Below are 143,031 nucleotides of genomic sequence, written 5' to 3'. Positions count from 1 at the left end.
TCACTACAGTCTTCCTTCTTTAGTTTTCCCCATATAATTATTTTTTTCAGTCCTCACACTTCTCCTCCTTTTTCACCTCCAAAACCATCCTACGGACCACCATCTGATGCTGTCTAGCTACACTGTTCCCTGCCAACACCTTACAGTCTCCAATCTCCTTCAGGTTGCATCTCCTACAAAGAACATAGTCCACCTGTGTGCACCTTCCTCCACTCTTATAGGTTACCCTATGATCCTCCTTCTTTTTAAAATAAGTATGTATTGATAGTCAATTGGGTAATTTTGATAAATTAGGCATAGATTAATTATAACACTTAGTCATATTTAGAGGTTTTATTACATAAATATATTATTTTATTCACTAATTGTTTACCACACCTATGTGCTATGAACATCATTTTTCTATTCTCTAACTACCTGAATATCCTCCTGGGCTTCTTTAGGTCTCAAAAAATTAATTGTTGCAATACATAGAGCTATAGAAAATGTATTTATCAGGGCCGTAATAACAACTGTGTGGTCCTCAGTTAATTCTATAAAACAAAACCTCAGGTGACAACAAAACAACAACAAACACTACATATTTTAGAATGTAGTCATTTATTTCACCCCAAAGTAAACCAACTTTAAGTTTCCAGCTGGGAATAAATAAGTACACAGTTTCTACATAACAATCATGATGAGAGCAGCCTGGTGTAAATGATGAAATGCACAAATTCGTTAATCATCAAGTGTGAAAGTCACCATTCTACAATGAGCAGAATTGTTTACAGATGGACACCCTTTAAGACAGTTATGAATCTTCCCAGAACTGGGTGTCCTAGTACATTTAGTCCAAGGTCAGACCAGTTAGGAGGCATGTGTGTGAAGACAGAAATTCTGTGATGGGGAACTGGGTTAATACATGAGAAGAAATACCACTTCTTGTACATTTTTGTCCTTCAGTTTTCATCAGCAACTGAAACTGAAGACAAAACAATGTAATACGTGTTTAGGCATCCTCATATGATATTATAGTCCACCCTGCTAAGTGAGAACATGTTTAAACATCTATTAAACTTTATTTACATTTGAAACACTTTTTTGTAAATGAGGTAAAACCACAAGGAATATTTTAATATTTTTGCCCATGTGTACCAGTTTATATTTGTTAAACAAATCCATATCTATAATCATCAGAAAAAATTACAGTTTTACTGAAAATATTTATAAAAAAAAAAAGTCAGCATCATGATAGTAGTTTCCCTTGAAAATACTTAGTCATCTCCAAAGTTTGAGAAAAAATTTTCTCTGAAGGGAGCCACCAACTTTTAACTACATTAACATGTTTATATTATAGTTCCTGAATACAATGCAGCTATTAAGTGCAGTTAAACTGAACTGGGCTAGCTGGAAATCTGCAAGATGTTAACCATGACAGACATGAGAGCAATGTTCCAAAGTTAAAATTTTGGAGCCTTATCTGTTTGAGCTAAGAGTACAAATGAGCAGGTCAGATCGGTCAAATACGAACAGGCCAAAACAGTACATCATGGCTGCATCAGTTGTTTCAATTAAAGAGGAATTGAGAATTAAATCTCACTGGCACTGCAATCAGCAGTCAGTAAAACAGCAGTCAGTCAAACACCTTTGTTGAAAAGGCAGTAAACAGTTAACCAACAGTTAACTTATAAATAAAATGTTGTTATGCTAGCCTTTTAGTTTGGATTTTTCTGCTAAGATCTGTTCAGTTAGTATGAATAAACGCTGTCATATGAATAACATAAATTATTTATGAATCAGTCTGTTTGTATTCCAGTCAGATCTGATTTTAGAGAGTGCTTTAAGAGTCATTTTAGTGTACCATCTTAAAACGAACTATGTCATTATAAGGTAAGGTACAAGGACACAAATGACAGAATGACTGGTGAAAAAGCAGTCCTCTATAGCTCTAATTGGGGTTTTTTCATTGCATTTATAGAATGTGCATTTGTCAGTGCTGAAACGTTTTTGTTTTTTTTTTTTTACTTGAAGAAACAAAAGCAATCAGCGGGTAACAAACTGCCGTATTTGCTAATACTCAGACCATCATATTTTCCCTTATGTACTTATAAAGACTTATGAAGATTTGCAATTATAGACAGTCGAACATAAAACATCACTTTATAGACTTTATAGTTTTTCAGAGTGTTTTTTTTTTTATGTCTTTCTATCTCCAGTTCCTTTGGCCACTCCTCGTTGCACTTTCAGTAGCTGTTTTCATGACCAGTTAAAATATACAAATTGCTGGACGATGAAGGGTTGTCAGTTGGGGTACTTTGTAAAACAATGTCTCTGCAAAAAAATTTTTTTTGTTAAATGAAGTTAAATGAAGTTATATCAAAATCAACCGGGACACATAAGTTCAATTACCTGTTTGTGCCTAAAACCCGAAAAACCCGTGTTTCATCTGTGATTTCTTGTGTTATCTGTAAAACAGAAATATGACTTCAAGTTTAGAACATATAATATATATAAAATCTTGAAATGTATAAATAATCAAACATAAACATTTATACATAAAGATTAAGAGTAATTGAGAGCAAATTAGGAACTAACCCCTTCTTAACACATGGTGTAGTTCTGAGTGCAAAAAGCCTCACATTTATGTTCTGTTTTTTGGTTTACATCAAGTGTGATAGCTTGAGCCATTTATTTGTTTTGATTCTAGTCCTGTGTCCACTTTTCTTTGGTTACTGGCACATTTCCTGATTTACCTATCTGTTTCTTTCTAGCTGTTTTTGCCTTACTACTTAGACTAAAATGCATTTATATCATTAAATCCAATCCTTGTGGGTTTTATTTACCTTCTCTAAGGACAGAGACTATATTATTTGGATTAGCTCTAATAAACAATTTGCAGAGTTTGCACACTAACTCATATATGTTATTTAAAAAAAAATGGTGCAGAAAAGCAGATACTTCAATGATATTTGACATTTAATACATTTCTAGGAGTTAGCCATAATGCTTGCCTATAAAAACACATACTGATTGCTAAATTGAAATACCTCACAGTTGTGCAGACTGCGTCCTTTAAGTCCATGTTTCCAGAAAGCTAAAACACTATCTTGAAGACAAACTGCAAAGAAAGAAAAAAAACTTTTATTTACTTTTCATTTTGACGATATATCACATTTTAAAACAAAAGAACAGAATAATAGGTCAAAAATCCATTCATAATCTTAATCTGGAAGGAAATGGCTAAAAATAAGTATATTTTCTTACCTAAAGTCTCGATAGGGAAATCAAACTCCATTTCTGAGGCTAAATCCATACTTGGAACACCCTGCAGATTGACAATCTTAACTGTTTCTATAGGAGACAAAACACTGATGGTAATATATAATATACAAGGTGAGCACTTGACGTATTTGATTCGCAGATAGAATCTAGTGTACTTACTTTCTAGGGCAATCAGGACTGTATCTCTGTCCAGCTGTGTTACCTGCCCTGCTCTTACAAGTTCAATATCTGAAAACAAAAAGAGACAACATGATATAAAGATAGCATGGTAGGTCTATTTCAAGTGTTGTTTGCAAACTATTTCATCAAGCACCTGAACTGGATTTTGGTGTGCCATTCAGCTCAATTATGTCAAACTTTAGTTGTTGTTTTGTCTGAGGGTCATCACTTCTTGCTTGGCATTCCCTCACACCTACACAGAGCTGAGGAAGTTCATCCGTGACCAAAACCAGCAGCTCAAAAATAACCAGAGGATCAGGCAGACTTACAGCTATGTGCTAAGAGAGATTGGAGAGAATAAAAGTAAAGTTTATGTTTAGTGATGTTTTGTCTAACTAAATACAAGATTAGCAATGGAGTGCAATGCAAAGAATCAATGGACTCACCTTTAGATGCATGAACTTTTGTAGGGGCTCATACCATAGGAGCAGAACAAGCCCAGAGGGAACAGCCGCACAAAGAAATGTGCTGTCAGTATATGGGTTACGAGCTGTAAAGAATAAAAAAATTGACAATAAAAAAAATCCCCTTAATTATTGCCAAAATATTTTCTTACGCCCCAAATCCAGTGGATGTTTCTTTAAATTGTTGCAATCAATTAGAAAAGTCAAAAAGCATCAAAGAACAAACCAATTCTAAGATTGAACATAATAAAATGCCCTTAATTATGGGCAAAATGCTAGCATATATAAAAAATCCAAATAATAGAATCACAATTGCCACGTACTAAATATTGAGCTGCCTTACCAACACTGCACTTTCGACAGCCTTTAGTGTCTGGGATTTTTAGTGACACTGCAAACTTCCTGTGAAAAAATAATTTGCAGGTGTTAATGTAAAAACCTGAACCCAGTTTAACATTTTAAGGCCTGGTAAAGCATCACAAGATGAGAAACCTAGCACCTAGTGATGTTTTTTTAGGCTCCATATAGCAGTTATTAATGCTACAGCATACAAATCGTAATCAAATAGTTTTCATTTTACATCACACAAATGAAATACAGTAATCCCCCGCTTTACCGCGGTTTGAATCTTATGCCCTCGGTTTACCGCAGAATTGCATTTGCCACATAACTAATTTGTCTCAGCCTCTTTTTTGACGTCATAGGACACTTCAACCAATAAACAAGCAGAGAACGTCTCTAGGTTATGTATGTAACCCTAGTTCCCTGAGGGAACGAGACGCAATGAGCCATCCTCTGGGGCTGGAGGAGTAAGGGAGAACCAGAGGGGACAGTGTGACGTCTCTCGAGAAGACAGGGCGGAAGAGACCCAAAATCGAGTAGCCTCGCTCTACAGTGTGCAGGGCCCACTGAGACACATCTGGAAGAGCTTTCCAAGCTGCCAGAAAGTGACTTAGGGGTATAAGTCTCTCCTTCAATGTGCTTAGAGCCAAGGCAATGCCCTAAGATGGCTCTAGGGGTGGCGAGATCTCCTAGACCACAACGATGCTGGGTGGAGACCAAGGAGACAGCTCGCTGGAGCTGGCCATGCCCTGAAGCACCGAGGGTGGCAGGGTTAACAGACCAGGTCCCTGAGGGGGCCAGGGTAGGGTGGGCACCGGATACTGCGGTGCAACGCGCCCCTTCATGGCCGAATCCCCAGAATGTCCTATGTCAGGATCTTTTTCACCGCAGCCCTCTTATTGAAGATGACAGTCCTCAGATCTATAACTTTATGGGGCTTCAGCGCAGAGTGCCGGGCAGGATCCTTGACAGGGGGAGTGCAAGACACAACGCTCCATTTATGTACCTCCCAATAGGAGATGGTTGGTGGGGTTGGGGCTGCGCCTGCTAAGCAGCACCATGCGAGAAGCATGGGAGGTCCACCGTCTGGCAAAGCTAGGTAACTGGCTGCCCGGGGCACCTCCCACATCCAGTAATGGAGCAGTTCAGCCAGAAATGCCTTATAGGACTGCCATGGTGTGCAGGGACGCAGCGGCTTGACCTGCCGAGGCGTAAACCTTACCCACGAGCGCCGACGTATTACGCAGGGTTTTCGTGGGTAATGTCGGTGGGTAATGTCTTGAGGGAAGAGGATTTTTGACGGATTACACATTATTTCAGAGCGTGAACACTTGGGCGCGTTTCCAAAGCGTTTTGACGCAGCTCGAGTTCCTGAAAGGAAACTATGCATAGGTTACACTACTACATAGTGTACTGTATTACGATGGATTTACACAAAATTCATCCCGCTATATTCTTGCAAATATTTTCTGTGGGTGTTTAAAGTGTGTGGGAGGATGAATTACGGTTTAAACAATAATAAAAAGCATTTTTAGGGTGGCGCCAGTTTATCGCGGTTTTTCGTTTATTGCAGGTGGTTTTGGAACGTAACCAATGCAATAAACGGGGGATTACTGTGCTATACAACTCATTGCTTTCAAATTTGTGTCAATATAAAGTTGTAATAAAAGCCATGTATGTATGTATGTATACTATATAAATCCCATCCAACAGCAAGGCCAATTCCTTTATTTTTCCTATACACTGATGATATTTGGGTTAAAAAATCTAAAAAGCTAAAAAATAAAACGATTATTGTATATGATATGCATGCGTAGTGTTTTTCCATTGATATATGACCTAATTGCAGAAAATTGTCCATATATTATAAGTAAAATATGATTTTTTTTAACACTTCTTGAAATATTTTCTACTTTATTTAAATAACTATTGTGGCTAAGAGATGCTGTGTTTACCTGTGAATGATTCTGTCAGCAAAGCGGTTGGTGCTAAGGGATAAGTGAATAGTTTTCCTCTGGACATGTCCTCGTTGCTCAAACAGTGCAGTTAGACTATGGGAGTAAAGCTGACATGACTTTCCTAGGAAAAAGGTTTCATACAAAGAAATATATGTTAAACTGTGCAGAGGACAGCTGTATTACTATGTTGTTAATAACTGCAAAAAAAAATAAAAAATCTGATAAAGGCTTTAACTCACCACAGACAGACATTAGGACATTGTTCATTACATATAGCCAGGTACATCTCTGTGGAAGTAACTGTAAAAGAAAAATCGCATTCATCATTATTACCACAAGGTAAGAGTCAATGTTTCTGAAATATATTTAATACAATTTCCACTATATACTTTATAAAAAGTTAAATAGTAGGACATAAATTTATATATATATATATATATATATATATATATATATATATATATATATATATATATATATATATATATATATACACACACAACAACTAATTGTAATGTAGTGAGATATTAAACAATAAATATCCTAGTAAAATGTAAACAAACCTTTTCCAAAGTGTCTTCATGAAGCTCATTTAAGTTGAGCGTGTAGACCCCCTCCTCTGCACCCAGTATCAGGTACTGATCTAAAATAAGTTATTAAAGGATGGTCAGTATAAAAATCTACATCTCAAGACTCATGCACATTATCAATATAGACTTAATATCACTCATAAGTAAGCAATACAAATATCATTATATAGTCATTAACCTATCAACAATTACAAATGTTTTTAATCTGCTTATGTTGAATATACATCATGTGCAACTCATCAGCCACTTTAATAGGAACACCTGTACATCTGAATTTAAGTGCTCAACAACACTGACATATAAATAATGAACATTAGTTAGCGAATTCCTACCTCTAGTTTTAGGGAAAACCCATGTCACAGCACAGTGGATTCTTAATGGGCAGCCATTGAAGACTTTAGAGAAACAGGCCCCCATCTGTGAAAGAGAAAATAGACACTAGATTATTTCTGTGAATATTATGTGAAAAAACTGCAGTCTTTTTTTTTTTTTTTTTTTTAGCTATATTTATACACAAATGTTTTTTAAGTTTGTTCTTAAAAAGCTAGATGCAAGCTAGATGTAGTTGGTCCAGCCAATTGTGACATGGTGAAGAACTGAAATACAACATAATGTGTCATTGCCATGTGAATTCCTGTTTAAAACCCAGTGCCACACTGTATTATAGTCATACATGTTTATTGTATTATTATACATTGTATTATTATACATGTTTATTGTATATATGTTTATTGTAATATACTGATTATTTGAAATAAAAATTTAAAAAGATAGGGAAATCTTTTAGTAACCTTAATTACTACATGTGAAGTAAAACAGAAAGTGTAAGAGTTCACCAGAGCACATGTGAGTAAATGGGGAAACACTTACATGGACTTGGGGGGTAGGAGGGAGTCCGTGAGAATCAGCTCTCTACAGGTTAGATGTTACAACACAACAGAAAAAAAGAAAAGAAAATGCATGTGGTTTGTGTTAGTGGCACTAATCAGTTAAAATTGAATTAATTGAAAACTTTACCCACATTATAAAGACTAAAGATTCTTTTAGAGGTTTGATATCATGATTTTAGTGTCAGTGTTTTCAAAACAAATAGGAACTACAGTGCAAAAGTAAAGAATGTGAAATAGTTTTCCAAAATAACGAAACGTGACATAACACCCATTTACAGACAAATTAGAAGCTCAGGCTTAGGCAAAAACTTGTGTCTGACCGAATCTTCTGCTTTTTTCCTCATTGTACTCCACTCAGGAGAGAGAGCTGTGTCTTTGCTGGTATGAAGGCTTTGCTGTTCGCCCTGAGCATCATCCTTCTCAGGAGCACAAGGGTCACTGTCCCACTGCCGTACATCATGACTGCCTGAGCACCTTATCAGAGCTGTGGAGTGTTTAGAAGGATCAGTAGTCAGACTCACATTATTGAGTTTTTTTGTTGTTGCTTAACAGGACTAGACCTGAATAGTGAATATTGATATTCTGCATTTGGCTATAAAATCGTAGAACTCAAGCAGCAACAAAAAAAAACAGGAATACATGAAAGAAAATACTTCCTCTGACCACATACATTCAGCCATCTGCCTATTTTCTGGTATATAAGTTACATACACTTTAAAGAGTGAATATGTGTGGTTGGGGGTGGTGTTTGAGCATCTCTTCAATACCTGATTTGGGCCGAAGTGTTGTATCAGATTTTAGGGTGGCACTGGGCCTCAGAGTTGGATCTGTGCCCTGCTGATGGCTCATGGGAGGAAGTGATGCAGTGGCTAATACTGGTGGAGGACTGTATAATCCACTTTTCCTCTTCCCCCACTATGAAATATCAAAAAACACTCATATTAGTACAGATTTTTGCAAAGGTTAGTCTTTTTTTTTATTTTACTTATGTGTTACAAAGGTGGTTAAGGTTTAAAAGAACAATGGTCTTAATGTAATGCACTTAAAACCTCCTGCACATTTAATGTTCTTATTTGACTCACATTTGACTCTAATTGTTTTTTTACAATTCATACCTCACAGGACGGCTGTGTTTTTATTGTGAGGCTTCTGAAAGGGTAAAAGAAATCAACATAATAATGATAAATACAGTGTAACATATTTAAACATGCAAATTATTATTATAAATGCTAAGAGTGATAGGTTTGTTTTAAAGCATAACATTTAAGAAACTCTGAGACTTAATATGAATAATACTATACTATATTATACTATACTGTTTTTACAGTACTGCAATAATGTAATAATTAATATGCATAAAATTGTGACTTTAGGCTACTTCCTACCTCTGCTGCAGTTCCTCTTCCACACATTCCAGGAGACTCCTGCAAATCCACCATTATAAATTATATTTATATTTATTTGGAAATTAAATTTCTAATGTTTAGTGCTCTACTTAGCCCTCTTCTTTACATTGCCCCAACATCAGATCAAAGAATTGGTATCACTGCCTGGTCTTTCTTTGGAATGATATGGCAGTGGTGACATAGGCAGAGCAGGCAATTGCCTAGGGCCCCAGGCTTGGAGGGGGGCTTCTATAACCATAGCAAACCTATAAACTACTTCACTAATCAAGACTGGCAGCATACCCTCAGCATACCCTAAACAGGCATGCAAAGAACGTGCACCTCATGATGCAGCTTTTTGAGCTGTCATCATATTTTTTTATATTAATGTATAATGGATCCGTATTCGGCCAATTCACGTCAGAGTCATTTGAAAATGGATCATTATTTGCAGCTAGTTTACAGTTGAAGACTTTGAATTTGTGTATATATTACGCTTTGAATCCAAGCTATTTATATTGTGACATTTTAAAAATAAAAAAAAAAAGGTAAAAGTTTGTAAATAAAAACAACAATTGCAGCTAAGTGACCTTGGCCAAGAAATAATGATAATATTAATAGTAATTATAACAATAATAATAGAAATAATAATAACAATAATATTTTTTTTGTGTGTGTGCTGACCTTAGTTAAAGTTTAATTATTATGCACATTTAAGCACATATATAAAAATACTAACAACAGTATTGAATACTTTTTATTTATTTAGTATATTGGAGGGAATGTTGGAGGGGTCTCTAATATAAATATTGCCTAGCCTTCAAATGTCTAGAACGGGTCCTGTGTATCTGTATGCATTCAATTCCCAAAGAGCACACCAATATGTGTGCAGTCCAGTAGTGGGATTTGCCAACAGTTTGAGGAGAAGAGAAAGTGAAGAAAGTGGAATATACACCTGTGTTTCACACCGAGAATAACTGCTTTTTTAAATTCCAGTGAAGCGTGAAGAACATGCAGTGCATGACATGACATGACCAGACAACACACAACATGATACAAATGCTATACCTATGATAATTATTTTATTTGTGTATTACTTTAGAGTTTTGTGTTATGGTCTGTGATTTCATCATTTCCTCAGTGATTCTATACAAATGGGGGGTGGGGAGTCCAAAAACTTTTATAATATTTTTATACATAAAATATCCTAAAATGATTCAAGAACTGATGTGGAATTAGTTTTATAATAACTAATCAGATATATGCAGAAGAGGGTTAAAGTGTAGCTAACAATCAGAATATTTGTTTATTTAAGGTTCATATGTAATAAAAAGTGTCCATCTGTCAGTTTACATATATTTCTTAAACATTATTTAAATAAGAAAGACAAAATATTTTATATAGTATAACATTCACACATGCATAACAATGCACTTAATTCTCTAGATGTGCAAATGTTACTGTACTAAAAGGTAAAATGTGTTCATGTGTTACAGTATATAAGTTTTAATTCATGTGTCAAAGTCACCTTTGCTTTTGTACGTTCACATTTACATCTGAAAAATTGTTTAGATCTGGACATTTGTTATATCACGTGAATTATGACATTAGTTGTGCTATTAAATATTAAAAGTTCTTACGGTGACTCGGTTTCATCGCCTGAAATGCTCCAGTCATCACATGAATCCTAATAAGAATATACTCCAGTTATTTTGAATTAAATCCTAGATCTTCTTCAGATGAATAATATATAAATAACCCATTATCACCACCAGCCAACATATAACCACACACATACATTGTCTTAGAGGAATCTTAAAACAGTAAGAATATTCCCAGGAATCCAGATACTCTTATATGTGTAAGGTTTAATATACTATAAAGTTTAAACTCACCAGATCGGGATATGGATCTGTCTCTTTCCTCCTCAGAGGTGCAAATTTGACCTGATCAACTAGGATAAAAGGAATATCAGACAGTTGTATGTATTTGTATTTGCAGGTTGTCTATGTATGTACATTATATAAGTATTCACCTTCTTGAACCTTTTTGTTTTGTATTACAAGCTGTAACTGAATCCCATAATAAAGTAAGACCAAAGTTTAACTTTTTGAAATTAGTACAAAGTGCTGCATTTGATGGAAATTAAATATGCTCGTTACCCTGAGCAAATTCTCCTGGCAGTGAAGCATGATGGTGCTAGACTTTGGTGCTTTGGTGCTAGACTTTGACTTTGGTGCTAGACAAGAATAATTATATAAGCAAGGCCTTAGTTTTGCCTTATTCTTATTATTTGAATGCTAATTTTCATGCAATTTTATTTTGTAATAATGGATTTAATAGTGCTCTGGCGCATATGTAGAGTTGGCAATCTTCTTTATTAAACTGATTTAAAATGTTTTCAAGAACTTATCCTGAGCTGGTTTCAAAAAGCTCGTTTGTCTCCACTATTATATGTATGTTCTCATTGGGATCTTCCAGGAACCAGTAAGTCATGTGACATTAACTGCATACTGATGAACTCCATGCAACAAATGTTTTTTATAGCTTTGTAAACTATATTAACTTATATATCTTGTTTTGTGTAAATAACTCAAATTAAGTCCAATTTATATCCTGTTTGTAATTATCAAGTGGGTGGATAATTTCATGCTGATAATATGAAATTTAGAGCATCTCTCTGTTTGTGATTCCAACCAGTTTTTCTGCACTGTTATTGTGAACGCTTGTATAATTTCCATCTATACTACAGAACAGTTTCATTGTGTGTTTAGTTAGCCTGCAACAGAATTTAAATGCAGTAATCTTACTATTAGCACATGTGACAATAGTGCCTATGTAATCGAAAAGACACCCCCACGTGCACACACACAAGTACACACAGATCATTTCACATGGCTCTACTCAAATGGAGTTGTGTGTATGTGTTTGAATGTGAATACGTCACCAGCAGAACACACGCCATTGGCGTGTGTAAAACAGGGCCAGCTCTATGGGTTTCTGTGCCCACTGACATCACCAATGCTTACTTGAATGAATCCCTTCTTTGTTTCAAAACCATACATTAAACTATGTCTGTATCCTTGAGTATGTGTCTCTGTGAGTGTATGTGTGTACATATACGGTGCTCACAAACTGTGTATTGAGTGAAGCAAGTCATAATAATATACTGTAAAGTATATAAGTGACTAATCCAAGAAGTGGGTCTGGACTTTATTTTTCTCCAATCTAATCTCTAACATCAGTAACATATGTTTGATTACCACAAACAATTCTAAAACAATTCTCTGTCCTGAGAAAAGCAGTGAAAACACATTCACACATTGATGATGGAAGTCTATAACTAGAGCCATCAAATAATCAATGGTAAAAAGCTATTATCATCATTTAAAAATTGATAAAGGCAAATATGTTCTGATTTATATACAGATTTACAGAAATATACAAGAATGTATATATAAGATTTCTGAAAAATTAATTTTACCAAAAAAATTCATGGTTCTGGAAAAAAAATATCCTGCACAGGAACATGGATATTTGGATATGGATTGCTCCAGAGGAGGAAAAGGTGTACAATGCAATTAGCACTCTCATACTCACACTGTTCCTCAGATAGACTTCTCTCTACCGGTAGACACTTTCCCTTTGACTGGATCTTATCCGGGGTAGCATCATTAGCCTGACCATCACATACACCCACATGCAATAAACAGTATTATTAATTATATCTTTGCAAATCAGATCTTAAATCTGATGTTTCAAAAAATTATAATAAACAGCCAAACTTACTTCATGATCGTTGTCATCAATGCTGGGTGCCTGGTGGAGATCTGGGTTGTTGGCCATGTCCAGAAGCTCAATTACAAGGTTTCTGGTCAGTAGCTGTGTAACAAAGGAATGCTAGCAGAAAAGACAACGTAATTATGAAAACATTATTAATTATTGTTATTATTATTGTTATTATTATTATTATTATTATTATTATTATTGTTGTTATTATAACTATGTTATAGTATTCATAAAAATAAAAAAAAACATATATTTAAACAGTCAAGTTCACACATACAATATAACAGTACATAAATAAAACAAAGCTAGTTTTTTTTTAACCTGTAACAAAGTTTCCGCTGTGGGTCTCTTACGAGGATTCTTAGTCAAACACATCTTTACAAAGCTATGAAACCCTGCAGACCTGCAAAGAAAGAGGAATAACAAAAAGCTCAAATCAGAAATTATATTGTAACTATATTGTATAAAACTATATTGTATATTAAACTGCTTAATACTACATTATTACAATAGGTACATTTATATGTAACTATATAATCCACTTGCAATCAAATCGATAGCTCAATTGGATTAAAAAACCCTTATGTAATCCCCAAGCAATCTGAAACATTTAGCTTGATCAGATTGAATTCATTTCGACTGACAAAAATTTACACATGTAAACGTACCTACTGAAGAGCCATACAACAATCTCTCAAAGTATTGCATTATAAAACATGCTGTTACCATTGTGCCTTGTCTTTCAGTTTAGGAGGTTGAAAACTGCTCTTAGACATCAACATCAGAGCTCTGGGACAAACCATTGTTTCGGTTATTAATAATTGCTCGTATTAAACACATACTGGACTTTACGTAAGTGCATATGAATATGCTGCACAAGTGCTGTATGTACCTAAAACATTCTTACTTCATGGGATGAAGATCAAACATGGGTGGTTGCAGCTCTGCCAGCTCAATGGCAGTGATGCCTACCGCCCAAATGTCACACAAGTGGTTATAGCCACCTTTCTTCTCCACAGCTGCAACCTCAGGGGCCATCCTTGTATATGCAGAAACATATTATATTTACCAGAATTGTTAAGCTACTCAGTGAAGCGGCATTAATTAATTCATTAATTACTGCCGGTCCTGCGGTCCTGCCTTAAAACAGAAGCATTAGTCACCACTGGTGCTGCACAGGACCTACTGCAGTGAGATAAATTAGGAATGGGATGAAGGGGACTGATGATTCTACTCAATGTGCAGATGGCTCACCAGTAGGGCGTTCCAATAAAAGATTTCCTCTTGGCAGCTGTGGCACTGATCTCTGCAGCAACTCCAAAATCAGCTGCAAGGACAAAGATAGAGGGCAGAGCACAGAAAGTCTGATGTAATCAGAAAGATCATTCGAATTGGAAAGCTAGCGTAATGTCTAATCAAAAGTGTGGCTGTGGTTCTTAGACACAACAAATTCCTACTGACCCAGTTTGACATCTCCTCGCTCAGTAAGAAGTATATTGGCACCCTGCATAAAAAAGAGTTACCTGATTCAAATTCAATTCGGAGCTTATAATTTAAAGTTTATTTAAAAAAAAAAAGGATATGATAATGATAATGTATGTCAATGCAATAATGTAGTAATGATAACGTATATTAATGTATGATAATGTGATATGTATGATTATATGATAATTGTTAAGCCCATATTATTTTTAAAAAAGTGTCATAATAGAGATTTAGTGTACTGAACTGGGACTTGAAATGGCAATCATTTAATAAAAGTCTGACTGCATATATGACAACATTTGGTGACTGTGTACCTACAATACCATACACAGCTGGAGCTGTGTCTTTATAGCACTTTCAGTATGATTTATCCAAATAAGTTTACTGAAATGCAAATAAGCTGCTTGTCATTCTGAATTTATTCTTCCTCTGTCTATATTTCTGGAATGTTATGCTCATCTTATATCTATAGTAAGTATAGTAATAGTCTAAAAGGCCCCATAAAGCACTCATACACATTATAAAAAAAAAAAAAAATGTATACCTTAATATCACGATGAATTTTGCCAGTTTCGTGGAGATGATTTAAACCCTGCAGGTGAAAAAAAAAAAAATTTGTGCTTAGTTATTGCACTGAAAAAATACTAGTAACTACAGGCACGGGCACAAACCTTTATTGGACAATCACTAAATGTACAAATAGTCATCTTAAAACAATACCAAAGAACTAAACTCATGTGCAGTGTAGAGCACCATTGTGATTTGTTAACAGGGGGAAAAGGCAGGATGATTTTCATATAACCCCAGGCAAATTTTTTCCATAATTACATGTACAATGTGCAGAAAAAATTATAATGCCTTACCTGCAAAGTTTCTCTACATATATATGCAATCTGTTTCTCCTTTAGAGGCCCAGTCACTGTCGCAAAGGAATAAAACTAACTCTTAATAAAATTGTAATGTATAATAAAATAAAATAAGAATGAGAGTTTTAAGGTTTTATAAACAATCAGAGCTTACCATGGTAGATATCTTGCAATGATCCACCTCCACAGTACTCCATGCATATCCACAGCTTTGTGTTTCTAAGGAACAAACAGAAGTATGACAATTATATTAGGAAAAAAAAAATGTAATAAATAATTATTATTATTATGATTTTGCTTTGGATGGCTTCTTAATAAGTTTACTGATACATAAAATCAACACAGAAAATGTATGATGTAGTATTTGTGTGTAACGGTATATTTTGTTAAGATCGCCATGTCACAATTATTCAACCCCTATATAATATTGTTGTTTTTAAAGCTTTCTGACAGTTTTTATGGCCTGAAGTGGAGCTAAAACATCATTAAGCCTTTGGGAACTCTATAACGATCCTTGATTTGCTTCAGCTGTGATGCATATATAAACCCTGACCATGAAGGTGTTCAAGGTGAGTTGCAATCATGGGAAAGACAAAGGAGCTTCCACAAAAGCTGAGAGAGATTTTTTCATCACATCTGAAGGGCTTTGGGTATAAGAAGATTTCCAAAAGATTTAACATTCCAAGAGACACCATTGGGAGCATTATGAGGAATTTTAAAACTTATGGAACGGCTGCAAACCTGCCTGGCCAAGGAAGAAAGCTTACAATTTCATCAAGGGCCCATAGCAACTTAGTCAGGACAGCTAAGAAAAACCCCCGTGTGACTGCAAGACAGCTACAGGATGACATGATGAAGGCTGGTACAAGTGCTTTAGTGGCAACTACAAGACGTGCACTGAATAATCAAGGACTTAATGGCCGGTCCCCAAGACGCACTCCACTCTTGACCTTAAGGAACATCAGGAGTCGACTAGAATATGCCAGGAGGAATAAAACTACAGAGTTCTGGGAGACAGTTCTATGGACTGATGAAACCAAACTGGAACTTTTTGGACATTTGTACCAGCGGAATGTCTGGCGTACAAAAGGTCAGGCTTATGACCAGAAGAATACCATCCCCACGGTCAAGCATGGAGGTGGGTCAATAATGATGTGCGGCTGTTTTTCTGCGGCAGGAACTGGCAATATTGATTGTGTACATGGCATCATGGATTCACAGAAATACCAGGTCATTTTGAAGAAGAACATGATGCCTTCTGTTGACAAATTAAACCTTGGTGATCATTGGATCTTCCAGCAAAACAATGATCCCAAGCACATCTTCAAATCAACCAAAGCTTGGTTGGGGAAAAGATGCTGGAGTGTCCTGGAGTGGCCTTCTCAGTCACCAAATTTAAATCCAATTAAAAATCTTTAGTGGGATTTAAAGAAGGCAGTTGCAGCACGGAAGCCGTCAAACATCACTGAGTTTTGCACGTGAAGAATGGGCAAAGATTCCAATCGAAAGGTGTAAGAAGCTTGTCAGCACTTATCGAAAACGCTTGTTAGAAGTTATAAAAACTTAAGGGCGCTCCACAAGGTACTGAAGCTGCACATGCTCATGTGTTACAAGACTTAAAATTTTTCATTTGAACTTCAAAGTTAAGTCAACTTCTGGTGTCAAAATAACTCTAATATGTATCAATAAATATGTTTTTATTTCACTTGGGGTTTTTTTTTTCATTTATTTTCATTATATTTCATCAACATCACTGTATTGTCTATTGAGGTGAGGGGGTTGAATATTTCTAATTGCGAGTGTATATACTGTATATATATTTAATACTGGGTTGTTCTCCCTAGGTTTTTATAAAACTTCCACTCATGAGAGAGTTGTTTCAACTAAATTGTAGACCATTTGTTATGGATTTCAGCTACAAGGGTATGGATGATGAATGAGGAGGCATTTTGTTGTTTCAGTTCATCTTTAAGATGTTCAGTAGTGTCTTACACAGTCCTTACAACCCAACCTTGAAAACCCATATTTACTCCACTTAGTTTTAATAAAGAGAAATCTAAATTCTACAGCATTGGCTCCCTACTTTGTAGCAACAGTATTGGAGGAGAACCACATAAAAAAAACTTTTAGCTTTATAATGTGTGGGTTTTTACATATACAGTTATGTACAGCTGCATGTCTTTACATGCATGTTGCAGTAACAAACTTGTGCTGGCCAAATATTTGTTACTGTCTGAGCAACTGTTTTAAGTGTGTGGCTGTGAGCAGAGAATACAATACTGTCTGAGAAATGTGTTTATTGTCAGAGTCCAAACATCTGCTGGAAAAAAACAGAAGTGTCAGGCAAGCATAATTCTACCTGTGGTAGCTGCCATAATAGGCCACAATATTCTTATGCTTGCACTCCTTCATTGTGGTTATCTCCTGCTGAATAGATGTGATGTCATCTCCTGGAAGATAAACAGCGTGTTAGATTACAGTTCTGTAATGTTATTCCATCACTAATAAAACTTGTTATGAAAGGAAGCATTGAGAGCTTGAAAAAATATATTCCACAATACTTTTGGAACCACTGATTTGCTAGCTTATGTAGGTCAAAAGAAAACTAAACAAAGTAACAGCATGGCCATCAATAACACAGCAGAAATAGCTGCATAGCTGATGTTATGAGGTTGGAAAAAGTGCATATATCTGCAATAAGACAAAGAGTAGATTGTTATAGTAACATTATTTACCTACCTGGATCTAGCTTAACAATTTTAATAGCAGCCATTTTCGAGTTCTTGATGTTCCTTGCCTAGAAAAGAAAACTCAAAATCGATATGCACTTTGTGTTTATCATTACTACAGTAAATTGTGCTCACTGAAATACTGTATTGTAAGTGTTTACTTTTGTGTTAGGAATAGAACAGGCACAGAGCCACCATTCCCAGCAACAATCAGATGAATAATCTCCAAAAGTCACTGCATGGTTTATTTTATAAACAATATAGACACGGTGACATTTATAAGGTTAACAAACACAATTGTGGCACAGTAGCCTGTAGAACAAAAGGTCTTGAATTGTACACATCCTGCTCCTGATGACAAATGCAGGTGAAAACTATTTTTGAGGGTTTTTTAGGCAGAAATCTGTAGGGTGTATAATCAATTCATTACTCTTATTAAACTAGGAAAACATGTTGCAATTTATGTGTGATTAACATTTCAAAGAATTTAGGAATTTAAATGTTCAAATCTTTACATTAACTTTTTTTTCTGACACTGAGAGCAGGACATTTTAAGGGATTTAAACATTTGTGAGAATCTGTTTTTTTTCTTTTGTTTTGCCAGGAGTTTCCTTTGAGAATGAAAAGCCCTGGCGTAATATGTCAAACATTTTGCTAACTTTAGAGTTCATATTCACATACAATAGTGGTTCACTTCCTGTTGAATATTCACTTGCATTCACATGACATATTAATACCCTCATGAAGAAGTGATCTAAAATAGAGAAATTATTTTTAACTTAAAACCCATTTAGATTTGATACATCATTGAGTGTAGCAAAAAGAAGAACTAAGTACATGAATGAATTTCCATTGTGCTCTTGTTTCTGATATTTAGTGCACTATAAACAGACGCGTACATGTCCGTTATCAAAAATGGCCACCCTGTTTTCTTTCTGTCAATGGGGAACACAGCAAACAAGCATCCCTGGACAAAACCTGGAACTTAGCTGAGCTGTCTTCCTGTTGTTTTTCCTGCCATGGCAGTGGACTTCCTGTTCTGAAGTAAGTGACAGTGAAGTGGCCCTTAATGGTCTTACAGCAAAACCTGAAATAGTGTAGCTTAGGACAATGGCTTGGCCAAGAAGCACTGTATATCTCACTTTGATCAGTGATCTAAAAATGCTCTTTACTTTCTGTCCTATGTGCAAACTACACCTATGAATTCTCTGACTTTACCAAACTACTGCTTTAAAAGGATGTTGAGTAAAGATACTCTTAAGGATTTTCTTTGTTCACCTAATCTATTATAGAAGAGATTGTGTATAACAATGAGAGTTTGGGAACCTTCAATCAATACGTCATTTCTCTCTCTCTCTCTCTCTCTCTCTCTCTCTCTCTTTGTGCATTTCTGTCTCATTTTTCACTCCAAAACAGTAAGACAGGACATGAAACCACTCATGGAATGTCGAGGCCACACCTGCCTTATATTATGACTAACATCTACCCAAAACTGTTTGTTAGTGTCTGAATGCTTGTGTGTTTATCAGTTAGTAGATACCTGTAATGTAAAAAATGCAGTTTATCCAGATAACAGAAAGATATATTTATCTTTCAGTTCTTATAGTTATGTGGTTATGTGGTTATGGTTAAGTTTTTATTATATAAGTATAGTAAAATAGTATAAAACTTGTACCTAACATACAGTTTCAGTAGTAGATGGGAAATTGGTAAATACACAGCCTGAAATGAGAAAAGTTTAGATCTTCTAGATGAGTCAGAACATATTTATAAGCATCTCTGAAACTGTGTTTCATTCCATGTCGTTTCCATTTCCATGTTTGGGCAGGTTAAACTTCTCCAGGCTGGTGGTCTCTCACCTTAAACACATCACCGTATGTGCCACTTCCGATCCTCTGTATGACCTCATAGTCCTTCAGGGGGTCTAGAAATGAAACTCCGATAGTATCCATCATAACACGGTGAGGGTCCTCAGTAAAAAGACATGACAGCGACTGAATCCCTCAACTGCCTACGAGAAGCGCTATGACCAAATCGATAGCCAAAAAAAGAAGTGTGAAGCGGAAAGAATGATACAAAAAACGTGCGCGTCTTAATTCAGATGAAGCTGCGCGCGCGCGTGTGTGTGTGTGTGTGTAGACGCTCCGTGTGTCTATGAGAGTGAAGAGGCGTCAGTGCAATGTGGCGCGCGCGAGAGAGAGAAAGAGAGAGAGCGCGAGAGAGAGAGGAAAAAGTTAGCATCCCCATGGTTCCTGAAAGGAAACCAAAGAATATGCACATCCATGCACATACTTTTTGCGCATGTACACTTTTTGGCCATTTTAATATTTATGTTTTTTATGGTCTTAACAACAAATTATTGCTAGAAGGAAAAATCACTCAAACAGCTAAAATTTTGTAAAAGGTTGTAAAGATACAGACCGCTTTTTACTGAAAGAAGAGCCCATTTTGTTCCATTCAAGCTGGTTGTTGCTTTAGTTGATGAGGAATTGACAAATAAAATTGTGATCCCAGTCATGTGTTGAATTTCACATCAAACATTTGAATCAACATTATATATATATATATATATATATATATATATATATATATATATATATATATATATATATATATATATATTGTACAAGAAGACTATATAAGTAAGATCCCTGTTGCTTGCTTTCCCCCATACAGTTCAGTGCAGCTAAAGTGAACAATGCAAATGATGGCACAGGAGCTCTCAGGAGTCCATTTCTTTTATTCTTGTACATTTGCATTTTTGCTCAGGAGTGAATGTTTAGAGACTTTTTGTTGGACACAAAAGAGAATGGTATATTAGAGTAGGTGTGAGTGGGGTCCCTATCCGGGACCTAGCTTTTTTATTACAAAATCAACGAACAAATGAACAATCGATCAGTGTTATTCTACTGTATTTATCTTTTAGTTCTTATAGTTTAAATAAAAGGGTTTAATCATGGATTAACAAGATCAACTATAACCGATTAACTATAACGTGTTCGTCTAAAATAAACAGCTCAATTGCTCTAGTAAACGGCCAGAATACTGCACTAAAATGTTTATATATATATATACAGTGAGGAAAATAAGTATTTGAACACCCTGCTATTTTGCAAGTTCTTCCACTTAGAAATCATGGAGGGGTCTGAAATTGTCATCGTAGGTGCATGTCCACTGTGAGAGACATAATCTAAAAAAAAAAATCCAGAAATCACAATATATGATTTTTAAACTATTTATTTGTATGATACAGCTGCAAATAAGTATTTGAACACCTGTCTATTAGCTAGAATTCTGACCTTCAAAGACCTGTTAGTCTGCCTTTAAAATGTCCACCTCCACTACATTTATTATCCTAAATTAGATGCACCTGTTTGAGGTCGTTAGCTGCATAAAGACACCTGTCCACCCCATACAATCAGTAAGACTCCAACTACTAACATGGCCAAGACCAAAGAGCTGTCCAAAGACACTAGAGACAAAATTGTACACCTCCACAAGGCTGGAAAGGGCTACGGGGAAATTGCCCCGTAGCCCTTTTTTTCTGCACATGGGACAGGGCAACTGCACTGTATTAAGGAGAGGATGACCGAGGCCATGTATTGCGAGATTTTGGGGAACAACCTCCTTCCCTCAGTTAGAGCATTGAAGATGGGTCGAGGCTGGGTCTTCCAACATGACAATGACCCGAAGCACACAGCCAGGACAACCAAGGAGTGGCTCTGTAAGAAGCATATCAAGGTTCTGGCGTGGCCTAGCCAGTCTCCAGACCTAAACCAATAGAGAATCTTTGGAGGGAGCTCAAACTCCGTGTTTCTCAGCGACAGGCCAGAAACCTGACTGATCTAGAGAAGATCTAGAGTGGGCCAAAATCCCTCCTGCAGTGTGTGCAAACCTGGTGAAAAACTACAGGAAACGTTTGACCTTTTTAATTGCAAACAAAGGCTACTGTACCAAATATTAACATTGACTTTCTCAGGTGTTCAAATACTTATTTGCAGCTGTATCATACAAATAAATAGTTTAAAAATCATATATTATGATTTCTGGATTTTTTTTTTTTTAGATTATGTCTCTCACAGTGGACATGCACCTACGATGACAATTTCAGACCCCTCCATGATTTCTAAGTGGGAGAACTTGCAAAATAGCAGAGTGTTCAAATACTTATTTTCCTCACTGTATATATATATATATATATATATATATATATATATATATATATATATATATATATATATATATATATATATATATATATATATATATATAGAGTAGTCAGAGTAGACATTCAGAGTCAGACTGGTTTCTTGAACATGACAATGAGTTCACTGTACTCAAATGGCCTTCACAGTCACCAGATCTCAATCTAATAGAGCACCTTTGGGATGTGGTGGAATGGGAGATTCGCATCATGGATGTGCAGCCGACAAATCTGCAGCAACTGCATGATGCTGTCATGTCAATATGGACCAAAATCTCTGAGGAATGTTTCCAGTACCTTGTTGAATCTATGCCACGAAGGATTAAGGCAGTTCTGAAGGCAAAAGGGGGTCCAACCTGGTATTAGTAAGGTGTACCTAATAAAGTGGCCGGCAAGTGTGTGTGTGTGTGTGTGTGTGTGTGTGTGTGTGTGTGTGTGTGTGTGTGTGTGTATATATATATACACACACAGGTGTTCAGTATTTGAACACCTGTCTATCAGCTAGAATTCTGACCCTCAAAGACCTGTTAGTCTGCCTTTAAAATGTCCACCTCCACTACATTTATTATCCTAAATTAGTTGCACCTTTTTGAGGTCGTTAGCTGCATAAAGACACCTGTCCACCCCATACAATCAGTAAGAATCCAACTACTAACATGGCCAGGACCAAAGAGCGGTCCAAAGACACTAGAGACAAAATTGTACACCTCCACAAGGCTGGAAAGGGCTACGGGGAAATTGCCAAGCAGCTTGGTGAAAAAAGGTCCACTGTTGGAGCAATCATTAGAAAATGGAAGAAGCTAAACATGACTGTCAATCTCCCTCGGACTGGGGCTCCATGCAAGATCTCACCTCGTGGGGTCTCAACGATCCTTAGGAAGGTGAGAAATCAGCCCAGAACTACACAGGAGGAGCTGGTCAATGATCTGAAAAGAGCTGGGCCCACCGTTTCCAAGGTTACTGTTGGAAATACACTAAGACGTCATGGTTTGAAATCATGCATGGCACGGAAGGTTCCCCTGCTTAAACCAGCACATGTCCAGGCACGTCTTAAGTTTGCCAATGACCATTTGGATGATCCAGAGGAGTCATGGGAGAAAGTCATGTGGTCAGATGAGACCAAAATAGAACTTTTGGGTCATAATTCCACTAAACGTGTTTGGAGGAGGAAGAATGATGAGTACCATTCCAAGAACACCATCCCTACTGTGAAGCATGGGGGTGGTAGCATCATGCTTTGGGGGTGTTTTTCTGCACATGGGACAGGGCGACTGCACTGTATTAAGGAGAGGATGACCGGGGTCATGATTTTGGGGGAAAACCTCCTTCCCTCAGTTTGAGCATTGAAGATGGGTCGAGGCTGGGTATTCCAACATGACAATGACCCGAAGCACACAGCCAGGATAACCAAGGAGTGGCTCTGTAAGAAGCATATCAAGGTTCTGGCGTGGCCTAGCCAGTCTCCAGACCTAAACCCAATAGAGAATCTTTGGAAGGATCATAAACTCCGTGTTTCTCAGCGACAGGCCAGAAACCTGACTGATCTAGAGAAGATCTGTGTGGAGGAGTGGGCCAAAATCCCTCCTGCAGTGTGTGCAAACCTGGTGAAAAACTACAGGAAACGTTTGACCTCTGTAATTGCAAACAAAGGCTACTGTACCAAATATTAACATTGATTTTCTCAGGTGTTCAAATACTTATTTGCAGCTGTATCATACAAATAAATAGTTTAAAAAAATCATACATTGTGATTTCTGGGGGGGGGGGGGGGGTATTTTGTCTCTCACAGTGGACATGCACCTACGATGACAATTTCAGACCTCTCCATGATTGCTAAGTGGGAGAACTTGCAAAAAAGCAGGGTGTTCAAATACTTATTTTCCTCACTGTACATATACATACATAATTCTGCCAGTTCTGAAGGTTCCCTGGTGGTCTAGTGGTTAAGATGCAGCGCTCTCACCGCTACGGCCCAGGTTCAATCCCCGGTCAGGGAACCATCCCCAGCCAATTTCAGTGCCGCTCCCAAGCCCGGATAAATTGGGGAGGGTTGCGTTAGGAAGGGCATCCAGCATAAAAACATGTGCCAAATCAAACATGTGGAGGATCCGCTGTGGCGACCCCTAACGGGAAAAGCCGAAAGAAAGTTTATTCTTCCAGTTCTGAAGTCAGTATATAAGTATATTAGCAAATAGCTATGGATCACTCTTTTCCATGTTTTTTAAAGATGTTGGTGGGCTGAAGTTTTCTTCTAGAATGCATAATCAACTGTATTTGGGTGGCCAACACATACTTATAATATGTTGTGTGTGCAAAAATAAAACATTTAATACTTTCACAAAATAATAATTTTCTTGAAACTTCTTTATTAGAAAAATAGTTTCATACAGAGCAGCAATTAAAAAAAAAGGAAAAAAAAGAAAAGCATTTACCTTGATATTATATATGAAAAAGCACACGCAAACCTGAACATTTTACGTAGCTCTAATATGACAAGGTAAAATAAAGAAAAATGTAGGCAATGCTAAACAGTTTAGCTTGTAACTCAAACGTGACTACCAGGGACCTTTAAGAAACCTTAAAGAGTAAAATATTTATAAAAGGAATTTTTGCAACTGAAACACTACATACTTTGGCACAATGTGATTTGAAATTTGTATTAAGCCATTATTAAGAAAGTAAATATAAAAATACAGCAAGATAAAAATTTTCTTTGTATGTTGCCAAATGATCTAATTCCAGTTTTAAACAATTGTTGGACAGTTGAAGTTTTTGCTTTTCGAACACATAATTTTACATGTATTTTGTAGATCTTGACTTGAACTACAGATGTGTAGGATATGTGTAGTGGCCTTGTGAAATCTCTTTACATTGTGAAAATGAATTTTCTACTATATATATATATATATAAAGCTCTGAAAAAGAAATAACTATAAGCACTTTTTATGCATTCAATTAATATGCATATTATGCATTAAATTAATTAGAACTGTTCTAATGATGTTGTGGATGATTTGAACAGTTATGTGTGTGTGTGGGGGGGTGGGGGGTGGGGGGTGTACTGTTTTGGGTGAATAAATGCAGACCGTGACATCACGGGTTCACCTGCTTATTTTAATATTTTGCGAGGAATCAAACAATATAGCAATAGTCTGTTCATAATGTGCTGTTCTAGCTAGTGTGTGGGAAAAAATTATAATAATTATACAGTGCTGTGGCTTATGAGGGCTGGAAGTGAGGTATCCTGCTATTCAGCAATGGATCGTATTAACAGTCAGTGCTTGTACATGTCAAGCCATTCCGTGAGCTGACACTTTTCACCATCAACTTTCAAAATACTGCATACTGCAGGCAAAGTGATGCTTAGTAGAGGTAAGAGTAAGCCAGAAAGAAAACAATCAAGGAGCTTTCTAGAGAGTCTTACGAGGGCGTTTCATGAAGGACAGGCTATAGTCGCCAGAGGGTGTGGGTTTTTGCCTCTTCATCTGAACTTGTGACTGGGCAGTGAGTTGCAGCTTAATGGCACTGGAGTTGATCTTGGCTGCAGAGAGCAGCTCCTTCATGCCCTTCATCTTCTCACTGTGGAACGTCACCACGGGGCCACTTGATGGGACCATTGCCTGGGAAGGTGAAGGAACAGGACTGTTTGGGAGAGACGCTTCGTTCTTCCCGTCTGTCTCTTTCCCTCTTGCACCAGCTGAAGAACGGCGTCGACCTCCTTCTCCGCCAACTTTTTTGGGTTGGCCAGGCTGGGATGCCGGAGCTGCAGCGGAAGCTGGTGGAGAGGGCCCTGCAGATTCTTCTACTCTGGACTCGCGTCGTGGACCTCTCCGTCGGCCTTCACGGGGGTCGTCACTCGCTTGGTCGTCGTCGTCTTGTGGCTCTGACTCCTTGGTGATGATTGTCACTTTCTGTCTTATCTGAGAGAAAATAGATCTAATTCAATACACATATACATACATACATATACATATATATATATACATATACACACACACACACACACACACACAGTATCTCACAAAGATGAGTACACCTATCACATTTCAGCAACCATTTTAGTAGAAGTTCTCAAGGGACAAAACTATAGAAATAAAACTTGTATATATTTTAGAGTAGCCAGTGTGCAGCTTGTACAGCAGTATACATTTACCATCCTCTGAAAATAATTCAGCACACAGACATTATTGTCAAAATAACCCAATAAAAATGAGTCCACGCTAAGTCATAACAGCTCTACATCATGTAGCCACGTTCTATTCATCATGTTCATGTTTGTCTGCTTGACAGGACCATACAAATTTGTGTATCTTGTATTGGAGCAGTTAAAATTTTAACTGAAATGTTCAACATCGCACCTCATGGCAAAAAAAAACACAGGGATTTGAGAATTAGAAGATTAGTAACACACTGGAACCGAGTTACAGTAAAGTGTCCAGGGTCATACAGAGGTTTTCGAAGACAGGTTCCATTTGAGACAGACCTCGCAAAGGTCCATCAAAGAAGTTAAGTCCTCGTGTTGTGCATCAAGTGCAGAATTTGATTTTAAAAAACAGATGCATGAGTGCTTCCAGCATTGCTTTAGAGGTTGCAGAAGTGGAAGGTCCACTTGTCAGTATACAGACCATACACCTCACACTGCAACAAGTCAGTCTGCATAGCCGTTGTCCCAGAAGGAATTCTCTTCTGAAGTTGGCTCACAAGAAAGCCTGCAAATGGTTTGCTAAAGACATCCAGTCTTTATGGTCTGATGAGACTAAGATAAACTTGTTTGGACGGATGATGTTCAGCACTGGTAGTGACACCCTGGTGAGCATTACCAAGAAAACTGTGTCTTGCCTACAGTCAAGCATAGTGGTGGTGCATCATAATAGTCCGAGTGGCTAAGTATGTCTCCAGACCTGAACCCTACTGAGCACCTGTGGAGCATCCTCAAGCAGAAGGTGGAGCAATGCCATGTGTCTAACATCCAGCAGCTCAGTGATGTCATTATGGAGGAGTGAAAGAGGATCCCAGCAATAACCTGTGCAGCTCTAGTGAATTCCATTCCCAAGAGGATTAAGGCAGTTCTAGATAATGTGCTCACACAAAATATTAACACTTTGGGCACAGTTTTGACATGTTCACTTAGTGTGTACTCACTTTTATTGCTAATTATTTTGACAGTAATGGCTGAATGGCTATACAAGCTGCACATTAACATCTCTAAAATATATCCAAGTTTCACTTCTATACTCTTGTCCCTTAAGAAGATATATATATATATAAATAAACAATCCATTTTATATATATGTATATATATATATATATATATATATATATATATATATATATATATATATATATATATATATATATATATATTAATAAATCACATGTGTGATTTTGCCATTTACCCATAACCCTATTCTTTTATTAGTAATTACAGTAGCAAATAGCTTGAACGAACACACTGAAAGTAGAACGCATCCAGCACTTAGTAGCTGAGGCGTAAAAAGAAATTGTAAACTAAAACGGACCGAGTGTGCCAATATTGAACATGAAAAAAAAACGTTATTCTAACCTAAAATACTAAGAGAACACTCTGTAGCTCTGAGCATTTTATACATGGTTAGGAAATAATGAATTGGGCAACACTACTTGTCAAAGTTTGGTACAACGTGTTTTTCTGTTGACTTTTGAAAATGGATTTGTGTTTTTGCCATATTTGCATGTACAAAGGGTACCACCTATAAACTAGTTTTTTTATTTTGTAAACTTTGGATTTTTTTTTTCTGCCCTAAACAGTGTGGCTCTTTAAGAATCCAATCAGGTCTAAGGTTAGGTTCTGTGCAATTTCCTCATATACTACACTTCTATAATACACTTATAGATTAGGTGTATAATAGATGAGGTGTAGATATAATCTTTATCGATACTTCACACACATTCATATAAAGCTTTATTCTGCAGAATCTGGGTTTACCTGAGCATCAAAACGGCTGAGAGACTGAACCAGGAAAGTGGCCCAGCCAACATGAAGCACAGGTGTTGGACTTCCCTCTTCCCATTTACAAATTCCATCGTAGAAACGCAACATGTGCGCAAAACATTCCGGGTCCTGTAAGGCCGAGAGAGCTGCAGCCTGTCTTGGTTGGTCCTGCAAAAACAAACCAAATGTGAACAAGAAAAGGGAAAAAAATATATACATATGAATCAGATTTTTGCATGTCCTTGTTTTTATTTGAGAAATGATGGTCATTTTTGGCTTGTTGATATTTAAGTTTCTACCTTTTCTGCTCCCTCAGAGCCCTCTCCTCCACTTTCAGCAGCAGTCTCTTTGAGAAGGGTGGGGATGACATCATTTGCTATATCGAAGAACTCCTTATAGATCTCCTCATCCTCGCGGCAGTAGTTGTAACTGCAAACAAACAAGATCAGAAAATGTTTACTCTTAAGTTCCTTTAAAGTCTTATATCATATGTTATGCATGTAACTTTAAAAATCATGTGACTAATAACAAAGACTTTGCTGCACATTTTTGATAAATAATTTATATTTAACAAGAAACCCCATGATAAAAGCCAAAAACCCTAATAATTAATTAGATATAAAATTCTGCAAAGATGGCGTGCTCCAAGGTGCGATGCTGGGAGATTTACAATCTAGTTTATTTGTTTTGCCTTTTTTTTTTTTTTTAATCCTTTGCAAATAAACATACAATTTAAAGGATTACAATGTTCAGCTTGTCCAGAAATATATATTAGAAAAGTAAGGGAGTGAGCTTTCTGTGTCCAGAAGGAACAGGAAACAGGAAGAGAGGGAAAGGGAAGAGGCTGGATTTTGGGCGTGTGCGGTGCAGACATCCTTCGGACGCAAAAGCATAGCAGATACAACTATTTTTAGTGCTTCGGTCTGCACAGCAGGTGTTTGCGGATAGAAAAATACAGATGCAGCTTCCCTCCCTATCTTTTCCTCATTCCTAACAGTATGAGACTGTAGCAAACTGACTCTCTATGGTCAGTGGAACAATATATATGGCTAAAGCCATTGTAACACTAACACGTGTGTGTTGTGAGAAAAACTACACAATCTTTTGCATTACATTGTTCCTGATGCTAAAACATCTCACAGAATAAGAGTTTACTAAAAGAGACATCATTGCTCTCCAAAACAAAAAAGCACAAATATGTCATCACTCAGCAACAGGCAAACACTGCCACCTGCTGCAAATTAATAATTATAACATACTTCAGAACTAACTAAACAAAAAAGTTAATATTTAGGTCACATATTTGGAATACGATCATTTATAAATTGTAATAAAAGGTTAAAAGATCAATACAACAAAAATGTGCTAGGTGTGAAACTTACTCCTGAATGACTGTAGCAGCCTCAGCCCAAGCCCCGAGAGCCTCCCGCACATTCCTGTGTCTGTAGTGGTATCCGGCCAAGTACATGAAAGGGTAGATATGCTCGTTGTTGTAGTACGTCTTGGCGGACTCCACAGCCTTGAAACACAGTGAAGTATGTGGTTGGCGATAAAAAATTCCTCGGTGGATGATATGAAAACTATATTCAGTGTTACCCTTTTTAACCACTAGGGGAAGATTTAAAAACACATGGTGCACACGTGTGCATGGAAACGTCTTTCAAGAAGGTTCTATGATGCTGTATTTGCAATAAATGCTGCTGTTATGCTCGTTTTAAACACGTCTTTGTTTACTTGTGATTACTGTCTAAGCTGCAGGTATAAGAGTGCAGTTTCCACTATTTAGCTCACCATAACATTTCTGCTTTCCAATGACCACAAAGCCCAGGCAGCTGCATGTAAGCGGTAAAGTCATGCACTAAGACTCCTAGAATATGGCTGATCACCTCACATTCTCCCCACAGGACACATTCTAAGCATTAGATGATCGAGAAGGGAAAACAATGGGATTAATTCCCACTGAAGACATTACATATTTGGCAGCAGCCATATCAGTTCAGGTTCAGGAAGCCAAGCATCCAGTTCTGCACATGTACTCGGGACATTTTACATCTCCAAATACAACAAGACTGTTGAAGTTTGTTCCTCCTTAAAAACACTGCATGATGAAATTTCAAACAGATCGAATGATTCTACACAAGGTACTGAATGCTCCCTTTTGACTGTTAGTTCTGCATGATGCAAATCATAGGAACCCAATTCAAAGGTTCAGGCCTTTTCCTATTGCCATACTTGCTGTATGCAGATGTGCAAAACGTAAACAATCAGCCATGTCTCCAAAACAACCCAAGACATCACCAAAACTGTGGTGTTTGGATGAGTGGAAGCTGCGCCCCAACACAAAGGAACATGCCCACTACTCAAATTACAAATTGTGACCTTGTTGTACATTACAACACTAAAACAGTCACTGACATCAGGCCAGTTTAATTGAGAACACTTTCAAAAGACATTTTTTGTCTCACAAGTCAAATTTTGCTGTACTGCCTAGAGTAATATTGCCTCGTTTTGAGGATGCTAGGATCAGTCATAACATCTTCAGTCCTCTTCACCTTGCTGGAATTACTGTGCTTTCATTTGCCATGTCCTTGTTTTAGTAAAAGGTACAACATAAGCATTCGAATGGTGCCCCATTGCTGATATTCACCTCATTGGCTCTATGTAGTGTGTGTAGAATTGAAAATGTGCCATTTGCATTATTATATAAAAAAATAAACAGTCTTCTTCTTCTTCTTCTTCTTCTTCTTTTAGCTTCTCCCATTAGGGGTCGCCACAGCGGATCATTCGTCTCCATACCCCTCTGTCCTCTACATCTGCCTCTTTCAAACTAACTACCTGCATGTCCTCCCTCACCACATCCATAAACCTCCTTCTTGGTCTTCCTCTTTTCCTCCTTCCTGACGGCTCCATCCTCAGCATTCTCCTACCAATATAACCCATGTCCCTCCTCTGCACATGTCCAAACCATCTCAATCTCGCCTCCCTTGCTTTGTCTCCAAAACGTCCTACATGGGCTGTCCCTCTTATAAACTCGTTTCTAATCCTGTCCATCCTCGTCACTCCCAAAGAAAACCTCAACATCTTCAGCTCTGCTACCTCCAGCTCCACCTCCTGTCTTTTACTCAATGCCACTGTCTCTAATCCATACAACATCACAGGTCTCACCACAGACCTATAAACTTTCCCTTTCACTCTTACAGATACTCTTCTATCACAAATCACTCCTGCTATCACTCTTCTACACCCACTCCACCCTGCCTGCACTAAACAGTGTATTAACCATATATCAATGTTATAAAAGTCCTGGTCATATTACTACAACATACTGCACACGCACACACACAGCAAAATGAAGCCAAAGACTCACAAGTAGCTGTGAGCATAAAACAAACTACAAGAGATTTCGTAACGGTAAAAGCTAAATGCCCCGGCACCTTTAAATGGATTGAGAGCGGGTCTCCTTTGCAGATAGGTTCTTGATCTTCAAGGTCAGCAAGAGTACCCATTGCCATTGGATACCTGCAAAAGAAACATGATTTCAGACCTCTAAACAGGGTTTAACTGTAGCTCCAATTTTTATAGCCATTGTAACGCACCTGTCCAAGTCTCCTCTCTCATACAGCAGCCAAAGCAGCCTCTGTAACAGAAGAAAAAAATCTAAAATCAAGACAAAACCTATTGCTTAGACTTTTTTCAGAAACAGCATGCACCATCTTCTAGCTCACCTGCTGAAGTTGTAGCAGCTCGGAGCTGTCTGTGTGCAGATCTAAAGACGGGTTGATGGCGCATACCATGAACGCTACCTCCATGTTGCGGTTGCACTTTAGGTAGGATCCTTTCAAATATAACCAGCTCTACGGTGATATATAACATAACGCAATGTAGTCGAATGAGCTTGTTTCCTCATTTAATCAGACAAATTCTGAAAATTCTTCTTTTCTACTAGTGCATCATATATTTTTTTTTCTTCATGAATGAGAAAAGTGTAATAAGGTAGAATAGTCTCACCCGCTCATTAACTCCAGCACTGACTGTCTGGCCTCTCCGGTCCTCGTTGCCCTTGCCGTGCCATGTGACCTCAGCCGTTTCCTCTCCCCCTTTGTCGAAGATCACCCAGGCGTGGTCCTCAGACAGGGCCAAGTGAACATCCTTCAGTCCAAGAACCTGACAGGCAGCCACCACTGCAAAGGCCACACCAGAGCTGTCCAACTTTGTGCCTGTTTAGAAACCAAAACAAATGACTTGGTTAGGCATCAGTCACCAGTGGTGAGGTCGCTGAACGAGGCAAAATATTAATAAACAAATATTTGCATAATATTATTTTATAAATATGGCTTTCATAAAAGCATGGGAAAAATCTGTAATCTGCACTGAATTCATTTTTCCTACCCGTTATGAGACTGAAGAGAGACTGAATGTGGGCTCGGTCCTTGAAGTACGATCGGCTCAGGCTGTTCCAGATCACATCGGAGACCTTCTTCACGAGCTCTCTGCTCGAACCTGCAGCCGGCCTGCGGTACAGCGACAGGTCCACTGCGCCACGGATCTGAGCCGTGAAGCGCTCGTGCAGCGCTGATATCAAGCCCAGGTCTACTGTTGGGAAGCAGGAGTTGAGGCAGTCGCCCTTGAGGGGTTCGAATCGCACTCCAGGGACGTTGACAGGCACCACGCGGTTGACTGCCAGGAAGTGCTCGATGAAGCCCAGCACCAAAGAAAGCAGGGCCAGATCTGGCTCGGGGTTTCCCAACTCGTACTCGAAAAGTTGCACCACGCCGTCGATGCCCCGCAAGGGGAAGTGCTTCTTCTGAGCTGACCTCAGGCCCATGTCTGGGAGGCTGAATTTCAGGAAGGGACCTGTTGCACTAGAACTACCTGATGGAGAAAATAAGAACATGTTACATGGTAAAAATGGAGCATACAAAAAGAGAAGCAGCAATGACATAAGATGGCAGTTGAAACCCATGTATGGGGAAGCTTTTGCTTGCATGTTCTGGCAAGATCACAAGACAACGCAACAGAAATGGTGGAGCTTCATCAGACTGATGATCGATCAGGTCAATAAGATTGTACACAAGTAGCCACGTGCTGATCACAGACGTGAAGAAGTGCGATGTCACATAAACTCTTATCAGATCAGCTTTTCTCACCAGACCACATGCCAGACACGCACCTAGAACGAGATCTTCGCCTCGATCGCCCTTTGGAGTCTTAGAAACACACCTACACACACACACACACACCATAATCCAAGTTCATGGCTAACCTGCTAGCGGTCACATGCTCACACACACGTTAGCAAATATTTACTATAAACCCCGATATTTATTATGCTCTATCAACAATTTATCAACCTTTATCTTGTCTGTCTTCCTGATCCATGCTATGTTTACCCATTTGGTGTTTCTAAACCGGCTCGATCATACACACCTGAGCTCCAAATGATGTTCACATGCTTTTGTTTTGTCCCTCGCTTTTTGCCGCGCAACACAGTGAATCCAACCTAGAAAAACATTCAAGCAACATACAATATCCCTCCAATCCCGCTACGTACGAAGGGTGTACACCGAGGCCCATCCGTATTACGACAGATCAGTTGCACCAAGATGGCGGCCGAACAGCAAGTACACTTCCGAGTCAAATGTCGCACACCGGGGGAAATTTGTTATTCTGGGTGTGGCTGTTTTCATTTATTTATTTATTTATTTATTTATTTATTTATTTATTTATTTAATTTAGTTACCTACCAGCGTTTGTAAACAGTATTTAAAAAGAAAGAGAGCGTTTTTTTGTTTTTTTTTTATTATATCGCCATTATTAGATTGTTGATGTTGTTACATTTTACAATATACTAATATAATTATAATTTGGTTTTCTTTATTATTATACAGTCACAAAAAAAGCATTCTACCCAAACTGAATATGTGCGGTCTTTATTGAAAAAAATGAATAATGTTCGATTTATTAAACGTGTTTGAAATATTAAATATGTAATTCGCCAGCAGAGGGTGCCAAAGCGCATACAATGTATATGACGTAATAAAAAAGCCTTTTGAAAAATGTTATGTATAGGTTTCTGTTCAGGTAAATTTATAGCATATCCCAGATTAGCATCTATATATCTGTATACCATTCCACACTTTTACTGTAATATATCCCATATTTCTATACATATATTGTGCCTTACACACATCTTGCACACATTCTTTTTTCACCTGTAGATGTGTGTAAATATATACATATATATTCTTACTTACTGTCACTGCCCATACCCTTTACATCTAGCAGCTAAAGGCTAGTTTATAAATAGAACATCCACTACAATATCTATCACAAATTTAAAAGTGTAATGTCTTACAGACATAAGCAAGTTTACACTCGCCAAACAAGTTTACACTCGCCTAATAGCTGCAAACTTAATCAGATGGCAGTACCTTAGTGTATAAAATCATTTTTTGGGGGGGTAATGTTCACACCAACTATGAGAATGGGGGAAATGTGACCAGTGTGCTTTTGGCATGATTGCTGGTGTTAAATAGGCTGGTTTGAATATTTTAAGAACTGCTGAATGCCTGGAACAACATTGAACAACACTAGAGTTTTCAAAAATGGTGCAATAATAGCAAAAAAAGTGGAAGCCATAGCAGTGGAAATCACTTTTTGATGAAAGAGTTCAGCCAGATTCACTCTGAACAATTGTGAAAAGCAGGAAAGATTCTTAAAATCCACAGAATATGTAACATATTAAACCTTGAGGTGGATTCCATGTCTGTCAGCCAAGAACAGAAAGCTGAGGCTGCTGTGAGCACAGGGTCAACAAAACTGGACAGCTGAAGGCTGGAAAAATGTCTTGTCTGATAAATCTTTATTTCTGCTGAGGCACACAGATGGTAGGGTCAGAACTTGGCACCAACAGCATCAATCCATAGACAAAACCTCCCTTTTGTCAACAGTCCAGACTTGTAGAGATTGTGTAATGCTGTGGGCAATGATTTCTTGACACTCTTTGGGCCTGTTAATACCAATTACTTTTTTTTTTTTTTTTGAAAGCTACAGCCTATTTGTATTCTTTTGTTGCTGACCTAGTGCATTCCTTCATGACCACAGTTTCTTATCTTCTAATTGCTTCCAGCATGATAATGATATGGTGGCGAAGCAAAAGTAGTCTTAAACTGGCTCCATAAGCACGACTTCAATATTCTTTAGTGGCCTTCCCATTAACCAGATCTGAATCCAATAGGATGTGGTAGAACAGGAGATTTGTAGCTTAAAAGTACACCTGAAAAAGCTGCAGTAATAGTTTTTTGCTAACAATATTCATTGTTTGGGGAATAAAAATATTTCATCACAAATACAAAAAGCCACATTGTACTATGCATCACGTCATATTTTATATTTATGTGTGGGGATCATAGTTTGCCTCAATCTTGCTCTAATAAAATCACTCTGCCACCCTGAATACCACATTATTAAAAAAATTTTTTTACACATTTCCAGCTAAAAGCTAAAGGTGCAAACACTGTATGGTTGCTTGTCAACAAAGAACATCATTTTTTATTTTTGGGACTGTGGGATTTAAATATTTGTATTTGAATGTGAGTTTTCCAACAGCTGCCACAGGCATTATTAGCCAACAGTTTAGCAAATAACATGAAAATGGCAGTGGTAAATACATATTTTAAGAAGAAGGAGGATCAAAGGGTGATGTATAAGAGTGGAGGAAGGTGCATACAGGTATGTTCTATGTAGGAGATGCAACCAGAAGGAGATTGGAGACTGTAAGGGGACAGTGTAGCTAGACAGCATCGGATGGTGGTCTGTAGGATGGTTTTGGAGGCGAAGAAGAAGAGGAGGAGAGTGAAGACGGAAAGTAGAATAAGATGGTGGAAACTGAAGGAGGAAGACTGTAGTGGGAGATTCAGGGAAGAGGTCAGACAGGGGCTCGGTGGTGGTGAAGAGGTGCTGGATGATTGGGAAATTACTGCAGAAGTGATAAGGTAAATAGCTAGAAAGATACGTACATTTACATTTACATTTGCGGCATTTATCAGACGCCCTTATCCAGAGCGACGTACAAAAGTGCTTTAAATCTCTAGTAATGAATAAATCTACACTGGTACACAAGATTACAAACTTAATATAAATATAACTCGAATTCTACAAACTTGGAAAGTGCTAATATAGATACTTGATGTGACATCTGGAAATAGAAAGCAAGACAAAGAGACGTGGCGGTGGAATGAGGAAGTCCAGGAGAGCATAAGGAGAAAGAGGCTGGCGAAATAGGATTGGGATCCATAGAGTGATGGGAAAAGTAGGCAGGAGCACAAGGAGATGCGGCAGCAGGTGAAAAGTGATGTGGCGAAAGTAAAGGAAAAGGCATATGAGGAGCTGTATGAGGACACTAAGGAAGGAGAAAAGGATTTGTACCGATTGGTCAGGCATAGAGATCGAGCTGGAAAGGATGTGCTGCAAGTTAGAGCAATAAAGAATGGAGATGGAAATGTGTTGACTAGTGAGGAGAGGGAGGAGTTAGGAGATTTTGAGCAGAAAAAAAAGGGAGAAGGGTAGATGATGTGGAGATTGTGAAGCAGGAAGTGGATAGGGTTAGTAAGGAGGAAGTGAGAGCAGCTATCAAGAAGATGAAGATTGGAATGTTGGTTGGCCAGATAACATACCAGTGGAAGCATGGAGATGTTTAGGAGAGATGGCAGTGGATTACTAAATTGTTCAACAAGATTTTGGAAGGTAAAAAGATGCCTGAGGAATGACAGTGTGACTATCTGTATGACTTCAGGAGAAAAGTAAATGAAGGTGGTGCAGGACATGTATGAGGACAGTGTGACAGCAGTAAGGTGTGAAGTACATCATACATAAGAATGCTGTTCATCGATTACAGCTCTGCCTTTAGCACATCATCCTATCCAAACTCATTTCTAAGCTGAAAGAGCTGGGACTAAACTTGTGTAACTGGATTTTGGACTTTCTGATGAACAGACCCCAAATGGTCAGATTTGGAAAGTACAACCCCACCACACTTACTCTAAGCACTGGCGCTCCACAAGGTTGTGTTCTAAGTCCCTTCCTGTACTCTCTGTTTACACACAACTGTGTTGCCCAACACAGTTCCAACATCTTCTTTAAGTTTGCGGATGACACGTCCGTCTTGGGCCTCATAACTGGTGGAGATGAGGCAGCAAACAGAGTTTAGGTGAGAGCTCTATCACAATGGTGCAGTGATAGCAGCCTCTGCCTCAACATCAACAAAACCAAAGAGATTATAGTAAGCTTCAGAAGGGTACAGAAGGTCAACTATACCCCCTTACATATCGACTGGACCATCGTAGAAATAGTCAAAAACTTCAAGTTTCTTGGTGTCCACCTTTCTGACAACTTGTCCTGGTCCCTGCACACCATGTCAGTTGCTAAATCAGCTTGCCAGTGACTCTACTTTCTAATCAGACTAAAGAAATTTGCCCCACCCCAAAATCTTTTCCAAATTCTACAGATGCACCCTGAAGAGAATCCTAACTGGATACCTGAAGTATCACAGTACTAGATCGCAAGGCCCTACAGAGGGTCGCAAGAGCAGAGGAACTCATTATTGGAAATAAACTCCCAGCCCACATGTCATCTATTACACATGACATATGTCTGCTGATCTGAATCTGATTCGTCACCCAGCACTCAGCCTGTTTAACAAATTTCCATCAGGACGTACTGGAGGGTTCATTCCAGGACCAATAAGCTGAAGAATATTTTTTTACCCTCAGGCTATCATAATCATCAACGAACTGTAATACAGTCTCACCACAGACCACAACTGCCAACTGACCCTGTTATACATTTCGTACATATTTGCACTATAATGTTTAACACATTGCACCTTAAATGCACAATACATATTTTTGTGTGTTTTTTCCTACCTACTTTAAGATATACATTCTGCTTGTTATCCTTCCTTTTCCATATTTTTCAAAAAAATACCTCATGCCAATATCATATGTCATATGTCATATTTATATAATTCATTTAATATATTTACGTACATTTCTGCACCCACTTGTAAATAATTATCTAACTTTCTTAAGCCTCATTATTACTTTTGGAGGTGAGATTGCATCAAAGGTCAGCTCTGAGCCCTTTACTGTTTATAGAGTGGTGATGGACAGATTGATGGACGATGAAGAGTGAAGGAAATTATAAGAGCAAATTGGGAATAAATTTGGAATGTGATGCTGAAAAAGTACAAACCGTACTTATGACCAGGTGTATGCAAACTTTTGGCAATTTTGTGTACACCAACCAGGCATAACATTATGACCACCTACCTAATATTGTGTTGATCCGACTTTTGCTGCCAAAACAGTCCTGCCCTTCAAGCATTAAAGCATAAAAGCATTACTTTTTTTTTTTAGCAATGTAAGCTACATTAGCATGGTTGTTGAATCAGAACACATGGGCCAGCCTTCGCTCCCCACGTGCATCAATGAGCCTAGACCGCCCATGACCCTGTCACCGGTTCACCACTGTTCCTTCCTTGGACCACTTTTGATAGATATTGACCAGTGCAGAACTGGGAACATCCCACACGAGCTGCAGGTTTAAAGATGCTCAGACCTTGACCTTGACCTTGTCAAGCTCGATCAAATTCTTACGCTTGGCCTGTATGTAGCGTTATTTTTAGAGGACAGTAAATCTGTACTGCTATACACGCTGCACGTTGACATATACTTTTAAGTATATCCAAGTTTTATTTCTATACTACTGTCCCTCAAGAAGATATAATAATATGGTTGCTTAAATGTGAGGGGTTTACATGGATATATTTACAGATGTTACTTTAGATGTTAATTCACTGTTCCTTTAAGCAAGTCAGCGACCTCTTACCCTAATAAACTAGTCTCTCTCCCCCCTCCCCCCCCCCTCCCTCTCTCCCCTCCCCCCCTCTCCCCCCCCCCTCCCTCTCTCCCCTCCCCCCCTCTCCCCCCCCCTCTCTCTCTCCCCCCCCCTCTCTCTCTCTCTCTCTCTCCCCCCCCCCTCTCTCTCTCCCTCCCCCCCCCCCCCTCTCTCCCCCCCCCCTCTCTCTCCCCCCCCCCCCTCTCTCTCTCTCTCCCCCCCCCCTCTCTCCCCCCCCCCCCCTCTCTCCCCCCCCCCCCCTCTCTCTCTCTCCCCCCCCCCCTCTCTCTCTCTCTCCCAACCAACCTCTCTCTCTCTCTCTCCCAACCAACCCCTCTCTCTCTCTCTCTCTCTCTCTCTCTCTCTCCAAACCAACCCCCCCCCCTCCTCTCTCTCTCTCTTTCCCAACCAACCCCCCTCCCCCCCTCTCTTTCTCTCTCTCTCTCTGTCTCTCTCTCTCTCTCTCCCCGCCCAGTCCTTCCGCCTCCCCATTATTTTTCCTCTCCTACTCTGAAGAAGCTTCACATGCGCGCTGTCTCAGTCGTCTCCTGGTCTTGGGCTCACTGAGGGTTTGTGTGTTTCCGCTCTCGGGGAAATACTGCGCTGTTTGTGTGTGTGTTTGCATTTTAAAACAACGCAGTACTGCGCAAAACAACATGGCAGATCCTATGACACAGTCCCATCAGATATCGTCGTCCCAGGGGCTGAACGATGGACACGCCAAAGACTCGAAGTTTTCCGGTAAGAGGACGAGGCTCGATCGGTGTTTAATCTCACACTTCCGTTATGGCAGGAAGGAGAATGAGAACGAGAACGAGGTGTTGAAACGTGGTTATTTCGTTTAAGACAATAGGACTCATTGTTATGATGATGATTCTTATTATAGGGTTCAATCGTCCATTTGCACATTTATGTCTGACATTTTAATGCTTTTCCAAATGTAAAGTAGCGGTGGATCGGGCAGTTTGGTGCGAAATAATATCCTGTATTTGTTATAGAAAAAGAAGTAAATGTGTATATTTGAAATCTAACTTAACTTCAGGCCCAGGATACAGAGCCGTCTGACACATATGTATGATCTCATAACCCTGTGCTGCACTGCAGCCCTGTTGTGTTTCTACTGAGCAAACAGGAACCACCTCTTCCTCCTCTCCCTCTTCCTCTCACTCTCTATAGGTAAACACAGTTCTAATTAACTAAAAACATGCTGTTGCACCTGCAACTGTCTGTATCTGCGACCCAGTTGTCTCATATATGCTTTTAAAAACCCTTCAATTTGGAAAGAAAAGTCTCAGTACACCACCCTTCATGTGCCATGACCAGCATTGCTTCAGGGAAGAAACCGGCGGCACCTAACATCGATCCTGTTGACATCTTGTGTCTTCTCTTGTGTAACATGGTGTAGGTGGTACTGAGTTGTTGCGTTGGTTCTCTGTTCAAAATGGCCACCAATTTTCCATGCCAGTCTTTTCTTTGTTGATAGTCATAACAGGTGTTGGGGTTTAGGACGTTTGGTGAAATGTGGCTGCAGTGGTTCCCTGCAATGTAATGCCCTAAACAAAGCACTATTGCCACTGAGGTGTGGTACCACCAACGACTTTCGGTTTGTTTATTTACCCAGGCATATGAATAATTGAACCATATATCATTTGTAAAAGGGAATCATCATTGGGCCTTGAAGGAAAAATCCATCCTGAAATATATTTGTCGATGTGTTTAGTGATTCGGGTCCTGATCTGTTCATGAATGCAGTATTTTCGCTATTCTTCAGGACTTCGCCAGGTTGTGAGCCGTGGCATTGCCAGCCGTTACAATTGTCATTTGTACTGGAATACATCATCAATCAGAAACATAAAAGAACTTGAGCTTTCATTGTTGGCTTCTAAAAAACGAACACACAAAAAACAAAGCAATGGACCCATTGACACCATCACTATTTTCCATCAGTGATTTACACATCGATATTAATAAGAAACACATTGCAATGAAATGCAGAAAGTGAAGATTAGTCACACTAACTAAGAAAAATCATTGAAATCATGGTGGCATTAACCCAAATTGTGAAAGTTCGAACCCTGCGTTTGAAAGGACTAGAAAAATGCTGCATCATTCTCTTTGGGTGGTAATAAAGCAAAGGTTGTATCCACAATTTTTATGATTCAAACAGCATTCTGTGTAATATGTTAATGATGAAAGTGTAAGTGATGTGTACATGAGAAGAAAATGAAAGGCATTTCATTGTAAAATAAGCTAATGTCATTAAAGGTCTTAGGGTAATTATAAGTAATCTAAATATCCATGGGATTCTGCTTATGTTATAATGAAAATTCTATATACATCACATAAAACCTTTTAAAGCTTTAGGATAAAAACGTAAAAAACTTAAGGTTAATTTCCAGTTAAGATAAACAGTGACTTTACAGAAAATGTGTCCTTTGTGGTACGTGATGTTATGAGCAGAATTACGGTTTAGTACCCTGGACCATGTTATCAAGTTAGCTGCAGGTTGCAGATACGTATTAAAAAAATTTTTTATTTATTTGGAACAAGCCCACAGACACTGGTGAAAATTGGCACTGGATTGCTCATTTAAATGCAAATGTACTCATTTCCAAATATTCGGATGTCTTAGTCTGAAATAAGTGATCAGTTTCTCACTGAGGCAGATCTATTTTCCTACTTATGGTTTTATAATTGAATACTCTGAGACAAAGCTGAAATTGTTAGCATGACAACTCGGACCAGGCTTTTTTTCAGGTCACTACCCTTTGGTGTTTGTAATATGATTCGCCTCGCCCTGTATGACATGTTGGACGTTCGTGCCATTGTAAGACTTGCTGAATACGTGCAACTGCTCCTAGTGCACTGGGTTTTATCAGGAAGTATCTGTCTCCTCTTACATGTTATTAGATAACCATGTAATCTGTAGAAGAAGCAGGAATTGATTTAAGCCTGAAGATAATGGTTATAGATTTTGTTTAAAAGGTGATCCGTTGAGTGGGTCTTGTTGCAGAATCATTGGACATTGTGATTAATATGTAAATGTTATACATGAAACTTTTAGGGATGATTTTGACTGTTGACTAAAATAATTTGTGAAACCAGATTTGTTTGGTGGTATTATCACAAGGCTTTACTATGACATAATTACATAACATACAGTCCAAAAAAAAAAGTCATAGTACATTCAAATCATATGACAAAAGAGTATGTGTTAATATATTAAATATAGCTTAAACTAACTGATGTAGAAGCGAAATCCAGTTTACGCATGAACATTTTTCTTGCATTGAGTAAAGACTCCAGTTAGACTGGTGGTGGTGAAATATTTTTTTTCTTCTCAAAATAACTAATGTCTCAGCTATGTACAAGTTGGGTCATGCTGAACTTTTCAACAATATAGCATTGATATTTCTTACATAATGCAAATGACTTTTCTTTCTGCATGATGCAGCTTCTGTCAGTGGTAGCTCGATTTAATGTATATGTGCACTGACACAAAAAAATATTGTGATACTAAAGCATATCAATGGGAGAAGTATTTTGTGGTTTTCATCATTTTTAATTGTCATCATGTTTAAATAACCTTCAAATAAAAACATATTTGTTTTCTTCAGTAGGTGATTTACTTAAGTAGATTAATATGTCAACTAGTCATGGGGTGGGTGGGGGTTCAAATATTTGATGTTGAATTCAGTTAGTAATTTAACTAAATGATCTGAATAGCTTTGGGTATTCCAGGTATGAACAGATCAGAAAACTATTTGGAAATTGTGTCTGTAGGACCTGAGTGTGGTAATCAACAGATATTTAAAAAAGTGGAGACATAGTTTGGGTCCGCTTGTCCCCTTAGATAGACACGTCACTCCAAGTCATTACAAAGTTACTTTCATTTCAAAGGTCCTGCATACTTTTTGTCCATGAAAGCATTTCATGAACAGGCATCAAAGGGAGTGTTTCCTTTTAAGGTCTGTTCAATGGTTCATGTGATAATGGTAAAATGCAAGGATTCATTGGACCTGAACTGGCAGCCTATGGAGGCCCAACACATCATTTTATTTTCTTTGTTACTTGTAGGTATTTGTGGTCATGGTGTGTCTTAATGTGTTTTGCCACTCTTATTTATAAAACAATGCAAAAAAAAAAAAGCTACATGTAACATATGTGAGCTAATTTACTAGCATAATCTGTCCAATGCTACTAATGAACAAAGGCATTTTCAGTATTTCCAAGCTGAGTATGATCATAAAGCACAAACAGATTCTGAAATCCCATCCAGTTCTACCACGGACTAATGCTTACTGTCAGTTAGCCTGTAAAAGTTCCTAACATGTTTAAAATTAATATTATTATTATTTTTTAACATAGCCAGTTTTCTGAATACTGAACAATTTCAATCTTAAAAGAGTTTGCTGATTTGAATCGGTTTTCTTGTACTTGAAATTTGCAATGCACATGTGTATTTGCAAAAATACAAAATGCTATCTCTAATCATGATAAAAACATGATCGACACGTCCATGATTGTCTCTGTTTATTTGCATTTGTCTTACATTTAGTTGCAGTTAGCCATGAAAATATATTTTTAATGACTGCCCTCCCAAAGTTTACTGGGTGTGCCTAAGTGAAACTGGATGATGCATGGGGTGGTCCAAGGTGTTTTCAGTAGTGAAAAGAGCTTAGAGTAGGGTGAGGTGAGAATGTTGTGTGGCAGGTCTGAACTTCTAAATTCCAGCCAGTTCCAATTGTTCAGGTTAGGGTGCGGGTAGTTCAGAATTGCTGTCTGGTAGCAATGCCAGTGCTCATCTGCTTTATTATTGCCGCATTACTGGATAAACCAGCTTTTGCTAGAGGATCACTGGATTCTGTCACACCTTGAGCTTTTTGGGGTTGTCGAGATGAAGGTCCCATAAAGAATAAAGGCTTGGTGCTTTTGCAAAAAAAAAAAATGTGAACACCAATCCTTCAAACTTGCGTGTTTTTTCAGTATCAGAGTTTCTGAAGTTTATTCAGACAATGGCTGCTCAACAAAGATTACATAACTCTTGCCAATGCAACATTAAGTGGGTGTGTGTTTGGGTCAAATGTTGGAAACTATGACAGGAATTTGAACAGTACATGGAGAACTTTTTTCAGCATTGGTTAATGATTTGTAGTGATAGCTGTCAGGATGTACTTTTGGAAAACTTTAGGAAGATTTACTTTGGTAATATGTGTATTTGTGCTCCCCTGTAGTAGCAAAAACCCAATTCAAGGTTTGGTCTCTGAACTTTGCCGTTACTTCTAAAGGAAGGTACATAGTAAGTTTTGATCGCTTTGCTTTGAATGTAATCATGAGACAGGTAAGGAGGTTTGTTAATAGGCACTGCATCGATACTATTAATTTTTTTATTTTGTGTAGTATAAGAAGAATTTTGATTCTATTTTCCTCTCATTCCTCTGTCCTCTTTATTTTTTCAGATTCCTTTTTTTCCTCTTCGCCTGTATCTCTCATTCAGTCTTCTCAAGGCAAGTGTATAGTTTTCTTCTGCTGCTGGCCTGCTTTTCTATCATTTTTATCTTCTCTCCCCTATATCTTCTTCTGTTCCATCTCTTCAAAGTATGTCATTACTTGCTCAGCTGCAGCTACGGTGCTTTCAATCCCTCTCTCTAGTGCCACCCTCCTAATTAGGTAGTAACACCAGAGCAGCTAGACAAAGTGAAACTGTTTTGGATACTCTGAATGCTCCACCTAACACCACAGTAAAACAAAGCAGTGTACAGGAATTTAACTGAAGGAGCCATTGTTTCATTCATGGGTATTTTTTTAGTACCAAAGCCATGTATTCTGTGCTTGTAGTTATCCATTTACCTGTGAGTGAATGTGAGCATTGTTTTTCACATTGCTGCACATGGATTGTGGACCAAATTATAAATTAAAATGGACGTTCACTTTCAAACTTGGATGCCGGCTTGGCAGAGTTCTCCTCTGTAGCAATCTCAGAGGTACTGTAATGTAAACCATCACTGGTCTTTCGATGCTTCAATAGCCCTGCTTGTTGGAATCCCAACAAACAGCCAGGTTTCACATGTTGACATTTTGAGTAATAAATCACTGGCCACAATCGTTCTTGAGGGCCACCAGAATTCAAGAACTTCGTAAAAATTCGTAAAGATTTCAAAACCAAAGCTCCCTGAATTTAACATTGGCTATGAACAGGAAAGCAATTCTCTCACATATGCTTGAAATGCACTTTTTCTTGGTTTCCCAAAAGCAGACACTGATTAGATCAACGTTGCTGTGGGTCTTGGATAATCCCAAGATTGCCATTTTTAACATGCCAGAGTTCAAGTTCACTTTGTATAAGTGAAGAATACTAAAAATGGATCAGGTTGGTATCCCGAAGGAGTCCTGTCCTTGATATTTCACCTCAGTCATTAACTGTGTATGGAGGCACCTCCTTCCCATCTTTACTGGTACTGCAGGTAGAGTGACACAGGGAAGGGATGGACCATGAAGCCTGCTCCAGGCTGTCCCCTCCATGGCTAAGGCTGCTAGCTAAACATTTCTGCTTAAGCATGCAATATCTTACCACAAACTTAGGCTATAAATTTAAAGTAGTTACCATTTTTAGTTATTTTATTATTACTTATTTTGTCTCATGTCTGCACTGCAATTTTAGATTAATAGCAAAATAATGATTTTTTTTATATTGAGGAAACAATTGCAACAATGGTGCGTCAAAGTATTGAGCATTATTTTCTACTTTGGATTTGACCAGCATGCACATCTGTTGGTTCTAATAGCATTCAAACATGTTTGTGTATATAGTCTCTCATTTAGCATATTTAAGGGCTTGACAGACGATTTGAATTATTCATAGTGTTTTGAGGAAATTCTGTGCTGTTAAAGGTAAAGCATTATGGGGAGATCTTTACATAATGTTGAAGGCAACATTTCATAATATTCATGAATCAGTATTCAGTAGTATTATTTTGTAAAGTGAGCATCTTCCATTATGTTATTTAGATTCTTAAGGCATATATTTGCTACTAGCATGCAAAGAATTCAAGCAGTTCATCAAACCTGCAATGCATGACTGCTTCAGCTGCACCAAAATGGATGCTAAACATCCCGGGAATGCTGTATTTAAAGTACTAGTCTATCTACTGATTGCTAAAGTTTTGGGGCCTGTCTTTGCCTCACAAAAATGTTTTAGGAACTATATATTTCAAAAGCACGTGAGTTGGTTAAATGCAAATAAAATGCATATCAAGGTGAACAGTTTGCATTCACCAGAGCTGCAAGTATGGCCCTCCACTTTAGCATATCTGTATGAAAATAGTGTGCCTTGATTTTTGTTTCCTCCCCACTTTCCCTTTCTTCCTCCCTAATTGCTTAATGGATGCAGACAAACGGGTGGCACTGGACTCTGAGAAGCCATCAGAAGGTGTGCCTACCTCACTTCGCTTTTCCTCTCAACCAAATTCATTTTCTCCTTCAAATTTTGGAAACGATAACGCCATTTCCTTGACGGGAATCAAGGATCGTAGTTTCCAAGAGAAAAGGGAGCTTTTTGAATCCTCACTCGGAACACAAAAACAGGACTCTTCTCCGATAAAAATATCTCCTGTTTCTGAGCGAATCAGAGCTTTGGAGGCTCTGGCTGCAAAGCAGAATGATTCTGACTGGAGTGATTCAGGCTTTCCTCATTTCAGAGAACGCCACTATGAAAAATCTCATTCTGAGGTACATGGCATCACTCTTCGTTCCTCTATTAAGAAAAAACCCACATCAAGTGATCAAGATTCTCCAGAATCTCCCTTTGAGATACTTGGTGATACCAGACGTGGAAGTGACTTTGAGGACACGGCTGACTGGATGAGAGCTCATTTGCCGCCAGCACCTAACTTCAACATTGGGGAATCTGACTTTGATGAAATTAAAGAATCTCCGGTAATGCCAGAATGTCCAGCTGATGAGACCAAGAGCAAAGATACACATGTACAAGAAATCCCTTCATCTTTTGTTCGTGTCCCTGATGAATTCATGGACACCCCTGTTGAAGAGTCCAAACAAGTAAATGAGTATTCGAATCAATCAAAGCAAGATACTATGGAGGATGAGTCTGAATTTGATCTCCGATTTTTGCCTACAGCCTACATGTGGGACAAACAAGAGAAACCTGACATAGACCCACAAGAACCACCATTCCTTTTTGAAAGTCAGGACTCTGAGATAACTACATCTGCTGCACCTCCTGATAGTTTTGATGCTCCATCCCTGGAGACTCCAGTTCCAGATCCCCATACCGATGCTAGTGCAAATCAACCGTCTGCCACTCGAGGGGCTGGCTCAGAAGGTGTAGAGATCCTTGAAGCTGATAGCTCTGGTGAATCTGATGATACAGTTATTGAAGATGCAAGTGGTGTCAATGATAATGATGGAGCTGAGTGTAGATTGCCTACAGCTCAGCAGACTCTTCCGAATGAACAAGAGAAACAGAGTATTCAGGTGCCCATTATTAATGTAATTGAAACTGAGGAACAGGTTCTCAGTGATTATGAAGTAGAGGAAGAAGAAGAGGAAGATGATGAGCAGAGATATAAGATTATAAAAGAACCTGCAACAGAGGCTCCACAACCGCCGGAAGAGCTTTCTGACGGTTCAAGAGACGAATTGGAAGAGGCTGCTCCAAAAATGGATGATATTTCCACAAAGGAATATATTGCAGATTCTGAAGGAGGATATTCTCCAAAGCACATGATGATCAAAGACGATCTTAGCAATGAAACGATTAACCAGACTTCTCTTCCTTCACAGAGTCAAAGCTCAGATGAGTCTCACGCACAATCCACTGTTCCACAGAATACAGAAGAAACGTCCAGAGAATCTTCCCTAAGCAATGTAATATCAGACAAGACCACAGAAATTGTACCAGACCTCTCACCTAATTATGAGGATCTTTCGAATGAGTTTGAGTCCAGTGACATTGATACATATTTGGATCATTACACTAGCGAGGAACTGGCTTTAAAAGACCAGTTAAATTCCGGTGTGTGTGCTGTAAATAATGTGGAAATGAATGAGACACTAAAATCTAACTCTCTTCAAAACAGTCAGAATAATACTATGCCTGCTCAGCAGTCATATAAAGAAACTGTGAATGAATTTGATGAGACTGTTGATAAAAGTCAGCAAAATGACCATACAGAACCAGAGCATTTTCCTGTTAACATTTCAGCCGATATCCCGGTGGAGCCTCTGCTTTCTCAAAATATCTTGCCAAATGTTGCATTAGATGACCAGAGTGTAGGTATCGAGGACAAGAAGACAATAATTGATTCAGGGAATTTTTCTTTGGCTGAGGAGGAGGATTACATGATTAGACATGAAGTAGAGTTGCCTTCTTACCAAGAGAGCACACCTGCCGAATATCCTTCTTTTCATGATGATCAGTCATGCAAAGTCATTGATGTGATCTCTGATTTTGCGAACAAAGATGTAACTGAGGGAGTTTTGACGACCGATACGGAACAAGATGAAATAATTCAGTATGAAGATCCACATACAGAGATATCACCAGAAACCACAAGCAAACCTGAGCCTACTGAAGTGGAATTCAAACTAATTGAAATATTCCAAATGAATACTCCTGAGATACAGATATCTGAAGCGCCCCCAAACATAATTGACTCAATTGATGAATATGATCAAGATGAAATAATCCAGTGCAATGCTCCAGATTCACAGGAACCCCCAGAGATTTCGAGCATCGTCAAGTCCACCGAGGCAGAATCTCCTCCTACAGCTGCAACGGATAGTTTTGTGGAGTTTATGAGAGAGTGTTTGAAATCGCAGCAGGATGAAGAGGTCCAGAGCCTTGGTCTTGTACAGAACACTGTGGAGCAGGTATCTGTTACTCCTTCTTCCCCTGCGATCTTCATGGACTTGGAGCAAGAGTGCCTTACTGTCTGTGCATTGAAAGAGCTTGAGAGTAGTCACCAGGATCAGGATGAAATCAATCTCCCGAAAGACATTACAATCTCTGCAAAAGATACAGTTTCACAACCTTTACTTCAATCCGAGTCTTTCATTTGCCCAAATCCCTCTCTACACTATCTTCCAAATGAGAAGCAGACAGATGCCTCGCTAACCAAAGAGATAGAGGCAATCGACATCTGGGTGGCAGAAGCCTACCACCTTGCAGAGCATGTCTTGGCACTAATACTAACCCACCTGACAGGTAACGTCCTCCATTTAGGCTGTCAGCCTGCTAACCCTGCACTCAAAGAACGCCCCAATGCTAAAAATAATATTCTTAACATAACTTAACAGTCTGGAACCCACAACTTGTTCATATTCAGTTGCATGCTTTTTAAAATGGTATTTAACTTATAAATATCTGAAGCATTGCCATTGGACCAATTTTTTTGTATGTATTTTTGAGAATTTCTATACAATTAGAAGAGAAAGTTACTATCCTGGTGCCTGGTACGTTGATAACATGGCTGTCCTGTTTAGATAATAAAATACAGTTGTGTTCTTGGCTGTGACTATGTTTTCCTAATTATGCTTTTAAAGCCATGTCTATCTGGCAACAGTTTGCACAATGTGCAAATAAGGCAGTATTAGTTCTGTGGTTCTGAATTTGTGCTGCATTATCTGGCAATATAGAGGGGGGGGAAAAGAACCTGAAAAGAGGTCTTGCTTTGGTTGTAGTGGTGACGTTTGTTTCAGGTGTGTTACGTTGGTGTTTCTGCAGCTTGCAATCATGTGTGTTTGCAGTTTGTTGTAAAAAACCATGAATAATCGTCAGTGCGCTGCATTCCACATGATATTTATAGGATGTCCAGAAATCCATAGGGACCTCAGTACAGTAGGAATGAGTACTAGAATGTTAAAAAGAAATGAAACTAGGTAAAGCTTATCAAGTTTTGCCAGAGGGTATGCTTGAACTAACTGTCATGAATAAATACTGCCATTTATTTTAGGTTGTTTTCTGGCCATGCCCCATTTGGGGGTTAACATTTTCTACCAATTACAAAGCCTTGTGTATCCTCAAACTGGAGCTATGTAGAGATTAGCACAGAAAAAAAACGCAGCAGGCGACAGTGCCCTTGTTTTACTTTTTCAAGGTTGTCTATAAAGCTGACTGAGGATGACGGTATTTACTGACTGAAGGATTTTTTATGGCTTTGCCAAATTTAGACTTGTGTGCCTTTCCCAGCAGAACAGAAACAACGGCTAATGTTTTTATGGATTTTGTTGCAGATCAGAAATAGAAGCATTTAGTACAACATTTCAGAAAAATATAATTGCAGCTTTGAGCTGTGGCATCCTGGTGGTGTTGCTGGTTCTAAATAGCAATTGTAGCTTCCACATGAGTCTGCTACGGCTGTTTTAAATGTCTAAACACACATGGCCACACGGCCGCATTTACATAAATGGCACCTGTGCCTTTAAGAGCTTAACAGTGCTGCTACTGAAAAGAGGCCACTGCAGTTTGGTTACCGCCGGGACGTGCTGGTGTATCTGGGGCCGCTTAGGAGAGCGGAGTAGAGAGAGGGAGGGATAATGAATGAGCACTCAGTCCAGGCTGGCTCCCTCTGGGCACTAGCAAAGCATGCTGGGAGAGACTCAGACCCCTGCAGTGAGCGGGAAGGAAACCCCATGCTGGTGCTCGTTGTTAGCCTCTGAGCATCTGAAATGGAGCAGCGAAAACAATGGTGTGCTTTTTGAGGCACCGAATAAAATCATCCTTGGTCGATTGTGTTGTGGTTATGTCACGATGACATTTTTGTAAACATTTTTTGCATGTGACTTGTTTATATATGATAATAGTAAAATGTAGTAGGAGCTAGATAAAAAAAATATTCTGAAAGATCCTTCAAAGTGGATATAAGCTTTAATCTTTAGTTAGATTTGGAATTATTCTGCAAAACCAGAAGAAGCAAATGATTGTTTCATTTAAATGAGAACAACAATAAATGCTCCAACATGGACGTATTTGCATGTGAAATATTTCTGCACTAGCAAACACTGAACATGTTTTTATTTATTTATTTATTTATTTACTTATTATTTTTCCAAAGTCTCAACACATTACAATCTGATCAATCAGATTTAGGGCTTTATTTCAAATTCTCATCTAAAATATATATTTATTAATGAACAAACAAATTCCATTGGCTGTGACATAAAATGCATGGGCTGCCCTGTATCTGTATGTGAAATGTATAGGGAAAGAGTTTAGAGGCTACACTTGATCCGCAATATGTTCTTGCTTGAGTCTTGTGCTGTAGTGTTTATGGATGTGTCCTAGAACAGAAAGCAGGACTTGTAACTGGAACCAGAGGTGAAGGTTGAGATAAAAGTCGGCAAATTTGAGCAGGCTTGATAGCTTAAGTGAGTTATGCAAAAACACGAGTGGAACACGAGCATGTAAGCTTCCCTGAGATGTTGAAGCATCTCTGCACATACAGACTGCCAGTTATTTAATTTCTTAAAGGATCTTATAATGCTTTAGTGGAGGCCATTTTGAGAACTCGGACTTAAATAATGGACCAAATGCAGAATCTGTTTTTCATGTCATTGTTCATTATTATTAAAAAATCACAAGTGTTTCTAGTACAGGTTTAGGCAAGTCTGTGCATGATTTGTATTAATGTTTTTCTTTTATTCTCACCACACACACACTCCAACATACCACACTACATACTCCTACGGACACGTCCATACACCCTCTCTCTCTCTCTCTCTCACACACACATACACACAAACACGCATTTTCTGTTTTGCAGTGTATGACTTGGTGTACTGGCGAGACCCGAAAAAGTCTGGCGTGGTGTTCGGCATCTCCCTGCTACTGCTGCTGTCTTTGGCAGCATTCAGCGTAATCAGCGTCATCTCCTACCTGCTCCTGGCACTGCTCTGCGTTACCATCTCCTTCCGCATCTACAAGTCTGTCATCCAGGCCGTGCATAAGTCTAATGAAGGACACCCCTTCAAGTAAGACAGATGATTTGAAACACTTTTTTTGTACAAATGCACAAAATGTGCACTGATCTCATTATCTCATGGCTTGTAATGGTGGAAACTAAATGGGGGAGGGGGGGGGGTTGTACAAAACAAGTCGTGCTAAAAAAATAAAAAAAATAAAAAAGCCTTGACTTTGATCAAAATGGTGTTATGTTGCACAATATTCAGATAGAGCTGAGGAGTCATCTGCAGTCAGTATCCTGCAGCTTTTTATTATTTAACAATGATTTTACTGTTTGCTCTAGACAAGCCTTTAAGTAAACACTTCTATGAGCAAATTATTCAGGGTGAACAGGGTTTGTTTGAATCAAAACCTGAAACTCCAACCAACAAATCGACAGATTCAATCGTATTGCTCGTTTCTTAGTTTGTTAGAAAACTGGGGTCACCAGCAGTGGGAATAATTTATAGTTCTGGTATTCTGATTGGGATGCTATTCTATAAAATTATGACAGGAGTGTTATAGATACATTTTTATTTGGGGGAGGGGGGGTGTTAAAGGGCATATGAAGTATTTAATTTCAAGAACTTAACGAATTTCATATTTCCAATGATGTGACACTTTTGCAAGGTATTTCGGCCATGTAATGGCCATTTGTAGGACCATTTGGGGAATTAGCAAATCAGGATTAAGCCATGTAGGAATTTGTGAGCTTATGACATTTCCACAAAGCTGCTATTATTAAGATTTTTAAGGTTGGTGTTAAATGTTAAATCTATGAGCTTTTGTTGTATCCCTGTTTATTTGGGCTTTATCCATTTTGGCACATTGGTCAGCAGGGAGTTTTCGATTTTCTGTTAAGATAATGTTGATTCTGGGTGAGGGTTGAGATAATGGAGTCTACTGAATGTACCGGGTTGGAGCAGGGCAGAACTTTTAATCTTGTACCAATGAGCAATAGTTAACAATACAAAAAATTATGGATCTATATTGTTGTATAATGATTTAATACAACTAAACGTTCATTTCTCCTGATTTATTCGCATCTCTTTTCGAAATGAATAAAAAAAAAGACATGGAGATAATTGAGGGTGTGTCTGCACTCAGTACAGTGTAGTAACGTAGCTGCTGAGATAATTAGGTTTACCCATATGCTTGTGGCAGGGAACTGATGGAGAAGGATGTCAGCTTGTCTCCTGAGACCTTCCGCAAGCACGTGGATGCGTGTCTGACCTACATCAACTGTGCACTCAAGCAGCTGAGCCGCCTCTTTCTGGTCGAAGATTTGATAGATTCCCTCAAGGTCAGTTCATCAGAGTTGAGCAGAAAACTATGCCGGTCTCTGCTACCCCATAGGTCTTGTTTTATTCAGCGAATGATGGCTTTTTGTTTGTACACCATGCCTCAGTTAGTTTCAAGTCTCTTCCTCTCTTCAAAACATCGCTAGACTTTGAGATTTAGCTCCCACACCCAGGCTATATGAGTTAGATGTGTTGATAAGCCTCTTTGATCATGGGATGATGGCAAATGGGAGCTGGTGGTATTCAGAGGAAATAGCACAGAGATTTGAAGAGCTGAAGGACTGACCTAGAACACTCTGCCCTCCAGAGAGAAAGGAACAGTTCACTGATTCTATAATTGGCTTCCTGTCATTATGTCATACTTTTGTGTATACAATAAACCTTTTCATAAGCAAATGATTGCTAACAATATTAGTTATGAGTTTAGCCAGGAATGAATGTTTTCTCTTTGGTTGACAGTTTGGTCTATTTTATTAGCACGTGTTCGACCTTGGGTATGTTTTGATGTTTCAGCTGGCTGTAGTCATGTGGTTGCTGACATACGTGGGTGCCGTCTTCAATGGCATTACCATCCTCATTCTTGGTAAGTTTTTAACATCCATGAGAAAGCATTAAGCTAGCTTTACTCTCAGAAATGAATTGTTGCTAATACTTCAGTTAAGCTTTCTTAAAGTATATATTTCTTTTTTTTTTCAGTCGACATCCTTGCTTTTACTGTACCGCCATTGTATGCGAAATACAAGGTAAACACACACACACGATTCCCTTTTTTCATTTTCCATTAAAAGCGTTGTTGACGTTTCTTCTTGGTGTAGATGGATGAAATGCCGGTCATCCCTGTGTTGGATGCATACAGAAAACACTGTATAATTAGAGCTTTTACTTCACCCTTTTTTTTTTTTTTTTAAAGTTATGCTGTGACCTCAAAAGCATGATGACCCACTTCAATGTCCCCATAGTGAACTGAAATAAAACACCTGTTTTTTTTTTTACACTTTAAATCTGACTTAAAATGTGTTGAAATGAGACATTTACTTATTAGCCATCTGTAATCTTTGGTCTTTGTTTTTCTGTCTATCTCTCTTTAGACCCAGATCGATCGCTACATTGAAATTGTACGCACTCATGTTAATACTGCAGTGGCCAAGTAAGTTTCTTTTAACGATCATAATATTTGGTGTCCAATAAGTGCGAATAATGTTTTATTGATAATGTCTCAAAGTTAAATACATATATTGTGTCTTATAAGCACACTCCAGGATGATTGTGTTTTTTTTTTTTTTAAACAATAGCCTACATAAAATATGTACACAATGACATACATAAAATCACAGCTACGGAACTAGAGGTTTTTTTTTATTTTATTTTATTATTAGATTTTTTTTTATAGATAATTCAGTGTGTCTAGATCACTGGATCATACACACTGCCAAGAATGACCAGCAGACATATGCTAAGAGATACTCACTTTAATAGGAACACCCACTCACACACTTGCTCATTTATGCAGTTCTCTCATCAGTCAGTCATGTGGCAGCAGCACAATGCATAAAAGTATGCAGGTTGAAAGCATCAGGTCATGTCCATCAGAATGGGGAAACCGAAATCATTGGAACAATTCTGGGGGATGCTGTGAACATCCTTCTGACATATAGCTACATGATTTATTTATTTGTGATTTATGTGATTAGATAAATAACTGTGAATTTAAAGGTGTTCCTAATAAAGTGGATTGTGAATGAATGTGGTAGAATTATGCAAATCTGTTTTATTTTTGACGTGTATGTTCACCACAAACCCATTTAAAAAACAACAACAAAAAAAATTTATTCATTTGGTAGACTTTATTTTTCTTTCTCACTTAATTAATTTTAGAGCTATATTTATTTTCCTATAATTGAGACAATCCAAGGAAGTCGTTTAGGGTGATATACAAAGACTGATTCAAATTGTTTTTAAAAGCTGGGATAATTATCCTGATTAAAATGCATCCCCAGTTTTAATGTAACTGTACATGTTCATATAAAAAACTACAAATCACCAAGTAACCAATCTTATATTTGTATGTATTTAAATGATGCGCTTCGAAAAATGTTGATTGATTACCCTGATTTGATTTGAGCCTCTAATTAGTAATTAAAACGTTTCTGAAAAATTTAAGTGCTAGATGGGTGAAACCAGCGTGTCACAAATATTAGCACCATATTTACTTTTTCATATTTTAGACTTATTGTACTTTTTCACCTGTAGTTTTAGGACTCAAGCATTTATGACATTTTGTTTCACCAGAGTTCCTGAACACTATTTTACTTCAAGTTCATATTTGTGGAATAAACGACATTTTCTCGCATTTAGTGTAAAATGTAACTAATTAATCAAATTTTTTTATATTTTAATGTGTATAGACATTTGTTGTGTCAAATTTATTTCAAGTGTTAAAATGATGTAAATAACATTTCAAATTTAAGCGTGCAATGTTTTTTTTTTTTTTTTATCCAATTTCTCTCTTTATTTCCCAACCAGGATTCAGGAAAAGCTCCCCAAGGCAGCAAAGCGCAGTAAAGCAGAATGATGCACCTCTCTCATCCCTTCCATGACCACCTCCAGAATCGCTGTACCTCTAGCTTCCAACCCTCCCCAGTTTAACCAGTCCTTATAAACCTCTTACCAGCCATGTGCACTGAACCAGCTAGTCTCTTTAAAATCTCTGAAGCTTTTCAATATTCTTCAACGTTAACTCTGAAGCTCAATTCTGAGCATTAGGGAGGATGCTTGGTGAAGACGCTTACTGGAGCTGGTGACTCAAATGCAGCAAATGATGTAATTCAACAACTGAATGTCCCTTTATGGCACCTGACTCTGGGCAGGGTGTGCGAACTAGATTGAATCTGTGACCTGGTTTTTGAGTGTTTTAAAATTTCGGTGAAATAAAGACTAGAGGATTTTGGACTCAGTTGTCAAATTAACACACGATTGAATAAAAAAAAAATGTTACTGGAAGAAAATGCAATGAAGCAACCAGGATTGGCTGCTAACCTGAATACACACCTACTGATTTTTAACTCTGACGCACTGTTACGATACACACACACACACACACACACACACACACAGATTGATTAGGGTTTTGGCTGGGATGATTCACTCTAGTTCGCTTTCCTGTACCGTGGGTTTTCTTTTTCTTTTTTTTGGGAGGGGGGGAGGGGTTAAATTTTCAACTGTGTATGTATATATAGTACAATTACAACAAGCTCTTTGCTGTGAAGTAGTTTGCATTGCTTTTTATATTTAATATCGAATATCCCCTGGTGTCTTTTTAGACTCTGGCACTTGTTCACATGTAAATGCGTTATGATTATGCCTATTAGGTTACAAGTAGGGTAGCTGCTGTTGACTCCCCAGGCTGGCATCTTAACAAGTAGTATTAATATTCTTATGCTTGAGTTATTTGTATAGAATCTTCAGAGCTTTGAAATCATGGAGACAACATTGCAGTCTGTTACTGCTCTGTATAGAAGAAGGTAGAAGTGTGATTAGTTTTGGCACCCTGTATAGAGATGGTCTTTGGACCAGCTTTATTGGCACACTATTGGTTGTTTTGAATCGGTCAGTTTAACACTTGTTAAAAGCTGGGAACACCTTTTTGTTAATTGCGTTCTTTAGCACAGTTGGATTTACAAGAAAGCGTGCTGTTACAATAAGCTATTATAAAAACTGATGTGGCTTCATACATTTACATCTATAAGGGACTTAAATATAAGAAGAGCAAATTCGATGCACTTTGCTTATTGCCTGCTCGATATTTGGCACTGAATATTCTATCTGAATCCTATCATATCAAGCTTCAGTGTCAAAAAGTGCACCTGTATTTATTAACGCACCAGTGTGTAAACCGAGCACCGGATTAATAGAGTAACTACTGCTACTACTACTACTACTACACACCTCTGCCAACTGCTGAATGTTTCATACCAATATTTAAACAGCGTTCTGACTGTTGCATGCAAACCTGAGTGTTCATGTTGGAAACTGTTACAACGGCGTGCAAATTCACTCTGTGTGGATGGTTTCATGAAGGTTCCATTTACCAAATCGATCTACAAAACACACTTTCACCCTTCAAGCCTGACTGTAGTCTCCAAGTCAGGATGCTGAATGTTTATTTAGGAAGTCCTCACCCCTTCTCTCACCCCCCCCCCCCCTCCTTTTTTAGGCATGCATGCACACAATACAATTGAACAGGTGAAAGTGTGTATTGTTGGTACCTGTGTCCTTGTGTTGCTCAACCAGCATTCGTTATGTAACTCATGGGTGTGGTGATGCTTGAAGAATAGGATTTTTTTTCTCAAGTTTCAAATTTGATTCCTCCTGTCTTTTCCAGCACCTTAATAAATTTTTTTTAATAGATGAAACCTCTCACACTCTCTCTTCTATGTAGACAGTGTGTCTTCTATTTCTCTGTAGTGTTTCAGTTACAGCCTGCATATTTTTAATATATCTGTCAGCATGTTTGCTGTCTTTTTTTTTCTTTTTCTTTGGAGTTTCTCTTTTGGGGAGGGAGTTGAAGTCTTTTTTTTTTTTTTTTCTTTTGCTTCTGAGTCTAGATGTGATAACTAATATCCATGTTCAGTTTGTTAGCGATGAATTAAGTTAATCCGGGAGCTTGGAGAAAATGGGGGGGGTTCATGTAATTGTCAACATGAAAATTAATAAAAATGTTAAATAAATGATGTGTCTTTCATTCCGTACATCTTTTTGTTGTTTTGCTTTTTTAGTACGCATCAGCACATCTTTTCAGTCTTGGACTTGATTCTGTGTGTGTTTCAGGTTACAGCAATATAGTTGTGTGTGTGATTTTATATATTTTAATAAAGCCATGGATGCGATATGAAAGTTTAGCGTTTGAACGTTGCCATCTGGACTCCAAGCAATTGTTCGATGACGCACCAAAACAAAAGGTAGGTTTTTAAATAAAGAAAAAGACAAGTTTTACCTTTTCACACTTCCACTTCACATAAAACAACAACAAAAAAAATGTACATGAATTTACTCCCACTTGAGTTACATAAGAACATGACTGAAAGTAGTTGCATCTTTTCACTCAGTTTGTTGAGAATTTAATTGCATCATTTAGAATGTTTTATATAGTCAGTGGGCAAGTCACAAAAAGAAATGCTGAATCTACAGGATAAATGGCAAGCCCTGATTGCACACATTCCCTGAGACATGGACTTGTGCCCCTCATTTTCCTTTATAATGCAGCAAAGGGCTTTAATATATATATATATATTTATATTTCAGTAAGTCTTTGAAATGGTAGTTGGGGGAGAAAGAAAAAAAAAAAAAAAAAAATCACATACCTAATTGATAGGTAGCACTTTGAAAGTAGGTATCAATTATTTTGCCATGTGTTCTATTCATTAATGATGAGTTACTTAATCAAAAAAAATCTTTGAAATGCATTGAACTGTCCACTCTACAAACAGTGTGTGCTTTACAAGGTGCTGTTTTAGAAGCCATGCTTCCTAACAGTTTTCTTGCTCATCAACCCTCCGGCCCCTCACACAAAGCGATTTGTTAAGTGCTGAATGTGCTGCCCACTGCATTGCTGAACACATGCAAAACGATCCCTCTGGTACTTTAAACCTTGCAATCTGCAGCAATCAATAGATCTCAGCAAAGACTGCACTGTACAAATACGAATGCATAAAAAAAAAGGTGCTTAGGGGGATAGAAAAGGTTCTTCATTTCTTTTTCAGGCCAGTGACATCATTCTTCTGAAGGAAACGACGTTACATTTTTCTCCACCTCCATGCAGATCGCTGGTTAGATCCACCACCATGGTGTGAAATCAAAAACAAAAAAATTGCAAAACAATTATTTGTATCAAGCTTATATTCCAAACTAAAAAGCTGTGGAGATCTTTTTCTTTTTTTTTTGGCTTGTTCCAGCAATCTACTTCCTGAGTGCAAGAAAGCATGCCACATCCACCCACTGTTCATTAGACCTGCTCCGTCTCGTCTATAGTGTTAGTCTGCGCTATTTGACTGTGATCTGAGCCTGCGCAGCAACTATCGGAGTGAACGAAGTGCTGCGTGGCTTGGCTGTAGCTCTCTGTTGCCTGCTGCTTCTCCTCGGGACTATAGTTCAGCGAGTGGGGGTGGACTTGCTGGATGTGCCTCTTGATCGTGCTCACCTTTAGGGTCGCCAGCGTGGCGCCGCACACCATGCAGATCAGCCCGTGCCTCCTGCAGTCGTAGTCCATCAGGTACTCCATGCGCCAGCGCACCTGGTAGTTCCGACGCTGGTCCTTGCCTGGGTAATGTGTGTGTCGCCCGATAATTGGCACTGACAGGACCTTCGACATCTCTCCGTTATCCTTCTGTCTGATGGACGGTTTTATGGACGCCGGCTTGTTTTCAAAAGGCGCATCACTGGGAGTGGCTTTTGCCGAAGAATGAGAGAAGTGGTCAAGCTCAAGTTCTAATATCCAAAAAAACAAATTTCATTGCAAGATTGTTCTACTGCACATGATTCATTCATATAAACTGAAGGGGAATAGTGTATTTTTTTTCAAGACAAATCCTTATTTACAAGATATAGATAGTGACAATGTGATCAGGAATGTAATTATTCGATCATTGAGATATTTCCTCGCACTATGGGAAGTGTAAGGACATAACAGGTTTTAATTAAATATGTATTTTCCAGAGAGCATTCGTGAATTCCCAAGCCAAATTTGACAAGTTTATAAAAAATAAGCTCTAACGTTGTCCTCGATGGAGATTGCTATGAATCATCAATGTAGATTACGCCAAAATTGTGTTTTACCCTATTGCTCCAGTGTTTACACGCTGGATATATGAACCTTTTAGGAAGCATTTCTATCATCTCCAGTATGTCTGAGATATTTATTGTTAGAATGGACACGTTTTAGTTTTAAACTGACCTTATATAGTTGTGCATTTTACATATTTACTGATGAAATTGAATGAATATCTGCCTTTTCCACTTACACTGAACAGCCGTCTTGCATTTTCAGTACAGAAAAATTAGATATTCTTGTCTGTGGAAATGTTCTACAAATGTGTTGTTTAGAAATTTGGGGAAAAAAAAAAATCTTGGGTTGACCCTTTTAGCTTTGCAGCTTTTAGACTTGGAATCTATTTTTATAATTCAGCTCAGTGTTTTGCTTTTGTATCTTTACCTTGGTCTAAATGTGCTTCTTGCTCCTCCATGGTGTCCTGCGTCCAGGCGCTGGCTATATCTTCTCTCTCTTTTGGGCTGAGATTGCTGGTCTCAGGGTGGCAGTCCAGTATGTGCCTGCGAAAGCTGCTGACTCTCACCACTGGCAACTCCTCAGAACACACCATGCAGTAGCAGCCCGGCCTGCTCGGAGGCCCAATAGCAACCAGATAATCCAGGCGTAGATGCCACGGGCAGCTGTTTTTTAGTGTGGCGTTAGGGGTGAGCTGAGAATGGGCATCCGATTCTCTCCCAGACCCTCTTGGCTCCGTGCTGTACTTGAGAGAGTCATGCTCTGAGGAAGAAGGCTGCCCTGGGCTGTTCACACTCAGATCTTTGGTGTCTGGCTCTGCCTTGATATAGTCTACTGCAGAGTCTGTGGAAGGATATATAAATACAAAGAGAAGACAAGCATATCTTAAGTCAGAAAAATACTATATAAAAATGACAGTGTCACTGTATCCTGTATACTGTGTGTTCTCAACTCCAGAGCTGAAAGTATAGAGATGCCACAATAAATAAAAGACAGAGCAGAAGGCTGGTTTTGAGAGAAAGAGGTTAGTTGCGGAACATGTGACCAAATTCAGAAAAAGAAAAAACAAACAAACAAAAAAAAACCTAGAAGGTGTGAAGCTGCAACAGAATACGTAAAACATGAACCATATGAAATTTCAAAATTAGAAGATAAGCAACTCCAATCACCTCCAGTCCTGGGGATCAGTTGTCCTGGATATTTCCAGTATCAAACACATGAATAGCTTAATGTTTAGATGAAGATTTGGTGTTTTGGTGTAGGGAAAAAAATAAAATAGTGCCATTTTCTGAAAATAGCCCTTTTTCCTCATACATCTATTCTTTCATGTTCCTGTTTTTTTCCCCCACTTCAAAGTGTCCTTCAATTCCAGGCTAAATCTTTCACTTCCTGTGGCTTCTCTACACTTTCCTGTCCAAATGTTCCAGGTGTTCACAGGTCTCTCACCCTGGCTTTGGGCCCAGCTCTTCAGGATGCGATGTTTCTCCTCTGCACTGTATACTAGGGAGTTGGGATGCTGCTCCAGTACATGCCTCTTGATGTGGTCAAGATGTAGCGAAGGCAAGGGATGGCTGCACACCATGCACACCAGCCTGCCTGCCTCTGCCTGGTACTCCATTAGGAACTCCTGACGGAACCAGGCGTGTAGCGAGTCATTCACGTAGCGCTCCAGAATCTCGGTTGACACAATCTGTGACTCCTGAGCCAAGGAGGAGTTCGCCATGCTAGGCTCAGACTGTGATTCAGTTTTATCTAACACAGGACTGCCAGGCTTGTCTGGGGGAAGTGGGGAGATTATGTCACATCTGTGGTGTACATCTTCAAAATATAGAATACCTCATCTTCAAAGTAATACATTTTACCTTCAAATTTAATCCTTTTAAACTATTTGTTGTACTGTATTTTAATCTTTTTTTTATCTCGTTACTTTGTTTTTTCCGTCTTTTATTTTTGCTCTATAAAAACACTTGCTAACCTAATTTCCTCTTCTTCTTATTACCTATGCACACCCACCTTGACAGATTTTACATGAAAGATTCTATAGGCTTCTTGGGCCCAATAAACATACTAATTTAAACTTAAAACACACACCTGTAGAAAGGCTTGAACATTCTAGGGTCTCCTCTGGGTCCGAAGCAATGGCTGAATCTGGACAGGATGTCTGACTAGTGTCTAGATTCAGATGGTTCTCCCAGCCCGATCGAATGACCTCCTTATCGGACGCGCTCCACAGCAAGGAATCGGGATGCTTCTGCTTGATATGTCTCTTAATGGTGCTCAGCTTTAGAGTGGCTAAGGAGCTACCACATACCATGCAGATCATCCCATTCCTCTTGGGGTCAAAGTCCATTAGGTACTCGGTTCTCCAGTGCTCGTGGTAGTAACGGCGGTGGTCTCGACCAGGGATGCGGCTATGGCCAGTTCGTGACGCCCGCCCTGATTTACCTGGAGATGGTTTGGGTCTAGATGGTCCTGGAACAGGGGATAGAAGGAAGGGAGATTCAGGGCTCTCCGAAACACTCCAGTAACTTGTTCCTTGTGAGTCCCCATGAGTGACCACATCTGCTCGACCATCATCTTTAATGTGACCATTGCTCATGTCATTGTCACCTGGAGCAAAACAAAAAGAAAATGTCAACTTTCAGCTCTATAATCATGTGGCATATGTATATCAAGTAAGCATCCGCTGCAGACAGCTTAAGTAAATGACATTCAACGATTGAACAATCAAAAAAAAAATTTTAATTTAGCTGCTTGCACAGATATCAGAGGAATAATATATGAACACAGTATTTCTACATATACAGTATTCCATATAATACATTGAGTGCACCAAACATTAAAGTACACGGTTACAACTGGGAACAATTTAGTGATTTTGCAGCCGAGGTAACAATCAGGTTTAGTGAAGGTATAACTAATCAAACATCTTAGTGATTAACTAAATTTATGTCCATGCATGGGCAGACTAAGCTCCTTATAGTTAGTCTGGTGCACAGTTGGATGACATATGTTATGGCACCCCTGTCCGAATATGCTGTACATGCCCTTAGGCCTACACAGCTTTCAGCTTGCCTATACTACTGTTTGATGTTGTTCCTGCTTCCATGTTAATAACCAGCTCTTTTTGAGATGAAGTGGGGATGATTAGTATGAAAAAAAAAAAGAGTCAAATTACTGCACACAGGTTTCTGTATGACCAGGATTGGGAACCTGTGGCCTGTCCAAACAGAGGCTGTACTTCCGCAAGGACAAACGGTAGATGCGCTGATGTCCACTAGGTGGCGACTGCACACCGCTGCACAGGCATGGCATGGCACTAGAATCCGCCTTTGTTTATAGTGGAGCCCATGAAGGCAAGGGGCCATGCTGCTGTGCGCTATTGTTCTGCAGCCAGATTAACGCGGCAATAACACACACTGCTCGCGTTTCAATGCGATTCAACACTCTGACGTTAAACAGGGAGGTGGTTTACCTGCTGTGAGCTGTGCTGAAGCGCTGTAAGGCGGAGTGGCCTCCTCTCCCTCATCGCTTATAATCAATGAGAGGCTTTCCGTCTGGACCCCGGGCTCCGACTCCCTCGGCTCGTTTTCCTCCATGCCTGTCTGGCCCGATCCAAGTCCACGCTCCTTGTACCAAACGCTGTTCGGAGCGCAGCACTTCGAGCAAGCATGCGCCGATCGTGCACTGAGATGGGCAGGAGCAGACGCGCTCGCCTCGCCGTGGAAGTGTGCGCCGTGGCGCTCCGTCTGCGCCGAGCGCGCCGCTCAACTTCGCTCAACTTTTACGACTTTCAAGTCGCACTTCACTCCCATCCGAGTGATTATTCAGTGCCTTATGTGTCCTTTCCCTTCCAAATGGCCTCCTGTGTGTGATTTTTTCAGAAGCTTCGCTTGTCTTCAGGGTGGGGAGCCGAGCTTTGGGGCCCCTGGGGCTCCTTAAGGGGCTCCTGGGTAAATTTAAAGAGACAGTACCAGGTCACGTGGTTTCCGTATGGGGCCCATTCGGTTACAGCTATACAACTGCAATTCAATTTCATCCTGCACCCTTCCACAATACACATTATATATAATTATATATAATTATATATAATTATATATATATATATATATATATATATATATATATATATATATATATATATATATATATATATATATATATATATGAAAGCAATTGATCTGTTATTCTATACAATTCAGGTTAACAATTCAACGTAACCTTTGGCCTCATATTTATTTATCTGTGATGAGATAATATGAATTAATATTTTACCATGGTTCTGTCAATGTCTAACGTTTAGTTTTAGTAGTATCTGCTATTAATTGGTATTCTTTAGTTCCAACAATAAAAAAGCATGCTTCTTTATGCTTCTTATTCAAAATCAAAACTGGTTGTATATCAGTGTTCCTACTAGTGTAGTTTTTTTTTTTTTTTTTTGTGGCAGGAAACCTGAAACCTATTTGCAGCAAGTTAGCTTACAATGTCAAATTTACGCATTCTGTATAATGACTATAATGCATATAATGCAGTAAAATCTAAGATGAGCTACATTACTAGTAGTGGTAGTAGCTTAACTATTTGTGTTCTGCCACTCTTATGTGATTTGATTTAATATCTTTTTAATAGTTATTTCAGAACCCAAGTTCTATTATGGGTTAATTTTAAATGTTTCAGATTTTTAGGTTATATTGTATTTTCTCTCACATTAACTCACCTATTATTTTGAAACTATATATATATATATATATATATATATATATATATATATATATATATATATATATATATATATATATATATATATATATAGTGAGGAAAATAAGTATTTGAACACCCTGCTATTTTGCAAGTTCTCCCACTTAGAAATCATGGAGGGGTCTGAAATTGTCATCGTAGGTGCATGTTCACTTTGAGAGACATAATCTAAAAAAAAAAATCCAGAAATCACAATATATGATTTTTAAACTATTTATTTGTATGATACAGCTGCAAATAAGTATTTGAACACCTGTCTATCAGCTAGAATTCTGCCCCTCAAAGACCTGTTAGTCTGCCTTTAAAATGTCCACCTCCACTACATTTATTATCCTAAATTAGATGCACCTGTTTGAGGTCGTTAGCTGCATAAAGACACCTGTCCACCCCATACAATCAGTAAGAATCCAACTACTAACATGGCCAAGACCAAAGAGCTGTCCAAAGAGACTAGAGACAAAATTGTACACCTCCACAAGGCTGGAAAGGGCTACGGGGAAATTGCCAAGTAGCTTGGTGAAAAAAGGTCCACTGTTGAAGCAATCATTAGAAAATGGAAGAAGCTAAACATGACTGTCGTTCTCCCTCGGACTGGGGCTCCATGCAAGATCTCACCTCGTGGGGTTTTAATGATCCTAAGGAAGGTGAGAAATCAGCCCACAACTACACGGGAGGAGCTGGTCTATGACCTGAAAAGAGCTGGGACCACCGTTTACAAGGTTACTGTTGGTAATACACTAAGACGTCATGGTTTGAAATCATGCATGGCACGGAAGGTTCCCGTGCTTAAACCAGCACATGTCCAGGCACGTCTTAAGTTTGCCAATGACCATTTGGGTGATCCAGAAGAGTCATGTGGTCAGATGAGACCAAAATAGAACTTTTGGGTCATAATTCCACTAAACGTGTTTGGAGGAAGAAGAATGATGAGTACCATCCCAAGAACACCATCCCTACTGTGAAGCATGGGGGTGGTAGCATCATGCTTTGGGGGTGTTTTTCTGCACATAGGACAGGGTGACTGCACTCTATTAAGGAGAGGATGACCGGGGCCATGTATTGCGAGATTTTGGGGAACAACCTCCTTCCCTCAGTTAGAGCATTGAAGATGGGTTGAGGCTGGGTCTTCCAACATGACAATGACCTGAAGCACACAGCCAGGATAACCAAGGAGTGGCTTTGTAAGAAGCATATCAAGGTTCTGGCGTGGCCTAGCCAGTCTCCAGACCTAAACCCAATAGAGAACATTTGGAGGGAGCTCAAACTCCGTGTTTCTCAGCGACAGGCCAGAAACCTGACTGATCTAGAGAAGATCTGTGTGGAGGAGTGGGCCAAAATCCCTCCTGCAGTGTGTGCAAACCTGGTGAAAAAATACAGGAAATGTTTGACCTCTGTAATTGCAAACAAAGGCTACTGTACCAAATATTAACATTGACTTTCTCAGGTGTTCAAATACTTATTTGCAGCTTATACTTATATGCACCTATGATGACAATTTCAGACCCCTCCATGATTTCTAAGTGGGAGAACTTGCAAAATAGCAGGGTGTTCAAATGCTTATTTTCCTCACTGTGTATATATATATATATATATATATATATATATATATATATATATATATATATATATATATATATATATATATATATATATGTGTGAGTGTGTGAGTGTGTGAGTGTGTGTGTGTGTGTGTGTAAAACCCAAAGGGGCTAAATCTGAATTTTCTCTGGGGGTAGGAATGTGAAAATACACCCTGGGTACTATATACACTATATTGCCAAATGTTTGCAGACACCTGTTCATCAGTATGGTATGTGCTTTTTGAGCATCACATTCAAAATTTAGTCCCAATTTGCTTTTATAATTCCTTCCAATTTTCTGGCAAGATGTTCCACTAGATTTTAGAGTGTGCCTGTGGAGATTTGTTCTGATTCAGAAACAAGGGTGTTAATAAAGTCTGGTACTGATTTAGGGGAACTGAGGAGACCTGGGGTGCAATCAGCATTCAAATTCATCCCACAGGTGGGTGTTCAGTAGGTTTGAGGCAGTTCTATAGCTGGATAGCTTTCACTCCAACCCATGCAAAACATATCTTCATGTAGTTTGCTTTGTGCACAGGGGCATTGTCATGCTGAAACTGGTTTGGGTAAAATTTCATTTCTTATACAATTGAGTGCCTTCAGTTTTACAATAACATGGGAATAACCACATATGGCTGGTAAAGCCAGGTCTCCCAATACTTTTGTATACTTATCTATCTATCTAATGTGTGACAGTATTGTTATTTAGAAATTATTTTTTAAATGTCAAATAAATGTTCAATTCGAATTTAAAAGTTAAATCATAATATAGAATATACATGTCCATATATATATATATATATATTGTAGTTTAATTCAACTAAACGTTTGTGTTACACATTTTACAAATGACACCCCGAAATGATTCAGGAATCGTGTTATGTTCGTAAAGAAGAGTTTTTTTTTGTTTTGTTTTTTTGGTTAGTTTCATGTTCATGGAGTTTTTTTCCGGCTTGTATTTCAGGACACTGTCCCTTTAAGAGCGCGCTGCGTTTCCGCGTCCACGCGCAGCAGCAGTAGGGGCTCGAGCGCTCACATCCTGGTACTTTGCGCTACATGGCAGCAGCGGGAGAGAAAGGCTGATCCGGGAAGTGAAGCCCAGCTGTCCTGACCAGAGTCCCGTCCAAGCGTCTGAAAACAGTCCGGGAAAGTTGGGTCCGATCGCCAGGTAATGCGGGTGCTTGTTCGTTCGTTAGTTTACACGCGTCGGGAATGATCCGCGAGATCTGCCTACAAAGGCGGTGGTGAGCGGGCGGAGAGAGAGACGGCAGACTGCGGGGACAAGAGGAGGAAGAACAACCGATAACATTGTAGCTGCTCGCTTCGAGACCACGGCCGCTTATTGTTACATTACGACGGCGTTTACATGTTCCTTCATCAAGCGGTCTGCACATTCGTGTAGACATAATAACAGTAATGCTAATAATCACGAGACAAACAAACAAACAAAGAATGAAAGAGACCCGACTCAAAACAAATGATTTAACCCCTGTAGGAGATGTGATTTAAAGTGACAGAGTCGTGTGTGCGTCCTGAACATCTCACATACACTTCACATATATATATATATATATACCTCTAATAAAACTACATTTCTTTTAGTTTTTCCACCCCTCATTTCCTTTCTTTCGTTTTCTGCTTCTTTTTTTTTTCTTTCTGTTTCTTTTACATTTCTATCATACACTCTTATCATAAGCAGGCAGCTGACTTATTACATATGACTGTTTGACATCAGTCTGTCAGAATGGCTCAAAATAATAAAAATAACCATCTAAAGAATGCAGATGCATTTTCCAAAGTAATCCAAGCCAATGTTATAGTCGATTAATAAATAAAAAAAAAAACAAGGCCACGCACCTCTGCATGTATTTGTTGAATAATCACAAATTCCAAATGAATTTATCCAAAAACAAAACAATCTATTTTGCCAATTGCAAATGCAGCTCATAAATGTCTGTCTGTTGGATTTTCAATGATTATTAAATGGTCACATACACATACATACAGAGTACGGCATGCAGTGAAATGCTTTTTACGATGGTCCGGCATGAGGGAATAGAATGGGGAGAAAAATAAAACAAAGAAAAAGAAGGCAGATAAAAAAAGTTTACTCGTCCCACAGTGGGGAAATTTCTTAATCACTTCGTTTCAGCTCCCGGCCAAATGTTTTGGTGTTGAACTGTGTTTTACAAATGTGCAGATGAATTCTAAGGTTTTCTGAATTCTGAGTTTCAGACTGGATTTCAGGGCAGAGATTAGAAATGCTACACTATACATACAGTACCAGTTAAAAGTTTGGACACACCTTCTTATTTAGTGTTTCTTTCTTTTTATTATTTTCAACATTGTATATGAATATTGAATACATTACAATTATGACAGAATGCATATATAATTATTTAGTTAACAAAAATGTGTTAATCCAGAATGTTTTATATGAATGATTCTTCAAAGTAGCCAATTTTAAATTTTTTATTTTTTTTGCTTCGATATCAGCTTTGCAAACTCTTGCCATTCTCTCAGTCCCCCTCATGAGATGGCTCAGTCACCTAGAATGGTTTTCTATCAGTTTTTAAAGGAGTTCCCAGAAGTGTTCAATGCTTGTTGGCTACTTTTCCTTCACTCTCCTGTCCAAATCATCCCCAACAATCTTAAAAAAATCGCTCATAGATAACCTAGAGGTGTGTTTGATCCCACTAACTAGACCGGATGGCATGTCACTGCAAAATGGTGTCGTAGGCATGCTGGTTAATTGTGCCCTCAATATCAATTAATTAGCGACAGCATCACCAGCAAAGCATGCCCACCATCACACTTCCTCCTCCATGCTTCACAGTGGGGACCAAACATTAAGGAACCATCCATTCACCATTTGTATATTTAACAAAGAGACTGTGGTTGGAGCCCAACATTTTAAATTTGGACTCATTAGATCAAAGGAAAGTTTTCCACTGATCTAATGTTTAAGAAAGTTTGTTCTGCATGTTGTTGTTCTTCTGAAGTAATGATTTCTTTGCTGCAAATCGACCATAAAAGCCTGACTCGCGCAGTCTTTTTATGCCTGCCACTTGAACTCTCAAAAGCATTTTTATAAATGTGTGGTTTCTGAGGCTGGTAATTCTAATAAACATATCCTCTGCAGCAGAGGTAGCTCTTGGTCTTCCTTTCCTGGGACAGACCTCATTATAGTCATTAGCGTGTTTGATGGTTTTGAGATTTTTTTAGATTGACTGACTTTCATTTCTTAAAGTAATAATGGACTGTCTTTTTTTCTTTACTCTTCTTTCTGCAAAAGACAACTGATGGTCTAAAGCACGTTAAGAGGGCAAGAAATGTGACAAATGAACAAGGCACACCTGTGAAGTACAAACCACTCCGTGTTAGAACCGCCTGAATCTGATGAAAGAATGCCATGTGTTTGCCAAAGTGGCATCAAAACTAAATGTATCTACTTTGGACAGTCTAAAATCTAAAACATATGCTGGGTTGTTAAAACTTTTTGTTTACTACATAATTCCACGTTTTTTTTTTTTAAATAGTTGTCTTTATGAATTAATGTACAAGGTTGAAAATTATTTTTTTTTTTTTTAAAATCACAAAGAGAAGGTGTGTTCAAACTTTTGACTGGTACTCAGTATGGTACTCAGTCTAATCTTAGTCTTGTCTTAAGGTGGATTTTTAAGTTCCTTATATTTTTACACTAATTGATTAAATAGTTCTATACCCTGTACAACAGAGCGAATGTAGTTAAGATCACTTTGTGACAACACAATAGTGAATTTGTTCATTGTTATTAATTTAATTGCAAACGGCTCATTTTTATTTGTTTTTACTTGCAGGTTTTGCTCTTGGATCTGATGCTGCAGTCATTTTTTGTAAGCTTCATTTGAAGAGAACACAGGGAAGTAGACAGCAACAAAATAGATATAATGTGACCTTGTTGCAGAAAAAGCACCTGTCTTAACAAATCTTTGGAAGATTTGATATGTTAATGATTAAATTGTGGTAAGAGAGGAGGAAACAAACAGTAGGTATGTCTAAGACCACGACGTTCATGAGGCACCGATACCGGCCTGTGTCGGAATTCGACGAGGTCACTTTGGCCTCTAAAAGGGAATACTGGAGGACTAAGAAAAGGGAACAGAGAGCAAGGCTGTCCAAGGCCAAAAAGAAGGTTAAACTTCCAAACACAGGAGTCTGTAAACCTGTGCGTACAGATAGAAATGTATCACGTCTGCCTCATTGTGAGTTTAGTCCTACCTTGCTTAATAATGATGGTTCATACCAAACAAGAACTCCAGAAAATCAGACCAAGGGTATGGTGATTTCTAAAAAGGAGACTGAAAGCCTGACCACTGAAGAATCAAACAGGGGTGCTCCCATGGTCAAACTTAATGGGGCACCACTCACCAAGGGCTTAGCAGTTCCTGCAGCATGCGCAAAAGTACAAACAAACAGCATAACACCTCGACAGACACTGAACAGATCATCAGGCTTTAATGGCAAAATCTCAAGCATTTCACAGACAAGTCCTGCATCCCAACTAGCACCAAAGTGCACTAAACAATCCCCTCGAGTTAAATGCTGTGTAACACCCAAGTCTTTGGCGTTTGTGGAATGTAAGTTTGATAAAGACCAGCGCAACCTAGCAAGAAGTGGTAGCAATACAAATAGAATTGCTGGTGCCAGTGTTCCGGTATGCAGCATGGTCGTGTGCAAAACCGCAGAAGTGGCCATGACTGAAGAGGAGAAAGCTGCAAAGCGTAGGGAGAACTGGCGCATCAAAAAACGAGAGCAAAGGGCAAAACGCGCTGAGAAGCTGAAGATGGACCGAGAGAAGCTGCAGGGTTTTGAAAAAGGACAACAGGAAATGGGGAAGTTTTCCTGTGCTGCCCCAGCACATCCATTATCCGCTATGAACACAATGACTTTAAGAGGAGCCAAGCAACGTAACCCTGCGATGTCTGTTGACTCAAGACAGAGTGCTGGAAAATCGTTACATTATGGAGTCAGAGTAGAAAGAGAGAAATTATCATCCCAGAGACCCTATAAATCACAACCAATGGTTGTAAAACTACCTGAAAGGCAAAGGTTACTTGCCAAAAACTTCTCCTCTGTTTCAGTTTTTAACACAAATCAGTTTCAGGATTCGAGACAAAATCATATGGCCATATCTTCAGGTGTTTCTTTGCAGCCTTTAAGATCTACCCAAGCAATTGGACAATTCAAAATGCCACAACAAAAGTATGTCCGGATTCAACGGCGGCGAGGTATACTACAAGGAAACGAGACGGCAGAGGAGCGACTTGCCAAGCAAAGGGAATATTGGCGGATCAAAAAGCGGGAGCAAAGAGCAAAACGTTCTTTGGTATTGAAAGGTCGTCTGAAGGACCGGGATGCATTTAACTGGCGTGCAAAGCGTTACCAGTTTATAATGGAGCAAATGCGAAAGACACCAACAGGTTTTCAGAAAGTGCCACAGCTAAACAAAAACACCATTCACAGCACCTCTAATCCTATTAGTAGCTTTATTAAAGAGGATGGCACCGTAACTGTCACCATCTCACAAACTACAGCTGAGAAAAGTCCACCTGCCCTAAACTGCAGTTTATCAGCAATGAAATCATCCATCTCATCTGGTTCTTCGATGTCACACAAGCTAATTAGGACCAGATCCAGACCTGTTCTACATAGCATTCCAAATAACACAAATTTATCAGCAAATGAGCAAAGAACTCAAATTCCAACTGGTCAGAATCTTACAGCGTTTGATCCTGTAGTTGTAGTTGGGTCAAAACTAGCCAGTGGTGTAGAAGATGCTACAATTCTTACAAACTCAACAACAGCCACCCAGACTGAAGAGCTAAGTACAGAGAATAGGACAACGTTTAAGACAGAGTTAAAGACCTTGGATTCTTGTTCAGCCGTGACCCCGGGTTCGAGCTCAACATCATTTGAGGCCCCAAAACAAGAACCTATTTATCCCTCAATAGCCATGATATGTTCCCTCACAGAACAAAGTCAGACTATGAATAAAGAGACTAATAATAGTAATCAAGAGACCAAGTCTGCATCTACTTGCCCTGAAAACAGTGCTGAGGCAGAGTCCTGTTCAAATAGTGACAGCCAGTCCACCACTCTCTTGGTGGTGGCGTCTATGAAAAAGCTCCTGGAGGAATCTCTTAGCTCGGTAGGTGACGGTAATAACGCTTCTATAAATAAAGGCGAGCCTTTGCCTTGTAAAACTGAAGATACACCCTTTCTTCAGGAGGAGAAAGAAATAATAGACACAAAGCCTGACCTTACAGCACCTCAGGAATTTTCGGCAGATACTTACTCTTCTGTAGTCGTCAAACTGAGTCCCTCTCCTTGTCGGTCTCCCCTGCGGACACATGACTTTTCTTCTGACAGTACTGGCCTTTGCCGAGACTCCTCACTTCAAATTCCTTGTGCTGCCACTTGCTTCAACAAAGGTCCAGCAGGTGAAAGGAGATGTGAACAGCCAGTGGCTGCATGTGTGACTCCTTTACACAGGAGCAACTTGGTACATAGTGGCAAAATTTCAGGACCCCAGCAGAATTTTCCTTCTCAGGCTCGTGGAGGTCATCAGCTTAATGAGAACAGTGAGCTCCAGAGAAAACGAGAATATTGGCGAGTAATGAAAAGGCAACAGAGAGCGAGGAAAGCCAAAGAGATGGAAAGAGGAAAAGAAGCTTGGCATTCACAGGTATTATATTTTTTCCTTCATTTATGTACACTGTGAAAAATGTATTTTAACTGTGAATGTAAATAAATCATATTTCTATGTTTTTTTCCCACAGAGGAAATGTAGCACTTCTCAAGTCATTCACCCACCTGTGGCTCAGAAGAGGATTCACACAGACTTCCACAATCCTGTTCATTTACCCTGCGTCACCTCTCGTCCCACACGGCCTGTGTTAAGTCCAACTGCATCATCGAACCAACAACCGTCAAACGAGGCTAAAGTTTCTGAGATGTCTCAGGCGAACAAATGGCAGCTACACATTCAGGGAAATGTTCCTACTTCAGCCACCAGACCAGGTACTGTGAACTCCATGCCGATAAATCACGTAAAGCTGTCAGATCCTCGAATGCAAACTAGAGGGTCCTCGATGACCAAATTAAAAAGTAATCAAAATCAGTCAAAGATGGCTGCAAATAAAGAACTGGATACTGATGACGTTATACAAAGGAAGAGGATGCTCTGGAGAATAAAGAAGCAGGAGCAGCGAGCTCGGAAGGCGGCACGGGAAAGAGAGCTCAACCAATCAAGACGCAACTGGTCAAACAATATCACACAGGAAATTCAATGGTACGTAAATATGTAGGTGTATAAAACGCTGTAGTATTAGCAACCATTCATCATTTACTTTTGATTCTGGTAAATTTAAGGAAACCTGTTTCCGATTTTTAACTGACTATTTCATAAAGTCAATGAAATTCCTTCGCACCACTAAGCTTTCACTTATCTTTATATCAGCATCTCAAAATATTTTGTTACCCAATATATACAGACTATACAATTGTTCGTTCATTAACCCTATTTGTTTTTGACATGAAGTCATTACGCATTTCATTTTATACTCGACACAGAAGTTTTAGTTAAAAAGAGCAACTTCTTATTGCAGTGAAACACAATATTACGATGGAGAAAAAAAAAATGGGAAAAATGTTAGAACCAGTATGAACTCACTGCATGTTGAGTCAGAAAATATTTTAAAACACTGCATCAAAATTTTGGTAGACGTTTGCAAAGAAACAAAGCATGTGTAAAGCATGTTCCAAAAACCCCCCCTGCTTTTTATTAAGCTGCCAATTCAAATGAAGATGTGCGACTCCTTGTTGATATCTGTTATGATTTTGGATGTGGGATAAAACAAGTTGGTGTTGAAAAATAAATGTTGAAAAGATGATGAGGGATGAGAAATAACCATGGTAAAAAAAAAAAATATATATATATTTTCACAAAACTCACTCAGTTGCCACAGCAGGGTTCACATAACTGTCCATGATAAGAGGAAGACAGTCAGACAAATCTAAAATGCACATCTACACATGCAGTACACTTGCAAAGAAAACAATAACTCGGGTACTCGGTACAATCAGATCTCACACCTAGGCTCTCAAATTTTTATTTCGAGTTGTCCATTGTATAGGCTGGTTTATTAAGCTGGTCATATAACAGTCACTAGAGTTTAATTTCCTCTTTTTGGTGAATAAGCACATTTATCCTGTGGTAAGTGTGACTATTTTTATCTTGCTGCAATATAAACATGCAAAAATTAAGGCAGTGTTGGTAACTGGCTGTTGGTAACTATTTCCTTATGCACGTTAATCAGCTTGAACGAAAGCTAGACAATCTTTTTCAGAATCAAGAATACTACATGTGGAAATACAATGTAAGTGTAAGAACCACAACTGTAACACTTGCTTCCACTGTCATGTTGCATTTAAACACTTGACTGATGGTAACTCAACTAATGAAGAATAGAGAATAGAACAGCATTTATTTGTCACATATACATTACATTACATATGCATTCTTTCTTTCGAGCAAGCTGGTGTCAGACATGATACTGTGCCCCTGCAGCACAGAAGGTTAAGGGCCTTGCTCAAGAGCCTAAGAGTGGCAGCCTTAACCACTGAGCTACCAATCGCCCCCAGTTCAGTCTCCCAGTAGTTCAATACGGTTTATTGGGTGGAAACATGATAGTTCAACATCAGAAACATTTACAATGCGAAAGCTAATGTGCATATGTCTATGTACAATCACCTGTTCAAAGAATTTAGTGTAGTCTGCATTAATGCACATAATAGACTCGAAATTTGACTTTTGCGTCAAACTGTTAGTTGCTGCCTTCTTAGTTGAGATAATTGGACAAGCATTTAAGCTTTGACTTAGTAATCAATTCAATATTTGTCCATATGGGAAACAAGTACAAGCAGGAAGTAACTTTATATGTATTGCAACAGCGAGACTGATATTTTTGTTTTTGCTGCACACTGAAGACATTTGGTTGAGATCAAAAGATAAGTATGAGGCAGTTGATCAGAACGGCAACTTTTATTTTCTGGATCTGCTGAACAACTTAGAAAATACATTTGATGGTGAACCACATGATATTCATAAATGGCCTTAATAGAAATAACCTTATTTGTTTGCATATCCCTTGCTTGCAATTACTGCGTTAAGCCGATGATCCACTGACCACCACCATAGCATCTTCATTTTGCTTTCCTAGGCTTGTTCCATAATTTCTGCTGTTATTTATTTTGTGTGGTTTCTCCATTTACTGTCTTCTTCAGGGGGTGAATTGCTGCTCAGCTTAATAACGGTCTGGTGATTCAATTGTTCTGTCTAAAACCTTCAGGTGTTTCTCCAAGCCCAAGTCATGGCACAACCTCCAGTGTCCTTGATCAATGAGCTTTTATGTTTTGGATTATAAGCAGAGCCTTTTATATCAATAGTAGGTCTTTCCATTGCTCCAGTAGATCTTTAGGTTAATTCTGGTTCCAGAACTTTGTATTTCTTGCATTTTAATTTGGCATTCGGATTTTTATTGCTAATTAGTTGTGTGTGTCTTATATAGTATGATCTATAGATTTTTATAGTCCTGCTGTTGAATGTTTCCCTTCACAGAACTTTCTATTTTAGGACATTTCAAATGATTTGATTGGTTATGTCCAGTGCTAGTGAAGAAGAATGTGGTGAAGAAGGTGATTTTTGCTTGTCACGTGTACAGCACACTGAATGTCTTTCTTTATGTATCCCAGTGATGTTAGGAAGCAAAGGTCAGAGATATATCATGGGTCATGGTAAATGTTGAGTATCTTGTTTAAGGGCCCCAAGAGTGGCAGTTTGGTGATACCAGGGCTTGAACCCCCGATCTTCTAAACAGTAAACCACTGAGCTGCCACCACACTTATGCAAATGTTTGATTGATCCTCTGCCTTTTCTGAGCTTTAAAATGGCTAGCTTTTTTCCCCATTGACTGGTCTTCGTGTTTGTTTATCTTTTTTAACCCAAATGCTGTATTCCTAGGCAAACCTCACATTCTTAACCAAGAGCTATCAGTTGTTTGTCAGTATTTAAAGAATTCAAACGTTCTAATTTGTCATCTAGATGTAAATATCAGGAAATGAATGCTGAAAATGTCTCCTATTAATCTTTGGTTCTCAAACCACTATATCTTCAGTGTATAGCAAAAAAAACCTAAACTTTAAAAAAAAAAATTTATTTGCAGTGTGCCACTTCAGAGATTGGACTACATACCTGAAGAGTGTCAGACAACAGCAGTTAAAGGTATAACATTCCTTAACCTTGTAAAGAAATGCATGTCATTTTGGTATTTTCTTACTGGTGAGAAATGTGTTAACCACATTTCTTACCGGTTTTCACTGGAAATTTCATCTTAAAATAAAGTATGCACAGTCTATTCCAATAACCTTGCACATAGTTTTTAATGAAGCCATTTTAATTACATTTGGACAATCTAAAGACAGTCTGTTGCCTTCAGTCATCCTTAGTAATCAAATCTCTTTCCAGATGAAGCAGAAGTATGTTATTTTCCTGATGATGATGATGATGATTGTTCAGATGAGCCCTTGTCAGAGAGCAAGTGGAGAAACATCTACCTCATGGATTTCGATCCTGTAAACCAGCTGCTGGTGTGCATGGTGTGTGGGGAGCAGCAATACACCTTTAGTGTAGAAGAAGTGAGAGCTCATATAGAGGAAACCCACCCAGGCACTCTGTCATTGGAAGAGGGCGAGCGTCAACGCATCTTAGTGGCCTGGGACGAACAAGTGGCAGTACGAGAACGCTTCTTCACCAACCAGCTGTGGCAGAACAGCAATGTCCTCAAAGGTAGTAGAATGTATTAATTGTACCCAATGTTTTTTGTTTTTGATGGTAATTGGAAATCATTTGTGCCAGTCTCATAAGTATGCTGGTTATCTTGTTTACAGAGGAGAGCACAAGGCACATGGCTGAGGTCGAAGTGATTCTGGGCCAAGATGACAAAGCAGATCGATATAAATAAGACTTGGGTTGCTGTCAAAAAAAAAAAACAAGGTGGCGTAAGAAATGACATTATCTACAAAAATGTCGAAATTGACAGCTTGCTAATCTGAAATGTATTTGCTAAGCGGAACTCGTAAGCACAGCGGGACGATTGAGGCGTATTTTGGCTGAGCATGCTCAAGCTCGTTTTATGGTAAAAACCCAACACATGGTGTTTCCATCTGGATTGTACTGCATTGCTGTATTTCAGATTTTTCATTTCTTCGAGAGGGAACAAAGCGGATACCTCCAGTATAAATGTGTGCAAAAGATTTTAATTTTATACAATTGTTTACATGCATTCTTTTACGTATCCGTCCGTGTTTAACATTCAGCGTTAACCTCCGTAGCTGATTGTGTTCTGGACCTTGCACAAATTGAGGAGTTGCATTCGGGATACTGTAGACCTCTTCATTGGCATGCTGTTTCATGAACTCTGGTGCTTATTTCCTCTACGCATTGCCTTTTCTTTTTAAGATGTTACTGTTTAATACTACATACGTATACACACACTCATCTGTTATGTTATATAGTGATCTCACTAAACCGTACATGGTAATAATTGTGTGCATTTGATATACATACAGAACATACAGCAATTATTTCTGTTTTAATAAAGGCTTTGTTCTGGGAAAAGAATAAAGAAATTGGTATTTGTTTTACTTTGACTTTTGTGTTTGTCAGTAACAAACTATCTTCGTTTGCTGTTAGTTTTGATTTCCTATTAACATACCGTATTTTTATGGACTATAAGCCGCTACTTTTTCCCCACGTTTTGAACCCCGCGGTTAAAACAACGAAGCGGCTAATTTAGGAATTTTTCCTGGGTTTTCCCCGGTTTCACAAACTTCAAGCCAAAAAACTGAGCAACATAACATTAGACTAATGAAATTTCCGAACGGAAACGAAAAAACGCACATCACCTGTGTTCTGAGCTGCACGGCATCGGGAGAAAAAACTTCCATCGGGTGATTTTTAAACGCACGACGATGCCAAATGATAAACTCCCGAGAGAAATAGTTGTGAAAGGAAGGAGGAAGACAGTGAACAATGACTTTCTTAGTCGGCTACTGTTTAGATACAAGCCGTTGTAGGTCTTTGACGCGTTGAGTCTGGGTGAAGGGAGAGCTCACTAACTCCAGTTGCAACACAAATCATATAAGCACAGACAGGTTTCCAAAACTCGTGCTTTTTTTTTTTTTTTTGGCAACCGCGTTAAGGTTTAGTCAAAGAAACTTAGAAATGAGCATCAGAAAATAAGGACATATTCCTTGGTCTTGCACACATGCAGTAATAGCGGAAAAATTCAGTGGCAGGCTATTCCCAAAATACCGCTATGCTCCTAAAGGAAGCGCAACATATTTCACCCGTTACACCGTGTGTAACGTGTCTTTCGTTAAAGCCTGTGTAAAGTTCATTAGTGTAGACGGCTAGTAGTGCGGCTTATGTTAAAAATAAAAATATTTGTAAAATTCAATGGGTGCGGCTTATAGTCCGGAAATTACGGTACTTTTTTTGTATAAATTCCTTTTGTTAACTGACTTTAATGTGACTTGATGGTTCAAGTAGAGGTTTGATACTGGAAGTTATCAATATTTTAAAGAATGTCAGATGATGAAGGCATGAAATAAAGATAAGGCATTTTCGATAAATACTGTTGATAGTCACATGTTTCCTTTGTATCCAGAACTGTATATATGCAAGTTCTGGGTCTTACGTATTCTTGGGTGCTTTTAATTTGAATGATCTAGGATAGAACCGGGCTGTGGACTGGTAACGGGCCGCATAAAAAGACTAAAGACATTCTTTTTTTATTGACTTTCGTAATCTGCAGGCTGTGTTTTTGAAAAACGAACACTTCCACCTAAGCCATTTGTTTCAGTCAGATAAATCGATAAATTATGCTCTTTATGGTAAGTTGAGTTACATTTTCATTATATACAGTATATGTAATAATTACATAAATAAATGTTTATTATAATCAATTAATATGCATTTTATTGTGTTTAGTTGGGGATTGTTTTAAGAGGTTGGAGACTGCTGATCTCTGACATTTTTTGGATGGGGGCAGAAATGAGCAGATTTTATGTATATTCCAAAAATACCTCTAAGTTTGGAGCGGGTTAATTAGAAGGGCGGTGGTAAATGATGTAACCGAGTAAAGAGAAATGGAAATGTGGTAGTCAAAATGAAAGACTTGAAGTTTTGCAGTTCTGTCAAACTACAGGAATAAGGAATTTTTAGTGTAGTGAAAAACAAACTAAAAATAACACAGACTTTCATTTCCTTTTGCATCAGATTTTAAAAGGTTTGCACACCATTCTTAGATTTACAGAACTCATGAAGACAAATTCTTCATGTCTTGTTCAGTGTCTGCACTGGTTCAACTTTCTGAATAGACTGTAAAAATAAGAATCGCTTGTTTACACACACAAGGAATTTGACTTGGTGACAGAAACGTCCAGTGCAGAAGGTACAGACATGATATAATATATAAGTAAACAGGAAATTTAATAATGCACTATATAAAGAAGTAGAAATATTGTTTAAATAAATGTACAGATGTTATTTACAAGTGTGCAGTTTACAATTGCAGTACCATTTGGATTCTGTGTATAAATTTGTCAGTTATGATGGACAATGTGTAGTTATGAATATTTTAATTGTTCAGGCTGAGTAAAGCCTGCAGGAAAAAACTGGTTTTCTGTGCTCTGTAGCACCAACCAGAAGGCAACAGTTCATGGGCTGGGAGTGTGGGGTCCAAAGTGATTTTCTTAGCCTTTTTCACCACTCTGGATGAGTAAAGATCTTGGAGATTGGGCAGTGGGGCACCAATAATCCCCTCAGCAGTCCTGATTGTCCGCTGTAGCCTCTTGATGTCTGATTTGGTAGCTGAACCAAACCATACAGTTAGAGATGTACACAGGACAGACTCAATAATGGCTGAGTTGAATTGTTTCAGCAGCTCCTGTGGCAGGTGGAATTTCCTCAGCTGGCAAAGGAAGTACAACCTCTGCTGGGCCTTTTTAGCAATGGAGTCAACATTATTGTCCTACTTGTCCTGAGTGATGGTGGTACCCAAAAACTTGAACGACTCCACTGTTGTTATAGTGCTGTTCATGATGGTGAGTGGGGGATTTCTCCTAAAGTCCACGATCATCTCCACTGAGCGTGTTGAGCTCCAGGTTGTTGTGATTGCACCAGACAGCCAGCTCTTCAACCTCTTGTCCTGTCTTATAAACACAACCCTGGGGAGCACCAGTGCTGATAGTGAGAGACCTGGATGTGAGTTTGCCCAGTCTCACTGTCTGCTGCCTGTCTGTCAGGAAGCTGGTGATCCACAAACAGAGTGGGGAGGGCATGGAGATCTGGGTCAGTTTGGCTGAGAGGAGGTCAGGAATGATTATATTTAAAGCCGAACTGAAGTCTACAAGCAAGATCCTTGTGTAGGTCCCAGGTCTATCAAGATGTTGCAGAATATAATGCAGTCCCATGTTGACTGCATCATCTGCAGACCAGTTTGCTATGTAGGAAAACTGAGGGGGATCCAGAAAAGGTCCAGTGATGTCCTTCAGGTAGGCCAGGACCAGTCTTTTAAATGAATAGATGATCACAGATGTGAGACCTTTGATTTTGGATTTTATCTGTTCCAGAGTTCAATGTGATGTTTATTCTACCATGTAACAGTATATTAATGGCTGCTTTTAAAAAACATGTCCCCAATGTTTTCACCAAAGACGATGCAGAATCAGCACAAGGATGTAAAGACCTTGTTTATTGCACTGATAACTCTCATCAACAGTTTGTAATTACAGTCAAAATGATGTGTCACATTTCAAAAATCTTTAGTAGACCATGTGATGATCTCAACACCAGCTTTAATGAAATATACTTTTACATTTTACAGTCCACCTCAGGTGAATCTGTTTAGTTCTATGTGAGAGCTAACATAAAGCATCTTCTTGTGATATTCTTCCAAAAAATCTTAGTTTATTTAATGAATAATGTTATCAGCATTTATTTACTGAAATGACAAACCCCAGCCCAAGGCCTTTGTCTAGCCCTGGACTAATTTCGAAGAACATACACTCCGCTGTTTGTTGCCCAGTCACCGTTTCATACCTTGCGAGTGCAACACTTTCTCCTCTATGATGTGCTCCTGTTCAGCTCCTGGGTGTTGGTCATGTCCAGGATCATGGTGAATATCTTCAACTTTCTGCAGTTCTCTGAATCCAGAATCAAGACGAAATACAGTGGGAACCTTCCCTAGGACTGGATTGTTCTCCTGCAGTCCACTGATCCACTGTGCAAGTGTAGCCTGATCGCTCTGCCCTGTCATGCACATGGCATAGACTGCGCCTTCTACCACTGAACAAAAGAAATCAGACATCACTTACACCAGTGTCTCTGCATCACACATTGGAGTTAAGAACCTACATGTTCGTGTAATTATCTAATCAGCCAACCATGTGGCAGCAGTGCAACGTCTAAAATCAGGGAGATACAGCCAGCAGCTTTGAGTGAATAAGGGAGGGAGGGAGGTAGCGCAGGGTTGAAGGTGGGGAAGAGGAAGGGAGGTAGATAACGAGTTAGGGCAGGGATAACAGTGGGGAAGGGAGGGAGGTAGAGCAAGGATAGAGGTAGGGCAGAGATAAAGGTGGGGAAGAGAGGGAGGTAGATCACACCAGAGGAAAAATTCACATCAACCATCAGAATATGGAAAAATATCCTCACAGTGATTTTGACCATGGTGTGTTTGTTAGAGCCAGGCAGGCTGGTTTCAATATTTCTGTCAATCTCTGGATTTTCACACAATGGTACAATAAAGAATATACTCTCAGGGAATAGCAGTTCTGCAGTCGAAAAGGTCGATTAAAAAAGGTTGGAGCTGACAAACAGGCTACAATAACTCAGATAACCAAGTCAGTCAAGATAATAAAGCTGAGTCTGCAATAGGCATCGGCTCACCAAAACTGGATAGTTAAAGACAAAAAAATGTAGCCTGGTCTGATGAGGGTTACAGATGGTAGAGTGAGTATTTGGCACCAACAGCATCAACCAAATGATCTAACTAGCCAGGGTGATGGATGCAGTATAATGCTGTGGGGAATGTTCTCTTAACACACTTTGGGCCCATTGATACTAATCACTGATACCATCACTTAAATGCCAGATCCTAGTTGAGTATTGTTGCTGGACATGTACATCATGACCACAATTTACTAATTGATCATCTTCTAATAGCTCAAACTGGTTTCATGAACATGACAATGAGTTCACTGTTATTCAGTGGCATTCCCAAACACCAGATCCACATAAAATATGGAACACCATTGAGATGTGGTAGAACCAGGAAATTCACAGCATGAAAGTGCACCTAAAATCTGCAGGAATTGCATGGTTCTATCATGTCAACATGGACCAGAATCTCAAAGCCATGTTTCCAACAGCATGTGGAATCAATGCTACGAAGAACTGAGGCTGTTCTAAAGGATAAGAAAAACTCTACCCTGTACTATAATAGCGTTCCTAATAAAGCACGCAATTTAATTATTTGTTATATTGAACTGACTACAAAACAGTTGAAGCCACATAGTCTATGGCAGATACAGTTGCATTTTATTATAACATTCTTATGCTTCATAATTACATTTGTGTCCTTTTTCCCTTGACTGTTTAATGTCTAATGTTTATTATTCAATATTTGCTGTAGTTTGCCTGTAGTCTTATGTCATTGTACAAACTGTCACTGTCATTAGTACATATGACAAATAAAACTTGACACTTATGCTCACCTTCATCCACATCAAAGCTGTCATCATCTCCCAAGTCTTTCTTAAGGTCAAGGTTAATATACTGGGGAAAGAAAAAGCTTTGCTCTGGACCAGTCAACTCAGGGTCGAGCTCCTCCTCTACCTAAACAGGAAAAATATATAATATTATTTAATTAATTAACAGCTCAAACAGTAGGTGTACTGTAAGTCGTGGGTTTATTTTTTATTAAGTCCCTGGTTCAAATGTGTTTCTATAGTAAACCTATAAGTTTATATAGTTTCATAGAACAGAGGCTTTTGCACTCACAGGCATTCCACAACACTGAACCATAGCTGAATTTCCTTAAACAGTATACCATGCTGTTTTATTCCTTTCTTTTCATTACACTATACAGCAATGTTGAACTCAAAATCACTATATTTTTCATTTGCAGGAGGTTAAATTAAATCTTTTTTTACACAAACCACTTTCTGGTAGATTTCTGTAACTATACTAAACTGCCTGACTGGGAATGAATGTTTGGGAAAGTTTGGGACAGGTCATTTAATATGATCATTTATATTATTTATCATTCTCTTACAACAATTCACTCAAATATTAGGTGTACATTACATATAATAATCAGTCAAAAAAGAGAGCTTGTTCATAACAATATGCACAATCCTTCAAGCCCCTATTGAGGCAGCAGGTGATTATCTGAGCTGGTGTAGGAAAACTCATGCAGATCAAAGGACAGAACATTATGTTTCTCCAAACAAGGACGAAAGGCCAGATAATAAGATAGAATACTTGATATCTTGTTTAAATGAAAAGTAAACCAGAAATGAACGAAAGGCTAAAATGTTTCATACGTTCTCACATTCATAATGCTCATTCGAACAGTACCTGCTCTTCGGGGGGAATAGGGTCGGCTCTGAGCAAATAATAATGCACACAGGTCTTCCTGAGCCACAGAGGAAAGGGACCTTCCACAAACACAGGTCTGTTTGGGTTGTGCTTAGCAAGCAGATTGCGCTGCTCTGGACTCTGGATGCCTGCGGGTAGAACAGAGTGTAAGAATATAGTTAAACTTCATATCAAATTAAACATCAAAATGACAGGTGCGGGGGGGCGGGGGGGCCTGGGCCTGCTGGCGTTGTGGGAAACCGCAGCATTTCCTGGATCAAGAAAAGCGGTAAGCATTACACACCTGTTTGGGGTTTGTCTAATCAGTGTTCTCTGTTGCAGTGGGCAGGAGTAAAGGACAAGGGGAGTGAGAGAAGGACGGTTCTAGAGTGAGACCCCCGAGAGATTCGGTCAAAATTGGTTGCCGCCCTACTGGTCTTCCTTCCCCTGAAACATTTGCTCTCCTACAATAACTAAATATATATTCTTGTGTGTGTGTGTGTGTGTGTGTGTGTGTGTGTGTGTGTGTGTGTGTGTGTGTGTATATTATTCTTAACTTTCTTAACTTATTCTTAACTTTGTGGAGAGTACGCACACAGTGGACAGAACACTTACTTTAAAGTTATACTATTTAGTTTATAGTTATATTAGTTATTTTGTTATATTTTTTATATTCTTCATGCTTTTATTTTATTTATTTAATTAAGTGATGGCACCAAACAAATGAATAGAAAATGCCTGATGCACGACTCAGTTTCATACCAACGACATATGGCTGTGTGATCTCTTCCCCTGCCTCTGTGATGTGTGTTGAGGGAAACTGTAAATGGACAGAAAAGATTATGGACATCTGAACAGTTACATATTTTAAACAATGCAAACAAAATATTTTACAATTAGGTCTGTAAATCTTAACACAAAATATTGTAGATAACGTATAACCAATGTTCTCAATTCCTTCAACTTTATTTCCTTTGAAGAGCCACACTACTGTAAAAGTAACTTTAATTACATTGAAGTAATTGAAAGTTTCAGCCTTGTAAATGACGTGTTAATCATACTACAAAGCATCAGGTCTTCAAATTTTTATTTAAGTTCAAAACAAACACTGGAAGCGTAACAGAATGGCTGCTTCTGGTGGTTACCTGATAAACGGTAATATTTGCATCCAGGTCATTAGCGATGCGAGTGAGGCTGAAGCGGGCAAGGTCCACTGGGTCTTGCAGGAGGTCGTGAGGTACTGGAAATGGATTCACATTCTTGAATTTGGGAAACCAGTACATGATACGCTGGTACTTCCTCATCGGGTGGCTCTTCTCACCAAAGATCTGAACCAGGAGGACTTTGGTTTCCATGTTAGGCATAATTCCTGCCGATATGTAATAAATATAAATATAACAAACAGTGTGCCAGTTTTTCTGGGCTGGACTTCATACAATTTAACCCAAATACCCATATACACACACATCATAATAATAAAAATAAATATGAATTGTATAATACAACACTGCTCTCGCTATGTTTCTTATATAAATAGAAGTGTGAATGCATGTGTGTGCATGATGCTGTACAGTGGACTGCTGTCCCATCCAGGATAAGTTTTCCACTGCACCCGTACCAGAATAAATCAGTTACTCAGTCATTAAGAACTATTTTCAGTGAAGAAAAGAACTAGGAGTCCTGGAAGTAATAGTTTTGGCCCCCACGTAAGTCATTAAGTCTGTCTGGAATTACATGCCTACAGCCACAGCCTACATCCACATAATAATAATAATAATAATAATAATAATAATAATCTTTATTTTTATAGCGCCTTAAAAAGTAGCATCTTAAAGCGCTTTCCATGCATAAGAGACATCAACAACTACAGACCGGTATCACTTCTCTCCTTTCTTTCTAAATCTCTGGAACGCACTGTTTTTAACCAACTGTCTGTCTATCTCTCACAGAACAACCTCCATCCGAACCAGTCTGGGTTTAAAGCGGCACATTCCACAGAGACGGCCCTTTTGGCTGTTTCTGAGAAACTACATGCTGCTCGGTCAGCCAAGCTGTCATCTGTACTTATCTTTCTGGACCTTTTGACACAGTCAACCACAAGACACTTTTGTCAACCCTTAAGAGCCTTGGTATCTGCGGAACAGCATGGGAATGGTTTGCTTCCTACCTGGAAAGTCGCTCATACCAGGTAACATGGAGGGGATCCACATCTGCCCCATGCAGACTCACCACTGGTGTCCCACAAGGCTCTGTACTTGGTCCCCTCCTTTTCTCCCTCTATACCCACTCCATTGGTGAAGTCATATCCTCACATGGGTTTTCTTATCACTGCTATGCAGATGACACTCAACTCATCTTTTCTTTCCCTCCATCAGATACCACAGCTTCCGCTCGGATCTTAGCATGCTTGTCAGACATATCTTTATGGATGAGTGCTCACCAACTTAAACTCAACCCCAGCAAAACAGAACTGCTGGTCATCCCAGGTGATTCATCCCCAGTTCAAGATCTCCAAATAACACTTCATGACTCTCTGCTCTCCCCTTCAGCCACTGCTCGTAACCTTGGGGTAACTATGGACAATGAACTGTCTTTTTTCCCACATGTCGCTAATGTTGCTCGTTCTTGTCGATTTCTTCTCTATAATATCGAAGGATTCGACCATTTCTGTCCATACAGGCTGCCCAGGTGCTTGTTCAGTCTCTTGTCATTTCAAGACTTGACAACTGCAACTCTCTGCTGGCAGGTCTCCCCTGAACGCTATTCGTCCACTGCAAATGATCCAAAACGCAACGGCACGACTTGTGTTCAATCAGCCCAAGTTTTCCCACACCACCCCACTGCTGCGCTCCCTTCACTGGCTTCCAGTAGCTGCACGTATCAGATTCAAAACACTGATGCTTGCCTACAAGCTCAAAAATGGACCAGCACCATCTTACCTCAGTGACCTCATCACATCTCGCACTGCACCACGCTGTCTGAGATCCTCCAGCACTGCTCGACTGGTACCACCTTCTCTCAGAATGAGAGGTAAGTACACTTCAAGGCTCTTCTCTGTTCTGGCACCGAGGTGGTGGAATGAACTTCCCCTAGATGTCTGTACAGCAGAGTCCCTGATTATCTTTAAGCGACGACTGAAGACCTACCTCTTCCTGAAATACCCAAATTAGCACTTTCCAAGTTTGTTGAATTCGAGTTATATTCATATTAAGTTTGTAATCTTGCGTACCAGTGTAGATTTATTCATTACTAGAGATTTAAAGCACTTTTGTACGTCGCTCTGAATAAGGGCGTCTGCTAAATGCCGCAAATGTAAATGTAAATAAGAGAAAAATAAAAATGAGGAAAAAAAAAAAAGAATCAATGCTGTTTTGCAGGCAAAAGAAAAGTCACACCAAATATTGATCTGATTTGGATTTCTCTTCTGTTCATTTACTTTCCATTATTTTCCATGTTAACTGATAAAAATAAACTGTGAATACTTTAATTCTTCAAACTATTTTTATACAGGACTGTATATAGATTTTTTTTATTTTATTAAACAGGTAAACACAACACGCACAAGCAAATATTTACCATAATTTTCCATTTGCTCCAGAACCTGCACGCCACACTCCTGTTGCCTGGGGTAGTGGTTAAACATCCTCTGAATAAAGTTCCGTGGCACAAATACTTCTTTGGGAAACACGTCCAAGAGTTTGTTATAGACTGTAATATCTCGCTCCACTCCGAATTCGGGCATTTTCTTCAGAGCGGCATAAATGAACTCCACATGCCCACGCCGGCGAATGTCCTTCTTGTTGAAGGTTTCCAGCACTCGGTTGAAACTGGCTTTGCACTTTGCATCTCTGGCTGCTCGCTCAAACAGCTCATCATGTGTCACCAAAGACTTGGGCTTTTTCTCACTCTCAAGCTCTATTATTTCCTGAAGATTTGTATTGTCCGATTTGCTCTTGCAAAACACAGAACTGCAGTGGATCCACCTTGGCACCTTTAACGGAAAAAACACAAGTTGAAATGGTCTATTTATGATGTAATAATATGATACATAGTTACTTAACTAAATAAATAAATAAATATTTAACTGATTGCTGTCACTGTGAACACTTACATGGCCATAGCTGAGCCGTGGGTCCAGTCGAGCAACTGCAGGAATAACTGTGGACGTGATGCATCCAGTATGATAGATTTGTAAGAGGAACCTGCGGGCCTTTATAATAAAATGACATTGTAAGCCTCTTTATTTGTTATGTATAGAAGTTTTTTATTAAGCCATACATAATACTATAAAGCATATTTTCAGGCGAGTTGAGGTATAACAATAGACTGATATTTAATGTCTTTTTAATATTTCTAATGTTTGCTTCAGGTTTATTGGGCAGAAACAGTTATCATATCATACCTTATTCTAATTGTATAGAAAATAGTGTGACATTTAAGGACCCAGCCTGAGAGCAGTCAATGCAGCATGGCGAAATCGTGCATTTAATACTCAATATCATGTTTTATTTATTTATTTGCTTACCATTGCTGTGTCACATTAAAACATTGTGCCTTGTGCTGTTTGGAGTAAATCTTCCTTTATTAATAAACTGACATTCAAAACAGAACTCATCATTAATGGAACACAACGTATCGGTCAAATCTCCTTCACTTTGAACGCACCGGCAGGGTGACTTCCGGGTGCATCAGCGATCACCATCCTCTTAAACAAGGAGGAATATTTGGTTCCGCTTTTGGTGTCGTTGGTTCGTCACGATAACATCACGCTATTGGCGGGAAGATCGGATCATTTTAGAGACTTTGTTCTTTGAATCAGATTCAATAAAAAGAACGAATCTTTTTCATTAAGTTCATTTGTTTCCTTTGATCAGAAATAATATAAAAGCTACATTTTCAACAAGCAGATGCCCTTAACACGTCTACACACACGTACTTTGACTATAGTTCCAAATATGGAAATAAAACAACGCAGCTAAGGACAAATTATGATAAATCAAATGAGTAGCTCTATTTTTGCCACGTGACTCCTATAATTATTGTAACAATAATTGTCAAGATACGGACCAACAATTATTTATTACATTGTGTAGCGTCTGTGGGAGTCACGTGAAAAAAGAACGAACGTCTCGGACTAGAAGAGATATTCTACTAATCTACTGATTCTACTGAATTGATCCAGTAGAAAATGAACGAATCGCTATTTGAGACGACTCGTTCTTCTGAGTCAAATTAAAGACTCGTTCAATATCAACGAATCGTTCATGAACGACACATCACCAGTGGCCGCTAGGTGGCGGATGAGAACAGAAACTTGTTCTGCAAGTTGTCATGAGAAATGAACCGCACTGTGCTTTGCAGCCTATTTCCCACGAATTGACACAATATAGCTTGTTTAGTAGTTTTAGGAGTTAAAGGAGTGCGAATTTTTATTGAAATGTCTCAAGTTTGCACGGGGAAGGGGGTGGTGGTGGTGGTGGTGGGGTGTGTGTGTGTGGGGGTGGAGATTTGTCTCTGCGACATACAATCCATTTACACCTACTGTAGTTACATGTGCACTTGCCCTCGTCGTGCATTTCCTGCATATGTGTGGCTTTGGACTGGAGTTGCATTTTCAGTCCGTCGCCCTACACACGCAGGCGCGCACGCACGCATACACACACACACACACACACACACACACACACGTGTCTTGTCTTTTTCCCGGGGTGTTGCTGCTGAGTTTACTTTCTCAACTTTCTTACTTCCAACAATGAATCGAGTGGATTCCTCGCACGCGACAGGGCGCCTTTTCAAGATGGTTTAAAACCAGGATCAGAATTAAATCATGGATGGATCAACAAACAGTCTGGGTGAGTGTCAGAGCACCTTCGACTTGTGAGACCTGCCTCGACTGAAACCTCAACACCCTAGATGAGAAATCAGAGCTGTCCTGAAGTTTGGATCCTGTTTGCTCCTCTGGCTGTTTGCTTATAAAATTGCTGCATGATTCTTATTTATTTCTATTTGGTCGTTTCAAATGCCATGAACTTCTCCCTCCTCCGAAGTGAAACTACAATCGTGTTGTTTGTCAGATGGCCAGAATGCCAGTTTTTGTTTCATTAAACCTGAAAAACTCAATTCAGTGGGTAATTGTGGTAGACATTTCAGAGTTTGTGTTGCAATGGAAATCTATTTTCTAGTTGTTAGAAATCAAGCCACTCACTAATAGTGATTTATAACATGTAAAAAAAGTTGTGTTACCCTGTCAGAAATGAGGTCATATCCAGTCCAGGGATTCAATTGATATTTGGTGGTGGTGGTGGTGGGCACCAAGAATGTTGCACACATCTTTAACATGTGTGTTATTACACACTATGATTAGCACTCCTTCCATGGAAATGCATGCAATCATCTTTTTTTTGGGATTCATTCAACTAACAATGATTTGACACCAAGTCAAGTCAAGTATATTTATATAGCGCTTTTCACAAAAGACATTGTCTCATTTGGTGTCCAAATGTTTCCATGTTTTTCTGTCAATTATGGATGTAAGACTCGATACACTGAATGTGGTGTACGACAGGGAATTGGTAAGAACGTTTTACTGTTTCTTCAATGGATACATTTTCTTTTCGATATAATATTTCAGTAGTAACAGCTATCTCACAGTGACTTCTGTCAGCACATATGTTCTATTACGTATTAATAAATAGTTTAAAGAGTGTTGCTGCTTAACAAAGCTAATGTGGAGACACATTTTCTATAGAGAGATCCATATTTAACATTCGTGCACATGGTCTCTGGTGTCAGCACTTTGTAACAGGCAGTACGGTTGCTGCCGCTGATGAGTCTCTTGGACAAAGACAGAGGTTTGACAGGTAGATTTAATGAGAGAGAGAGAGAGAGAGAGAGAGAGAGAGAGAGAGAGAGAGAGAGAGAGAGAGAGAGAAAGAGAGAGAGGATTTTTTTTTTGACACTACCTATACACTTTTAGCCAGTCATATGTCATTGAAGTAATGACATATGCAGGTCAAGAGGTTCAGTGATTGTTTACATCCAGCATTAAAATTGGTGGCAGGAATGGGATCTCTTTGGCTTTACCTGTGATATGGTTGATGCTGCCAGATTGGTTGGTTGGAGTATTTCAGAAACTGCTGGTCTCCTTAAATTTTAGGACACAACTGTCTGTAGAGTTCACACACAATGGTGTGAAAAAACAACAACAACTATTTCCTGTGAGCAGCTGAAACACCTTGCTGATAAGAGAGGTGAGATGAGAATCACCAGAACGTTTTTAACCTGACCAGAAGTCTATAGTTATAGGACATAAGCACTCTTTACAACCACGGTGAGCAAAAAACAAAACACCCCACACATCATTCTCCGAGTGATAAAACATCACAGCAATTCTTTGCTGATTTAGACATTTTCTCAGAGCCCAGTTTGATCCCTGGAGATGTGGCACAGTTGGTTGGTGACCTGTACATGCTACGTGATACATATATATATGATTTTTCTTTTGTGCAGTACCTTGCAATGAGCTCTCTATAAAGACTAGACGTGCTGTTCTTACTATTACAATGACGTATGCAGCACTTAAGATCTAATGCTGTACAGACCATTGTGTGGTTCCAGCATTTTCGTGTTTGTGTTTTGTTTACAGCCTTGTAAACCTCTCGAGCTGAAGGGCTTTGGGAAACCGTAAATATCACATGGAGAAAAGCCTCAGGCGTGTACTGGCAGTGTTTAAGTTTTTTCACTGTGTGCTTCTGATGAAGTTCTAACGCGTGCCAGCTTTTACTCCACGGACTTACGAAATAGTCCACCGATAAAATTTCACATGGCCTGGATTAAAAATGATGCTGGATGACATGGCATAATATAATACTTAAAGACTTTCATAGGATTTACAAGACACTTGGTGGTAGGTGGGGGTATTTTGTCTGGTTTATAAACTGTTAGGAATAAAAACAGTACAGGTTCATTGTTAACGCTTGTTTTGTTAGCAGCACATTTACCAAAGGCTCTAAAAAAACACCATGAATGAGTTTAATTGAACCTAAAGGAAGCAAATAATGACTTGAACACTGGACCAACATTCAATAAGATGCTTGTTACTGTGCTTCTTTGATTTGATGTTATGACATTATGTACATTATGACATTATGTCCCACTGTAGCCACTGCCAATGCTTTAAGATCTGTGCTGTACCTGGTTTATTTCACATAATGAATATTTAATTCAGTGATTGCTGCTCTGTGATTATTTTATTATAGAGGAGACATGGGTTTAGAGGTTAAGGAAATTCAGATTACATGGTCAGTAATGATACACAAGCTGCCACCTGTCAATCATTATCAGTTATTATCAGAGTATTGGTCTTTGTACTACTTATGCTCTGGAAAGCTGTGGCAAATCTAATCAGTGGTGTTTGTGTGAGCATGTATATCCTGCTGCATTCTGACTAACCATAAACAAACCAGCTGATTGAATTTGTCTGGGATATTGAGGCTGGTGTATTGAAGTCATTAGTGTGTTTGCGTTCGCAAAATCGCAATAGACAGGATTCAAATACCAAATTGAAAACAAAATAATACTATTTCAGGCAGATAGTTTCATTTACATGCATAGACAGCGAAATATCCGTGCCACGTTATTAGTTTTCTAAAAGGAAATTGGAGTGCGCTGATAAAAATCAGTTTGCTTGCACATCCCCATGTATACGTGCATGTTTGATTTATATGCCTTTTTTTTCATGTAATCTAAACTGCAGTTCATGCATGTGCGGTGCGAGGTCTAGTATTGTTAACATGGACAATATATAATTAAACAAAAAATATATGAATTAAAAAATACAATTATATTTACTTTTTCTTGTTATAAATATTGAATAATTCTCAAACATGTTTATTTCCTTTTAAAAATAAAAATATATATATGTGATCTCAGATTTTTGGACCATGCTCTATATACACATACAAACAGTTCAGGCTGACTGACCTAAAACAAATGGTGATTCAGACCAAGCTGTTCAAATGAGATATGAACATTGCTCTAATGGTTAAATTGAATTTCTAGCATAGGTATGACATGCTTAACTCCTGATACCCGAATGGACAAAACAGAGCATGGGGGAAGAGCTGAAAGGCAGGAGGAAGAAATAAACCTCGACTATGACGAACATTTCACCGCCAATTATGAAATACAGTACACAAACCCGCTTTCCGAATTGCAGTCATATTTAAATGTTTAGCTGAAAGGAGACAGATGGACACACGACTTTAGGCATCAGACTCTATTTTTGTGCAGAGACGCTTACCGAAATGATTTAAACTTATTACTGCAGCTCCTGTTTATTGTCAGTCCAGAACGTTTTTAAGACCTTTTCAGGGAGGTGTTTCGTGACTGGTGGTTGTTTATACAAGTGGACGCAACTAAGACCATGAAGAGATTTTTTGATCTAGTATTTAATGTAATTAGAATTTTGTATGCATGTAAACTCAGGTGATGATATAAACTTGATGATATTCCACAGCGATTTGTAAACTTGGTCCAAAATCACAATGCACATATTAGACAGACTGCACTTCAAACCCCACATGCAGTAAGAGTTCTGCGTTGTAGGATTTCACTCGATTACTGGTAATACAACACTACAGATATTTTGCCTACAAACTTCTAAAATAATGCAGTCTACGGTAAATCGGTTTGTGGTTTCAGGCAGCTCATCTATTTCTGTTACCAGGTTATTAGATATCTCACAAGCTTTGTTTTGTGAATACCTTTACTCCAGGATTCCTCTCCCTGTTAAAATTATTAATTATGTCCTTTTTTTGGTATAATGGCTTTGTGAGGCTTGTTGGCATGCAAGCATTTCTCTGCCAGTCATACTGTTGTCATTACTGCTTTGCTTTAAAGCTTTTAAATTCTTTTGTTGGTTTAAAATAAGATCCTAGTAAAGATAACAGCTTAAATAAGAACTTTATGTATAATAAGTCCAGGTCTTAGATCTGATAATGATCCTACTGTACTCTACAGAACTTTCTTTCTGACAACATCCAATACCAATTCTATAGATTCTATCAAAGATAAAATTAAAAAAAAGACTTTTTTTTTGTAGTCGGTTTCATTCCTTTCATTGTGTTGTAAAGGGAATTTACAGTTAATGAATTATGAAAGAGATAAAAATCAGAAATGTGTGAATCTTTTGTAAGACTATTGCACCATGACTATCCAGCAGACAAACTTTAGCATTTTGAAACCAGAATGTAGCTGTGTATGTTTCGGAGCAGCTGTCCTGCATCGTCATACTGAGAGGTGAGATCGTGTGTGTACCTTTAGAACTGCGTGTGCAAGCGAGTGAAAGTGCAGGGGCAGACACCAGCATGCAGGTTCTAGAGACTGACAGGAAATACCGCAGTCGATGGTGGGCGGCCTGACGGAGAGAAATGCGTACTTATAAATACAATGCTTGATGAATTGGGTACAACTATCGAGTCATAAGAGCATTTGACTGTTCATTTTGTTGCAGCTTTTAGCACTGAGGTCTGTGTCAGTTCAGGAGAGCATCATTATTATAGCACAGGAGTCATTATAGCACACCTTCTCAATCTAAGGCAACACATAATATATGCGATGAAGTGTAACTGTAGGGATTAGAGTCCTGACACATTGCAGCTCTCAAAGTGAAATATACAAATACACACAGCATACAGTCTTAATTTGAGTAGCTCTTAAAACAATGTAAATAAAAACAAACAAAAATATTTGCACATAGCCCATATCAGATCATTTTATATGTGATGAGATAACATGGTATGACAAAATAACAGGCTACTTCCCCAAAACTAATACTTTTGAAAGGTATTTTATTCCTTTGACATTATGGTAATTTGCCAACAATAATAGAGTTATTAATGGATGAACAACATGCTTTTTGTCCATTTTAATGTTGAGGAATGTACACGAGACAAGCTACTGTTCTACCACTTACATTATAGCTTTAAACAGTGCAACGTAACCTGATGTTACTGAGAAAGCTGAACGTGTAAAGTACTTTGTCTTATAAACTCTCCTGTGGCAGAAATCCTAATAACTATTACAAAGCACTGACACTAACTATTGTTGTAAAGTTGTTGAATAATATTTACAGTTCTATCCCTCTTTCCTTCAGTTCTGCCTTTCCTTTTATAGCCTGGTTTCTGTTATTTCATTCATTGGTTTATTATTAGATGTAATTTTTACCATAGAATAATGTCTGCACACACAACAGCAAGTAATTCAAAAGAGTTGATTATTATATTACACCATACATTAATAATTCAGTAGTCTTTACAGATTAAGGACTGATATGTGCATTAAGCCGTTTTAGAACATCCGCTTTACTGTTTTTTTATTACTGATTATAGCCTCCTTATTGATTTTAATTATTCAATGACTACACCAGTAAAAAAAAGATCTATTGAGGAATGTAAGTCTGGACCCAGGTCTTTACGGTTTAATGGTATACCACCATATCAGTGTCATTAGAAATTGTTAAACCATTAAATGCATGCCACTACAGGATTCTCTTTATTGTAGTTTTTTTTTGTTTTTTTTTTTGTTAAATTACTGAAGACTAAGACTGATTCTAAGACTGAACTTTCCTTAAACAACATAGCTTAGACTTTAGTTTAGACTTGAATTCTATCAATTCTAATTCTAAAAGTGTTAATTCTTAGTTCTGCCTGTCTAAAAATGTGTAATTGAAAAGAGAGGCTGGTAAGTATAGAGTAAAGCGAGTTCTCCATGATGCTGTTGGCTTTAGGCATTGGATTAAAATACAGATCATAACTTCAAATTTGTTATCTCATGGTCATGAGCATAAGTATGTAATACACCTTACTTTCCACTGTTCTCCTGTATTCAGTGATAAAATTCTGTTTCATTGCTTTTGAAATTGAAATGCCATTTGCAACTTCATAGTTGTTTCATTGTTAGTAGCTCATGAATATCCTTCTGTGCTGCTTCCCATGTGGCCGGGAAGTTTAGCGGAGCACTTGGATAACTTAATCTTTGCAAACTCGATAAACAAAGATTGTCATATGATTGCAGATCTGCAGAAAGGCCCAAACCAGAGCTATCATCCAAGAAGAATACGCTTTAATGCCAGAAAATTTGTGGTTCAGACAGGAAACATGTCTGCAGCAACAAGGCAGCATTTAATCTCAAGACCCGAAGTGACCAGACACAATAATGAAAAGAGATATTCTGAAAAGTGTGACGCAGAATCTGGCTCCGTTCCCTCACATTCCATAGCTGTAACTCATCAGCTAATCTTATTTTATCTTTCATGCTGGAATGAGTTCCTGAAACATCAATTCAATTGAAAACAAGACTGTAAATCTTTTAGCGACCTCGGATTCTTAGCTGTAAAGCATTTCTGGTTGTTGGATGTGTTACTGCTTCTTATGGTATCTACACAAAGAAAAGAAATTAAAGGTGCATTACAAAAATATAATTTTTGTAGGAGGATTTTATTTGTGTGGTGAGGGTGGGAAAGAGAGAAAGTTAGAGTTCCTCATTTGACCTAGCGAAGCTGCAAGGTGAAGACAGGAATTAGGCGGTAAAACATTTTCACCATCGTCTACTGTTACTAGAGGTTTGGAACTTGCAATTTCAGTCCTCAAAGGCTTTTGTGTATCAAATGCCAAGCAGGAAGTGCAGTGTACAGTATGTGGGCTGAATACACAGCTATCTCACAATAGTTTATCACTCTGCACTCGTGGACAGTGTATTGCAGTGTTTGCATAGCACACTGCAGTTTATGAGGATGGAATGGGGAGTGATTGGAAGTGAAAGACATCCAGAAAAAAAGATTCCTGTTGCAGTCTTGTTCATGTGGCCAAACAAATGTCAGGAAATCATCAACAGCCAAATAAGAGCGGACAAAAAAGAGAATCCAGATGAACACAAATTTCGAATTGGTTCCCGATGTGCCAGACTTGGCGGGTTTCAGCATGCCTTTTTAAGCAGTAATAGACACGTCTAAACATGTGATGGCTAACATTCGGGATTGAGACACAGCTGGACATACTGATCTCACTTAGTGACTGTAATAGAAAGAAATGACTGCCCTGCATGCCAGAAGTAAAATTCAGTAATTGAGGTGTAAATACCAGTAAAAGTAACAGAAAATAAGTTCATGGACCAGTTTTTTGTTGAATTGCAAACCTTTTTTTTTTGAAAGGTTATTAAATTGGCTTCCTGAAAACATGCCCTATAAGTCTCTAACCTTTGTTATTTTTTTGTGACATGATCATGAGGCAGCTTGCCTCGGGAGCTCTTGCTTGTTTGTCTTTCTGTTTTACTTTTGCCCTTTTGACCACAAATGCTTTCATCCATTGTAAAAAGTTACCGGTTGAATCAGTTATCCTTTTGTCCTAATGAAAGAAGGAATGCACACAAAATAGGGCACTTTGTTTGTTCACTTTTGTTCTTTTTTTTTATTGTTCTCTTTTAAGTGACCAGCAATGGAAAGGTATTGTATTTGCACAAAAGCCTCTTCTCTCATACCAGCTAAAAATCTCCCAACTTCTCTATTTGAGGTTTACACAGCAGCTCCCACAGAAGTAGGCTGAATCTCCCGTAATGAGGTTTCTTAGGAAAGAACATATTTCTTTGTAACCCTTGTAAACCTTTGTATATTTTAGTTGTTTTCTCTTTGGGCATGCATGCACTTAACCTTTTTTTGCCCGTTGGATGTAATGCAGATTACTTAGTATGTGTCTTGGCAAACTTTTTGATACTATAAAAGCTCTCAAATCCTTTATGCAGCTTGTTACATGGTCTTGCTGTCAGCACAACCAAATGAAAAAAAAAAAAAGGTCTTTGTATTTGAAAATCAACAACAGTTAATCCCAGTCTTTATCATTTAAAATGTTGCAACCTGATTGACTTTTTTTTGGCACCTCTTTCCAACAAGTTAACAGAATATTGTTGTAAAAGTTATTTGTTTTAACCTCTTAGTGTTGAGGAAACCAGATACATTTGAATGTTGACATTGGGTTTACTAAAGGTAGGTTTGGTCATCTGCCATGTTGGTCACATTTCCCCTTTTTGTGAAAGTATGCGATTCTTGGCCACGTCAGCTTTTGAAACATACTGGAACACTCTTGCCACGTTAGTCATCTTTGTGAGACGTAGTAGAAAGTAGTGGTCTAGGATCAACAGATGTTTCCTCCCGTATGCTGGCATTGCACACTTTCTTATTGACGTCATTGACTTTTGACAAAATATTGTAGAAGTCCATTGTAAAACTTCTTTAAAGCAACAATATATTGATCGCACAGAGTTGGTAATACATGCAAGCTATTTTTTGGCAGATAATTTTGTAAAGAAACTTAATACTGAGATTACAAGTTGAGAGGTAAGCCATCAATAGGCCTGGAATTTGAACTCACTGTGAAGTTTATACTGCAGTAAAGAGAAATTTTTATAAATACGCAGGATTCATGAGGCAGAATTTATATGCATGAGATCCTTGTTAAGGCTTTGTTTATTGTAAATAAAAACTTTGGATAGGGATCAGCTTTATTCATCTATGAGGAAGACATTTGATCCGATGTTCTGAATGAATGTTCAGACCTGTTGACAGCCATAATACAGCAATGCAATGTTTTAGTGGGGTTTTTTTGTAATTATAGTTTTGTAGAGTAAAACACTTAAAACTCCGGTCCAAGTTGGCCAACTGTCTACACCACACATTGCAACAAGTTGTTAAAACGCTTCTATTTCCCTTTATATATTGTGGCCTGAATATAGAAGATCTGAAACATGGAAATGAAAAATTAATTTAGGTTGTATTTTTTTTTTTTTTTTTTTTTTTTTTTTTTTTAGAACAACTGCTTTGGTAATTTAATGTCAGCTGCTGACTGTAGGGCATTGAGTGATTGCATAAGTGCTTGGTTCAGGCAGCATAGAATGAATCCTCCTACATTTTCATAGAGCCTGAATAGAGAACACCCATGCTTCTTTTTCAGAAACTCTGTGCCTCTGTGTTTCTGACTACCAGCAACCCATGTCAACCTCAGCTTGTAAATGTTGGCGCTGAATATTCAGAGGTTCAACCACAGTTCTAGTTTAGAAACTTTCTGGTAAAACCTGTTTATCTATCCATTTATACAGTCACCTCTCTAACAACCTCAGCAGTCAGCTGGTTGACTGTCTTGCACAATAAGGCTAGAGAACAATAGAAAAATCTATGACATGTGTCTGTTAGAAGCAGGGTGGCTTTTTGAGTGTAGGAGTTCATATTAGATTTAGAAGAGCTGTTTAACGGCCACACAGTATATTAAAATTGACACCACGCCTCCAAAGAATCAGTTGACATTGGTATTTATGGTTGTGACACAATTGCCTGTGGAATTTTTTTGCCACAACTTGTGCAACAGCTTCTGTTAATAGACCCCTTTGGCTGCTAAGGTTTTCAAAATGTTTTCTAGACCAGTGTTTCTTGGGGGGGTTTTTTTGGTTAATTTTTTATTTTGGATTTTTTAAAACTGTAAATACATTGTCAATTGGAATATAGTGAATATAGAATATGTAGCTGAACGCTGTAGCAATACACATATAGTAACTGTAGTAAATGCATCAAAAATACAGATTATCAAGCATATTTTGAGTTTAGAAAAGTCTTTGGACTGGTTTTGTCACACAGGCAACCCTGGTAGCTAACTTATTCTAGCTAGCAGTTTCCACAATGCAAAGATTTATGATTAGTATATGTGGATTGTGAATTGTAACCTTATGACAGTTTGCAATGACATGAAAAACATACTGTCAAACAATGATTATCACACATGAAAGTCTAATTTGTGGGCATGTTATAACACTACCTGTTGTAACAGATACAAGCTTATCAACTTGCTCTAACCAAATAGAAATCTTGTACTTACGGTAGAGGTGTGTTAACATTTTTTGTCATTTGTTCAGTCGCCAATTGCCTTCGGGTTTCTCACATAAAAACAAAGAACAACTGGCTCCAGACTGACTGAAAAAAAGAAAAAAGAAAAAAAAAAGGGGAAAAAAAGGGATTTCAAATCCAAACAATGCCACAACCATCCATGGCCAGGAGTACAAGAGAGGAAGACTGGCCAAGCTGTATGAATGGAAAAGATGACATTATTCTCTCTGCTCTTTGTCAATCAGAATAATATCAACCAATATATCACACAGTGTAGCAGTAAGATATGGTAGAGTAGGGTCACATGCCTTAAAGTTGGTCTCATTATGTGGGAATATAGGGAGCTAGGGCTGGCTGGTGAGTGAGAGCATGCAAATGACCAGATTGACGATAAATTAGACAGAAAGGAAAAGAAATTTGCATTTAGAAAGAAAAACGAGAAATTCCACTCTAAATGTGTCTCACTCAAAAACGTGTCACCTGTAAATAAGTGAATGTGAAAACCTTTTACATTAAAATGTGCTAAAGTATTAAGTATAAAATGTAATTATTTCTGTTTCATGTGTGTTATGGACAAAGGTTTATTCACACCTGTGCATCATATTCATTCCAGAAGCATGGACCCACAGATTTAGTAACCCTTATAATATTCCACACTCTTCTGGGAAGAGTTTTTAGTAGATTTTGGAGCATTAGTGAGGTGAGATCAGGCAGTAATGTCAAGTGAGAAGGCCTGGCACATTTCAGTTGATTTTAAAGGTATTCAGTAGGGTTGAGGTCATGGTTTTGTACAGGCCATTCCTTCCACTCCAATCTTGATACAAACCTGTCTTTATGGGTTTGTGCACAGTGGTACTGTCATGCTGGAACAGGTTTGGGCCCTTATAGTGATTGTAAATTGTAATGTGACATCATACAGTGGCGTTCAAAACAATTGTGAGCTTTTGGCAATAGTTTGAAGAATAACCACATTTGTGTGTGATGGTTTAGTGTGTACAGACATTTGATACGGTAATGAAGTTTGTAGAAACACCCTCGGTTGATGTCATGATTTAAAGGTCACTTATTTGTTGCTGTAAAATATATGAACCAAATGGAGGGTTTTGTGTCCAAGCAATATTTAAAAAAAAATAGTTTCCTCTTGTGAAATTGAGTAGATATTTTTCTCTGCATGTTGGATGAATGAATCGCTGTACTTAAACATTATATGAACCTGTCTGTCACCTGGATAACCCATGGAAAAACTGGTAGCCTGGATAGCTGGTTTGATTTTTTCTGCATGCCCGGGTTATTGGACATCCTTTTATGAAAACATGAAAGATTTATTGAGACATGACTTAACAGGAATTATGTGTCTGCTTTTCTTATACTTTATGCAAAGTGTGTGAAACTTTGAACAGTGGTACCTTTGCATCTATGGCCTCACATTTTCATTGGCTATAATTTTCTACAGAGGGTGAGTCGTGTCTATGTCACAGTTAATGATGTTAACAGTGTTCTGTTCGGCTATATTTCAATGTATTTATTGTTCTGAGCCTGGCGTCCCAAACCTATCATAGAGCACTGAATTATTATTAGTGTATCACTTTGCCTGTGTTCTCTAAAAGCAATATAATGTTCATAACAATGATTTAAGGTGACCAGGTCTGTGTATTTGCACAGATGATGTGTCGGCTGGAAGCAGCGCAGAGTTTCCAGACAGGCTCTCACTTATGGAAGTGCGGCTGCAGGCACAGGAAGATGAGATCACACTGCTCAAGTCCTCATTGGCTGATGCGTTGCGCAAGCTCCGCCTCCACGACCAACAGATCCCGCTACTGAAGCAGCAGCTAATTGCGAGTAAGATCATTCGAACTCTAAATACTGTTGCATAAACATACATAATGTTTTTACATTGGGTGAAGATTTTTTTTTATCTTACAATCACAAGTTTAACAGGATTTTGTTGGAAATGTAAAAGGGATAAACAATCTAATGTACCAGTTTGTATGTTACCGCAGTGAACCCTGGTGTAGCTCGGGCGTTGAATCAGTCCTTTTCTGTTGATGGGTTCTCCAAACCCTACAGACACTCCACCAGTTCTCTGGACGGGCTGCACAACACAACTGACAGGTATCCGTGCAGACACATCTGTGTATTCTTTGAATCATATTGGAAGATGTTTATTTTGTCTGAAAGAGCTGTTAATTCTAAAACTAAATGAACACCCACCATCTAGTTATGAGCCATTATTATTCTTTAAACTTTAAAGTCGAAACCGTAACATGTTAACAATGTGCTGAATATAATGAATAAACTGATCAACAGACGGGATATGACAAAGCTTCTGTCTATAATGTGTCCCTGGAGGTTCGAGTTCCTCAAGTTGTGAGAAATGCAGTTTTCCCACCCTCACATTTAGCACAACAAAGAAAGAACACAATGTTCTTTGGCATACTTGGACCCTGGGACAACTGAGCAATATTCTGTTTCAGAATTGCTTGGTTTGTGAGAACATACAGACTTCATAATTATTGATTTGCTATTATGTTTAGACTAAAATATAGTTCACATTGGGGTCCCTGAATAATTATTTCCATTAGGTATATGTTTTGGAAGTTTTATATTCTCTAAAATGGTTAACTGAGTTAACTGAGAGGTTTTTGCAATGATAGTTTTCTGTTTTAGAAATTATATTAGGCCTCAGTCACATGCATAGTTCAAAGGCTATACCTATTAATAGAGATTTTATTACAATGCAAATGATGATGGTTTATTGCTTGTATCCCTTTTGACTGTGTGTGTCTTCAGCCATGTCTCAAACTCATCTGAAAATGGTGAGGGTAGTAGAGCTCACTTCATCCCCAGCCTAAAAACAGTCACTAGTGAAAAGGCCACACAAACTGAACCTTGGAACCCTGAGCCTGAGAGGTCGCCTTTGGCTCTAATCAAGACCTCTAAGAGTCTTTCTCTGGAGGACGCACTTCCCGAAGGGGTCTCGCTCATGCATGGGGCCCTGCACAAAGCTCATCAGGAGAGTCAGGAGGAAGAAGACAGTGAAGAGAAGGACAAAAGCTGGCACTCTAAATTAGAGGAGACCATCCAGTGCACATCTATCAAAAGCATCCAACAACAACACAGCAAAAGCAGTGAAGACAGCCAAGGCTCGGCTCCTCAGACTCCAACTTCCAGTTCTCCAGCACCACCAACACACAGTGGACCCCTTTCTCCCATTCTGGAGGGCGAGAAGAAACCGCTGTGCGTTTAACCACTCGTCAAATCCAGTCTTTTTTTCATCTTTGCATGACCTTCCTGCTTTGGCTTAGTTGAAAATCTAACCCAATCACTTGCACTAATGCTATAATTATTAATACCTCTTAATGCCTCCTTTTTTTCCAAGATGCAACAGAAGCCTTTTGTAAAGAACAGTCTTTTCTTCAATGTTACTTTTCAGGGCTACTTTTTGGCACAAAGAGTAAACTGCTTTGAAGGGTGTTGAAGACAAATCCTTTAATATTTAGAGTCCTGGGCCAGGGTGGGGGGATTAGTGCTAAGCCCAGCCCTTTTTTTAGTGCAAGCCTTTTACAATATATGAGCAAGGGTAAATATAGTGTAAGCAGGCCAATGAAAGCCAAATTGCAAGTCTCTTTGACCTTAAAAAAATTTCAAGAACCTTTTGCTAAATTGAAACCTTGGAATTTTAAGGTTTGGACAATTCTGTTATTCTGAGATTTTACGCTTAAAAACAGATAATACTCTCCTGCGTAATTTGTTCTTTTACTTCTTTGGTAAAGTCTTTTCACATGTATTTATTTGCAAGTAAATATCATATGGTTAAGTCTGTCCAAACCGTATAATTCTTCAGTTCTGGCAGTATAGCATACAATTTTCTTGAGAAAACACTTCTACAGATCCTATGTAACTTTAACAACAACAACAACAACAACAAGATTTACATGGGATGATTGCATGCATTTCATCATATCATACAAAAAACACATTCTATTAGAAGATGTTTGGCATTAGGTTTTAGCAGAGATGATGCCAGTGCTTTCTGCCTGGTTGGAAGTTGTTTATGATAAGCAAGGCATGGTTGAACGAGACAGTTTTTGGCTTTACTGTAGTGTTGAGTGATGTGCATGAAGAATTAGCTGAGTGGAAAATGTGACTAGGATCACTAGCATTTACGCACTAACGCGCCGAGTGACGCCGCAGGTCAGATTGTAGATTCCTCTGCTGCATGTAGAGCCAATGAGGTCATTGCTAAAGTCTAAATTGGACAGAGGAAGGAAGTGATTTTTTGGAGTGTTTATAGTATATCTGTTCGGCTGAATAAACACTTGTAAATTTGCCACGGCGAGAATGAAGAGTTTACAGCTTATTTGCATCTTGGACTGGTTTCTGGAAACGTGATACACAACGTTTGTAGAATAGAAAGAACCCTGGCAATGAGAGCCCACTAACCCAATCAAATTCCACTTATCTAATCAAGTCTATTTTGGAAATTTTGTCATGCATTGTATTTCCTGGCTTGTTTTTGTGCATGAAGGTTTCTGGGTGATCTTTCACTGAATGCATTTGAAATATTTAGTGTGGGAGTGCATAGATTTGTGTGTGTGTGTGTGTGTGTGTGTGTGTGTGTGTGTGTGTGTGTGTGTGTGTGTGTGTGTAGAAATGATCTTAATAGACTGTCAAGAAAGCATGTGTGTTTCACTGAGTAGAATTGTATTTTCTCTATAATGACTTCAGTCTGGAAAATGCAACACCACAACCGGATTGAAATCGTACACAGGGTTAGAAAAAGAGGAAGATTATAGATTAACTTTTTATACAAACAGAAATGTTGCATGCGTGCCAGTACGTCATATAATTAGATTTATGAGCCTGGTTTCCGTTAGGTTTCATCACAGATCACAACGTCCAGTTCTAAAACTGTTTGTGACACAGAATGCGGAGGTGAACGATACAGGTTCTGGCTCCATTGCGCTGTTGAGAGATGTTTGCGTGAAATATTTGGAGTGGAAAATATGACAGTTTGAGATCTCAGTTGCGAATAATGCCGCAGGGCAGATCGAGAGTTAACTACAGAATATAGAGCAGGTGAGTCCTTTAGTCGTGAGCACAGTACAATAGGGAGGAGAAAATAAAAAAAGGAAACAAGGAAAACAAGGTAAAGAGGAGCATTAGGTTTGTCTCGGGAGAAACGATAGGAAAGAAAACACACTGATGCACCTATACGCATCTCTAAAACATTATATGCATCAGGGAATTAACCCACAATTTTACATTATCAGGTTTTGCACTGAAGTGCACAATGTAGTTCCATCTGTAAGAAAAAACGTATCACTGTCAGAGTAATTTGTTAAGGAATGTTAAAAGGTGAATTTATAACCCAAAAAAACCTTCTCGAGTGTGATGGACAGGAGTTGACGCTCCATCAACAAAGTTTCACTTCCCCGTTTGGCCAGAAACACTGTTTCCTGTTTTATATGTCTTAAATTGGAGAGTGTATGACTTTTAGAGGAACAGGAAATGGGGTGTGTGTCAGAGGAAACAACCGTTCAATTCACGCACCCACACACAGCGCATTAAGCAAAGTTCAAATACACGTATGTTTGCGTTAGAGAAGAGCAAATGCTTTTTGGTGTAAAGCTCCTCTTTTGTGATAGAGGGAGTGTTATAGGTCATAAGCACTTTAGTGATTTCGATTCCCTGTGTGTGTGTGTGTGTGTGTGTGTGTGTGTGTGTGTGTGTGTGTGTGTGTGTGTGTGTGTGTGTGTGTGTGTGTGTGTGAGTGAATGTGTGTGTGAGATGTGTTGACTTTACAGAGAATCCACTCTTATTTAGTCCTTTCAATTTCAATAGGCTGTAATTAAGAATATGTCTTGCTGCAAACACACTTCTCTGACGCTTAAATCCAGTGTCACATAGTACTTGTGTTGTGTCTAGGGAACGGAGGAATAGTGAGAAAGTGGGTAAGGACACGCAGGACAAAACCAAACAGCGAATGCCTAAAAAAGCAGCATCATCGACCAACCTGCTGACCAGATCTCCAAGTCTAGAGGGGTGAGTGGGTTTGCATTCATCTTTCATCAGAGACTGTTTCTTTTACAAACATGGACTGCTTCCAAACACTGTAATTAGCCTTGAACTATTAGTAGGTCCTTTCTCTTGGCAGCACTCAGAAAAAAAACCCCACGATAGCTTCATGCTGCTTGGAAAGAAAGAAACACGGATTATACAAATCCGGCTGTTATGGATGTTGTCTGAAAACCAATGGGGTATAATCATGTACTTTAACAGCGAGCTCCTTGCTTTATAAAACATTTGATAGATGTTGTGCTGGAACTTTACAATAAATTATGGGGGATACTGATAATGTGCACATTTGAAAAGTCTCACTGGGATTATGGGCTTCATAATTTAACTCTTATGAAAGAAAAGTCTGTTTCCTTATTTTCATGAGTTTTGAATTCATCAATCTATTATAATTTCATGGTACATTTACTAACATATAAAAAAAGCTTTATAAAGTTGTTATTTCTGGATCCAACCCAATTAATTAAGAGCAAAGGAACTTTTTATATCCTAAAGGATGTAATACCCACTTTACTTGTGTATTTAAAAAGATGCAAAGTAATAAATAGTCATATAGGATGGAGATAAGTGGCAGTTCTCAGTAACATTCCTTTATCTTCTTTATCTCCGTGCAAGCAACTGTGCATGATTGTTGCAGATATATAGATATCTTTGCCCTAAGCTTTAAAGCCTGCCGGATTTTATCATGTAGAAACATGAAACAAGAGATTCACACAGACCTTTTAAAATGATGTACAGTTCGTATTGTGCAACTGATACTTTCCATGCACCACTGACAATATTGCTGTTTTTTTGTTTTGTTTTGTTTGCTTCTTTGTTTCAATAGCCGAGCTAAAGACCTCCTCTCCAGCACAGGTAATAAAACATCGCTTTTCTCACATTCTTACAAACACTGTTGTGTGAAACATCGACAGACTGTTTTCCTGTTTGCGTCCCGATCCAATCCAGCTCATGCAATCGAATCCAATCCAAACACTGGAGTTTAAACTACATTGGTGTATGGAAAAACAAACTTCTCAACTCATATAGCAATAGGTGAAAATTTGTAGAGAACTGTTTCACCATTGTTCGTGCGATAGGCGTGCATATTTCTCTGAGTGCTTTATCAGCCCCGAATGAATTTTCACAGCAGTGTTCCTTGGCAAATGATACAAAGGAAACGCTTTACAGTTTGAAAACCCTAAGCAGACACACTCCTTCACAAGCATTTAAATCTTAATGCTGCACTACAATAAAAACAGTGAAATGAATGCTTATTTAAAACAATTTTCCACTATTGGAAATTTGAACTTATATTTCATCTTCAAGAGAAATTCTTTGGCTTGGCAAAAAACAACACAAAAAAAACATGCTGAGCAGGTTCATCTTGCTCTAAAAGAAACTACGCATTATGTAAAAGATAAGTTTATTGATAAGATACATAAGATACATAGATCAAAATTTTTTTCCTTCACATGGGAAAAGACGTGTAGAAGTATACACGCCTGCATGTGCACACATACACACTGACGCACAAACACTTGCTGCAGCATTAGACACAGGAGAGCTTGTTTTTGAAGCTGGAAGTTCACTCAGCGTGGTTAGTTGCATTACCACACGACTCTAAACTCTCTGACAGGAATGATGAATGTCTTCTTTTCTCTGCCACAAGAACTAGAAACTCAAGGGAAATGTTTTTTTATTTTTATTTCTCCTCACTATTTTTTTAAAAACATCAAGTTATCTCAGCGTATCTGTTTCCTAAATCCTTACATGAAAGCGGAACAAATAAAGAGCCAGTAAACCAGGCAGCCTGTTTTGGAGGTGGATTGAGAGCAGGATTAAGGGCTCACTATTTATACTTTTTACTAAAAATCCTTTTAAGCTTGGATTAAGATGGTAGAATTGCTAAAGTCAAGAATAGCACGAGAAAAATAAAGGAATCTAGGGATTATTTACAAAATCTTTTCTATACTTCACTTCCTTTGTGCGCAATATTATCAAATGCCATGTATACCATGTTACATCCAAACAGAGTAGTTTTATTAGGATGACTCAAAGCTAACTGACTCTGCCAAGAGCAAGTGTTTTTTGGCTTTTTACTTTTCATTGTCATAACACTGCGCTGGACACAGATGGGTTTTCATGCCCCGACTTCATAAACAGGCCAACAAGCATTGTGGTTTCTTTTTTTTGGCTGAATTGAGCTAGAGAGTGTCACAGGGAAACTGCTGAAGACAAATCTGGGCCACGGTGTTGGCGCATGGTCGAGATCAGGTGGTTGAGGGGATTGTACTCTGCAGTCTTGTTTATCTGTGTATTTCTTTCTTACAGGGTCCCAGGGATCAAGGAGAGGAACACAAGGTAGGTGTTTTTGTTCTGCAGTTGACAGCTGCACACAGTAGTATGCAAACACTGGCTCACTGAAGGTTGCTATAGGAAGCGCATGAATGCATACAAGATGAATGCCAAAGCAAAACTACATGAGTGTCACACATGATTTTGCAATCACATTGAGCAGACAAGGAAGTATTCTTCTAAATCTAGTAAATAGAATAAACAAGCAGCAATCATTAGTACCTAGGAGGTGGAATGTTAATAACCTACTACCTAGAAACGTTGGAAAAGAAGGTCTACCAGTTTGCCTAGCTCAGTGTATTTGTTGCAAAATGTCGCTTATTAGACCAAACTGGATTTTTAATTTGAGCACTAACAATCCAGCTAATATTTTGTTGTCTAAATTATTAGGTAGGTCTGATAAAGACAACTAAAATTAGGCTAAATTGTTCAAGCTGCTAGCAAGCTAATAAATGTTAGGGTAACATTGGAAATAAAACAACAAATCACATTTGCTAGTCAGATTTTATAACGTTAGGTTAAAATAATAAATATAATGTAAACCAAAATTTGTTAGCACAAGTCAGCTCTCATGTCTAAGCGTCTGCCTTACATGCTTACATTATGGAATACTTCAGGCTCTGTTTATGGTGTGTTTGAATCTTATACATTTTAAATTTTAAATCCACTGTACATATTATAGTTATATAATATAGTTATAGTATTATAGGGACGCAACATTTGCTGAATATCAGCCCAACAATGATTCTGAACTTGGCATGCTGATGTTCATGATATCTGTACCATTTGCTTTTATACAAGAGTCCTATCAAAAAGAAATGAATATTAAGTTGCTGACGTTTTGGACACAACATACATTAGGAGTTTAAAGATTTTACACGGAACGTTCTTGGGATCCGATAGCAGGTCTTCCACATCCTGATATTGGGTTGCGACCTGGTTGTTATCGACCTAGGCATTCATTCTCTTTAATTTTTGCGGCACCCTATTTTGTATCTCTGTTATGGTTACATATTATTTCAGGACTTCATTTTAACAAGTAGTTATTTGGAGGTTAATATATATTTTGGTACACTGTTTAATTTTTTTCTGTAATTCTGTGTTGATCATATAAAATAAAATATCATTTGCTAAGATATTGATTTATGCTAAACAAAAGCATTATTGGAAACATTATTAACAAATCTTAACATAAAATATATCGTGATATGTGTGTCTCTTCGGCAGAATTTCAGAAATTCAAAAAACGAATGTTTCATGTGACTATTCCCTGTTTTCATTGGATCTTAGGCCAGTCAATTAAAATGTTCATCCGTGGCCGGCCGATCACCATGTACATTCCTTCGAACATCCAGAACTATGAAGAACTTAAGATGGACCTTCCTTCTGAGAAGCTGGAGCTGGATTGGGTGTATCCACTTTCAATTATGGTTCAGGGCCATCAGAATCAGCCTTTCTATGAGAAATATGCATTACACTATAATTCAAATGAAATTCCTTGACTTGCTTCTAGCTATGGATATCGTGGACGTGACTGTAGGGGGAACTTGTATGTACTTCCATCAGGGGAGGCTGTGTATTTTATCGCATGTGTAGTGGTTCTGTACCACATCACCAGACGAACGCAGCGATATTATCATAAACACACGGACTGTGTGCGATGGTGAGTATGTAACATCAACCTTAAACACAAAGTATACAGAAAATATACACATCTTGCTACAAGTTAAAATATTTATTTTATTGTTCCGCATGTTTGACTTAGATTTCATCACTGCTTACTGTTAAAAAGACTTTTTAAAGGAAACCAAAACACACTATATTTATAATAAAATAGTTTTATGTGTTTAGCAATTCTGGTTTTAATTTATTGATTGGTTCTGTATATTTTTTTTTTCTCATGAAAAGGGAGACATTGCTAGTGCAGTTTCAACTAAGTTTATTAGGAAAACTAACAAACATAATGGACAACAGGTTTTTCTTTTAGCAATTATGTTTCTAAAAAACAGAAATGTTTTTTCTTGTTTTTTCTCACTCTACTAATTTCCAGCAGTGTTCACTCCCACACTGGTAAAAAAATACATTATAGATATGGTGGAGACACATATAAAAATGTATTTATGTATAAATACATATATACATATAAAACACGTTATACATCCTAATCCAATCCACATTTGAGTTTACTGAGTTACACATTTACTAAAATTGTAACAGAGTTTTAGTGCAACAGACCACCTCCTTCCCATGTAGTTGGTTTCCCAGCGTACATGATAGCAGACCACATGCAAACTATACTGAACAAAATTATAAATGCAACACTTTTGTTTTTGCCTTCATTTTTCATGAGCTCAACTCAAAGATCTAAGACTTTTTCTATGTACACAAAAGGCCTATTTCTCTCAAATATTGTTCACAAATCTGTCTAAATCTGTGTTAGTGAGCATTTATCCTTTGCCGAGATAATCCATTCACCTCACAGGTGTGGCACCCCCGGACCCCCCCAAATTTCCATGAGGTTAGCTCAAGAAAAATAGGGGCAAAAACAAAAGTGTTGTGTTTATAATTTTGTTCAGTATATGATCTGTTTCAAACCACAGCCACTGTGAAAAAAAAAAGTTTTTTTTTTTAATCATTTCCATCTTTGTCATCTTTTTTGCTCTGTAGTCTTGCAGTCCATCCAAACAAAAAGTTCATAGCATCCGGACAGACGGCAGGTGTGGATAAAGATGGCAAGGTAAGTTTGGCGCTCTGAAGTGAAACTGAATTGACCTGATTCGCAACGCTATATTTTTAATGAACTGGTTGTTGCAGTTCTCTTATTTCCCCCAGTGTCTAAACTGTCAGTGTGTATTCATCTGTGTTTTTTGCTCACCAGCCATTACAGCCATTTGTGCACATCTGGGACTCTGCTACACTGTCAATGTTGCAACAGGTTGGTCTGGGTACATTCGAGCGAGGTGTCGGATCTGTGGCCTTTTCAAGTGCGGTGCGTATTGTGTAGTAGTCATAATATATAGCGAAGTGAGACGATGCAAGTAAATATTTTGATAAGCTGTCGAGATGCTATCATTGTTGATTGTTTTGGCACAGGATTCCGGGACCTTTCTGTGTGTGATCGATGATTCCAATGAGCACATGCTGTCTGTCTGGGACTGGAACAAAAACAGCAAAATTGTTGAACTAAAGGTATATACATGCACAAACACACCCATGGAACAGTCTTTCATCGTTACCGCCTATATAGTGAAAAAGAAAACCCCTTTTAGGTTTAACATGTTAACACTACGGATGTTAAGCCTGTAAAACACGTCAGTATCCTGCAGTTTAAATGAGAAAGTGTTATTTTTGGAATATCATGTTATCATTTATGCGTCAGCTAATTTTTCTCTAATAGTAACTTAGTCAGTTAAATATGCTTTCAGCTCTCTCTGTTTAATTCCTGTGCGTATCTCTGGCACAGACATAGAAAAATGCCTTTTAGCTACTTTTCTCAGAGATGTTGACTTCCTCAAGAGCTATTCTATTGCAGGCACCATGGCAACGGTGTAAATATTTAGCCGTGATATTGAGTAAACGAGCATGGGGGTTTAAAGGAGTTGGTGTTCGTCGAGCTAACGTCATCAATGCTTTCTTTTTTAGTAGTTCCTGTTGGGGTTGTGGGAGTGTGTTCATCAGAGTGTAACCATTCGTCTTGATCTCCCTGCTCAATGAATTTATAAGCAAGAAGATGTGATTTAGTATCTCAATAAAACCCATGTTTACATACTAATCTGATCGCATGTTCAACTTCTGGTTGATTGAAGTATGGTTGTAACTATGCAGCTGTTCAGCCTTGTGCTCCAGAGGCGTTGTTAGTGGCGACTTGGACAGTTTAATTAGACCTCCTTCCTGGATGCACAAGAAATCTACAGCCAGAATAAAATAGATTCTTAAAGAATGACTGTTTGAGAATTCCTCCATTGCATCCTTCATGCATATCAGAACAAGCACCTCTACGTTATCTGTACAGAATATTCATGCTGATCATAAAAGATAATGGTAAATAAGCGTTAAGGTCATATGAGGGTGGACAAATTGATGTATATTTCATGTTATAAATAGTCACCAAAAAATTCAACCAAATTGTTTCAGATGTGCTTCCATTTCCACATATATACATGCTTCCATATTCCATATCGTTTTTCAAACTATGCTCTAATTAAAGAGACACTCATTCACTAAACCTTGCCGAAGTATACTCTGCAAAATTTTCATTCAGTGACCAAGCCTAGGATTGAATAGATTGCTACATTGTTGCTAAACTATTTTATTTTATTATTTTTATTTTTTTATTTAGACCTGCCTTATGTCTGTAAATAATCCTCTAACCTGTTTTTTAACTACATTTCTGATTTCCGTTTGGATTATTATTTATTAAAATTGCACTTTCCTGCAATTGCGTCTGTCTGTGGCTGCTTTACATGAAAGTACACAGAAGTAAAACTCCACAGATACATTTTAATTTATTCGATAATTTATTGTTCGCCACCTTAATGGCTCCTGGGGACCCATGAGACTGGAGCTGTGACTAGTCCAGAGGCCAAACACAAAGCAGGTGAACACAATTGTGTAATAGGGTGGAGAAAGGACACGGAAAGAAGGCATATGTCATAGTAAACCTAACCACACAGAGAACCCAAACAGTAGTGCTTGGGGAGTTCTAATAAACACAGCTAGCATTTATGTTCAGTGATGCTCTGTCTCATATGACATTTTTACATGAATATTTTAGAATGGGTTTTCTAGAAGATTTGTAATTAACCTTACAAGTTTTTCTTAAACGTATTAAATCTATGTATGTCGTGATTTCCAGAGCACTAATGAAGCAGTGTTTGCGGTGGAGTTCAACCCTGCAGACACCAATAACATCATCACTTGTGGGAAGTCTCATGTTTACTTCTGGTCCCTAAATAATGGCACGCTGACCAAGAAGCAGGGCATCTTTGGCGTGAGTTCTGATAGATTTTATATCTTCTTCCAGTTCAGGATATAAAACATGAGAGGGGTTTAAACTCACTGGAATATAATAAATGATGAATGTGCCAAAACTGTGTTTTATGTGTTTTATTCCTATGATACAGCAGTAATTTGAAAACAATTTGTCTTTTTTTAATAAAAAATCACCTGTATGTTTTTACCATTTTGTTATGTTGCGGAAAACCTGAGAATTCATTCATTCATTCATTCAGTTTTATTTGTATAGTGGGGGTTAACAATGGACATTGTTCCAAAGCAGATTTACAAAGATAAACAGGTTATAAAATTAAATGTATATGTTAGTGCCTATAAGTGAAGCACCTATAGGTGTATCCCTAATGAGTGAGCCAGTGGTTACAGTAGCAAGGAAAGATTCCATCAGATGGTAAGAGGAAGAGACCTTGAGAGAAACCAGACTCAAAAGTGAATCCATCCTCATCTGGGTGGCACCAAATGTCCATTCATTGTATTCTTATTATTGTTCAGATGGGCACTTGAATGCAGAGTTGTTTGTGCCAAGAATCAAGTAAGATCCTATGATCACCAGCTATATATTAACTATAAACCTTTGTTTGATCACCGGCATCTAGACATTAATGATACACAAAAATGTGCCGAATCTGTCCTGAAGATTTTTCCACAGAGGCACAGCATTACCTCTGACTGGTAGTAACGTTGACTCTAGAATCCTGCAGACAGTAAACGATAAATAAATAACTTTTTATAATAAATATCACTATTAATCTAGGATTTTCTGCTGTGTACATTCATAAGTTTTCATTATAGTAACATAACATATTAGAGTGCATTAATATAAACCTGTGATGTGAAATATGCTTTATTTTTTAATACAGCACAGGTGGACATATATTATATTTATTTACATTATATTAATCCGTCTATTCTAATGCATTATCGAATAAATGGACTAATATGGCATATGGGCCATTGAACCTAGTACTAATAATAAATAGATCTTTAAACGTTGTTGTGATGAAGTTAAAGACTCAATTATGTTCTCTTACTCTTGGTTATATTTTATTTTCTCTGAAAAATACTGTTTTTTTTTGTGTATGTGTTTATGTGTTTGTCAGAGAGAGTGAGAGAGAGCAATCAGGGAAAGAGGAAGGCTGATGAGGAAATGACTATTTATTGCCCATATAACATTTGTAAGAATAGGAACTTGTCTCTTTTTTTTTTTTTCTTTTTTTTTTTTTTTTATCGTGTGTTTTCACATCATTTTTAAATCACTTGTGTTTTATTCCTTAATTTATCAGCACGTTCTGAGCAACCAGAATCGAAAAATTCAACAGTAGTAATAATTATAATACATTTTATTTATGGGTGCCTTCCATGACACTTAAAGACACCTTAGGTGCTGTGTTTTATAGTGATAAAATAGTATTAATATGTATTTTAGATGATTGTAGATTGATTGGTGTTTTCTTGTTTGTTTTCTTGTTTTTGCTTACAGAAATATAAGAAGCCCAAGTTCATCATGTGTTTTGTGTTCAGTTTAACGGGGGATGTATTAACAGGTGATTCAGAAGGGAATATCCTCACATGGGGCAAATCAGCCGCTGACATCAAGACATTGGGCAAAGGTGCAAAAGGTATAAGTCTTTGCATTGTATTTATCAGCATTATGAACATCAGCCCTGTCAGTAACATTTTTGAAATGCTTAAACAGACTGAAACACTAAAAATCCATCATGTTTCATGATCTCTGGTTTTGAAAGCAGCTATAAGAGCAGTAGTGATGTGCAAATGTTGGAACGTTTGTCTCATTCTGTTTGACGTGACGTGTGTGGATTCCTCTCTCTTTGTAGAAACGTTTCAGATTATGAAGCAGACACGAGCGCATGAGGGCAGCGTCTTTACCCTGTGTGTGCTGCAGGGTGGTGCCCTGCTCAGCGGTGGTGGGAAAGACCGCAGAATCATCCGCTGGAGTGCAGACCTAGCACCCGAGAGGGAGTGTGAGGTGAACAGTGTGTATGTGGATATGTGTGGGTTTCTGTGTCTTATGGATGGGGAGTGTGTGTGTGTGTGTGTGTGTGTGTGTGTGTGTGTGTGTGTGTGTGTGTGTGTGTGTGTGTGTGTGTGTTTGTGTGTGTGTGTGTGTGTGTGTGTGTGTGTGTGTGATTGAGTGTGTTTGTGTGTGAGTGTGTGTGCATGTGACCTTGACAGTAAGATTTGCCTTTATGATCTGTCCAGATTCCAGAGAATTTTGGAGCGGTCCGTACCATTGCAGATGTGGATGGAGAGGAATTGCTTGTTGGAACGACCCGGAATGCGATTCTCCGAGGCACATTCTCAGATGGGTTTGTGGCTATAGTGCAGGTGAGATGTCTCAATCGGATGAGAGCTTTTGCAACGTTTTGCCCCTAAGGAAGCGATGTTAAGCCATATTGAGGAAGTGTAATAGAATTTTTGTAGTCGCAAAGCGTCGATCTGTCAATGGGAATGAGCACAAGTACATCTTGTCTGTCTAGCCTCTTAACTTTTTACACATGTATGCTGTTAAACTGCTCAAACTACATGGACTTCATTTCGAGTGTGTTAGCATGAATTTAGGGCAATTTTAGTGTTATGATCGAGTCACTTTGAACTCACATTGGCTTGTTTGGTTGATGTTGGACAGTTTGGTTCTCTGGGCATGTGATTCTTTTCAGAAGGGTTCACAGTCCAGGATTTTTTTTAATCATACAAAAAAACATACACAGTGGGCTTTCAAGGACTTGACAGTTGAATTTGAATCAACTTTTTATGATTTTTCTGTAAAAATGTAAATCCTAAACATGATTAATAATTATATTAGTCTAAATTAATTTGGTTACATGTAGAAGACACTGAAGACACAATGAAGATCTAAGATAATGATTTGGCTTGAGAATGCACAGCAATGCCCAGTGTAAAAAAACCTTTTTGTCTTTTTTACTTTTTTTGAACTAACAGCTGTGACTGTTAAACATCTCTTTCCAGATGTATTCCCTTCTTTGCTATTATAATATCTGAAACTCTTCTGGACTTATAATATTCTTTACTGTTTTGGGATTTTTACCAGATATTTCAGAGTAGGGATGTGATTATTTGGTCACAAGAACACTGATATTATGAGAGGGGGTCTGGGGAACAGTCAGTGTTACAGTTCATCCAGGTGTTTAGTGGGGTTATGGTTGGGGATCTGTGCAGGACACTCAGGGTGTTTGTACACAGGGATTATGACATATTAAAGAAGTTTGGGCCTCTTAGATCCAGTAAACAGTTACAGCATTCATTCTATTTTTTTTATTTCTTTTGCATTGTTTTTTCTTGCACCAACAACAAGCTCCTTGTCCTAACAAGTCTTAAAAGAACAACAGTAATTACCTTATTGTATAAAGAACTTGCACACTTAAGTATTTGGGATGACCTGGGATGATTATGCATATAATGTCTAAATGTGTACTAGTTTGAGACATGCCTTCTAGTGGATAAAAGGCTGAAACTGAAAAAGTTCACAAGAAAATATTCAGCTCAGAGTGTTGGTGGTTCTACAAATTTGCCTGCTACTTTGAAGGTGCTTTATGAGGAGCTTTTCCCAGTATTCAAACATGTAAACCCTGCTCTACAGACTACTGTGTGGCTGCTACAAGTGTCTGTTTACACTACATGTGTTCATGGTTATATTTTTATTTTGGCTACTTATTCAGTAAAATGTGTCTTTAAATAGCAGTTTAACTATATTTTATTTTCCATGGTAAATTTACATTCACTGTAAATGACTCTTTTTGTTTCTCAGGGTCATGTCGATGAGATGTGGGGTCTGGCCACACACCCCTCTCAAAACATCTTCATCACTTGTGGAAATGACAAACAAATGTGTGTGTGGAATGCTGAAGATCACAGCCTGGGCTGGTGCACCACTCTGGAGGTATAATGGATAACATACACAGCTATACATAGCTGAGGTTTGTTAGTTAGAGGTTTATTCATTTTTGGAAATGTTGTGTTTTAGGAGTCAGGTCTATGTGCCGATTTCTGTCCCAATGGATCTGTCGTTTCTGTCGGACTCTGCACAGGAAGGTAAAGTCGCGTTTTATTCGGTTCATTTAAATTTTATTTGTATATCGCTTTTAATAATGGATATAGTCACAAAGCAGTTTTACAGAAATAAATATCTGTCTGTCTGTCTGTCTGTCTGTCTGTCTGTCTGTCTGTCTGTCTGTCTGTCTGTTTTATATACATACAAATAAATAAATATTAGCTAGACAGACAGACAGACAGACAGACAGACAGACAGACAGACAGACAGACAGACAGACAGACAGATAGACAGACAGATAGATAGATAGATAGATAGATAGATAGATAGATAGATAGATAGATAGATAGATAGATAGATAGATAGATAGATAGATAGATAGATAGATAGAGTTCATAAATAAAAGTGTATACATAAAACAGTGTGTCATCACTGTAATATCTATTATTGTGTAGTATATCATGTACTTAATGATTATTTTTTCTTAAAATCTCATTGAATTCTTATTTGTGTTTGGGTTCTTTTTATACTAATTCTAAGTTCAAGAAAAAAGGCAATTCAATAAAAATTTTAATAGTAATAAATTAATTAATTAATAATAAAAAAGTTTTTTAGGTTTTTCATCTTTTGCACAGTTACCACAGATCTGTCTTATCCACAGACATACAGTAGAGGTTTTATGCATTTCTTATTATCTGGCTGTAATGTAAATGTTAATAAATCAACATTGTAATAACTCTCTCTTGTTTTTTGGTCGGTTTTGCTGTGTTGCAGGTGGCTGGTGCTGGACCTGCAGACCCATGGAATTGTGTCTGATTTGACCGATGGAAACGAGCAGCTCTCTGTCATGAGATACTCACCAGGTTTGATCACACAGACTAAACTCAGTGTCTGCATTCCACCTCGGAGATGTAGCTGTTCTTTGTAAACTCGAATTATCATCTTTCTGGTAAAACATGTAAAAATAAAGATATTGTTGAGCCTGTTGAGTATGCATCATTACGTTTACCAGAAGGAGAGGCAGATGAACAAAGCCTGATTTAATCACACAGTGATATCATGACTACATTAGTATTTTAAAAGTTGACCATGTTTTCTCTATGGTTTTATTAAAGACATTGCTTTTCTTCTCACAGATGGCAGCTTTTTGGCTGTTGGTTCCCATGACAACTTAATTTATATTTACAACGTGACAGAGGGGGGTCGGCGCTACACGCGCTTCGGAAAGTGCACGGTAAGCCAAGCATGATGGAGCAGATGTGCCCTCACTTGTAACTTTTATTGTGTTATGGCATATTTAGCCATTTGTAGATTTTTACTGCCATTGAGATCATAACAGATAATGAATATAGTTTGTCTAAACCTTTCCACTCTTTTTGGTGTTGCAGGGTCATTCCAGTTTTATTACACATCTTGACTGGTCTAAAGATGGGAAGTATATCATGTCTAATTCAGGAGACTATGAAATCCTTTACTGTAAGTACCTTAGGTCAGATATACACCTACAATGTCTGTCCATCCTGTAAACAATCTGTACAATATTGTTGAAAAGTAACGTCCACTTTGTTCAAGCTTTGTACAAATACGTTAACAGCAGGGTGTTTCTCATCTCCCAGAGGCACCACTGTGTCTGAGATAGATAAAGTATGCTTAGAAAGGTTATCATGACTTTAGTTAGCATACATTAAACATAGCATCTTGGGTCATGTTCCAATTCACTAAAAAGACATCCAACCATCAGATTACAGTAATACACCAGAATTTGTTTAACCTTATCTCTATCCACTGTATTTGTAGATGCATGTATGTGTATAGATTTCATGATTACCATGAAAAACACAACGTTTTCCTGTACTAAGAAGAAAAACTCACTTAAATGGAAGTTTATAGGCAGATATTTTTCTGGGTTTTTTATTTAAGTAAATGTAAATTTTTCAGGTTTTTAGTCAAAAGTATATTCAGGTGTAAATTTTCTTATTTCGCTTTTTATTCTAGTGGTTAGATTTGTGTTATGGATTTGCTCAATTAACAAAAAATAAATAATTTTTAACATTAAATAATAAAATTGAAAAATGAATTCACTGTTGTTTTGGGTTCACTTTTTTGTCTTTTCTATTTATGCTAAGAAAACGATTTATACGTAAAAACTGATTTGTTGTGGCAGGATTTTGTTCTTCACTGATTTATTTCAAAATAAAAAAGAAGTCTCATGTGCATTTGAAAATCCCAGCACTTGTATGTATGCATCATGTCATCTGCTACACAAATTTGACAGCTTGTTTTTGAAACAGGGGACGTGGCTGGGGGCTGTAAGTTGCTGCGAAATCGCTATGAGAGTAAGGATCGTGAGTGGGCTTCCTATACCTGCGTTTTGGGCTTCCATGTCATGGGTAAGAGAGGACACACATAAAAAGAAAATAAAAGAAGTGTGTTTCTGATGATTTTTCTTATTTGAATATATTTTGAATACTAGTATGTGTGGCATTTTGGTGTTGTTTACTGTAGGCGTCTGGCTGGAGGGTTCAGACGGAACAGACATCAACGCTTTGTGTCGCTCTAACAGTGAAAGGCTGGTAGCAGTGGCTGATGATTTCTGCAAAGTTCACTTGTTCCAGTACCCATGCCCTAAACTGAAGGTTAGTAATAATGAAATAATGCATTATTTCGAATATCTAGAAATCTTTTCTTTGCTGCCACTGGAATGTGCTTAAGTGAAGTTTGTGGGTCTTGTGGCAGTCCGTCTAACTTTATTAGACCAACTTTGTCTTGGAATTCAGACCACATGTACGTTAATTACAGTCTAGTCAAAATAGCTTCAACTTAAAAAAATAAAATGCTAAATAAGCCCTACATAGGTATATAAAAATATAAGAATTTGTCATGTATCTATTATATAAAATCTTTTTTTAATTTGAATGAGATTTCTCTTTCAGGCACCCAGCCACAGGTATGATGGTCACGGTAGTCACGTGACGAACGTACGCTTTACTCACAATGACAGTCACCTCCTCTCACTGGGTGGAAAGGACACATGTATTTTCCAATGGCGAGTTAGCAGAGGTGGGACAGGGGACAACAAGGACCATTCAGCCTCTTCGGTTCCTCCCTTCTCCTCCTCTTCCTCTTCCTCTTCCACTGACTGTCCAGAACCAAGGAGCCAAACTGAGAAGGAGACTGAATGAACAGTGATCAGCAAAAAGAAAAAGATAGAATATAAGCTTGCACAGACTAAGTATAATTCAGCCTAAGTTTGACTGTTCTGAAAATCCCATAAAAGTCCTTGACAATGTGTCTTGACTAGCAAGGAGGGAACTTACAGAGTTTTTCCACCAGGTTTACATGTTATACTATGCAAATTCTATCCAGAGGACCAAGACTTATGTTTCTGTGTTATCATATTACAATGTCAGCTAAATGTTTTTGTTGATTAACGTGGCTTTACGTGATCATTGCAATCTAAAAAAAAAAGTGTCCCGTTTATCGTACTCAACATAGTACATGTTTACATTACAGAACTCTTCCTCCTCTCAGTTTCCTTTAACACAATAGTGTCATTTGTGACTATGATTTCCTAGATCTATTTGTGTCTTTACACTATTAAACATAAATCATTTGTCTGTGTCCAGGTTCTCTGGATTCCTCGTATCGCCCAAAAATACATGAACGTAGTTAAATTGGTTGTGTGTGTGTGTGTGTGTGTGTGTGTGTGTGTGTGTGTGTGTGTGTGTGTGTGTGTGTGTGTGTGTGTGTGCGTGTGTGTGTGTGATGAATCAATGGTTTATTTTTGTGGTTTATATGAAATATGAAATCATTTTGTCACCACACTCAAAAGAATGCAGTCCTTGGTGTTATGTTTATCACAAAATGATGCCACATTGTTGTTGCATTAATAACTATTCTCATTTAGGTTGATTTACTGTTGAATCTGGGCAATTCTACTTATATTATCTCGGGGTGGAGGAGCAACAACAACAATAATCATTATAATAGTAATAATATGTTTGATTAAAGGAATGATTATGGACAATAGCTAGTTTGTACCAAAGCGCTACCTAGTGGTCTGTGTCCATATTAAAAGATCAAGCATGAATGTAATATAATCATCGAATGCAGATTTGTCTCAAAAGGACTAAATGAAACATTTCCCGACAGATTAATGTGTGTGATAATGTAATTGTGAACTTTTCATTTTAGTAGTTAATTTGGTCATCATGGATTTAGTAGGGATACAACAGTGTGTATGTCATTGTTATGCTTCTATCCGCATAATAATGAAATATATAACGAGAACAGGAAATAGGTAATAAAAGAAAAGTGGGGCTTTGCTAGAATTTATAATGCTGGGAGACGGGTATGTTTCAGCAAGCGAAAGCTGATACAAGGGGTTTTAATGCTAATCGCTTATGCGGAAATGGAATTGATTGGTGCTGTGTAGCATTGTGGAGAGCCCTCTGCTGGTTGTGATGAGAATTACAAAGAAAACCCTAAAACGACAAGATTTCCTAATCAGGTCCTTTGTTGAGAATCCATATGACTATGAACCTGACGTATATATTTGATTCATTCATTTTCTTTAGACACAAAACAACATAAACTGCATAGTAATACTAATTCTATCAATCACAGCCGATTATCTTTTTATGATTTATTAAATTACAAGCCTTAGCTTTTTAAAACGATACGAAAAGCTCGAACATATTTACTAATGTTATTAATTATATTAAAACATTAATGCAAGTATTTCAACAGCATATTATAGTTTAAGAATTTGGTCAAGACGGTGCTTTCCAGCTCTTCAGGAATCATCATGAGCCAAAGGGGGTCAATTTGACCTTTCAACCAAAAGGGGGCAATATATATATATATATATATATATATATATATATATATATATATATATATATATATATATATATATATATATATATATATATATATATATATATATATACAGTGAGGAAAATAAGTATTTGAACACCCTGCTATTTTGCAAGTTCTCCCACTAAGAAATCATGGAGGGGTCTGAAATTGTCATCGTAGGTGCATGTCCACTGTGAGAGACATAATCTAAAAAAGAAAAATCCAGAAATCACAATATATGATTTTTAAACTATTTATTTGTATGATACAGCTGCAAATAAGTATTTGAACACCTGTCTATCAGCTAGAATTCTGAACCTCAAAGACCTGTTAGTCTGCCTTTAAAATGTCCACCTCCACTACATTTATTATCCTAAATTAGATGCACCTGTTTGAGGTCGTTAGCTGCATAAAGACACCTGTCCACCCCATACAATCAGTAAGAATCCAACTACTAACATGGCCAAGACCAAAGAGCTGTCCAAAGACACTAGAGACAAAATTGTACACCTCCACAAGGCTGGAAAGGGCTACGGGGAAATTGCCAAGCAGCTTGGTGAAAAAAGGTCCACTGTTGAAGCAATCATTAGAAAATGGAAGAAGCTAAACATGACTGTCAATCTCCCTCGGACTGGGGCTCCATGCAAGATCTCACCTCGTGGGGTTTCAATGGTCCTAAGGAAGGTAAGAAATCAGCCCAGAACTACACGGGAGGAGCTGGTCAATGACCTGAAAAGAGCTGGGACCACCGTTTCCAAGGTTACTGTTGGTAATACACTAAGACGTCATGGTTTGAAATCATGCATGGCACGGGAGGTTCCCCTGCTTAAACCAGCACATGTCCAGGCACGTCTTAAGTTTGCCAATGACCATTTGGATGATCCAGAGGAGTCATGGGAGAAAGTCATGTGGTCAGATGCGACCAAAATAGAACTTTTGGGTCATAATTTCACTAAACGTGTTTAGAGGAAGAAGAATGATGAGTACCATCCCAAGAACACCATCCCTACTGTGAAGCATGGGGGTGGTAGCATCATGCTTTGGGGGTGTTTTTTTTGCACATGGGACAGGGCGACTGCACTGTATTAAGGAGAGGATGACCAGGGCCATGTATTGCGAGATTTTGGGGAACAACCTCCTTCCCTCAGTTAGAACATTGAAGATGGGTCAAGGCTGGGTCTTCCAACATGACAATGACCCAAAGCACACAGCCAGGATAACCAAGGAGTGGCTCTGTAAGAAGCATATCAAGGTTCTGGCGTGGCCTAGCCAGTCTCCAGACCTAAACGCAATAGATAATCTTTGGAGGGAGCTCAAACTCCGTGTTTCTCAGCGACAGGCCAGAAACCTGACTGATCTAGAGAAGATCTGTGTGGAGGAGTGGGCCAAAATCCCTCCTGCAGTGTGTGCAAACCTGGTGAAAAACTACAGGAAACGTTTGACCTCAAACAAAGGCTACTGTACCAAATATTAACTTTGACTTTCTCAGGTGTTCAAATACTTATTTGCAGCTGTATCATACAAATAAATAGTTTAAAAATCATACATTGTGATTTCTGGATTTTTTTTTTTAGATTATTTCTCTCACAGTGGACATGCACCTACGATGACAATTTCAGACCCCTCCATGATTTCTAAGTGGGAGAACTTGCAAAATAGCAGGGTGTTCAAATACTTATTTTCCTCACTGTATATATATATATATATATATATATATATATATATATATATAAATATAAAATGTGTGTGTGTGTGTATATACATATATACATTTAACGTACATATATATATATATATATATATATATATATATATATATATATATATATATATATATATATATATATATATATATATACAATTAATATAAGATGTAGGTTGTTTATACATTTTAAATACATCATAAATAAGGCGTCTCAGAAATGATCTATTAAAGGGGAAATACATTAAAGCAGTTTCTAGATGACCTGCAGATATTAAAGGTTTCTCTGTTTAATGTTCATCAGGTAATAAATATTTTAATTGTATTTGGTATTTATTTATTTATTTATTTATTTATTTATTTATTGACCAAGTTACGTCACTGGGTGGCATATTGGTGCAGCAGGTTGCAGGGTCAAAAACAATAGTACATATACAAATTCATCAAAAGCTAAGAGTAAAACAAGGTTTTAAAATAAATTTTAAACGCAGTGAATCTTGGAGAGTTCCTGGTGTAAAAAGGTGGATTGTTCATGAACCTAGGGGCAGCTACAAAAAAAAAAAAAAAAAACAAGATTACATTTACAATGTGAGAAACATGAAACAGATAACAGACAAGAAACAGATACAAAATATTCAATACATGATGTTGGCAGTCTATGGATAATATATGGCCGAAGAATATCAATTATATAGTCAGGAGTCCTTTTATTCACAATCCCCAAGTTCCTTCATTAACTTGGTTTGCTGTGCAGTGATTCTCATGTTACCCCATGTTCACAAGGTTTCATCTGGGTTCTCTGGTTTTCTCCATCCATCCAAAAACCATGCAGGTAGGCAGATTAGCTGTTGTAGATTGTGTCTAAGTGTTAATATAATGTATGTGTGTGCTGCCCTGCTTTAGACAAAAGCATGAAAGTGTACTGGGTGCTCAGTGCTTTTAATGGATAAACATTTCCTAACACCTCATGAGAAAATTCAAATGTTAAACAAACTTGATATGGTGTAAGAATATATAAAAAAAATATTGTAGCGATTGTGTTGGTATGTGTAGAGTAGAAATAAAGTGGTAGTTACATTATATGCAGTGCAATATACTGTAAATTGGTACATCAGATGTGCAACTGTGATAAATACAGTAATGCTATTATAGTACTTTTTTTTATCTACATTTACACACTATCACCTTAAAAATAGTCCACTTGCATAGCAATACAGCGCTCCCAGCATGCTTGCCACTTTTGGGATGTCCTGGAAGGCTTTTTGAAGCGTGTCAACCACTTGCATTTTCATGCTGGATCTTCACAATGGTGTCAAAATGGTGAACTTTGAGCTGGATCTTCATCTTCGGGAAAAAGGTGGGAAGAGAAAGATCATGCTGTTTTCGGCACAAAACTTACATGTAAGGAGAGCTTAGTGGCAGGGTGCATTGTCTTGCTGTCACTTGCTGTCCACGATGAAATTGCAAACGTGGTAATACACGTGCTCTGAATAGCCCCCGTTGCACACCTCCCGATGTACACAGGATGATGTCTTTTGGCATACTGAGATATGAAGTTTGGTGCTTCCTGTGACTGTGCGTGCAGCCTTGTGCTGCCATCTGTTGGTGTGTAAAAAAAATTACATTTTAAAGCTTTTTGATACCACCTCGTGTATGTATGTATGTATATATATATATATATATATATATATATATATATATATATATATATATATATATATATATATATATATATATATATTTTTTTTAAGCTATATAAAAAGATAACATTTTGGAAACGGTGTGGTACAAATGAGCGCTTGTGTATATAATACAGAGCTCGAGCTCAGACTTTCTGTCTGCTCCGAAAATGACTTGGGCGCGGGAACCGAACTCCCCCAGAGTGACATCACGGACCTGATGATGACGTAGGTGATGATGAGGAAGAGGAGGGGGGGTGATGAAGAGGAGGATGAAGCCGGAGCGGTGGAAGAGATGGGAGGAAGAGTGGCGTGAGACGCGCGCGCACACGCGCACACACACATACACACAGAGGCTGGCTGTCGAGGACCTCGCGTACATGCGTGCGCGCGCGCGTGTGTGTGTGTATGTATGAGTGTGTAAAACGCGTGAGCGACTGTGACTTTTTTGCGGGACTTCGCGAGACAATAGAGACGCGCTCGGAGCGTCGCGAGGCTCGCCGTAGCGGAAAGTTGAAACTTTTCGGCGCCGCCACAGCGATCGCGCGCGCGCTGCCGAGCCGGTCCCGGCTTTGTCTGCACACAGCGGCGCGCAACGGACTGGTCCGTGCACGCGCGAGAAATCAACATCCGCTCGGTGGTTTAATCCCACACGAGACTGCGCTCTGCGCGGTTTTCTTTTTTATTTTAGATATATAGATAGTTTTATTTTTATTTTTTTAGGGGGACGAGAGTGAGAATGGCGGCGAACATGTACCGCGTCGGAGGTGAGTGATTTTAACGCTGGAAATCAGGCTTTTCTTCTCTTCCCTCCTCCTCCTTCTCCTGGAGCTAGGCTAATGCTAGCTACCGCGGCTAGCCCGGTCAGGGCTGGCTGATTAATAGTTAGCTCGAGGATTCGTTAGCCTAAATGCTAACTAGCCTGTTAGCGCGGTTTCTCGTTTCATGGGTTAGCTAGCGTTCAGTATTTCCGCCTTGTCTACAATGGGCAGCGTTAGTTAGCTCGCTTTCTTAGCTAGCTAGCACGGCTCCTGGAATAACCTGTAAAAGTTTGTAAGGTGGCCGAACTGAAGTTGGAGAGGATATTAGACAGTTTGTAAGCGGGTTGGAGACTCTGGAAGTCGTTGACTGGATCACAGGGGGCTCAGGGTTTACTTTGTGGACTGGTTTATTATAGTAGCTAACTTAGGCAAAGCGTATTCAAATCAGCCAATTAGCAAAAGATGCGTAAAAAAAACTAGGAAACAGAGAAAGCGCAGTGTATAGTGTATTATACTAATATATTAATCTATAATAAGTAGCTGTAATCGTGTAGGGACTTTGTGTTAAATATCTTTGTACACTGTGCCTCATTAGTTTGTATGAACTCTGATTAAAGACTAAGATTTTTTTAAAATGTTTCTTGCAGGATTTTATTTGTTATACTATTCACTAGAGTTTATTGGATTTATACATATGTATGTTTGTGTGTGTGTGTGTGTGTGTATATATATATATATATATATATATATATATATATATATATATATATATATATATATATAATATATATTCATTCCACTAAAAAGTATTTGTAAAAAAAACTAAGATATCGAAAAATAACATCCAGCAAGAAGAAGGGAATAAAATCTTAGTCTATATTTAGTCCATACACATGCACAATGTACAAAACTAATTACCACAAAGCCTGAATAGATACCTATACAGTATAATAGCTTATTATTATAGGATGATTATATATGTATATGTGTATATGTATATGTATGTGTGCGTGCGTGCATATACTCTGTGTAAAGTATTTCATACTGTTATAATGTAGAGTACATATATGTATGTTTTAATATAAACAAACACTGAGAGGTACAAGTTTGTTTATCCCCAGGTCAGAACAAGTCCTCATATGTAATGTATTACACAGATGTAGTGCTTGGCATCTGTGAGTTGATGAACACAGTCACTGGCAGCCTTCAGGAAAAAACAGATTAGAATGTAGAGATCTTTTTTTCCAGACTGTGAGTGTGAATGTGTGTCCTGAATCCATAGATGTTTTACAGTTCATGCAAAAGCAGACTGAGGAGCAGTGGCATGTAATCAGCTCGCGTTGAGTAGTCTGTGATGTTAAAGCTTGCGTTTTTTTGTTTTTTTTTAGCTCCAGCTGCAAACATTCCTCAGCTGTAATGCTGTAATAATGTAAAGATGCCATGGTTCCCCTTTTTCTTACCTCTATTTAATAGGGAAGAAGATATTTTTCAGTTGGAAGGTGTGCTTGTTCTAGTCATTCATTCATTTGAAGAAGAAAAAAGGTGCTTTTGGATGCTTGCAGAAATTTTAGGGTTCTGGATGCTCTGAGTGATGGTGTTATGCATGTCATGCCTGCCTGTTAATGCAGTTTTAAATATGTTTGTGTGCTTCCTCTCTGTTCTACAACTCCTTCCTCTGTGATCTAAGGTTTATAGACGTGGTGTGTTGTGTGTCCTGTTTGAACTCCATCACGAGTCTCAGCCAAATGAGCCGCTAAGTCGATCTCGCTGTGCTGTGCTGCATATACACACACACTCTCTCTCTCTCTCACACACACACACACACACACACACACACACACACACACACACACAAAATGTGTGCCTGAGCAATCTATTGTCCAGGCTGCTTTATGTACCACCTGAGCGCTCCCTCTCTTTGAGCATCCTAATACACAAATGAGGAGCCCTGATAAATGATGGGTTAATACAACACCAAGTAGAGAATCTCTATGCCATCCAAAAACATTATGCTATGGCAAAAATGTAAACCTCCAGTCATCAATAATTTTTTTTTTTAATAAATACAGTACATTTAAATTTCATGTATGTGCTGATTTTTCTTTTGAGGACATTCACTCAGTTATTAAAATAAATTATTTTTTGTTTTTATATTATTTTGTCGTTTTTTTGGCTCTTCCATACATGCATAAGTCCACATAGGTTTTAAAGCACCAGTTTTGGAAACAAACACAAAGCGAAGCTGCTGTAAATATTATTGATTGCTTAAATGGTAAATTTTTTTTATATATAAGAATTAATCCTGAGGAGTGTGTTGTAATTATTTAACTTTTTTGCTTAGTCCATCATCATGTCTTCCTATCATATTTGATCTATGCATCGAATTGTTACCTGTTACGTTTTTAATTGGGTAAGTCTGTGTATGTTTTGTGCATATATAATTTATTTTTTAATTTACATTTATTTTTCAGCAGCAGAAGTCGAGATGAAAAATTTGCACGATTATGATGAAAAAAATATATTTAGGCTGTTAACGAATCGTCTTACAGTTTTGGGAAAAGAGAAATAGAAAACATTGTTATTGTACTTGATTTGAAAATGCCACAGACAACGAATAGTATAGTTATATTTAATAGTAAATCAGTTTGAATGCGGAAATAAAGTGTATATATAAGTAAAGCGACACTTTCTAAATCAACGAACAATATTAATATGGATACATAGTTCACAAAAATGAATTTTTTTTTTTTTTTTTTTATTGTTATACTGACTAAAGATGTAGGCTTGATGTTTAAGTTACAGTATCCTCAGGCTTAACAGATGTGCATAAGAAATAATGCCAATATATAATGAGATTTTTCAGCTTTGTGGCCACTGCATGGCAGTGTAGCTACAGGCTTATTACAAAGCTTTCAGTTATGTCCGCTTGTGTGTGTATGTGTGGTGAAGTGCAAAGTAATATTTGTCTTGTGTTGAATGATATGCCTACTTGAGACAAAATAGCAAGGATAGTGTTCTGTACCTGCTCCATGTGATTCCCATTGTTTGAGAGCTTCAGCTAAGGGAAAGGATCAAACCTTTAACAGGTTCAGATCCTGCAAATCCTGACTAAGTTTGCGTGACAATCGTTGATTTTCTAAAAGAAGTTTGTTCCAAAAGGGAGACAGCAGAAATGCTTGTGTTTGAGTGTAGCTGTGTTTTTAGCTGTGTTTTCTCAGCATCCACTGTAGTTTGTTTTTGTTTCAACGAGCTGTTGAAATTGTTGAATGATTATTAAACATGAAATCAATGTGCACGTTCAGAATGTTTCGGACCACAGATTCATTCTAATTAAAGACAGATATGAGCTATGAATGTGAATAATCACATTAGACAGGCTGGTGTTGTCCAATTTTGTTTGTGTTTCAGCCACACACACTCTACAGAACACTGCTGCATTGTCGTTGTCTTTACCGAGAAATTCTGTGTACAATTATACGTTTCATTTATTATGCATTACCTGTCTTTATAACATCTGGAAATCTACCTTTTACTGCCAGACTCTTATGTACCTTTTTTGCTCTCTTGTGCATGGACAGATCCAGTAGTCCTTTCTCTAGTTTAAGATGTTTTAGGACATGTTTACACTAAAATGGTTCTGTAACCCTCTCTCGGGTATCTCTTTTCAATACTCTGTCCTCCTTAGGAGCGATTAGAAATGATGCCGGATGCCTAGTTTCCCAAATCATTGCTGATTTTGCTTTACTGAAACAGTTGCTATTAAATATTTGTAGAAAAATGCCACTTTCATGCATCCTATTTTTTTTTCCTCTTCTACAGATTATGTGTACTTTGAGAACTCGTCCAGTAATCCCTACCTGATCCGTCGAATAGAAGAACTTAACAAGGTGGGGAAGACTTCTGTACTTTTTATCTCTCATATTATTTGTGTGTTGTATAAATCCATGTCTGAGCTACAGCATGATGGAAGTGTACAGTAATTTCACAGCGTGATGGCTCTTATATAGTGTGTGTGTTTGTAAAAAAAAATTACAAGGGTTGAAATGTCATTTATATATGATGCTTTTACGATTGATTTGCATCCCACTGAAAAATCATCTATCTATCTATATATATATATATATATATATATATATATATATATATATATATATATATATATATATATATATATATATATATAAATATTATAGACTTTTGGACCTCAGGCATGCAGTCATTGTATTTTGTTTGATCAAAGATCTTAGTGACCTTCTAATGAAAAAGATATTTGTGGTGCAACTAAGGTAAATAGCTTCTATTGTGAATTGTTCAACAAATTTTTTCAATTGTGAAATGTTGCTTATACAAACTCACCGATAAAGTGGTTTAGTGCGTGTTTTTGCTTTGCTTGTATAACTACAAAATTGATTACAATAGTTTTAGTGTTTGGAATAAAAGCCTATTTATAAATGAAAGGGCAAACTATTCATGTATTTTGTTAAATAAACCTGCAATCTGAATGCATATTCTGTAAATACAGGAGGGACATTATGTTAGGGCTGGAACCCATGTGTTGCTGGATAAGTGGTAGGACTGGTCTAACTGTGGTCTCTGAATTATCTCTTGCAGACGGCCAATGGAAACGTAGAAGCCAAGGTCGTGTGTCTCTTCAGGAGGAGAGATATTTCTAGCAATCTTAACACTCTTGCTGACAGCAATGCTAGTAAGTCCAGCATGTTTATTATTAATCGCCCTTTCATTTAATTCATTGTTCTTTTTTTTTTTTTTTTTGGTGGGGGGGGGGGGGTGTTTGGTGAACTCTGACCTTTTGACATTTTTTCAGGTGAAGACAAGTAATAAGTGTGACCTTTTTTAGAAAATCTAAAATAGAGGGGGAAAAAAGCATTGGTTTAAAACAATATTATGCAAATTAAAGAAGGGTGGAAAAAAGCTGCCTGATTTAGCCATCTCTCTGCATACAGGAACAGATATATCCGATTGTCATTTATGCAGTATGCCTGTAAAGAAATTTCGCATTCGCAGAAAATGCAAAGTTACTAGGAAAAGAAAAATAGAATACGCAACACGATACTAAAACTGCAGTGTTACTTTGCTTCCATGCACTAATCAGAGCCAATGACTTTATATAACGCCAACAGTCCAGTTGTTCCTGAATCGGGGCTTGAGCTTCAAACAATAAAATTAGGCGCTGTATTTATTTATAATAAACAGAGGCACGGCTTGGCTTTTATTTCTGTTGTTGCTACAGTGTCTTTTTACACATCAGCCTTAACAATTTCCCTGACTCGCCTCAGACTTCTCTGGATGTCCAATCTGGCATGTGTTCACCTATAACCCCTTCTCAACAGATTGCTGTTAAATGAATCCACAAAAAGTGCATGCATGCATGGAAGGAGCTAAAACGTAACACTTTGCAACTAAGAGTGTGATCACGGACACCATGTTGGCACCGCTGTTGACACTCCCGTGGCAGCTGTTTTGCACCGTGCAGAATTAGAGCCATACGTGTTTGTACTTAATAGTGGAATGTGCTAAGACTTTGTTGTTTGCATTTTATTAGTGTGGAAGCAAAACACTACATTCAACAGTAAAATGAGTTGTAAGATTTTTTTTTTTTAACTGACCGATTAATATATATGATGAATATTCTACATGCTTTAACAAGTGCTTAAAGGCCAAATGGTCCATTGGCTCAGGTCTTTTAAGTTTCAAAGTTCAAACCCCAAGACAAAGCGCCATTGGTGGTCAAGAAACATAAATGCTGAGCTGTGAGCTTAGACTGTGGTCTGTCGCAAGTTTGAGATGCTTAGGATGAAAGTGATGAACGAGTGGGGTGTGCTGTTGAGTCTCATGGGAATATGGATATATGATTGGCGCATAGTACACGTAAAATATCATTGTTCCGATGCATTGTATTAGAATTAAATGGTATATAAATGTGTATGGAGTAGATTACAGAGAACGCTTGCGGTTTGTTGTGTTGTATCTGTTTGTTGGTGTGTTCACTCTGTACATGTAGAGGGTTTAATGTCCACTCTTGGAATACTGGATCGGATAAAGTCTGCTGGAGTTGATTCTGTGTTCAGAAGGTCTGTGTACAAAGTACCGTGTCTGGCTTTGTATAATAGCAAAGTTTACATATTACAAAGCCAGAAAGGAATTTGCTGTTAACCGGCAAATCCAAGACCTTGAAAATGTTGTTAAACATCTGAAATAAAAATCTCCATTTGCTTGAGTGTCAATCAACCAAAAGTGATTTGATTTGGCTTCCTGCTAAAACAATTCAGTGGCGTTTCTATCAAAAGTGGTCTTAAACTCGTGTATTTACTAAAGGATGGAGCTGAGCGTGTAAATCGAGGACAGATTACAGTTCCAAGCATTTTTGTGTAGATCCACTAGTTTCTGCCACTAAACTCTTTGAGGTCACAAATGGATTTGATCACAAGCAGCGTTACCTGATCTACTTCTTTTACAAATTCAGACCCAGCATTACGAGCGAATACTAAACGGAAACACAAAAGAAGAATTTATATTTAGCAATTCGATCAGCTCAGATAAGTCGCTACCAGGTTTACTCAAACTGGTTTGTATCATCTCAGCACTTTTCATGTACTTTAATAAAAGAAAAGAAAAAAAAAACAGCCAATTATTATGCAAACAGAATGGAACAGGAAATTTGATACATTTTGATAAACCATGGAGACATGGCTCGATAATATTTGGTATACACTTGGCACACATGTCCCCAACCACCTCTGCATGTGGTCTGAGCAATCCGCTCTCGGTACATGTTTAGCTTCTCAGACCTTTTCTTAGCTTTGGCCACTTGTTAATGTCAAACGTAAATCCGGCTTTAGACTATTTTGTTATGCCGTTATTCAAGACAACAACTACTACTTGTTTCTGGTTTTTGTCATCTTTAAGATCCTGACCACTTAGTCCAGACAACACTTCCCCCAATTCACTTGCACACCCGATGCAGACTTGTCCGGGTGCTTGAGTGTGTCTTCCATTAGCCTTGAGCCAACAGTCCTGGTGCTGTACACAGAACAAAAGATCCTTCATGGCACATGCAAGGCCCTGGCATAGAATGGGTTAATGCTGGCTCGTTTGTGTCTTTGTCCTGTCTATAAGTGACTAGTGTGTCCTAAGTGCAACAGAGATCTTTATATATATATATATATATATATATATATATATATATATATATATATATATATATATATATATATAAAATAGACTCACACAGAGGCACACACACACACACACACACACACACATGCACGCACTCGTGTGTGTTTGTGAGAGTGGGGGATGGGCGCCTCAGGTTCGATGCACAGGGTTTCCTAGGAAAATTGGCAGGGTCTTTCTGGCCGAGGGGGTGGGGCTCGAGACTGGCAGGAGGCCCTAATAGAGAGGGGTGTGGTCTAAAGTTCCACCCATTCACTGACGGGGATTCCTTAGGCTCAGTGCAGGGGCAGAGTTTGGTCACATCCTCTGATGTGCACATCCACTTCTGACAGGTTTTACCTCACTTGTGCATCTGCTTAAAAGATGAGCAGTTATATTCTGGTTTTGAGAAACAACAAATAAATACTGTAGAATTTAATTATATATATATATATATATATATATATATATATATATATATATATATATATATATATATATATATATATACAGTGTGTGTGTGTGTGTGTGTGTGTGTGTGTGTGTGTGTGTGTGTGTGTGTCTGTCTTTAATATGCCCTGTATGAGGTTGTATCATTCATATAATTAATAATTTACTTTTAGGATTTGCTATATGCACATTATTTTTCGTTTTCTTTTTGGATGTACTCAATTTGCCTCCACATCTTGGATAATCTTTTAAAAGAAACTGTGTTCTTTGCTCAGCTTAATTAAATAATAATTCTGTAAACACCCTTAGGTACACACACTGATGTGTTTTTGTTTTGTTTTTTGTTTTTTTCCTTTCCAGGAGACTTTGAGGAGGAATCCAAGCAGCCAACGATCCCCGATCAACAAAAACACCAGCTTAAACACAGAGAATTATTCCTGTCCCGACAGTTTGAGTCTCTTCCTGCCACACACATACGGTGAACAGTTTTCTTTCTCACACGGGCAAAAAATTAAGTGTTTTCTCTTGTGATGTGAGGACGGTTTTTATTTATTTTTATAAAAAAAAATTTTTGGCTTAGAATTAGTTTGCATAAAAGCTATGGTATGCAAACTGTTAGCTTTTGTTCAGTGATACAACAGCACTGAGCGGTGGTGCAGGAATGGTGCTGTTTTGTGTCATTATCGATTGCTTTTGTTTTTAATAATGTTGATTTCTTGCCCCAAAGTTTTTGCCAAACCATGTCTTTATTGAGCTCAATTTGTACACAGAGCTATGGTGCATTGTCTGACCTATATTACATTTTCTGCAGAGGGAAATGTAACGTCACGCTTCTGAATGAGACTGATCTTTTAACCGGCTACCTAGAAAGAGAGGTAAGTCACGGTTCGGTACAATTTCAGTGTGGTTAGGGGGGAGAAATGCAAAACATAAAATTGCTTGTTTTTAATTAATCGCAGTTTATTATTGACATTTGTGAACATCAACTGATTAAATTTTTGAACAGTTTTAAATTTAAATTAAGCTTGTTTAAATATTATTAAAAATATTTTATAAAAAATAGAATAAATCAAATTAATGTAATACACTTTTATATTGATTTAATTGAGTAATCATTTAAATTGGCACAAATCAAATAAATGGAAGTTGGGTAATACAGATGTGTGTGTGTGTGTGTGTGTGTTACATTTGATATATATATAATTTTTTTTAAAGACGCGTTCTACTTATTTCAACATATTTTAACAAATGTCTTCATTCATTCACTCCCTCTACACTAGTAATATGGATTCTTTAGCGTGTTCATGTATGTGCAAAAAAGCATCTTATTTCTGATACAGAGTAAATAGCCTGAGTGACACTGCGCTAACTCGTTTGTTTTTTTTTTAGGTTTTTTTGTTTGTTTGTTTTTTAATAACCCCTGGCATTGTTGTGTATGTTTTCAAGTTTAATAATCAAAAAAATGCACTCAAAGTGTGAGGTGAAGACTAAACAAACTTGCGGTCTGCAACTTATATGTTCCTGAGGAATCTCAGATTGTTACTATGTTTCACACATTGCCTTTGGTACACGTGTGTGTGACATTTTGGCACGTGTACCGTTGCACCCCTTAAAATAAAAATTTTATATTGTATCTTACAAAAATGAGTACACCCCTCACATTTCAGCAACCATTATAGTAGATCTTCTCAAGGAACAATACTATAGAAATGAAAAGGGACACATTTTAGAGTAGTCAATGTGCAGCTTGTATAGCAGTATATACCTACTATCCTCTGAAAATAACTCAAAATACAGCTATTATTGTTTAAATAACTGGCAACAAAACTGGGTACCATAAGTGAACGTCAAAACTGTCCTAAATGTTAATATTTTGTGTGAGCACATTATCTAGAACTGCCTTAATAAGCCTTAAATGGAATTCACCAGAGCTGCACAGGTTGTTGCTGGGATCCTTTTCCACTCCTCCATAATGACATCACAGAGCTGCTGGATGTTGCACATGGCTCTTCTCCACCTTCTGTTCGAGGATGCTCCACAGGTGCTCAGTAGGGTCTGGAGACATACTTGGCCACTTCATCACCTTCAGCTTTCTCTTCAGCAAACCATTTGCAGGCTTTAACATAGTTAAAATCTATTGATTCTTTAGCGTTTTATGTCCATTTCAAGAATTTCTCTTAAAAGGAAAAAATCCTGACAATTCCGAATATCGAAGGAGTGAATGAATTGAACGAGGGAAGAAATGAGGACATGTTAAAGCAGACTGGTGTTGTCACTTAGATTACTGGATCTCTGTGTTTTTGTGCACTGTAGGACTGTTTCTTCTACTCGCTGGTGTTTGACCCGGTTCAGAAAACCCTGCTGGCTGACCAGGGTGAAATCAGGGTGGGCTCCAAATATCAGGCTGAGATTCCTGACAAATTGCCAGAAGGTACAAAATTGAAATTCTGTCCAAATGATCCGTGTCTGCTGTTATTGTAGCCAAGCATAACTTGACATAAAATCATTACTGTCTGATTAAAGTTGATGCGGACACAAGAGTACAAGAGAAACTGGAGACGAAGGTGTGGGATCCAGATAACCAGCTGAAGGACTCTCAGATAGATCAGTTCCTGGTGGTGGCCCGGTGAGTTAGTATTTAAACCTAGAATAAAGAACTTGGATGGAGGTGCAGCAATTTCTTAATCTCTGTACATTTAATATGTAAAATAATAGTTTATTTAGTGGGATGGAGAACATAGAGGTCTAACTGGTTTTGTTTTCTGTTCGAATGAAACATTATAATGCCTTTTCAGTGTGATGCATCATTTGATGTTTTATGAAAGATGCTGTTTCCAACAGTGTTTTTGTGTATTGTTATATTGATTGATTTGACATAACTGGTAGTGCTCTTAATCTATAAGGTACATATTGTTTGTTGTTTTTTTTCATAGTAAATACTGAGAATTATTTTTTGGTTTTTTTTGAGGAAATTATTAAAGGCATTATTTTATGTGGGTTTTTTTTGTTTGTTGTTTTTTGCAGGGCTGTGGGGACTTTTGCCCGTGCCTTGGACTGCAGTAGTTCTATTCGCCAGCCAAGTCTGCACATGAGTGCAGCAGCTGCATCCAGAGACATTACCCTGGTGAGAGGACATGCATATATATACACACGAAAACGCTGAACATACACAAATCGGTTTTATTGCCATCTTATTACGCATCTGATTCAATTATTTGCTTTCCAGTTCCATGCCATGGACACACTGCAGAAGAATGGTTATGACTTGGCCAAGGCCATGTCCACACTGGTGCCACAGGGCGGCCCTGTGCTCTGTCGGGACGAAATGGAAGAATGGAGCGCCTCGGAAGCCATGCTGTTCGAGGAAGCACTGGAGAAATATGGCAAAGACTTCAATGACATTCGCCAGGACTTTGTGAGTTTACACGGTTTTTTTGTTTGCCTTACTCATCTGCACAAGTCTTATATACGACTGGATAGTCTCTAAAAGGAAATTTCATTGGTGTTGGTTGAATGCTGTTATGTAGTTGCCTGAAAAATTTGTTTTGCTTTCCTAGTTACCTTGGAAGTCATTAGCCAGTGTTGTTCAGTTCTATTACATGTGGAAAACCACAGACCGTTATATCCAGCAGGTAAACCTTCAGGATTGTGCTTTTTATTTTATTTTATTCAGTCCTGTTTTGTATTAACTGAACTTATAGTGCAAATTTCAGCTAATAGTTTTTTGTTTTTTCAACTATAGAAAAGACTGAAGGCAGCTGAAGCAGACAGTAAACTGAAACAGGTTTACATCCCCACCTAGTGAGTATTTAGTGAAATAACACTTACTGTTTTTTTTTTTTGTTGCTACTTTTCTTAAGTATTTGACAGTTTTCTTTTTATTCACCTATTTTTTGTGAACTATTTTTATTTAACTAATGCAACTTAGTAGGCAGAATCGGTCACTGCTCCAAACATGATCGGATTTTGATATATATTTGGAAACTGAATTGAAATTTTGTTGTCACCAGCACCAAGCCCAACCCTAACCAGATTATGGCTCCTGGTAACAAACCCGGCATGAACGGAGCTGCAGGTTTTCAAAAGGGCCTGTGCTGCGAGAGTTGCCATAGTGAGTACCAAATCATTGCAATTATACCTACTCTATCTTTCCACCAATGATGCAGATTTGTTGGGGTTTTTTTTGTCTTGTACTGCATTATATAAGGACTGAGTTATACCAGCTTTCTTATTATTTAAGTTTGTGTTTGGATTTTTAAACAGTGGACGGAAAGATCTGTCTTAAATTTTTCATATTATGAAATATGATTCAAGGTTAGTTTTTCGAATTGAGATGTAGCTTGTGACGATGTGAGATGTGCCTCTGCCATCTAGTGGATGTCAGTTTTAATCTCTCGGGTGTAAATAAATGACAGATTTGAGAATGGCACTTGGCAGAATTACAATCCATGGAAACCATGTTTACATTATTAGGATTTACTATTATCAGTTTAAAGCTGACATTTCCTCTGGTCTGCTGCAGCTGCTCAATCTCCTCAGTGGTATGCTTGGGGTCCTCCTAACATGCAGTGTCGACTCTGCGCCTCCTGCTGGATTTACTGGAAGAAATATGGTGGGCTTAAGACACCCACTCAATTAGAGGGTGCTACAAGAACTGGCTCGGTACGCCATGGTTACCATTTGTTACTGTAAATTTTGTGTAATTCAATACTGAATCTTTTACTAACCATGACCTCTCGTCCTGCCATAGGATGCCCCCTCACGTAGTCACATGACTCGTCAGGAAGTGCAGGGCATGTCACCCTTCACTAACAGCGCCGGCAGAGCCAAGCTTTTGGCAAAAAATCGGCAGACATTTATTCTGCAGACCACCAAGCTGACCCGTGTCGCTCGGCGGGTGTGCCAGGACATCCTGCAGTCACGTCGAGCTGCCCGCCGCCCCTACGCATCCATCAATGCCAATGCTGTAAAAGCAGAGTGTAAGTGTACTTTGCTTATTCATCTTTGTACCGACACAAATTGTGCTTCAATTCTAGAGAGCCCTAATGTTATAATAAAGACATTATGCATTGAATATTGATATTAACATAGGTCAAATGCCATGATAGATTTACATCATAATCATCCCATAAAGGGGTTATATCATATCACTTTTATTATACTATAATCAATTCTTTAAAATAAATCTTATAATTTGAATTCTGAACACAGATATTAACTACTAATTGTTTTTTTTTTTGCTGTCCTTTAGGTATGATCAGACTCCCCAAAGTGGCAAAAGTTGCTATGAAGAACCGCCCTATTCCACGACCATCTCTCATTAACATAGTCAAAGAATTAGGTGAGTTACACATTGGTATACATCACCTATACAGCTGTTGAGATGCTAATGTAGGTGATGTACTAAGTGTGTGTGTGTTTCTGGTCTTTAGCTGTCCAGGCTCCACTTAAACTTAAAGCTCCTAGAGGTGCTCCCACTCCAATCAATCGCAACCAGGCCAACCAACCCCGCAGTGCAACGGCCCTGCTTGGCAAGAGACCGTTTGAAAGTGTAAGCTCTCACTTTTTCTCTTTGCTCTTTCATTATCTCTATTTATCTCTTATTCCGGGCTCACATTGTGCGATTTTGGCCGTCTGAAAATCCTAAAAGATTCCTATAATCCTTGGCTAAAATCTGTAGTCTTGGTAGTCGCTGGTTTGACATGTTCACCCACAGCGGATAAATGGCCATTGCAAAAAAAAATTCCTCGAATGAAATTCTGGCATTCTAGGACAATGACCGTCAAACCAAGAACCAATAGGAGCGCTGAACCTGATGAGGCAATTAGCGCAACAACTTCAAATCACCTCAGGGAAAATGTTGAAACGAGTCAGGTGGACAGTACAGCAAAAAGAGAAATGTATTGGGTTATGGATAGAAAAGGAGTGTAGGAGATGTTTTTATTATTAAGGCAAAATGAACGCAACAGATTGTTTTTGTTTGCTGCTAGCTACCGTTGGTGAGACAACGCGGGTCTGAACGTGTCACCAATTGATGACGTAAAACTTTGGACGAGTCTTGCATCTGATTTTGACTGTCTTACAGTCTGACATTGACAACTAAGATCCTACAGTGTGACCTGGGGATCATGTTCGCACAGTCTGACAAACAACAATCAAGGACTATAAAAGGACTATAAAAATCGCACAGTGTGCATCCAGAATTAGGTTTGTCTTGTATGTCTTGCACATACTGCACCACTTGACCATCCTCGTCCTGTTTCCTGCAGGGGGGCGGACACTCGTTCTCCACCAACGGGAGGCCATTTATGAGCGGCATGAGGACGACCGCCCAGTCAGTCATAAAGCGCCAGAGAGTTAGTCAGGCAGATGCTCCAAATCCTGTAGTTTTTGTGGCTACTAAAGAAACCAGGTGTGTACCTGCAGAACGCTCTTAGCCAACTATGTCCAATTCAACTTGCTGCTCATGTATATTAAAAAAAAAAATTAACCTGTATTTGTTTCAGGGCCCTGAGAAAACACCTTACTCAGGCTGAGATGAGACGAGCAGCTAGGAAACCCAACATCCCTGTCAGAGTGAAACTTCCTTTGCCACCCCGGCCAATTCCTGTCCCCGTTCTACCCTCTAGCACCAGCGAGCCAATTGTGCTGGAGGATTAATGACTTTTTTTTTTTTTTAAGGCTGCATCACCTCACATTACCCCATCTATATGTTTCCTTCTTTTTTTCGCCCCCTCATTATTTCAACAACAAAAGATTTGTGTGCTGTCTTCCCCTTTCATTATTTCCTTGTTTTACAAATATCCTTTTTTTTTTTTTTGCTTTGTCATATCTATTTTCTATCATTTCTTGTTTACTTTTTCTTTGTTGTTATTCAACCTGTGAGCTTTATAAAGAAACATGCACACAGATTAGCTTCTGCCCCACATAATCACACAGCAGCACACATCAAGCTTTCAAAATGGACTTTGTAGTGTTTTATTCCTGTAGCATAGTTTATTTCCCCCTACACTCTCCTCTCCTTTCTCTTTTTTTTTTTTTGTTGTTTTTTTTTTTTTTTTTTTAAAATGGCGAATATTTTTAACTGTGTAATTTAAATCTGATAATGCGCAACATGAAATGATGGTGATAAAGCACACTTTATTTTTGTCCTCCAGGTCTATCTTTATTTGTGTAAATATTAACATTTTTCAGGAGTGATATCTTTAATGCTGGTGTGGTAAAGGGTGGTTTTTTTTGGGGTGGGGGGAGTCTGGCATGTCTCTTATTTGGTCTTTCTTTGTTAAACAAATTCAGTATGTACGTGCTCCTTTTTTCCAGTCAGTCTAATGGTTGGAAACCTGTAGTGTTTCTTTTAGTGGCTTTGTTCTATTTACCCCAATCTGAAGTTTCCCACCTGACTAATCTTTAAAAGAGCTCGACTAGACCACAGGGTGCAGGACCGCATCAAGGTCAGCTCTAGTGACAGGACAACTTTTATTTATGGCCCATTCGCCTCTCTTTTTTGTGTTTTGTTGTTCAATATGTGATTTTTTTTTTCTTCCCCCTTTTTCTGTATTAAAAAATATTTACAAACACATTTGATGTACGCTGATGTGTTTGAGGCACCAATTTAAAAGATTTAAGCGCAAACGGTGACACAGAGCCCTTTATCAATGTATGCAGTGTAGATCAAGGTAAAAGGTGTTTGAATGGGTGGGAGGGAGATGGGTGGGCTGAGGTGGGTCAGAGAAACCCTGTGGCAGCTTCTGGTTGTTTTATTTTGGTCAGTTCTGCCTCATTTTAGGTCATTTTTTTTGGTCCTTTGTATCTATGAAATATAAAAGAAAAAGCCATACAATTTTAAGTTTTCAGTTATGTGTTTGCCAAGAGGGTCAGATACTCAATGTAATCCAGTGGCTTACTTACAAAATGGCACTGCCTGTAAGGTAACGTAGTGGCTAGATAACGTAGTTAGAGAAATTGAAAGAGAAAAGGATTTTTTTTTTTTCTTTGCCTATGATGTAAAATTGGGTTCTTAGTAATGGCTCTAATAGGTTGTAGACTGGTATTGAATCATGTCTTCATTTATAGTTTCATTTGTGCTTATGAATGATTGAATTAATGACTTTCTCATTTGCTGGGTGATTTGTCAACCACTGAATGAGCTCCACACAATATTCCCTTGTACATTGTTTTCCCATAGTGTTGGGGTTTTTTGTAAGGTTTCTTAAACTGAGCGTGCACTGCACACTAAAATAAAAAATAAACGTTGACCTGTCCACCGAAATGAGTCACCAGTTTTATATAAAGGAAACATCCCTGTGTCCAACTCGCATACTACTGAAAAGTCAAGAAGCTTTTAATGTCATTTCAACCATATATAACCAACGCATTATACAGTTAAATAAAACAACGTTCATCCTGAACCCTGGTTTCACATACAACAATCACAGAAAACACAGAACTAAGGACTAGTAAGTGTCCTCGCCACATAAAGTGCATCGCGTGCAAACAGTGCAAAGACAACACCAGACAGTGCAAAACAATAACAGGACACTGCAAGACAAATACACAAAATAGCTCCACCAGTAAACCTGTTGTATATTGCACACTGTTGTGTGTAAAAGACATAATGTAAACAGTAACAAAAATGTAAACAAAATAATGTGCAAATGAGCAATAGCAGCAGTTCAGCTGGGACAACCCCTGGGCCGCAGACCAACACCGGTCCGTGGGTCAATTGGTACCGGGCCGCACAGAAAGAATACATAACTTCGATTATTTCCGTTTTATTATCTGATTCTGAACCCGGATTCTCTCCGCCACATCTGTCTATGACTCTAACACATAAAAAATACCCGCTAAATTCAAACCCCCAAGCATGCAAAATGAACAAAAAAAATAACAGTGGATTCACGTTTATTATTA

The 143,031-nt window shown here is 38.2% G+C and overlaps 8 protein-coding genes and 2 long non-coding RNA genes across 22 annotated transcripts; 5 read left to right on the top strand and 5 right to left on the bottom strand.

Moving 5' to 3' along the window:
* Positions 1-581: 581 nt before the first annotated feature.
* Positions 582-20,137, bottom strand: map4k2 (mitogen-activated protein kinase kinase kinase kinase 2). The gene is made up of 32 exons (XM_083542143.1): positions 19,781-20,137; positions 17,932-17,989; positions 17,552-17,642; positions 15,347-15,411; positions 15,190-15,245; positions 14,871-14,918; positions 14,303-14,345; positions 14,096-14,168; positions 13,749-13,880; positions 13,568-13,630; positions 13,163-13,244; positions 12,842-12,952; positions 12,653-12,731; positions 10,948-11,006; positions 10,693-10,739; positions 9,053-9,091; positions 8,783-8,816; positions 8,435-8,582; positions 7,988-8,151; positions 7,648-7,689; positions 7,110-7,194; positions 6,751-6,830; positions 6,427-6,487; positions 6,185-6,308; positions 4,231-4,289; positions 3,870-3,973; positions 3,578-3,761; positions 3,424-3,492; positions 3,247-3,333; positions 3,030-3,100; positions 2,392-2,447; positions 582-2,313 (listed from the first exon to the last, which is right to left on the bottom strand). Exons 1-32 carry the CDS (start codon positions 19,874-19,876, stop codon positions 2,226-2,228), a joined length of 2,598 nt encoding a protein of 865 aa, XP_083398269.1. The 5' UTR covers positions 19,877-20,137; the 3' UTR covers positions 582-2,225.
* A 4,337-nt stretch (positions 20,138-24,474) lies between these two features.
* On the bottom strand, positions 24,475-33,715 carry men1 (multiple endocrine neoplasia I). 3 transcript variants are annotated; one of them, XM_083542175.1, is made up of 11 exons: positions 33,524-33,715; positions 33,244-33,316; positions 32,486-32,968; positions 32,105-32,313; positions 31,822-31,950; positions 31,693-31,733; positions 31,531-31,615; positions 29,479-29,615; positions 28,396-28,525; positions 28,091-28,264; positions 24,475-26,045 (listed from the first exon to the last, which is right to left on the bottom strand). In XM_083542175.1, exons 2-11 carry the CDS (start codon positions 33,251-33,253, stop codon positions 25,536-25,538), a joined length of 1,908 nt encoding a protein of 635 aa, XP_083398301.1. In that variant the 5' UTR covers positions 33,254-33,316; positions 33,524-33,715; the 3' UTR covers positions 24,475-25,535. The 3 variants fall into 3 exon arrangements, with proteins under 3 accessions (XP_083398301.1, XP_083398303.1, XP_083398302.1); XM_083542177.1 differs by having other exon boundaries at positions 33,267-33,316; XM_083542176.1 differs by lacking the exon at positions 33,244-33,316.
* Positions 33,716-39,306: 5,591 nt separating this feature from the next.
* Positions 39,307-57,981, top strand: rtn3 (reticulon 3). 3 transcript variants are annotated; one of them, XM_083542228.1, is made up of 9 exons: positions 39,432-39,733; positions 44,452-44,499; positions 46,383-49,217; positions 51,775-51,982; positions 53,118-53,256; positions 53,768-53,837; positions 53,951-53,997; positions 54,343-54,401; positions 55,778-57,981. In XM_083542228.1, exons 1-9 carry the CDS (start codon positions 39,649-39,651, stop codon positions 55,824-55,826), a joined length of 3,540 nt encoding a protein of 1,179 aa, XP_083398354.1. In that variant the 5' UTR covers positions 39,432-39,648; the 3' UTR covers positions 55,827-57,981. The 3 variants fall into 3 exon arrangements, with proteins under 3 accessions (XP_083398353.1, XP_083398354.1, XP_083398352.1); XM_083542226.1 differs by lacking the exon at positions 46,383-49,217 and having other exon boundaries at positions 39,460-39,733; XM_083542227.1 differs by lacking the exons at positions 44,452-44,499; positions 46,383-49,217 and having other exon boundaries at positions 39,307-39,733.
* zfta (zinc finger translocation associated) lies at positions 57,850-63,641 on the bottom strand. Of its 4 annotated transcripts, none has more exons than XM_083542180.1 (5): positions 63,508-63,641; positions 62,124-62,642; positions 61,479-61,808; positions 60,462-60,875; positions 57,850-59,737 (listed from the first exon to the last, which is right to left on the bottom strand). In XM_083542180.1, the coding sequence occupies exons 1-5, from the start codon at positions 63,629-63,631 to the stop codon at positions 59,256-59,258; spliced, it is 1,869 nt and encodes a 622-aa protein (XP_083398306.1). In that variant the 5' UTR covers positions 63,632-63,641; the 3' UTR covers positions 57,850-59,255. The 4 variants fall into 4 exon arrangements, with proteins under 4 accessions (XP_083398306.1, XP_083398307.1, XP_083398308.1 ...); XM_083542181.1 differs by having other exon boundaries at positions 57,850-59,698; XM_083542182.1 differs by lacking the exon at positions 61,479-61,808.
* Positions 63,319-78,100, top strand: LOC310726481 (uncharacterized protein). 2 transcript variants are annotated; one of them, XM_083542132.1, is made up of 7 exons: positions 63,319-63,985; positions 67,335-67,538; positions 70,210-73,097; positions 73,192-73,703; positions 76,636-76,694; positions 76,938-77,258; positions 77,360-78,100. In XM_083542132.1, exons 3-7 carry the CDS (start codon positions 70,404-70,406, stop codon positions 77,431-77,433), a joined length of 3,660 nt encoding a protein of 1,219 aa, XP_083398258.1. In that variant the 5' UTR covers positions 63,319-63,985; positions 67,335-67,538; positions 70,210-70,403; the 3' UTR covers positions 77,434-78,100. The 2 variants fall into 2 exon arrangements, with proteins under 2 accessions (XP_083398258.1, XP_083398259.1); XM_083542133.1 differs by lacking the exon at positions 63,319-63,985 and having other exon boundaries at positions 67,330-67,538.
* On the bottom strand, positions 74,882-76,612 carry LOC310726538. The gene is made up of 2 exons (XR_014533787.1): positions 75,111-76,612; positions 74,882-75,061 (listed from the first exon to the last, which is right to left on the bottom strand). It is a non-coding gene; the product is annotated as an uncharacterized lncRNA (long non-coding RNA).
* Positions 78,101-81,208: 3,108 nt separating the features above from the next.
* ecsit (ECSIT signaling integrator) lies at positions 81,209-89,350 on the bottom strand. Of its 3 annotated transcripts, XM_083542209.1 has the most exons (9): positions 89,283-89,307; positions 88,639-88,914; positions 88,225-88,323; positions 87,690-88,104; positions 85,259-85,482; positions 84,876-84,933; positions 84,114-84,262; positions 83,249-83,369; positions 81,209-81,821 (listed from the first exon to the last, which is right to left on the bottom strand). In XM_083542209.1, exons 2-9 carry the CDS (start codon positions 88,639-88,641, stop codon positions 81,562-81,564), a joined length of 1,329 nt encoding a protein of 442 aa, XP_083398335.1. In that variant the 5' UTR covers positions 88,642-88,914; positions 89,283-89,307; the 3' UTR covers positions 81,209-81,561. The 3 variants fall into 3 exon arrangements, with proteins under 3 accessions (XP_083398335.1, XP_083398336.1, XP_083398334.1); XM_083542210.1 differs by having other exon boundaries at positions 83,249-83,363; positions 84,111-84,262; positions 88,639-89,350; XM_083542208.1 differs by having other exon boundaries at positions 88,639-89,350.
* A 70-nt stretch (positions 89,351-89,420) lies between these two features.
* On the top strand, positions 89,421-121,117 carry eml3 (EMAP like 3). 2 transcript variants are annotated; one of them, XM_083542134.1, is made up of 24 exons: positions 89,421-89,965; positions 101,701-101,877; positions 102,039-102,150; positions 102,829-103,275; positions 105,967-106,083; positions 106,943-106,971; positions 108,430-108,459; positions 109,744-109,864; positions 109,967-110,116; positions 111,121-111,190; positions 111,332-111,442; positions 111,547-111,642; positions 113,309-113,443; positions 114,947-115,085; positions 115,302-115,453; positions 115,687-115,812; positions 117,254-117,385; positions 117,470-117,537; positions 118,271-118,359; positions 118,633-118,730; positions 118,885-118,972; positions 119,788-119,886; positions 120,002-120,132; positions 120,430-121,117. In XM_083542134.1, exons 1-24 carry the CDS (start codon positions 89,941-89,943, stop codon positions 120,676-120,678), a joined length of 2,991 nt encoding a protein of 996 aa, XP_083398260.1. In that variant the 5' UTR covers positions 89,421-89,940; the 3' UTR covers positions 120,679-121,117. The 2 variants fall into 2 exon arrangements, with proteins under 2 accessions (XP_083398260.1, XP_083398261.1); XM_083542135.1 differs by lacking the exon at positions 102,829-103,275 and having other exon boundaries at positions 89,653-89,965.
* On the top strand, positions 115,819-116,887 carry LOC310726536. Its single transcript, XR_014533785.1, has 2 exons — positions 115,819-116,565; positions 116,613-116,887. It is a non-coding gene; the product is annotated as an uncharacterized lncRNA (long non-coding RNA).
* Positions 121,118-125,964: 4,847 nt separating the features above from the next.
* On the top strand, positions 125,965-142,390 carry mta2 (metastasis associated 1 family, member 2). 2 transcript variants are annotated; one of them, XM_083542170.1, is made up of 18 exons: positions 125,965-126,504; positions 130,318-130,385; positions 131,110-131,203; positions 134,482-134,599; positions 134,933-134,996; positions 136,435-136,552; positions 136,645-136,747; positions 137,146-137,245; positions 137,348-137,536; positions 137,679-137,753; positions 137,864-137,922; positions 138,132-138,232; positions 138,644-138,783; positions 138,872-139,100; positions 139,373-139,462; positions 139,554-139,672; positions 140,391-140,533; positions 140,628-142,390. In XM_083542170.1, exons 1-18 carry the CDS (start codon positions 126,477-126,479, stop codon positions 140,779-140,781), a joined length of 1,992 nt encoding a protein of 663 aa, XP_083398296.1. In that variant the 5' UTR covers positions 125,965-126,476; the 3' UTR covers positions 140,782-142,390. The 2 variants fall into 2 exon arrangements, with proteins under 2 accessions (XP_083398296.1, XP_083398297.1); XM_083542171.1 differs by lacking the exon at positions 140,391-140,533 and having other exon boundaries at positions 125,994-126,504.
* Positions 142,391-143,031: the final 641 nt, after the last annotated feature.

Source organism: Silurus aristotelis (assembly GCF_946808225.1).
Source record: "Silurus aristotelis genome assembly, chromosome: 5".
NCBI classification, from domain to species: domain Eukaryota; kingdom Metazoa; phylum Chordata; class Actinopteri; order Siluriformes; family Siluridae; genus Silurus; species Silurus aristotelis.
The sequence above is the reverse complement of the archived record's forward strand: the minus strand, read 5'-3'. Positions and strand labels throughout refer to the sequence as shown.

Coding starts and splice junctions, on each gene's coding strand:
- map4k2 (XM_083542143.1), bottom strand. CDS start 19,876: ATGATGGATACTATCGGAGTTTCATTTCTAGACCCCCTGAAGGACTAT. Junction 13,631..13,748: donor TTTGATCTTCATCCCATGAA/GTAAGAATGTTT, acceptor GGTTTGTCCCAG/AGCTCTGATGTTGATGTCTA. Junction 12,732..12,841: donor TTGATGACAACGATCATGAA/GTAAGTTTGGCT, acceptor TGTGATGGTCAG/GCTAATGATGCTACCCCGGA.
- men1 (XM_083542175.1), bottom strand. Junction 28,526..29,478: donor GCTGCTACAGTCATTCAGGA/GTAAGTTTCACA, acceptor GTTTGTTTGCAG/TTACAACTACTGCCGCGAGG. Junction 28,265..28,395: donor GCTCTGAGGGAGCAGAAAAG/GTAGAAACTTAA, acceptor TTGTTTTTGCAG/GACCAACCAAGACAGGCTGC.
- rtn3 (XM_083542228.1), top strand. CDS start 39,649: ATGGCAGATCCTATGACACAGTCCCATCAGATATCGTCGTCCCAGGGG. Junction 53,838..53,950: donor CATTACCATCCTCATTCTTG/GTAAGTTTTTAA, acceptor TTTTTTTTTCAG/TCGACATCCTTGCTTTTACT. Junction 54,402..55,777: donor GTTAATACTGCAGTGGCCAA/GTAAGTTTCTTT, acceptor TTTCCCAACCAG/GATTCAGGAAAAGCTCCCCA.
- zfta (XM_083542180.1), bottom strand. CDS start 63,631: ATGGAGGAAAACGAGCCGAGGGAGTCGGAGCCCGGGGTCCAGACGGAA. Junction 62,643..63,507: donor TTCAGCACAGCTCACAGCAG/GTAAACCACCTC, acceptor GTTTTGCTCCAG/GTGACAATGACATGAGCAAT. Junction 60,876..61,478: donor GAGCTGGGCCCAAAGCCAGG/GTGAGAGACCTG, acceptor ATCCTTCCACAG/ACTCTGCAGTAGACTATATC.
- LOC310726481 (XM_083542132.1), top strand. CDS start 70,404: ATGTCTAAGACCACGACGTTCATGAGGCACCGATACCGGCCTGTGTCG. Junction 76,695..76,937: donor TCAGACAACAGCAGTTAAAG/GTATAACATTCC, acceptor ATCTCTTTCCAG/ATGAAGCAGAAGTATGTTAT. Junction 77,259..77,359: donor GAACAGCAATGTCCTCAAAG/GTAGTAGAATGT, acceptor TCTTGTTTACAG/AGGAGAGCACAAGGCACATG.
- ecsit (XM_083542208.1), bottom strand. Junction 88,105..88,224: donor CACGGCTCAGCTATGGCCAT/GTAAGTGTTCAC, acceptor TTTCCGTTAAAG/GTGCCAAGGTGGATCCACTG. Junction 84,934..85,258: donor CAAATATTACCGTTTATCAG/GTAACCACCAGA, acceptor GTCCATTTACAG/TTTCCCTCAACACACATCAC.
- eml3 (XM_083542134.1), top strand. CDS start 89,941: ATGGATGGATCAACAAACAGTCTGG. Junction 106,084..106,942: donor AGATCTCCAAGTCTAGAGGG/GTGAGTGGGTTT, acceptor TTGTTTCAATAG/CCGAGCTAAAGACCTCCTCT. Junction 115,086..115,301: donor ATTGGGCAAAGGTGCAAAAG/GTATAAGTCTTT, acceptor CTCTCTTTGTAG/AAACGTTTCAGATTATGAAG.
- mta2 (XM_083542170.1), top strand. CDS start 126,477: ATGGCGGCGAACATGTACCGCGTCGGAG. Junction 138,233..138,643: donor GTGCTGCGAGAGTTGCCATA/GTGAGTACCAAA, acceptor GGTCTGCTGCAG/CTGCTCAATCTCCTCAGTGG. Junction 138,784..138,871: donor GTGCTACAAGAACTGGCTCG/GTACGCCATGGT, acceptor GTCCTGCCATAG/GATGCCCCCTCACGTAGTCA.